We start from the raw sequence: 144,179 nt of genomic DNA on the forward strand, positions 1-144,179 counted from the left end.
CCTTTTAAGAAAAAGGCACAGAAAATGAAATTTTAAAAAGTTAACAAAAATGCTGAAGGGGAGGAGAAGGGAATTTTTACTTAACTACTTTCCTGAGAAAAGGGGGGAGGGGAGAATTAAATAACTAGATAAAAGAAAGAAAAAGGAGTTAGTAAGTTAAATACAGCTCCAAAACTAGGGAAAGGGATGATATACTGGGGTGAAGGGTTAGAAGGGGAAGGTAGAACTTGAGAGTGAAGGGAAGAGAGCTGATAAGAATAAGATTACCTTAAAGTAGATTAAGCAAAAGAGAACTGAAGAAGCAAAGTGCTGTCTTTACAGAGGAAGAGGAACAAAAAATCCTAATTTGGAAAAGATAATACTAGAGGCAAATGGAAGAAAATGTAAATCTAATTCTTACAACTTTAAATGTGAATGAATTCAATAATCCAATAAAATGAAAGGGTGGGGCAGATTTGATAACAAAACAATCTGTTGCTTATAAGAAACACACCTAAGAAGCAAAGTCATACACAGAATAAAAATAAGAGGCTGGTACAAAATTTACTATGTATCATGTGAATCCTAAAAAAAAAGCAAGTATTACAATCATGCTATCAGACAAAGCAAAATCAAAATTTTCACAAAATAGAAAGCAACAAACAAGAAATTACATTATACCAAATGAAATAGTCAACAAACTAATATCAATATTCAACTTTTATGCTCCAAGTTTCTTAGCATCTAAATTCATAATGAAAAGAGTAACTGAATTACAAGAAAAATTAAGACAATAATACAATAATAGAAAATACTTACTTCGCAGACTGTAACACAATAAAAATAATAATCAGTCAGGGCGCACAAACCTAAGACCCAGACCCAAATGGGGACAATAAAATTCTAAATAATGAGTGGGCCAGAGAAAAAAAATCATATAAAAATTAATAATTATGAGAAAGAAAATGATAATGATGAAAACATGTAAAAATTTCTGGGATGTAGCTTAAGTAGTTTGCAGGAGAAAAGCATATCCCTAAAACATACTAGCAAAAGAGAAAAGGAGGGAATTAATGAGCTGATTATATATTTTTTAAAAATTAAAAATCCAACAAATAAACCTAAAATAACACAAATGAGAAGAGATTGAAAATTAGAGGAGAAATAAATAATCTGTAAATCAAAAAGACCATAGAAATTATAGACAAAACTAAAAACTAGTTCCTTGAAAAGACTAAGAAAATTGATAAACCTTTGGTCAACCTGAATGAAAAGAATAGAACAGAAAATAAAATTAACAAAATTCTTAGTACAGCCCTTGCCCATAGCAGATGCTTACTGACTTGTTGATTCTCTCAGAGGAAGGAGGGAGAAGGATAAAGGGGGAAACTCTGGTGATATAAAAAGCAAAAGATATCAACAAAATGTATTTAAAAATAAAATCAATTGTTGATTGATTGAGTACAAGACATTTTGAGAAAAGATTCAAGGAGCTGGCATTATGTATCCTTGAGAAAGAAAGACTTGCTGGTTCAATTCCATACCTGATGAATGGAAGGGAAAAGTGGTCTATAGGAATAAGACAAAGGATTGCCATCTCTTCTTCCCCTCCTGTTCCTGTGAGCAATACTTAAAAACTTGAACTGCATAGCCCTGAAAAAAGGCCAATCCAGGATGAGAAGAAGCCCCAAGTATGCCTCCTACCACTGTCTAGGATATTTTATCAGACCATTTGCAACCTTTTATAGGCCTTTGAGGCAGGCTAGTTGGTGCAATTGATAGAATGTTGGACCTGGAGTCAGAAAGACCTGAGTTCAAATGTGGCCTCAAACACTAGCTGAGTGACCCTGGCCAATTCAGTCAACTTCTGCCTGCCTCAGTTTCCTCATCTATAAAATGAAGATAATAATAACTCTTACATCACAGGATTGTCATGAGGATCAAATGAGATAATATTCATCAAGTGCTTAATGCAGGGCCTGGCATATAGCAAATGCTTAGTAAATATTTCCTTCCTTATTATATTTGCATAGAGATAAAGACTGGACCTCTCTAGTAAGGAAACTACTGTTATAACTTCTCTACAAATTATGGTTTTCAAGAATTGCCTAGAGCACTAAAATTTAAGTGACTTGCCCAGGGTCACACAACCTATAGTTTTTGTCAAAAGTGAGATTTAAGCTCTCGTCTTCCTGGCTCTAAAGGCCAACTCTGTATCCATGACTCCATTCTGCCTCTTTGACCTTCTGTTACACTCATTTAACGTGCATGCATCCCATCTGCTGTTGCCCGGAGTTTTGCACGGGGAGCCTGGCTACAACAGAGAATCCGCAAGTGGTTTCCTCCATTCGTTGAGTATAGAATGGGACACTAAGTCTTTTTTTTCTCAAGGCTAGATAGTTCTAGTTATTTTCTCAAAAGGCCTTGTTCTCAATTGATCAATCAACAAGTCCAGAGGTAGAAAGTTCTTTGTGCCTCTATGGTCCCAGAGGGCTTTATGTTGAAACTTGAAACTTTAAAGGAATCAAGTTGAATATGTCTTCAGATAATATATTCAGGTGTGTTATGAGACTGCTTTTTATACTGGTTTAACTGACCTCCCCCCAAATATTTGCCTGACCTGTTATGAAAGATGGCAAAGAGGCTGGGCAGGTTGGCAAAGTAACCAAATGTCAAGTGTCTGTTAATGCTGGATTGAATACAAGTTAATAATTAAGATGTACAATTTGAAAATTATAGCACCTGAGATGACCAGATATTATTGTGATTTTTTATATCCCCTAGCTCCACCCCAAAAGAAGAGTGGAGCCCTTTTTAAAATAAATATAAGGAAAATTCTTTCCACTGAGGAAAAAACAGCATGGAAAGAGCTCAGTTACTGAAGTCAGAGAACTTGGGTTCAAATGCTGCTTCTGATGAATATATATTCATACATACCTTACCTATACCTATACCTATATACATATACATATATGTTTATATACATATATACATACACTATACACATATACATGTATGTATATATATACACATTTATGTATATATATGTATGTGTGTATGTGTACATGTGTATATACATATACACATACGCACACAATTCTTTTACCCAATTCTTCCTCTCTAATACCATAGCTGCCAATATAGTCACCCCACACCAAGAGTGTAGAAGTGATCCTGGATTGTCTTCCTACTTCCAACCCAACCTCCATATTTCTGTGTGTATATGTATACATATATAAATATTTACATATATTTTATATACCTATATTTTTATATACGTATATAAATAAAATTTGGAGGAAATCAGGGTTAACTGCCTTTCCCAGTGTCACACAGCTAGTAAGTGTCTGAGACCACATTTGAACTCAGGCCCTCCTGACCACAGGACCAGTGCTTTATCCACATGCCACCTAGCTCCTTCTACAAAGGATATTTTCAAAGTAAGATCAACAGGACTTGTTGACTCACTGAATGTAGAACATGAAAGAAAAAGAGAGATTCATAAGTGACTCTAATGAGGTTGTTAAGCTTCCTGAGGGCAGAGATTCTGTTATGCTTGGTCCTTATCTATGACAACACCAAACCTTTCATATAAAAGGCATTTAAGAGGTGTTTGTTGAGAGAATGCATGGTATTATTATGAGCAGTTCTTTCCCTCTCTACTTGGCCTCCTTGGGGCATGTGCCAAATAGTAGCATAGCTTTGTCAAAGGGTTTTTATGAGCAAAACCTGCTTTGGGGCAATGAATAATTTTCTGGAAAAAAAGAAATAGAAACTTTCCGAAGATGACTCAGTATACTTGATCTCTGAATAGAAAGCTGAAAGTTTCTGACAGCAAAGTGAGTAAGTGTTCTGATGGGCTTCTCAAGTATTCATTTGTATTGTTCTTAATGTGTCAAATGTTTCTTGAAATAGCTTGATGCTCCTTGACTACAATCTTATATGAAGAACTCCCCTAACAAAGGAAGCATCTTGTAATTGCACAGATTAAGAAGAGAATGCAGAACGGTTATTTTGTTAAAAGTTTACATGTGAAGACCTATAATTATACTATAAAACCAACTGTGGCTTGGTATGGGTTATAGGACCACAGCCATGGGATCAATCATAAAGCTGAAGCTAGAAGAGACCTCAGAGGTCATCTAACCCAACGACCTCATTTTACAGCTGAGGAAACTGAGGCTCGGGGAATTCAAGGCCTCGCTCAAGGTAATGTGGGTAATCACATGAAGAGGAAGGATTTGAAGTGAGGTCATCGGACTCCAGAGCTGAGGAAAGTCCTAGGGGTTGCTCTAGGCACATAGCCCTTAAGTGGTTGGCTCAGGGTCTTACAACCAGTGCATGTCAGAAGCAGGAAGTGAACCCAAGTCTTCCTGACTCCAAGCCCAGCATTCTATCCACTACACCACACTGCCTTATGAGGGAAGATAGCCTAGCAGTAGCAGATCTCAAACTGTATTATAAAGTAATTATTAAAACAATCTGGTACTGGCTAAGAAATAGAGTAGTGGATCAGTGGAATAGATTAGGTACACATTACATTATAGTAAATGGCCATAATAATCTAGCATATGATAAACCCAAAGATTTAAGCTTTTGGAACAAAAACTCATTATTTGACAAAAAATGCTGGGAAAACTGGAAAACAGTATGGCAGAAACTAGGTATAGATCAACATCTCACACCGTACACCAAGGTAAGAGCAAAAAGAGTACATGATTTATACATACAAGGTGATAGCATAAGGGAATTAGGAGACCATGAAATAATTTATCTGTCAAATCCATGGATTTGAAGAATTTAGGACCAAACAAAATATGGAGAGCATTACAAAATATAAAATAAGTAATTTTGATTATATAAAATTAAAAGTTTTTGTAAACAAAACCAATGCAGCCAAAATTGAAAGGAAAGTTGAAAACTGGGGGGAAAGTTTTGCAAAAAGTTATCTCTGATAAAGTCCTCATTTCTCAAATATATAAAAAACTGATTCAATTTATAAAAATACAAGACATTCACCAGTTGACAAATGGTCAAAGGATATGAACAGGCAGTTTTCAGACAAAGAAATCAAAGCTATCTATAGTCATATGAAGAAGTTCTCTAAATCTCTTTTGATTAGAGAAATGCAAATTAAAACAGCTCTGAGGTATCACCTCTCGCCTTTCAAATTGGTTAATATGATAAATGTTGGAGGGGATATGGGAAAACTGGGACACCAATGCACTGTTGGTGAAGTTGTGAACTAATCCAATCATTGTGGAGACTGATTTGGAGCCATGCCCAAAGGGCTATAAAACCATACATACTCTTTGATCCAGCAATACCACTGCTGGGTCTATGCCCCAGAGAGATAAAAATGGGTGGGAGGAGAAGGACCTATTTATACAAAAATATTTATAGCAGCTCTTTTTGTGGTGGCTAAGAACTGGAAAGGGATGGCCATTAATAGGGGAATGGCTGAACAAGCTGTGGCATACGATTGTGATTGAATATTATTGTGCTATAAGGAAAGATAACCAGGATGATTTCAGAAAAACCTGGAAAGACTTACATGAACTGAAGCAAAGTGAAATTAGTATACCAGGAGTACACTGTAACAGCAATACTGTGATGAAGAACCATGAATGACAGCTATTCTCAGCAATACAATGATCCAAGACAATCCCAAAGGATTCATGATGAAATCTGCTATCCGCCTCCAGAGAAAGAACAGATATTATCTAAATACAGACTGAAGCATGCTATTTTTTACTTACTTCTTCATTCTTTTTTTCTTTGAGTCATCTTATACAAAATGACTAATATACAAATATTTTATACGATTGCACATGTATAATCTATAACTGCTTGCCTACTGTCTCAGGAGCGGGGAGGTGAAGGAGATTGGGAGGGATAGAATTTGGAACTCAAAACTTCTTTTAAAATTTTAAAAAATTGTTTTAACATATAATTGGGGCAAATATTATTTTTTTTTAAAAAAGGAACAATATATCTTTTCTCTCTGACAACTCTCCGCCACCCCCATGTAGGTGTCTTATAGAATCTTCCTCTGTAGGTAGTTCCTTCCTGTGAGTCTTAACTTCTTTTTGTCTCTTCTTCCTCAATTGGGGGTTGGGAGGGTGACATTAGTGACTAGTTTCCAGTTATTTTCCCTAATTAACTTACAAGGAGTTTTAGAATAATCTATTGGTTCAAATGATTTCCAGGAAACAGACAGGGTCCAGGTGGTCTCCTCATTTCATTTAATAACTAGTTCATATTTCCTAAAAATTACTTAATCATAGTGTCAAGTCAACAAGCATTTATTTATTTATTAAGTCCAGGCAATGGGTTAAGCCTGGGAGATTCAAAGAAAGGCAAAAACAATATCCTTGCCCTCAAGGAGCTGACACTATATTCAGGGGTGAAAACAAGCAAAGAGCTCTGTTTATGTAAAAGGTATACAATATAAATGGAAGGTAGTCTCAAAGAGAAAACACTGGGGAATATGGAGATAGGGAATGAGAAGGTTCTTTCAGAATGTAGGATTTAAGCTGAGTCTTGAAGAAAGGAAGAAAAGGAGAGAGGAGAGAGCATTCCAAGCATGGAGTCCCGTGTCAGGAACAGTGAGGATGCCATCATAGCTAGTTGTAGACTGCATGGAGGGGAGTAAAGTGTAAGAAGACTAGACAGATAGCAAAGAGACAGGCTGTGAAGGGCTTTAAATGCCAAACTCTATTTTATGTTTTATTCTGGAGGTCAAAGGGAGCCGCTGGAGTTTACTGAACAATAAACATGGTGCCTTTTAGTATTTTTATCCTTTGTTAGGGTCATGAGACATGACTTTAATTAGCAGTCTTCTGAGGGTTCTGGAGTGCCTTGTTACATCCCAGTGTTTGAGAGATTTAACATACTTTCTGCTTTTTTTATTTTCTGCTTAACCCACAGATCCATTACCATAATACAAAAATACTTTAATGGCATCTTGACAATGATAAAATAGTTATTTTAAAGCAGTTAACTGGTCAGCACTGCACGTACACACACACACACACACACACACACACACACACGTACTCTGCTTATACAAGCTAAGAAGTGAGGGTTTAATTCTCCAGGATTCAAATTCTGTGTAGTGGAAAGCTCTATCAGCCTGTAATTGATCCCACAGAGGGCATCAGGAAGGAATTAGGGCTACCCAAGGCACTCGAATGCTATCTGCCCTACTCCTTTTCCCAAATGAGTCAGAGATATTTGGGGGTTCACAGAAGGTATTTAAAGAGGAAATTAATCAGATTTTCTCACTCATATTACTATGTCCAGTGGCAATTGCCCTCTGAAGGATTGATATGATTAAGTGACTGTCACCCTTAGGGAAGAAAGAAACAGGTCACCATCGAAAGTCACTACTTATGAATCCTAATGAGGTCTATTAAAGGTTATCCTTTGTAGACAGTAGAGATTTCTGGTGGCTGGAGATCAGATGGGGCAGTCCATAGGTCTTTGCTTCCAGTTGGGTCTCTATAGCTAAGGAAGCAGCCGGCGACCTCAAATCAGCTGCAGGAGAAGAAGACAGAAAGAAGGGAAGGATGGTGGCATCTCCTGAAATGTATACTGGTTGGAGATTCTAGGATTTCAGGAGTGTTGCAGAAGCAGTGATTACTTTCTACCATCTACTTGGGCAGCACAGATGTCAGTGATCTTAGATCACTGGTTGGAGAAGACAGGTTGGAGAAGACGATACCAGCACCTTTGTTAGTCTTAGGTGTTAGCACCTTTGGGTGTCAGATACACTGATTGCTGTAGAATGTGAGGGAGGTACAGAGGTGGCGGTAGAGAAGCAACTCACCCCAACTGCACCCCAGCACCAAAGCTGGCTTACAAGCTTTTCCCTTTTATATAAAAAAACACCATCTCTGACAAACAGTGATTGGCTGAATGGGGTGCTGAGAATGGGATCAGAAAGGCTTATCCTTCTTATCTCTGCTTAGGATGCATAAAATCTGTTCTCTAGAGGAACTAGGGTGCTCCAGAAAAAGAAAAACCTTTCACTTGGGCTAAGCGGAGCATTATCACAATTTTGGAAACAGAGACAGATTTTCTAATAATTTAGCAATGTAAGGGAAAATGTAATTGCAATGAATTGCATAGATAAACAGCAAAGAATTCTAAGGAGTTTTCTCTCTAAACTAGCTTTTCCATTGCCCAGGAGAAAAGCCTTGATATATGTTCTTTAGCTGATAGGACAATAGAGTTTTTCTTTAGGAAGTTACAGCTTTCCTTTAATGCGTACCTTGCAAACAATACCAATTCATTAACTAGGATAGCATTTGCAGTTTTAAAAGTCCTAAATAACAGATTTATCTACCTACATATTATGAATAGAGGTATGGAACTACAAAACTCCAACTCATGAAATGCATTTTAGCAGTTAATTTTGTTAGCCTTACCACGATTGCCATGAAAACCCTATATGATGACTTTGGACACCTGGGCTGACAAAGACCTCTAGGGTGAAGAATAAAATAAAACAGAGGAAAATGAAAGAAGCCACCACTCTGGCCAAGTGGCACAGTGGATAGAGTGCCCAGCCTGGAGCCAGGAGGACTCATTTTCCTGAGTTCAGATCTGGCCTCTGACACACAATACGTGTGTGACTCTGGGCAAGTCACATTAACCCTGTTTGCCCCAGTTTCTTCATCTGTAAAATGAGCTGGAGAAGGAAATGGCAAACCACTCCAGTATCTTTGCCAAGAAAAACCCCGAAAGAGTTGGACATGACAAAAATGACTAAACAAGAACAACAAATGTCCCACAACTATGAGTTGTGAGCTCTTGAACAAATAAATAAAAGTAATCATAAAAGATAAAAACCATTTTCATTACATAAAACTTCCAAGTTTTTGAATGAACAAACTTAATACAAGTAGAGGGAAAGGATAAATTGTTAATTGGGAAAAAAATCTCTGCCTCAAATGTCTTTGATAAAGGTCTGATATCCAAAATATATAGGAAATTAACACAAATATGTACTACCCAGAACCAATAGATATGTGGTCATAGGATCATAGAAAAAGAACTACGAAGGACCTTGGAAGTTATTGAGTCCCACACTTACTAGCTGTGTGACCTTGGGCAAGTCACTTAACCCCGATTGCCCTGCCTTCCCCCCTCTTAAAAAAAAAGAAAAAAAGAGAAGTTATCGAGTCCAACTTCCTCATGTTACAGATGAGGAAACTGAGGCCTAAAGAGGTTAAGCGACTTACACAAAGTCACACAACTAGTAAGTATCTAAGGAAGGATTCGATCCCAGGTCTTCCTGACTCTAAGTCCAACACTCTATCCAATATAGTTGTTGTTCAGTCATGTCTGACTCTTCAAGATCCCAACTTGGAGTTTTCTTGGCAAAGATACTGGAGGATGGGGAACTTGAAGCAAACAGGGCTAAGTGACTTGCCCGTGTTAAGTGTCTGAGGCCAGATTTGAACTCAGGTCTTCCTGACTCCAGGGCCCGTGCTCTATCCACTGAGGCACCTAGCTGTTTGCCGCCTCAAAAAATATGAGCAAATAGTTAGAGGAATTGTAAATAACCATATGGAAGATGAGTCCAAATCATTAATAATTTGATAAATATAATTTGAAAGAACTCTGAGGATGTTCCTAGCAAATTAACAAAGCTGCAAAAAGGTCGTGGGCCACCATTTCATAGGTGCACAGGTGCTCACTTCACTTCTAGCTCCACTTCTCACTGCCCAGACCTTTCAACCTCTCCAACAGCCCTTCCCTCCCACCGGTCCCATTCTTTCCTTCCCCGATCCCAGCTCTCCAGGTCTCTTTTATGAATTGTCCTGCTGTTCTTAGCTTCCTCGCGTATCCCTGCCACCCTGACATTTCAGAGTCCCTATTGCAGGGGGATTGCCTCATTGTGTAGAGGTAGACGAATAGAGCTAGGAATAATAATTAGGTCTTCTGAGTTTATGGGAATTTAGACATTATTTCGGTACAAATTATTTAGACAGTTCCTTCTCTGGGCAGATTTTGCTTTTGTTTCTGCAATATGAGAGGAAATTGCCTCTATGTAGCCTTCTCAAGCTTTCCCACACAGTACCAGTTTGTCCACCATTGCAATGCAGGTAAGAGCTGCTGCTTGTCATTGGAGATAGCTCAGGGGTGCTATGGTCTAGGACTGCCTTGTGCCTGGACAAAGGATTATAGCAGACAGACCTTAGGGAGGAAGGCAGTAAGTAGATCGCAGCTGTCCGTGAAGGAAGAGCATTTGAGTGGGTTAACCGGAAGAAGGGACAGCAGCCACCTGTGGAGAGACATCAGGCAAAGCAGACTGGGAAGAAGGATATGGTAGCTTGCATGGAACAGAAGTGCATGAGCAGGGGTGTGGACCCAGAGGGTGATAGTAGCCATGAGGTACAGAGGAAACCAGAGCAAAGTACCACAGGGGCCATGAATGAGGGAGTCAATGGGAGAATTCAGCAGCAGAGGCACAAGAATTACAAAAAAACCCACAAGCAACTGCATGGTATCCTCAGGCCAGTACATGATAATTCTAGTCGCATAAGAGGCTTCGGTGACTGGCATTGGGCTCTGAGGGGCCAGTGCTCTCTGTACTTCCTTGCAAAAAGTACAGGGGAAGAACCACATGATGCAGATAGCATCAGATCCCAAGCTTTACTATTACTACTGGGAGGATGAACTGACAGGGGCCTTTTATGGTCCCCAGTAAGGGCAGGGAAGAGGAGAGATTAAAAGAGAGGTTGGGCACTGGTCTGCCAGAGGTGTTGGGGATGGCAACAATTTCATGCAGAGCGGCAGAGGATGCGCATTACCTGATTCAATGGCTTGTTATTTACTTTCCTGTTCTGTTTTAAAGAAATGCTTTTTAAAAGATTTATGTCGGGGTACAGGCCCAGAGACCTTTTCTTCCTAAACCCCCAAAAAAGCCAATTTGTCTTTAGCAATTCTCCTTGACTCTTCCCTGCTTGATTCGGTTTTAGCCTGAGGCTATAGCCTCGCATTCTTCTTAGGCCCAAATCTCTCCCTCTATTGTTACTTTAGACATGAATGCCTTCAGTTACTTCCCAACCTTGATATTCCTTCAGGAACTTCCTGCCCTTGATCCCATTCTCTTGGATCCTGGACTCTGGCTCCACCTTATCTTCCTTAGACTTCCCCTCAGGACCATCCCAAAAGCCCCCCACCAGTCACCCCAGACAACCCCTCAATCTTTCCCACAATCTTTTATGTATTTAAATCCCATCCTGCCTTCACAAGGCGCTCAGATTCTTTAGGAGTCTAGCCTATGGCGGGGCTGCTGGAGGATTATTGATGGGGGCTCAAGCTGAGGTCCTGAAGAACTGATGAACCAAATAGCATGCAGATCCCGAGAAGCAGCAAGGGCTCCTGGAGTCCATAGGATCTTAAACTAAGAGCTGGTCGTCTAGCACAATCCTCTCATTTCTCATAGAAGAGGAAATTGAAGGCTTCAAAGGTGAAGTGGTTTGCCCAAGATCACACAGGTATTAAGTAGCAGAGCTAGGATTTTAACCCAGGCTAGAACTTCAGGGTCACCCTGGCTGTCATTCACAAGGACGTGGTCTATATACTCCGTGTATGGTTCTTACCTCTGCTTTGATCCTCCCAGGTGCTATGGCGACATTTTGTCCTATTTGGGGCAATGCTTTCCCTTTTTCCTCAGTTGCTCCTGGGAGAAATTAGACTCAGATAGTCCCCTCTTCTTCTGTGCTCCATCATTCTATACTGTCTGCATCATGTATTAAGTCCTAACCTCACTCCTCACCCCACTTTCTTTCTATACCTTTTAATTAGGGAGCTACACTGGAAGTACTTGCTTTTTGACTTACATCCTATTAGAAGGCAAGAGAAGCCTCCAAGGAAAGAAATTCAGTGGATATGTTACAGCTAGGCAGTGCAATGTGTTATATTTAGAATCTAAAAGATGAAATTAAGCTGAATTCAGATATGTTGCTGCTTACATTTGGTCACTGACCCCCTTTCCATAAGTTGTAGAGCTGGGAATAACTTAAATGAATGCAGCTAATGAAGTAGAGCTTTTAACTCAAAGTAAATCACTGTTCTTCCCCTCCCCCACATCTCACGGTCCAGGCACAGCAGGCAGGTGCTGCCAGAATTAAGCCACTTCTCTAGTAAGTAAGGACCACATAAAACCAAGCTGACGATGAAATGACAGTCATGGGGATTAAAAAAAAAAGTCATCATCATTACTTTGTGCTGATGACAGCAAATTCATTGCAATCCTTTACTTTGACAGAAAGAGGCAACATTTTAAAAATGTTTTATTGGTGCCTTTTGGTTTTAACACCAGTAATTCCCCAAGGTATCTGGTCCCTCCCCCAACCCTCCTTTATAACAAAGAGAAGCAGTGAAGGAAAACAGACTGATAAAATGACCAACTGGACTGACAGTCCGTGGCACATGTTGCCAACATAGTGTTTTCCTACTTGTGTGCCAAGGAAAAGGAAACGGTTTACTCATTATCTGTTTTCCAGAATCAGGATTGGTCATTGCAGTTAATCTGAATTCACCAGTCTGGTGGTGGCTGGCTGGATCAGTGGACAGAGTGCTGAACTTGGAATCAGAAAGACCCGAGTACAAGTCCTGCCTCATTCACTTACTAGCTGTGTGGTCCTGGGCAAGTCACTTAATCTCTCTTAGCCTCAGTCTCAGACAAAATGGGTAAAATAAAAACGCCTACCTCACAGGCTTATTGCGCGGATCAAACGAAATAACACAAGTAGAGGGTTGTTCTAAACCTTATATAATGCGAGTTACTGCAATTTCTATTATTTTAGTGTTGTTTTCTTTGACATTATGGTGTCATTGTTCTTGCTTTCATTTCTTCCTTCTTTTCCTCAGAGGCAGTGTGACATAGTGGTTAGAAGGCTAACCTGGGAATCCTACCTCTGGTACGTATTGGCTATGCAATGACGGGCCGAGTCCCTAGTGCTTCACAACTTTCATAACTAGCAATTACTGGGAGTGGGGTTGGGGTTGGGGGGTGGGGAGAGGAAGTCCGATGAAATCACAGATGCAGAACAAAATAAAATCATAAAACCTCCACTAACGTCTTCTCTTCCAATGTCCCCTTGTGGCATGAAGACGACATGAGGTTGGAAAGACAGCCTCTTGTAGTCAGAGGCATCAAACTTTGCCCGAGGGCCATATTCAGTAGGCAAAACTCCTGAGAATGGCCTGAGTCAGATTAAAATAGAATTGGGAAATGTTTAACAAAATAAAAAAATACAACATAGCACAGATGATTATAATTTGTGGTTTTCTAAGTCAAGTTACAGCTGCAGGGGTGCTTTTCTATTTGAGTTTGATGCCACTGGACTGTAGTGGATAGAGTGCTCAATCTGGAGTCCAGAAGACCCAGATTTCAATCCCATCTCAGACACTTTCTGGTTATGTGACCCTGAATAAGTCACTTAACTTTTCTGGAGCTCAGTTTTCTCACCTCTAACATGAAGAAGTTGGACTCATTGGACCCAGAAAAGTTAAGTGACTTCCCTAGAGTCACAGGACTAGTGTCAATGTTCTGCAGCCAGAATTCCAAGACCCTGGATTCTCAAAGACTATGGCAGCAGAACACAAGCCCTGATAATGCTTGTGAAGCTGAAAAGGCTTTGTGCACAGGTCACACATAGATGGATTCTGTACCTGTCACTCCTGTCTAAAACTACATTTGGAGACTCTTATTACCAACCAGGCCGGCAGCAGGCATTTCCCAAGTAGGAGAACTCTCAAAGACCAGGCTGTCTCAAAGAAAATCAAATTTGCCAAAGCACAGAGGAATCAAGATTGGTTTTGGTGCAAGGAATACTTCATACCAACAAAGTCACAGATGCTTGAGGGATTAATGATAAGAGTACAGACTTTATTACCTATATTTAAACTGAACAGCTCGTACCACAGTTCACAAAACAAAGTGGTAGCTTTCACTTTATTCCAAATAATCAGATTGACCTGGGAAATTGACCTTCCTTCAAGGAAAACCAATAAAATCATAATAGTCCTAGCCCTGTCCCACTGGGTACACAATTTCCAGGAGGTAAGGAATAAATCCACTCCAAAGGAACATCTGGCAAGGCTTCATGTATACGAAGGCAGGAATTTAGAATGACTGGCATCCAAATGACATGCAGGAAACAAAAGCTTGAAATAAACTCATAGTGGGTTATAAATGTCCCGCCTAGAGCACTGGAGTCATATTTAGATCTCTTCTTGGAGAGCCTGGATAGACATTTTTTAGTAGAGTCTGGGGTATTTCCTAATTATCTGCAGCCAGTGCAGGTCAAAACAATCCATGAGCCGTGTAAGGAGGGCCATATTCCATTCCTAGCATATAGCTTTTTAGACACCTGGACAGACTCTCTTTTCTGTCGCAACCTGGTCTCAACTTCCAAGGTCCCTCACATGCTAAGGTCCTAATTGAGGGTACAGATAGAGCATTGCTGTAGAGAAACAGTTCTCAAATTTTTTGGTGTCAGGACCCTTTACATTCTTAATTATTACTGAGGACCTCAAAATGTTTTTGTTTGTGTGAATTATATTGATTGATTTTTACTATATTAATCAATAAGCATTTTTAAGTGCCTGCTATGTGTCAGGCACTGTGCTAACTGCTGGAGATACAAAAAGAGGCAAAAGACAATCCCTGCCCTCAAGGAGCTTACAGTCTAATGGGGGAGACGACATGTAAACAAATAAATACAAAGCAAGCTATGTACAGGATAAATAGTGAACAATTGACAGAGGGAAGGCACTAGAATTAATAGGGTTTGGGGAAGGCTTCCAGTAGAAGATGGGGTTAGAAATTAAAACTGATGATGATGATGGTGATGGTGATGATGAGGAAAATAGTGTTGGCCTCATGGGCCTGCTGAAAGAAGACCATCACGGATCCCTAGACCATTCTTTGAGAGCTGCTGATGTAGAGATTTCTTGGTCAAAGCAAATTTGAGGGTAGATCAACTCTTCATCTTTGTTGGCAAAATTATCGATCACCTAGTGTCATATGCCTTCCGAAATAGATGTGATGAAGCATGGGGAAAGCAGATGAATTACAGAATCACTTCTATAGTTTATCATAAGCACCAAGGAATACTTCATGACGCTAGAAAAGATTTCAAGTTCCTCGTCCACCCAAACACACGTGCTGTTAGATCATAAAAGAATCCTTTCTACTAAATGAAATAAAAGCTGTCCACAAAACAGTATAAAACCATAGGATAATCACAATCTTCTCTATTTATATTACACTATTTATCCTCAATGATCCCAGAATCCTTTCCTATTCATAAATAGTGACTGCGATGTGAGGTCAGGTGTTGTGAAAAATCATTAAGAGCAATGAATGCTAACTGAACATAACTTATGTAAATAATCTTAATAGCAATAATAAGGCAGAGATAATTGTTTGCAGGTGTCATTTCCCTGGGAAAAAAAAAGTCACATCCACCTTTTCTTCTGATAGAAAATGCTAATAATGTCATTTAATTTATGTACCTTAATTAGCACACTGCTGCTCTAATTACTGTGCTAGCCCAGAAATCATGATTCTTTACTCTTCCCTGTCTCAGGCAGACACGTACACTCAGCTGTCTCTCATTTCTTTCTGAATAGATAGGTGTATCTCGGCAGGGTTCAGTCTTAGCCCAGGATGGCAAGGTCTGGTACCATTTCCTGAAACCCTGCAATCACACATGCTATGCTTTCTCCCCCAGCACAAATCCATATTAGATGAGGCCCTTTCTTATAATCCATGGTGCTTCTGTTAATCCAGATTTACATAGTTGGTAAAATCATTACATAATAATGGCAAATATTTTTATATAGCACCTACTATGTGCCAGGCACCGTGTTGAGTATTTTACAATTATTATCTTATTTGATCCTCACAACCCGGGGGGGGGGGGGGGACAGAAGCTATGTTTAAGGAGGAAACTGAGGCTGAGAAAGATTAAGGGACTACACCTGAGAAAGATTAATGTATCTACACCTGGGCTGGCAGCCATGCCAAGGCAGCTACCAGTATGTTCTTGATCTGTGAATTGAATTGGTGCCCCAGGGGTCTCTGTAGCAGTTTTAGGTAGGAAAGCAATTGCTTCTGGGTTTAGTTCCCCTGCCCTGTGATAAGACACACTTTCCTTCACTGGATGCATCACTTTAAATGCCTATATTTGAGTCTGAAAGTCTTTGTACAACTGCTGGACAGTCTCTGTTACTCAGCCTTTAGCTTCCAACATTTTCTCCAATTGTTCATTAGAAAGTCCAACTAGCTCTCCTACAGGCAAGAGGTGATTGCATGGTCCTGGCAGGGCCCGCTTCATTCTCTGGGGCTATTTGGTAAACAGACAAGTTGTCTAGTTTCTCAATAACTTTGTATGGATTAGCTTTCCAACAGTCGGCTAATTTTTGAGTCCCTTGAATGCCAAGGTTTCACAATCCAGCTTAGTCTGCCATCATAATGTGTTGTGCATACACATAAACACATACATGGTGTAAATGGAAACTAATCTCAGAGGAAAGGTACTAGCAGCTCGGGGCACAGTGGTGGGGAGCAGATTTGAGTGGGGAAGCTAGAAAAGAGGCCAAGGGGAGGAGGGAGAGCATTCCAGGCATTCCAGACTCTGAGACAACTAGGTAGTGGGGCAGATAGAATGGTGGGTCTGGGATCAGGAAGCCTGAGCTCAAATACAACAGACACCAGCTGTGTGACCCTGGGAAAATTATGGAACCTCTGTTTGCCTCAGTTTCCTTAACTGTTAAATAAGGGTAACAGTACCTATTTTGCAGGCTTGTTGGGAGAATCGAATGAGATGACATTTGAATTAGAAGTGTCTGGCCTGTAGTAGGAGCCACATAAGTATTTATTTTTCTCCCTAACCCCAATCATATGAGGAACAGCAAGTAGACCTAATGGAGATGCATGGAAGGGTCATGTATGAGAGAACTGGAAAGGTGGCATGGAGTCGGGGTGTGGAAGGCTCTGAACGCCAAACAGCATTCCATATTTGATCCTAGAGGAAACAGGGAGCCATTAGAGCTTATTGAGGTCAGACCTACATTTTATGAAAACCATTTTGGTAGCCAAGTAGAAAATGAAATGGGGGAGACATATGAGGCAGGATACCACTTGGAAGGCTATTACAGAAGTCCAGGAGAGGTGGATGAGGGCATCACTAGGATGAATGGCAATGGCAGGAAGGACGAGAGAGAGAGAGAGAGAGAGAGAGAGAGAGAGAGGAAACGTTGAGAGGAGAGAAAAGAGGCACCATTGTAGACTGCTTTAACAAGGAGTTCTGCCACAAAGGGGAGGAGTGACAGAAGATATAGCCAGCAAGGATGGTCAGATAAATTGGTGGTGTTTTTTTAAAAGATGGGGAAAACATGGGTGTATTTGTAGGCAGCAGTAAAGGAATCAGTAGATAGGGAGACAGTGAAGATTAGTAAAACAGCAGGGATGACAGTGGGTACAATCTGCTGGAAAAGCTCAGTTAGGATGGGATGAAGGATGCACAGGGAGAGGTTTGCCTTGGCAAAGCTTCACATGTGAGACAAGTGAAGGAGGAGGTGGTGTGGGAAGATGTCTGAGTGATGTGAGATGAGGAGGTGAGAAGGGGAGCTCTGATTCTCTTCATTTTGTGTGTGTGTGTGTGTGTGTGTGTGTGTGATGAGACCAAGTTCTCAGCTGAAGGGGAAGTGACATGGAAGGCTTGAGGAATCATCAAATTGCTTAGAACAGTTGTTACAGTGAGATATTGAATCAATTTAGGAAGGTGAAAAGATTGCCTTGTAGAAGCGAGGTCTTGGTTGACATTATGCAAAGTAAATTTGTTGTGGATCCAAACAGCACAGTTCTGTGATTTTCTCCAGTTCCATTCAGGAGCACGTGATTAGGACTGAAGGAGGTAGATTGTGATCCAAGGTTGAGATTTGGCACCGTATGGTCAGCAAGAAGACAAAGAAGCAAAGGTTTCTCATCTGATAAAGAATTTTAAAGGCTCATGAACATAGAAGTGGATCACTTGTGAGTGACAGCAAGATCAAAAGTATGACCATCTTTTTTAAGTAGCTGATGTAGAGTGGAAGAGTGGGTGATGAGAATTAAATCCACCGAGGAACTGAAAATTTAGGATATTTGAGAGAGTATCAGTTTGTATATTTAAGTCCCCAAGTATGAGGGAAGGTGTGGTGGTTAAAAAGTGGTTAAAAAGTCAGTGAGCCTGGTACAGAACTCACTGGGAGAGGGAAGAATGTCCTGGGGGCAGATAGGTAACAGACCGTAGCATCTGGATAGGTGATATGTTGATATGGAGTGAACTTCCCAGCAGGGGAGGCTGCTGTATGAGATGAGAGTTTGGAAGTAGTAATGGGGAGCAAAGAGTATTCAGATTCTCCCACCAGAAGCAGTCAGGGATGGAGTGGAATAATCAATATTAAAATGTAACCCCTACTGGAAAGGGTGGTTAAGGATGCAGTGTTGTCAGATGCGAGCAAGGTCTCAATGAACCAGAACATGGACGGAGTAAGAAAAGAAAAAATTTAAGAAAGCAAGTTTGTCACTTCTTGAGTAGATGTTCCAGAGAGCACGGGGGAAGAGTGAACAGGTCAGCAGTAGAACATTACTGGGCTAGGGATGAGAGCAAATGAGTGGGTAGCTGGGAATGGGGGAGTGGAGATTATACGTTGACAGCTGAGATTTCAGAATCACTGGGAAGGGAAAGAGTATGAAGAAGTAGGAAGATACTAACCATTGAAGAATAAACCAGGAAGAGTATTAGTGACTAGAGAGGTCCTTTGAAGGACACAGGCAATTTAGACCAATGGAGTCAAACTCAAATAGAAATGGGGGCCACTAAACTGAAAATAAGGTTCCCTGTGAGCCACACATCATCTTAGCAAACCACATAAATATTATTCTATTGTACTTTTGTTAATTATTTCCCAGTTACATTTTAATCCAGTTTGAGCTCTACAGGGTGTGCCTAACTCATTAACATCTCATTAACTATTTAACCGAAGGCTGTGTTGTTCAGTGACGTCTTTTTCTGGGGCATGCTAAAGGAGATGTACTCAATGAAAATCACAGATGCAACACACTTGATTGAATGTATAAATGCATAAAGAGTGAATGTGCTAAAACTGACGGCAATGTGGAGTTATTGCATCGAGTTCACATGAATCTTGCAAAGCACATCAACCTTTGCATCACAAATGATGGAAATCATATTGAAGATGTTATTTGTTAATATTCCAATTAAATAAAATGTTGTTGAAAATTTCATTCATTTCTTGAAAATATGCATTTTTGCCTATGTGTCCAGACTTTAGGAACACCTTGTATAGCACTCCCACTGCAACACAGCCAGAGGTCTGGGTGTTTACACCTCTGATTTAGACTCTTCAAGGTCCTCCATGAGGTCCAACCTCATGGAAAGCTGTGATTTGGGTGGATAAAGGACAGGTATGTGGGGACCAGTTGGCTGAGATCCAGGGGCTGGTGCCAGTTTTAAATCCTGTGATCTCTTCTCTTCCACATAGTTCTGAGTCCTGTAACTAGTTTGCTTGCCCCCTTTGGATATGTTAATTAACATTTTACCTGAACTGAGGCACCCAAAACTGAACAAAACACTCTGTATGTAGCCTGACAAGGGCAGAGGGACCTAGTTCTGGACAGTTCAATTAATACAGGCTAAGGTCATATGGGCTTATGAGTTGGCATAGAATTGATTATGCCACTGTGAAGTTGCAAAAACTGGATTCTGCCTGGTAGAACTGAACTCCTTAAAGGCAGGTACTGTCATTTTATCTAGATAATGTCACTAAACATTCTCTCCCCACCCCCTCCCCTCTCTCTCTCTCATTCTCTCTGTTTAGCTACAAACTGAAGATTCAACCCAAGCTAAAAGGCAGCTGTCTGGTCAAGGTTGGCTAGAATACAAATAAATATAAAAGTTAAAAAACTGATAAATGAAATAAAGACCCTCCCTTTTCCGTCCATAGTCATCACCTCTCTAGCACAGTGCCTTAGGTAGATTGCTCAGGCCTTGGCATTGAGGGAAATAAAAACCACTTCTCTTGCATGATTTAAAAGACCTTTATTTTAATATACAATCTTCACATGGTTCAGTATAACAAACTATAAAACGGTTTTCTATAAGATCTCACCCATAGGATGTTAAATCAGAAAGCCAATTATCACAGGAAAGTTGACAAGCTCCCCTCTCACCAAAAAGCCTCTCCATGACCTGATAAGTACCAACCACCTAGGCCTAAAGGCTGTACTGAAAAATAGTATCATGGGACACATTTGTCAGAACTGATGATTTGGGTGCATCAAAACTTCATTCTCTTAATTATAAGGTTGTGCCTAACCCAAAAATGGAATGTTTGCAAAATCAAGGTAAATTTTTACCTTAAATTAACTGAAGTTTTTGTGTCTGACACTAAATCCCTAAGGGACTTGTTACAATTTTGTTTTCTTTAGGAAAAAAGGAAAATAAAAATAAAGCCCAGATTTGATGGGAAAATAATTATTTGTGTCTTTTGAATTATTTAGAACAATATTATGAATTAGCACATAATCCAGATCATATCTAATTTTATATGACTACCGTTCTACTCCTGGCAAAAAGACCTTAAATATACTCCAATCCTTTAAACAAAAGGACAGTGAGAATATGGGTAGTATTAACTACTTAGGCTCTTTTGGTTACTAACTTTGGAGTGAGAGCCATCTTCTGGTGCACTAAGACCCATTCATTTGAAGATAATGCTAGGTTTTGAGGCTCTCTCCAAGTACTAATTGCTTGTCTATTTAAGGTAAAGGTTAGGAAGGCCAGAGACTCAGGGATCTGCAGCAGCTGGCTCCAGGGTGGTGACCAAGCTAGAGATACAGACCTCAAGTCATGAGTTTCTTTGTTCTTCCCACTAGCCTGAGCTCCCTTCCTGTACATGCCACGGAAAGATTATAAAAAGGGCTTTGACTCTAGCTCTGAAAATGTCCAGGTGATAGCTGGGAGATCTGTCTTTTAGGAAATTAAAAAATTCTACTGTACACGGTCACAGTGTCTTGGAAAGAATAAGAATGTGTGGGCTCTGGCACACTTTTTTTTTCTTCTGGCACTTTATATTTTCCATGAAAATATTTGATCAACATGGAATGATTTGGCAACACTGTTACTGTTATATAAACTTAATAAAAAAGCATCTTGTGCCATCTATGTGACAATGAATAGCAGCAAAATGTCCAGATAATTTCTCAGGGTAGTAAATCTACAACCAAATTCTCAAAAGAACAGATGAATACTTGTAGGACGCTTTAGGTTTTGTTCAAATATATGAAAAGAGGGCTGATGATTTAAAAATTGAACCCCACAGTCTAACACAGTACCTTACATGTGCTTGATTTTCAATTATTGTAAGGCACTCAATGAAGAACTTACTGACCCATGCTGTCAGCTACAACAGGCATGCATCATTACTGGCTTAATTAAAGTTTTAATACTGATTAAAATGTTTTATTATTGTATTATGTTAAACTGCAGTGGACTCCAACCTCATTAAGGGATACAGGAAAGAAATGATTCAGGAGCTTTGGATGCACAATTTAATAGCCCAGCTACTGTCAAGTTTTGATTTAAATAAGTTTTGATAAAAGCTCACTATCCTTTTGTGTTCAACATGAAAGTGCAGAAAGATTCTGAATGCTGCTTAATGAGTATTTACTGAATATAAAATTATTTGAACATGTGACATATCCATCTCAATCCCTTTGGTAATGTACCTTAGAACAACTACAAGGGGAAGGCATTTAAATTATTTGGCATTGGTGCATAGAGCAGTGGTGAAAGTTAATCTCATTAGCCATCTTGATTTAATTAAATGTACAATATGTTTTAGCAGCATCTTTTTTATATTTTCATTAGAAATTAATTTTAACAGTAATCCATCAGCAATTTCTTGAGCAGGTATACACACTACCAGGGATGCTCACAAGTATTTCAGTACAGGGGTAGATTTAGAGGCACTTAATTACCTTCCAGAAAGGAAAAAAAATCAAGATAGAAGGTACCTCTCGTTAAGGTTGGAGCTGACATAAGTCACGCTTGGTATGAAAATGCAGTTTGCCTAAAAATACCACAACAGTGACACAGTTAAGACAACATTTAAAAAGTAGATAGATACTAAGCTGTAAAAATACAAAAGCTAAAACCGGAACACAGGTTTCCAAAGTTAGCAAACCTGGCAATTTTAAAACAAGTACAAAATGAAACAAAATAATATTAATGGAAGGAAAAAGATTAAAATAGTATAAATGTGCTTTAAAATAAAAACACCAAATAGTAATAAAACAAATTCTAGTTGAATATCCTACTATGAAACAAAACAATCTTCCTACACACACTTTTCTGCCATTCTAAGAATCCAAGATACTTAATTGTAATACTCTTCTGTGCCTATTACTTTAAAATTTTGTTTTTAATAAAAGATATGTTTTTCTGAAGTGCCTGCTCAAACACATATCAATGAAAAAGTATTTAAATAAATACACAGAACCATTGTAATTTTTGAATGCTAAGAGCATGGAAACTTGAAATGTCCGTAAAGTCCACAAGATAAAACAGGACAACAGTAAACTTTGTTTTTAACTGGCACACCATCATTAGTGTATATAATACTTCAATAGCATGTAATAATTAAATTGAAAGGATATTATTCACTAATTCTGTTACAAAGTCACTTGATTCAGCTCAATAAAATCCAAAGTAAGCTTAAAACTATTTCCAATCCTAAACAGACTCAGTATTCCCACCTGACTGGAAACAGCACAACACAACAAAGTTCCAGGTCACTGTTAGAAACTTGTTTACACTCGACACCATGAACACCAGTGGAAAAAGTTAGACAAAAAGAAAAAGACAGTTTATGTAAAATACCTTCAAAAATATCGACACTCATGTAAACTTCTAGAGTACTTATTAACCTCACAGCATTAAAATACAGGTGAAATTCATTGACCTCGAAGCCTTGTTTGTTGCTACAGAATGGTGTGGAAAGCAGCATGAGTCTGGTGAAGGCTCAAAACTGACTCATGACACAGGAATTTCATCATGTGGGGCTTCGACAGAATGAAGTTTCACCTGGATCAGAAGAATTACCAAAAGTTGTGTTATTTGTGCCTAGACAGCTTGTAAACATGGAATGTTTTGTTCTGAAACACTCTGGTGAAGTGTGCAGAGTATGAAGGCAAGTTTCTTTTGATTTCTTCACAGAAGCGAGGGTGCTTGGCATGCTTTAAATCAGGATCATTCTCTCCCGGGCCATCCATTACCTAAGACAGAGATGAAAACTCATGTAAACTTGGAAAATATGCATAGTTATAAGTGAAAATCAGGTGCCTTTAGAATGTATGAGGTACAACTAAACTGAACATTTTATGTTTCTAATTTTGGAACTGGAAGGCCATGAAAGATCATCTACTTCTCCCTCAATTTACATGTGGGGAAACTAAGGCCTGGATCTGCCAAAAGGACTTGCCATGGTCACACCATCTGTGGGAGAGGCAGGAATGTGATAAACCATTATCTGACTCTTTGTCCAGTTCTTTCACTTGTACCACATTGTTTTTTCCAAGAATATCAAGGAGATTCCTCCCATTCACCCCAATAAATATGTAAAGATGGCCATGATACCTGATGTACTTATCAAAAAGAAAAGCTTCCATTTAAAAAAAAAGTAAATATTGATACAGTAATGGCATCTGTTAAGCCCAGGGGTCTTTGGGTCATGACTCACTAAAAGCATTAATAAAGATTATTCCAGGCCACCTTATCTCTGAGCAAAAGTATGAGTCTTAAACCTATTTCTTCCTTCATGTCTCATTCGTGTCATTCAACAAATATTTATGTAGTGCTTCTTGTGCACAAGTCATAAGACTGTATCTTTTATATCTACTGTCCCTCTCAAACAATAAATAATATGAAAAAAGAAAGCAAGCTGGGTCTCTTATGGAACTCAAATTCCTAAAAGGTAAAGTCCTTCTCCTGATTGTTCATTCCAGGGCCTAGCACAGAACCAGGTACCCTTTCTTTGGAGGTGGCCAGGTATAGTCACTTTGCTATATCACAGCTACAGACCAGAAAGTCATTTTTTCAGACATGTGGCACTGCTCACAAGAACTGCAAACACCTTAATAGAGCACTTTCATTGCCATTCCTAGGAAAATTAGTCATCATCATGTTGTAGTGACCAGTGGGTCCCTAGTGCCTTACTCATATGCCTGGACAATACATGCTTTATTAATATGATACTATAACGTAAAAAGTAATAACTAGCCATAAAACCCTGCTAAGAAACTCATTGATTAGTTGTGACCGATTGCCCTCTCAGAGGATACTCTGTAAAAAGAGTGACTACTGTGCTTACATGTCCATTAGCTATGTCAAGCAAGTCTCGGAGACGGCAGCCTCTGTTGTGCCTTCTTTCATAGCAAATGCTGTCTTCCAAGATGACATAGTCTGTGCCAAAGGACCTCAGGAGGGAATAAACTTCCTCAGGAGATCTCTTTGCATATATCTGATAAACCTTTAAAAACGGAAAGAAAATAGTATAAGAATATACACTCACCAAATCAGGAAAAAAGCCATGCTTGTTTTAATAGGATCATGCTGAAGAAAAGGAGAGAGGGAATCCCTAGTGATATACCTATAACATACAACTCCTTGAAAATATACAGTCACAAGTTTCAATTAAATGCAATTCAACATTTATTAATTATTCATTACGTGCCAGACACTGACCCATGAATGAGACACACAAAAAAATCAGTTCCTGCCTTCAAAGAGCTTACATTCTACTGTGAGAGAAAGCACAAGCAAATGTAAAACAAATACAAAGTAACTTCAGGGGCCAGGCACTGAGAACTGGGAGAACCAAGAAAAGTTTCTTAAAGGAGGTGGCACAGAAGCTGAACCTTTTTCACAAGGAACTAGGGATTCCAGAAGCAGAGATGAGGAGGGAAGATATTCCAGGAGTGGAAGACACTGTGCAAAGGCATGACATGGAAACTTGAGTACATGACAATGGCTTTGGAACCAATTAAACCTCATCCTCAAATCATCACTTTTAAATTGAAATTTTAAAAGTGACCAAAATCATTCTAACTCCAGTCTCTTGGTTTCAAATAACCATAATATTTCTGCCTTTTAAAGACTTCATTTTCCTTGTTAACATAAGCTAATGTTTACATAATGCTTTAAGGTTTGCAAAGAGCAAACCCTGTGAAGAGAGCCAGGTAGTCTGCACAGCAGTTTGAAAATTAAAGTTTAGAAGCTCACCCATCCTCCCTTCCTTCCCTCCTATCCCTGAGAAAGAGGAGAGGTGACACCTCTCTCTGTGATAAGGCTACCCCTTCTATCTGTACACTTGATTCAATCCTTTCTCTCACCTAAACTGGTTAGCGAACCAAAAATTCCTTCTCCTGTATCTTCAAACTTTTTCCTATGTATTGTTTTTCCTGTTAATTAAAACACACGCAGATCTACTCCATCCTTATAAAACCTTCCCTTGACCCTGATATCCTCTCAAGCTAGCATATCATCCCGTACCTCTCTTTCACTGCAAATCTCCTAGTCTCGATGTGCTCCCTCTATATACCAGACAGCTAACTTCTCAAACTTTTGCAGTCTGGCTTTCAGCTCTACCACCTGGCTGAAATTATTCTCTCTAAGGTTACCAACAGATGCTTGATGCAATGGCTTTTCTCAGCCCTTATTCTACTTGACCTCTTTGCAGCCTGACACTACTGAACACCTCTGCCTCTTCGACACTTTCGTCCCTTGGTTTCAGTGACACTGCTCTCTCTCAGTTCCTGTATGCTCACTCACTCATTCTCAGTCTCCTCTGATGGATCATTGTTCATCTCCTGTGCCCTTGGCATGCCCCAGGGTTCTGTCCCAGCCCCTTTCTTCTTTCTTCTACATATGGTTTCTCAGAAATCTCATCAGTTCCTATGACTTTAAGTAGCATCTACTCAACGACTCCCGCATCTATATCAAGTGTTGAGCTCTCTCCTGAGTTCTAGTTCCATAGTCCTATCTGCATTCTAGATATTTCTTTCCAGCTGTTCCACGGGCATCTCAAACACATGTCCAAAATAGAATTATCCTCTCCCCTAAAGGGAGAACACTTCCCAACTTCTGCTAGGGTACCACAGACCACTTAGTTTTGTAAAACCAGAGTGGGAACTCCTTCCTCTTTCCCACACTCCATTTACAACATTTCAATTGTACCTCCACATCTCTCATATCTGTCCCTTCTTCTCTACTCACAGAACCACTACCCTAATTCAGACCCTTATCACCTCACCCGGACTACTATAAAAGAATTCTAGTTGGCCTGCTTTCCTCTAGTCAGTTCCTTTTCCAATCCAGTCTGTGCACAGCTGCCAAAATAATCTTAAAGCACAGGCTTAACCATGTCATATACCCTGCTCTCAAACACCTTCACTGGTTCCTGACTACAAAATCTCGTATCTATGGCCCTCCACAATCTTATTTTTCTAGCCTTTATTTCATAGTATTCCCAATCATCAATTCTTTGTTCCAGCCTAACTGGTCTAAGTTGTTTCAGAACCTATATTCCATCTCTTGCCTATGTACATTGGCCCAAGTCATCACTCAGGTCTTGAATTATCTGTCTCCTCATTTTCACCTCTTAGAATCCTTGTCTTCCTTTGAAAATGCCACCTTCTCCGTGAATTCTTCTTTGATTCCCTCCTCCCGTTTCCTTCCTCCCCACTTTTCAATATTCTTTGTTTCATATTCATGCCACATTTCTATAAATGTTGTATCCTGCCAATAGAATGTAAGCTCTTTGGGGGCAAACTATTCTGTTTATGTCTTTGTATCCCTAGCACAGTGCTTTGTACAAAGATGGTGACTAATCAATGTTTGCTGAAATAAACTGAATAGAAAAATTTTAAAGGGTGAATTCTCTGGATTACAGTTTTTCTTCTAATTCTAAGCTCCTCTAAACTCCAAATTATAGACATCCTGCATGAAATTCCATTTAACACCAAACATAAGGGAAACTAGAACAAACTTGGCAGGCCATCCTAAAAATCTTTCAATGCAGGGACTGAGAGGGCACTGACCTCTTTCGTTCTCTCTCTCAGTCCCTTATCTTCATAGTGTGGGTGATTGGTCAAGGTCCTTCCTGTGCACAATTTGACTCCAGCTAACAACTGCATGCTTCCAGCAAATACGGCCTTCTTGGGAGTGTTTGACCTAAACAAAGTTTCCAAATTTTGAGAAAATCTTAAGTGTTATTAATTCAAGGAAAGACAATTGAAAAAAATTCTTTCAAACTCATTCAATCATGTTAAGACATCTAGATGCTTTCACATACATTGGTTTCTGGTTTTAAGTTCAATAGTTCTCCAGAATAAACTACCAGGAAGTACCAATTATAACAAACTTATAGGAACATGTTCTAAGCTGCTTTTTTAGATTTTCTAGTATCATCCTCTCATTTTACAGATGAAGAAACTGAGACCAAAGGCTAAATGTCCTGACCATATAGATAATAGCAGAGCTGGGATTCAAATGTAGGATTTCTGACTCCAAATTTAGAGATCATTCCATATTATAACAAGTTACGCAGAATAACAAATTGCTTTTATAGCATATACAGCTCCTGGGTCTGGTATATTGCAAACTTTTCTTTGGTATCAGGACTGATCAAACAGAATTCAGGAGAGATTCACTGTCTTTGGAATTGGAACTGTGAAAGGGCTTAAGTGAAAGGCCACGTAGGTAACACAGAGGATCATCTGTGGCTAAGAGCAAGTCCACATCCTGGAACAACTGCCTGACATCAAGAGCAGATTCCCAGATTTTCCGCTCTGTTCTAAGGACAGAATGGTCACAAATACTTTGCTTGAGTGAGGCTTTAATGACAGAATCTATAAAAATCATGGAAAGAAATAACCAACCCAGCAGCAGAGATGGTGTTACCATTATCAACTCTCCAAAAGAAAGACATCCTCTCTTATTTGTCTTCCTTTCTCTCTTACTCAGTCCTAAGACACTTATTAAATGCCTACTATCTATGGGAAGTATTTGTTATGCCATGTGCTAGAGATACTTTTTTAAAAAGGTACAGTCCTTGCCCTCAAAGAGCTTACATTCTAATGTGGGACAGGAAGAGGTAATGTCTATATGTCTGATGTAAATGGTTTTTATGGAAAAAAATCAATAAAATAGATAAAGTATTACTTGTTGATTTAAAAAAGTACATCACTAGTATTAAAAATGAAAAAAGTTGAATATACCACTAACAAAGATGAAATTAAAGCAATTATAAGGAATTATTTTGCCCAATTACTAGCTGCCCCTATGCCAATAAATTTAACAATTTAAATGGAAGAATATTTACAAAAACATAAATTTCTTAGATTAGCAGAAGAGGAAATAGAATATTTAAATAGATTTGTTTTAGAAAAAGAAATTGAACAGCTTCCTAAGAAAAATGCACCAGGACCAGATGAATTCACAAGTGAATTCTATCAAACATCTAAAGATCGACTAATTCCAATATTAAATAAATTATTTAGAATAATAGACAAAGAAGGGATCCTACCAAACTCCTTTTACAAAACAAATATGATACTGATACCTAAACCAGGAAGAGTAAAAACAGAGAAAGAAAAGGATTTTTCCCCTAAATTGAGAAAAAGCATTTACCAAAAACCATTAGCAAGCATTATTTATAATGGGGATAAGCTAGAAGCCTTCCCAGTAAGATCATGTATGAAACAAGGATGCTCACTGTCAGCAATATTATTCAATATTGTTTTGGAAATCCTAGCAATAGCAATAAGAGAAGAAAAAGAAAACAGAAGGAATCAGAATAGGGAATGAGGTAATAAAACTATCTCTTTTTGCAGATAATATGATGGTATACTTGAAAAATCCCAAAGACTCAACTAAAAAGGTAACTGAAACAATTAATAATTTTAGTGAAGTAGTAGAATATAAAATAAATCCATATAACTCATCAGCATTTCTATATATCAGAAATAAAACCCTGTAAGAAAAGATATTAAGAGATACCCCATTTAAAATAACCTGAGATAGCACAAAACACCTGAGTTCACATGCCAAAAAAAACTCAGGAACTATCTAAACAAAATTATTAAAAACTTTTCATACAAATAAATGCAGATTTAAATAACTGAAGAAATTTTAATTGTTCCTGTTTAGGCAGGGCCAATATAATAAAAATGACAATTTTACCTAAACTAATTTATTATGTTCAATGCCATCCAAATTAAATTACCAAAAAATTATTTTACTGAATTAGAAAAAAAATAACAATTCATTTGGAAGAACAAAAAGTTAAGAATATCAAAGGAACTAATGAAAAAAATGTAAAAGAAGGAGATTTAGCAGCAGCACTAGATCTTAAACTATATTATAGGGTAGTAGTTATCAAAACTATTTGATAATGGCTAAGAAACAGAAAGGAAGATCAGTGGAACAGAGTAGACATACAGCTTACAGCAGCAAATAAATATAGTAATCTTGTATTTGACAAGTGTAAAGACTTAAATTTTTGTGATAAGAATTCATTATTTGGTAAAAATTTGAGGGGAAAACTAGAAAGCAGTCTGGCAAAAATTGGGCATAGGCCAAAATCTTACACCATTTACCAAGATACAGTCAAAATGGATACATGACCTAGATATAAAGAGAAATGTTACAAGAAAAATCTGAAGAACATGGAAAACATTACCTATCAGATTTATGGGTAGGCAAACAATTTATGACTAAACAAGAGATAGAGAGCAGAGCAAGGTGTAAAATGGATAATTTCAATTACATTAAGGAAGTTTTTATACAAACAAAACAAATGTAGCCAAGATCAGAAGGAAAGGAGGAAACTGGGGATAACATTTTTAATAGATAGTTTTTCAGATAAAGGTCTTATATCTCAAATATATAAAGAACTCTGTCAAATCTTTAAGAATATGAGTCATTCCCTAATTGATAAATGATCAAAGGATAGAACAGGCAGTTTCCCGATGAAGAAATCAAAACAACTTATAATCATATGAAAAAAATGCTTTAAATCATTATTGATTAGTGAAACTCAAATTAAAACAATGCTGAAATATCATTTCACACCTATCAGCTAAAATGGTTGAAGGAGAAAGCAAAAAATGTTGGAAAAATTGGGACACTAATCCACAGTTGGAATTGTGAACTGATCCAACCATTTTGGAGAGCAATCTGGAATCATGCCCAAAGAGTTATAAAACTGCCTATCCCTTTTGGCCCATCAATACCACCGTTGGGTCTATTTCTGAAGATAATTAGGGAAAAAGGAAAAGAACCTATGTATTCTAAAATATTTATAGCAGCTCTCTTTGTGGTGGCAAAGAACTGGAAGTTGTGGGAATGCTCATCAATTGGGGAATGGCTGAACAAGTTGTGGTATATGATTGTAATGGAGTATTACTGTGCTTTAAGAAATGATTAGCTCGTTACCACATGGATAGACTTGCACAAAATAATGAAGAGCAAAATGAGCAAAACCAAGAGAATGTGATATGTAGTAACAGCAATACTGCTTTAAAAACAACTTTGAGGGACTAAGTTATTTTGACTATTGTAAATACCCAAATTAACTAAAAAGGACCTATGAAAGTAGACACTTTCTGCATCCAAAGAAAGAAATGATAAATAGGAGTACGCATAGAATGATTTTACATATATGTATACACACACACATACACACACACTCACACACATATATTTGTGTCTAATGGTAGCCATCTCTACAGTAGGGTGGGAGAGGGAAGGAAAAAAAGGAGGAAAAAGTTACATGATAACTTTTTTACAAATTTAAAAGGAACAGCAAATTGAATATAATAGATTTGCATTTTCATGTGCAATCATCTTTTTTTATTCTACTATGTCAGAGAAAATGCTTGTGTTATTTCATAAATTAAAAATAAATTTTTTTAAATGTCTATAAACATGGTAAAGAGTGCTAGGGTAAAGGAGAGATCAAGACAAAGTACTTTAGGCAAATTTGAGTAGAGAACATTTTCATTTGGAAGGGGGCACTCAGTGAATGTTTCATAGAGGAGACTGAGCCAGAAAAGGACTCTCAGTGGAAGATACAGAAAAGAAAAAAAAGAGGAAAAAAGGCCACAAACAAAAGCTACACTTTTCTTTATATGAATGACATTTCTTTACAGTACTGTCTGGGGGAAAACTTATCTATCTGCATCTTGGAAGATGTAAGACCCATTGAAAACCTTTTTCTTTTCCTGTTTGATGTTAGAGCAGAAACAGTGTTAGAATCAAATCTAGAATGACGGCTTCTCTGTTAAGGTACTGAAACTAGGCCTTCGTTTCCTCATCAATAAAGTGAGGATAATGACAGCACCAATTTCACAAGGTTGATTTGAGGCAGCTAGGTGGTACGATGGGTAGGAGCACAGAGACTGGAGCCAGGAAGATCTGAATTCATATAAGGCCTCAGACACTTATTAGCTTGGGGATGCTGGGGAAATCACTTGACCTCACTTTGTCTCAGTTTCTTCATCTGTAAAATGGTGAGTGCTAAAAGCTATGAGAGAGAAGAGAGAGGTGATGCCAATCAACTACCCTCTACCCACAGATTCTACTGCACCAGAAGTTATATAATTAATTATGGTCTTTTACCTGAAGACCTAAGGTTTGCTTGTGGATGTGGGCATCAGAAAGATTACAGCTTGTGAGTTACTGTAGAGCGGTGCAGTTTTGTACATTCTTGCTGTTTCTTGAAAAAAATCAGGCACAAGCAAATTTGAAATTCAATTTATCAGCAAACTGTTTTCTGCTATCAGTTGCATTAGAATAAACCAGAGTTTTCAAAACAAGCATTACAGCAGGACTAACTGTACACAAAAGTTACTTAATAAATGTTTCATTGAGCTGAATTCTTAAGAGGAAGCTCTGATCATAAGATTTGGTAGCAAAATAAGCTGTATCATAGCCATTTCTCACAAACATTTTCTTATTAAAAAGGTAGGGAAATATATGCAGAAAAGACAGTGTGACTGATTTAGAACTTCAAGAGACCTCATGAGGCCACTCCCTTACTTAACAGATGAGGAAACTAAGTAAGGCCCAGAAGTTCATCGATCTGCCCAAGCTCACAGGGAGGCGTACCATGATGCTGAATCTAGTACTCCTGCCATTAAACCACACTGCCTCCATTCTCTGGCTTCCTGGCTGATGATGACTACGCTGAACAGGAAGCACACCATCACACAGCATGGGAAGGAGAGAAGCATTTCCAAATAAGACTGCTTTGGTAAACTTCAAATGGTATGGGACCTCAAAGATTACATCATTTTTTTTAATAGAACAGAAGAGAAGCAAGTATTTTTCACAGCTATGGCTAGGGGGAGAATTCTTAAACCAAAGGACAGAAGTAATCATGAAAGTCGAAAGAGACAATTTCAAGCATGAAGAATTCAGAGAAACATAAGACAACTTATATCAACTAATACAGGGGTAAGTAAGCAGAAAAAGAATAATATACATAATGATAACAACTTTAAAAAATACACAATGAAAAGTAACCAGCATCCAAATAATTGTAATTACCAGTCTTGGTCCCAGAGAACACATAGTGAAACATACTTCCTTTTCAGCAGTCAGTTAACAAGCATTTATTAAGCATTTATCATGTGCCAGGTATGGAAGAGGTAATCTGTGAGATTGGAGTAAACATCTTCTTCCCAGAAAAAAAAATTAACTGTAGAGGTCAAAGAAACAAAGCTACACAGATCCTCAGTATGTATTTTATTTGATAAAAGTATGAGTCTTACTGATTTCTATCCTGAAGGAGGCCTCCACTATCTTAAGAGATCTCCTGCCCCATAAAAATATTCTGATGAGATTAATTACAGATAAAACCATCTTTGGCAACTTCTGATACTCCAACTTTCTAATTCCAAAGTTAACAATTTCTCCCCTATATCACCTGACACTCTGTCCCTATTACTCAACCTTCCAAATAAGAAAGGTGTCTGAAGAGTCTCACCGGATAGGCTCTTTTTGTCATGTGTAACATCAGCCCTAAGGCTTTGTGAAACCCTAAATGAGTGTATCTCCTTTTGTTCATGGAGTGGCTAACTACCTAGAAACAGCCCAACAGCTAATGAGGATTCAACTGTTTATGTTCTAGCCTTGCCTCCTTATTTATTGACAGCCAGTCAAAGGACCAACACTGGAGGAACTACTCTCTAGGAGGATCCTGAGACTTCTCATCTGAGAGGAAGCAGAGCTAAGATGGCAGAGAAAAGGCAATGACTCATCTGAGCTCTCCCTCAAACCCCTCTGAACACCTTCAAATAATGCCATAAAACAATTCCTGAAGCAGCAAAACCCACAAAAGGGTGGGGTAAAATAATTTTCCAGCTAAAGTCAACTTAGAAGGTTGGCAGGAAAAATCTTTTGCACCTGGTGAGAGTGGAGTACAGTCCAAAGCAGGCTGTGCCAGCAGACTGGACTCCAGCAAACCAGGGAACAAGCCTTGGGAGCTACTGAATAATCAGCTGCTATTGCTGCTTCTGGAGCTCTCAGCTCACAGATGGTAAGGGGGTCAAACTGGTCAGAAAGAGATTATAGGGGGGTCTCTTTACTAACCCTGAGGCAGGACTCTGTTGCTTTGCCCATATTCAGATCTGGGTGGCAGTCCCAGGGCAAGGAGGAGCCTAGTACACCAGAGCTTGCAGCCACAGTGGAGGGTGGTACCCTACAGTTCCAGGGCAGAAGAGAGTGCTCACAGAGCAGAGCACAGGTCAAGAGAGTAGTAAATACACCTCTTTCTAGATCATACTACCTTGAAACTGAAAACTTATAGGTCCCCAGAAGTATCTCTGAAAACAGCTGCACAAAACCCCTGAAGCTTGGGGCAATGCACCCTCCACCTTGGAAGCAGAGATCTACTTTAACAAAGAGTTAAAAGTCAAGAAATAGGCTGGAAAATGAGCAAACAGAAAAAACTCTGACCATAGGAATTTATTATGGTGACAAAGAAGATCAAAACACACACTCAGAAGAAGATAACAAAGTCAAAGCTCCTACATCCAAAGCCTCCAAGAAAAATATGAATTGGTCTCAGGCCATGGAAGAGATCAAAAAGAATTTTGAAAATCAAGTAAGAGAGGCAGAAGAAAAACTGTGAAGAGAAATGAGAGTGATGCAAGAAAATCATGTAAAAAATGAGTCAACAGCTTGGCAAAGGAGATACCAAAAAATAGTGAAGAAAATAACACCTTAAAAAAACAGACTAGGGCAAATGGTAAGAGAGTTACAAAAACCAATGAGGAGAAGAATGTCTTAAAAAAAAAACAAAAACAAAACAAAACCAGAATTGGCCAAATGGAAAAAGAGGCACAAAAATTCACTGAAGAAAAAAAAACTCCTTAAAAAGTAGAATTGGCCAAATGGGAAACAGGATACAAAAACTCATTAAAAAAAATAGTTCCTTAAAAATTAGAACTGGAAAAGTGGAAGCTAATGACTCCATGAGACATCAAGAAACAATAAAACAAAATCACCAGAATGAAAACATAGAAGACAATGTGAAATATATCATTGGAAAAACAACTGACCTGGAAAATAGATCCAGGAGAGAGAATTTTAAAATGAGACTGGACTACCTGAAAGCCATGATTAAAAAAAGAATCTAGACACCACCTTTCGAGAAATTATCAAGGAAAACTGCCCTGATATTCTAGAACCAGAGGGTAAAATAGAAATTGAAAGAATCCACCAATCACCTCCTGAAAGAGATCCGAAAATGAAAACTCCCAGGAATATTATAGCCAAATTCCAGAGCTCCCAGATGAAGGAGAAAACATTGCAATCAGCCAGAAAGAAACAATTCAAATATCGTGGAGCCATAGTCAGGGTAACACAAGATTTAGCAGTTTCTAAATTAAAGGATCGAAGGGCTTAGAATATGATATTCTGGAGGGCAAAGGAGTTAGGATTATAACCAGTAACCATATGCTCAGCAAAACTGAACAAAATCCTTCAGGGGAAAAAAGTGGATATTCAACAAAATAGAGGACTTTCAAGCATTCTCAATGAAAAGACCAGAGCTGAACAGAAAATGTGACTTTCAAATACAAGACTCAAAAGAAGCATAAAAAAGTAAACAGGAAGGGGAAATTAATAAGGTTAAACTGTTTTCATTCCTACATGGGAAGATGATACTTGTAACTCATAAGAACTTTCTCATTATTAGGGCTGTTTTAGAAGGAAGGCACAGGTGTGAATTGAAAATAAAGGGATGATAGCTAAAAAAATAAAATTAAGGGGTAAGAAAGGAATGTACCAGGAGAAAGAGAAAGGGAAAGGTAGAATGGGGTAAATTATTTCATGTATAAGAGCCAAGAAAAAGCTTTTATAGTGGAAGGTAAGAGGGGGAGATGAAGGAGAACTAGTGAACTTTACTCTTATCAGAACTGGCTCAAAGAAGGAATAACAAACACACTCAATTGGGTACAGAAATCTATTTTACCTTACAGGAAAGTAGGAAGAGAACTGGATAAGAGAAGGGCGGGGGTAGGGGGGTGGTGACAGAAGAAGGGCAGCATGGGGGAGAAGTAGTCAGAAGCAAAACACTTCTGAGGGAATAGAATGGGGGAGGGGGAATAGAATGGAGGGAAATACAGTCAGCAATAATGACTGTGAAAAAAATTTTGAAGCAAGTTTCCCTGATAAAAGTCTCATTTCTCAAACATATAGAGAACTGAGTAAAATTTATAAAAATAAGAACCATTCCCCAGCTGATAAATAATCAAAAGAGATGAACAGTTTTCAGATGAAGTAATCAAAGTTATCTTTAGCCATATGAAAAAGTGCTCTAACTCACTATTGAGTGGAGAAATGCAAATTAAAACAATTTTGAGGTACTATCACATACCTATTAGATTGGCTAATAGCACAAAAAAGGAAAACAACAAATGTTGGAAGGGATATGGGGAAAAGGAGACACCGATGCACTATTGATGGAGTTGTGAACTGATTCAACCATTCTGTAGAGCAATTTGGAACTATGCCCAAAGGGCTAGAAAACCATGCACACGTACCCTTTGAGCTAGCAATACCACTACTAGGTCTGTATCCTAAAGGAGATAAAGAAAAAACAACAACAAAAAGGAATGCCCTCAGAAAAACCTATAAACACTTATATAAGCTGTTACAAAGTGAAATGTACTGTGTACAAAATAACAAAAGTATTTTAAGATGAACAGCTCTTAATGACTTAGCTATTTTCATCAATACAATGATGCAAGACAACTCTGAAGGACTTATGATGAAAAATGCTGTCCATCCCCACAGAAAGGAACTGATGGTCTCTGAACACAGATTGAAGTATTCTTTTTTTACTTCCTTTATTTTTCTTGATGGTTCTTTTTTTTTTTGGTCTATGTTTTCTTTTACAACATGACTAATACAGAAGTGTTTTGCATGACTACACACATGCATAACCTATATTGAATTACTTGCCTTCCAAATGAGGAAGGATGGGAAGAAGGAAGAAAATCTGGAACTCAAAGTTTTAAAAACAAATGTTAAAAACTGTTTTTGCATGTAACTGGGGAAAAATAAAATACTAAATAAATAAAAAATATACTTTAAAAAAGACTTCTCATTTGAGGAATTTCCCAACACAGGCACTGTACTAAGCGCTGGGGATACAAAGAAAGTAAAAAAAAAAAAAAACCACAGTCCCTGCTCTCAATATTGGCAGCTAGGTGGTACAGTAGAGAGAGTGCAGGACCTGGAGTCACAAAGACTCAAGCTGAAATCCAGCCTCAGATACCTTACTAGCTGTGTGATCCTGGTCAAGTCACTTAACCTCTGTTCGCCTCAGCTGCCTCATCTATACAATGGAGATAATAACACCTGCCTAGAAATGTTTAATGACTGACTGACCAACCTCCCAGGTTATGAAACTACAATGAGAGAAAATTTGTAAAGCACTTTGCAACCCTTAAAGGGCTATATAAATGCTAGCTATTCTCTCGAGGAATTCCCATTCTAATGGAGAGACAACCTGTACATAACTACACATGCACAACAGATGTATGGTGTAACACTGGGGTTCTCAATCTGGTTTCCACAGAAAGACTTCAGGGCCTCCATGAACTTGGACGGGGAAAAAGTGACACCTTTTCTTCAATAACCTCTAACTAAAAATTGGCATTTCTTTGAATTATTTAAAAACATAATTCTGAGAAGGGGCCCATAATCATTACTGGACTGCTAAAGGGGACTATGATATTTTAAAAAAAAATTAAGAACCCCTGGTGTAAATGGAAGATAATATCAGAGTGAAGGGACTAAAATAATAGGGAAGTGAGAAGAGGAACTTGGAAGACCTGCATCTCCTGCAAAAGGTGAGGTCTGAGTTGAACCTTGAATCCAGGGAAGCCAGGAGACAGAAGAGAGGAGGGAAAGGGAAGGGAAGAGCTAACTGGGGAGAATTCTATCAAGCCTCAATAATTTTACTGGCAACAACAAGCTTTTCCTTCCCCAGAAGTGATAGATCTAGGGAGATCTACGGAAACATCAAACTACTTGATCGCATTACAAAACTGCACTGAAACCATTGCTCTGCAGTTAAAATAGAATTTGCATCAACCAGTTTAGTTAAATAAGCTCCCACCACTACTATAAACAAGCAGTCAGCCATGCTTAGTCAAGCATAATACTCTAGATGTGAATGAAGCTATTAGGATCCCTGCCCTCATGCAATCCTTTCAAAGGGATATTTAACTATAGATATCTATCTTCCTCTCCTCCTCTGCACGGGGAAGTGGGGGTGGGTGGGAATAGATAGGACTATAACCTCATCCTCCATAGAGACAAAAAGAGCCAAAGCTCATAGCAGACTAGAAAAATAAACAAATTCAGAAGATATGCTGTTGTTGGTTTCCATTATTCATTGTGCTAATTGTTTGGGGAGGGGAGAGGTTGGGAGCAAGGTATGGCCCAGTCATGGGCCTCAGCAGTTGGGCTGAGCCTACTCAGGATACAGGAGGAAGCTTAGGGAGACTGCTTCTGGAAGTGCCCGATAATAAAGAATATAGGGGCCTGGCTCCCCACTTCAGAGAATGCACCAGTATTCTGTGTCTGTTTCCCAGCAGAAAAAAAAAGCCTTTTGGTCAGTTGCTGAGCCAGAATTGGAAGTATATACAAAAGGCCATAATGGAGAAATTCATTCCTTTTCCTTTCTGCTGGTCAAGGGGAGTAAAGAAGACATTGTAAAGCTCTGAACAGCCAGTGGACGGGAGTCTCCCACCTCCCACCCAAGCCAGGCAGTGAGCACATGGCCTCCTAGGAAAGCCAGGTCTGAGGACAATCGCCTGTCTGTGTCTTCTTTTTCTTGTTACTGGGCCTTGTGAAACTTTAAAACATCAGAGAAGAGGTCCACTCACAATCTATGCTGGCGTTTATTAGGAGCCAGACTCCACAGCAGTCTGCAGTGATTTGCTTGGCCCAGCCTAGATCACCAGACAGTCAAGACAATATCTCGCAGTATGGGACTTACTTGTCAAGAGGCTTTACCACATTCAGAAGTAAACGTGGTAGAGTGAATGCTTTTTGTACGACTGCCTTAAGCCTGAGCTCCTTTCCCTAGAGACTAAGGTTGCATGGGGTAGAGTGTGAACCTTCTTTGAGGAAGGGGATGTTTTTGTACTTTTCATCTCACTGTATTTTCTTGGTAAATATCCCTTTGTAAAAGTGAACTATGTTAAGTGGTTATGAATTATTTCGAGGAGAAAGCAAATGGTCAATATTGAAACTGGAGTGCTAATCACTGGATCAAATAATAGAAGAAATATCAGTAAAAGATTCAATGATACAGCAGGTATCAGTACTGAAACATTTAACTGCAAAAGTTACCTTAGAAGGAACTGGAATTAAAGGAATCCTAAAAACTAACTATAATTGGTTATTGATTGTAGAACACACATTAGTCTGAGAACTCAAGCTGACAGCATTAGATAAAACCCCACTACTCCTCAGGGGTGCCCACAGAGCCCTGGAAGAGAGATGGAAACACCTGACCTGCTACTGCAAGTGACTAAGTCCAAAGCTGCACTACATGTGAGGCCTCATCTGCTATAAAAACAACTGAGCCCTCTGTAGCTGTGGGGACCCACTGGAGAGAGTCTTTACCTGGGCCTTTAGTTTTTGGATTCCCTACTTTGGGGAATCCACTAAAGAAAAATTAGCAAATTTTCTTTGTTGCTGTAGCCTGTAATTGTACAGTCAATTTATTCTAATGTATTTCCTTTAGAAGTCAGACCAGTCCCTTTTAAGATGACTTTTGCAGTTAAATGTTTAAGTACTGATACCTGCTATATTATTGGATCTTTTACAAATATTGATAACGAGGCTAATTTGAGACATATAGATTTTCCATCCCCGAAATGCTCATGTCTTGCAGACAAATGTGTACATTTTTTTTCAGCTTTTAAATAGTCCTAGACTGCTTGCCTAATTGTGAAATTTAAAGGTCCGCTAAAATTAACCCAAAGAGTAATTTCTTTGGAGAGCCTCATATTTACTTGTTCAAGGCTCACTTGACCCCGTTCTTCTCAAACTGAGCTTGCTTGCTTTTTTGCTGGGAGGAACTGGAAGTCCACTTGGGTTGTCCTAGCAGTGATAGAGATCAGCTGGAGAATTTGGTGTGCCTTGTGTAGAAAGGGGACGCCTAGAGATTTCGTCTGAGCCGCCAGCTGAAGTTCCCTCTCTGAGCTCTGGAGGCCTGCGGAAGGGGAAGAGAAGGGGTCTGTCTTTCCTTCATACCAGGTGGCTTGTGAGTGCATGGCCTTGTAGGAAATGGCCTGGAATGGGACCATGTCCTGTTTGTATCTTCTTTCTAACCGTACAGGGTCTTAGAAGACTTCAAAAGGTTGGCAAGCTGAGCTCCACTGACAGGAATCTCTGTCAGGGAGCAGCCCAGCCTAGAGGAATGACCTACTTGACCAAAGCTATCACTAGATCAACCCCGTAGCCAGATGCCATATCCTGCAGTAAGGGAATAACTTATCCTGCAGCTATGCCACATTTGGAAGTGAACTTGTTGGAGCCAATGCTTTAAGTTTGAGACTACTCCCTTCCAACAAGGTAGACGGGCAAGTGTGCCCCCAATGCAAGGGAGTGTCTTTGTACTTCTGTTCTTGGTTCTAGCTGTATCTTCTTAGCAAATGTTCCTCTGTAAAAGCTAACCGATGCTAATTGGTTATCAGTGACAAAGTCAAATAGATATAATGCAGCATTAATCTTTGGGCCAATGATATAGAAAAGATACCAAATGTAACCAGCAATCAACAGATACTGGGGAGCACACTGGAATGGGGGTTCAAACTGATAGTATTAGAGGACATCTCACTGTCCTTCGGTGATACACTTAGAACTCTGAGAGGGAGATGTAGCCATCTGCCCTCTGGGGACTTGACTTAGCAGTGCAAAGGAGAGATGAGATAAGGCCACCCAGAGTCTCTATATAGGTTTCATTTACCTAAGAAGGCTTATTTTGAGATGGCTTCTTCCTTGGTAACAGTCATCAATAAATGAATTTTTAATGCATGTATTTCAAGATCCACTCCTGAATTACATATAGTTCATTATCATGTTTGAATTTCAAGTCATACATTCCAAACTAGAAAGCCTGACTCAGCAAAGAAGTTCATGTATTTAAATTCTGTACTGAGACAGAATACCTTTGTATAAACAAATAATTGGCATTAAAAGCAGTGCAAGCGAAATCAATAAATATTTGTTGAATGTTCACTGTACAAAGCACTATACTAAGTTGAAAGGGACACAAAAGTAAGGTATTTTCTGTATCCTCAATTTACAATCTAACTGAAAGATGAGAAATTTTCAAATAAAGCTAAATAATTAAAAGCAAGCTATAACATCACATGACGAATTGACAGATGTGTAGTACAGATTCAAGAAGTATAGGGGGAAAAGGTCATTATTACATAGGATTTTAGAATTTAGAACTGGAAGAAGCCTTCAAGCTCAGGTCTTAAATTTGGAGTGTGTGAACTTATATTGGAAAAAATAAAAATCTGCCCTAACCTGTAACTGAAATTTAGCATTTCCTTCCAGGCAAACAACAAAGCATTATTCTGAGTAGGGGTCCATAGGCTTAACCAGACTGCCAAAGAGACACAAAAAAGTTACGAAATCCTGCTTTAGAGATTATTTAGTCCAATAGAGATGGAACAAAAGCTTATCAAAGATCTTACAGTCATTGGTGCTGCATTGTGGGGGGCAGTCCATTAGAATCAGAGATCTAGAGGAGGAAGGTATCCCATCTAGCCTATCCCCCTCTTTTTAAAGATGAACAAAGTAGAGTCCAGGGAGATGGCTTGGCCAAGGGATTTGAACACTGGTCCTCTGACCCCTGAGCCAGGAATTACCAGGTTAGTAATTTGCATCCTTAAGAACAGAATATCTAACTTTAAGATGTTTTCCCTTTCTAACATTTTCTACCCGCTAAGGAAGATGCTCTAATATCTTATAAAAGCAGCATAGTTTTTATTTATTTTAGGGTCCACAAAGCAAATGTGAGATTTGGACCCAAATCTAGTGCTCTTTTCACATGCCATACTACTTAGTTTGTCCTGCTGTGAACGTTAGCCATAACTGGAAAGGCTGCATTATAGATAACTTGTTTCTAGTGTATCAATGCTACAAACACTGTACTTTGTAACACGGCTATATATATATATATATATGTATATATATATATATACATACACATACACATACATATACATATACATATGAAAATGTGAATTATTATGCTATATTCATTTTATTAAGTATCCTGACAACAAAATTTTGTTAAAACCAAAGAGCTATAACTTCCTCAAGGTTAATTATTAATATTGTTGCTTTATTAACCACTAAGCTCTGATGATTGGGAGATTGTATGTGTCTGACTTTGTCTTTCTTGGTTTATGAAAATGTTGTATTTGAGATCTTAGAACTCTGCTCCTCCTTGCCCCCTCCCCACTCTCTTGCCAAGACCTGTTGATTTCACCTTGCTTCACCTCTCATATACACCCTCTTCTCTAACACAGCCCCCATACTGGTGCAGGCCCTTATCACCTCATGCCTGGCCTACTACAATAGTTGGTTGGTTGATCTGCCTGCCACAAATCTCTCTCCAGTCCAGTCTGTCCTCCCCAAGTGATCTTCTTATAAAGCACAAATATGAACATGTCACTCCCTCTCCCCTGCCTCAGTTACAGGTTCAAATGATGGCACATAGTAGAGTCTTAATAAATGTTTATGGACTGACTGATATCCTTTAAGCATTTCAGTTTATTCTTACTAAAAACAAACCCAAAGCCATAGAATTTTCTGTGACAAAACAAAGGAACAAATGCATCCTAGAACCTAACTTTAAATTAGCTGGATGACAGGGAGAACTCTGTCTGTGCATTCTTCTTTCACGAATATTTCCACCTGATACAGTCTCTTAACGGTTGTGGTCTGTATCTAAAACAGCTAATGTGCTTCAAACGACTGAATGACACTTCTCTATTATAGAAAAACGAAGCAATTTTTACAAATGTCTGAACAAATGATGTATAAAATGAAAGGATAATTTGTTTTTATAGCTTTCTGCCAAGCTCCATAGCAGGCTGCCCAACCTGCAAACAATTTATTCTGTAAGAAATGTCACTAAATAATGACAAGGACTCACAGGTCAAACTGATTTACATTATATAATTTAAATGTCATTCCAAACAGACCTGATGGCATTTTGAACAAATAATCTCATTTATTTTTGAAGCTCTAAGCCTCAACAAGTTAATTACTGTTGAACTAATGGGTAAACTGAGCATTATAATATAACGTATGAACATTTGCTTTATCTACACTTCAAGAATTTATAGAATTATGCAAATACTACAGAATGATTCATTAAAAATAAGAGGTTTAAAGGCATTTAAGGTCTAAACTTAACCTGCTTCATATTTAAATCATGTAGTAATTCATTCTTCTCTGGTTAGACTGCTTAAGAAAACTTGGTAAATTTGTTTTTAAACCCAATGAAAAATAGTTGCAACTGTGTCATTAAAGAAAAGGAAGTATTGGTAAACAAATTCCTCCACTGCCATGATGTTAAAAGATCCAACTTTCTAAGCCCATTTTTCTTAATTGCAAAGTATCAGAAGAAATTTTCAGAGAAAAAATGGATCCATAAAGCAGGAAAAGAAATGATGTGATATTGACAAGCGGTTATAAACTAGTGAGTTCTATGGCAGATGTCCTTAATAAAAGAAAACTTACTTTTATTTACACGTAAAAGGAAAATTCTTAAAAAAAAATGAATAAATAAGTACACCTTGTACTTGTTTCAGAAAGAAATCATAGCTTCTGTTTAGTTTCGTCTTGGCACAGAGAAGGTCTTATGAAAGAATGAAAATGCATTTATTAAGACCTTACTACATGCCAAGTGATGTCCTAAACAATACAGATACAAACGCAAAAGCAAAACTAGTCTCTCCCCTCAAGGACCTTTACAGTCTTCTCTTTCTTGGTGAACTCAGCAGCTCCAGTGGGTTTAATGATCATCTCTATGCTGAGTCCTAGATCTATATATCTAGTCTCTTTCCTGAGCTTCAATCCCACATCACCAATTCCTACCGTACATTTCAAACTGGATGTCCTAGAGACATCTCAAACCCAATACACCCAAAGCAAAACATGCATTATCTTCCCTGTTGGCTGCCCCCCTTCCTGACATCTCTACTTCACTTTACAATTGCCAAAGTCATTCTCCTTAAATTCAGATACAGCTATGTCACTTCCCAACTCTAACTCCACTGGTTCCTTATTGCCTTGAGGATCAAACACACACTTCACTGTTTAGTTTTCAATACCCTTCACAATGTAGTCCTGACTTCTTTTGAGCCTCAGTGGATACCTCTCCTTCCTACACTTTGTTCTCCAGTTAAGCCAGCCTTCTCTCTGCTCCTCACACGTGCCACTCCATCCCTCACCTTTGCATCATTGCACTGGCTGCCTCCCGAAGCTGGGGGCCTTGCCTCTTTTATCTCTGCCTCACAAATCTCTCCTTCAAAATGGAGCTCAAGAGCACCATTACCCACAGGAAACTTTTCATGATCCCCTCAATTGCTAGTGTCTTCCCTCTCACACAACCTATTTAACCACTTTGTATTTATTTATCTTTATTCTCATTGCACTTATTCTTTATACACTCACATGTATTTGTCATCTCCCTGATTAGACTATAAGCTCTTTGATAGTAGGGATCGTTTCATTCTTTGTACTTGTGTCTTCAATGGCTAGCACAGGATCTGGCACATAGCAGGCACTTAATACTGGTTGATTAATGCATTTATTCATTCAATGAGCTTCTCATGCATAGTCATTAAGGACTAGAAAATTTCAGACAGGGAAGAATTTTGCATGTAAAGCTTTCAGAATACCTCAAACATTCAACTTACTTTGTCAGATCTCTTTTATGGAAATGGGGGTCAGTTACAAAGTACTGGCTCTTAAAAATCTCATTATTGATTATTAGTCCATAGGACTCTGCCTCTGTGCCCCTACCCTGACCCATATTTCTGATCTAAGGAAGAGATCCGCTTCCTTTTCACCACCTTAACGTTGAGCTCAATGACAGGAAGGAGGTTGGCACATGTGACTTAATAGTTTGCAAATGTCAGTTTGCCTCTGACTCTAAGAGGTAGGTAACTCTTCCCTTCATCAGGGAGGAAGCATGGTCAAGGAGGGAAAATTTAAGAATCGTTAGACTCCCTGAAAAAAATGATCCAAAAAAAGTCTTGATACTATATATGAAAATAGCCCATATCTATTAGGACTAGAGGGTAAAGAAAAGGCAGAAGAAAATTCACTAACCATTTCCTAAAAGGAATCTTGAAAAGAAAAATGTCAGGAATGACATAACCAAATTCTGTGCTCAGATATCAAGGAAAAAATACTGCAGGTATCCAGAAGGAAGCAGTTCAAGGAACCACATCAGAATTGTGGTGGTTTGTCCTTCAATCTCGAAGAGGATCATGACATCAGGAAGATGATGCCATGATTTGGAAGTGAATTGGATTTAAGTGAGGGAAGGCTATTCAAAGTCACCAGCCTCACTTTCTCCTCCAGAGCTATCTGGGTCCAGTAGCCAAATATAGATCAGGACAACTGGAGATGGCCCAAGATGGAGTGGGAGACCTTGACTTTTTTAAGCTAATGTCTTTCTGAATTGTCACTTTGACTGAGGCAAAGCCCATTCAGCGATTAGTACTGTTTAAGAAGTGAGTCAAGGGATGGCCCCTTTAATCCCTCCCCCCAATAAAAAAATCAAACTGGGAGGGGAACACCCTCAGGTTTTCTGGCCAAAAGAAAAACAATTACTATTTACATTTAGTAGGACCCATTGGGGCCCAAAAAATAACCATTAAGTGGTGCTTGGGCGGGGACCTATTGTTGGCCAATCAACGAGAGCCAGAGTGAATTGGGTTTAAGACATGGTCTTTAAGACAGAAAGAAATCTTGCCAATAAACCCCAAGATATCAAAGTAGGTTTCAGCCACCAAAATTTGCCTTCATTTGGGCAGAGCACCCTCAGGGAAGGGCATGACACCACATGTGGAGAAAGAAGAAGAGGGGAGGGGAGCAGAGCAGGGGAGGAGAAGCTGAGCCACCTAATTTGAACTGGCCATTTTGGTCCCCAGTGGGGCAGCTCAGACTATTCATAGGTTGTGATCACTATGGTGATGCCATGACTTAGAAGTGAATTGGATTTAAGTGAGGGAGGGCTGGGCAAAAAGTCCCTTGAGGATCACAGAAGACCTATGTAAGAAGGGATATTATGGTATCTTATTTTGCTCCCACGTAAATTATTGGGAGATAATCGATAGCTGTGGAGAAGCCTGCTTATCTTATTTTACTAAGACAATGGCTATCCTGGTGCCAGGGGGACTAGAAAGGTTAGGATGGGACAACCTGGTTCAAACCTGAGGGGTCACGCCCAGGTCACAAGTATCCTCACTACCACAACCTACATAATCTGCATGAGGAGGAAATGTAGGGTAATGAAGAGTGTAACCCTGAGGAGTCTGGACCAACCCTAACTCTAATGGGAAGAGTAAAACTGTTTAATCTCACTTTTGTATCAGTGTGGGTGTTCGTAGTGAGCACCACACCTGCCTTCTCATGAGAAGTGTAACAAACACCTTCCTCTACCCGCTCTGTTTCTGAGTTCTTTCCATGAGAATGGGTCTATCATGTGGATCTTCCTAAGGGCTTGCAACCAGGAAAGTATTGAGCTGCAGCAGCACACTCAGGTTTACTTCCTGACCCTTCCTGGGCAGTCCTGTGATCCCCACAAGTGTGTTTCTCACAATTTGGTGAATGGGCCTATCACATGAATCTTCCTAAGGACAGGCTACCAGGGAGGCAGTGGACTACGGAAGCATGTCGGGCTAACTCCCTGGCCCTGCCTGGGAAGTCCTGTGATCCCCACAACTGTGTTTCTCACACCTAGAAGCCTCTACTCTAAATAAGAGGAAATACTGGCATACTCTTCAATATTCCAAAAGGCAAAGGAGATAGGCTTGCAACCAAGAATAACTGAGTGTCATCCTATATGGAAAAAAAAAATGGACCTTTAATGGAAGAGAGAACCTCATTCCTCTCCAGGCTATACTTCAGATCTCCAAGACCCAGCTCTTCTTCCTAATGCCTCACTCCAGCATTGGAATTCATACACTGGTCCCACTCTCTGCCCTTGTGGCCACTCCCACTGACTAGATGGCCCTTCCCAGACTCTGCTCCTTCCTTCCCTCATTTAAGGAGGGCATATAGGCTCATATCTCATTTCTTCCCAGACTGTACTCTGAACTTTATCTCCCATGCCTCCCCTACTTTTAATCTTTCTTTTATTTGTTGTCTTCTCTCATTGGAAAATCAGCTCCTTATATTTCTTTCTACTTATGTATGTATTCCCAGCACTTAGTAAGTGCTTAATATATGCTTACTGATTAAATGACTTACTTTCAAGCATTTTTGAGTAAAAGACTAGAGCTGAATAAGAACTTTGAAATACAAACACACATGTCCAGAGAAACCTAGAAAGAGAAACCTAGAAAGATCTACTACGGGAAGAAAAAACAAATGCCCCTTCAGAACCTTAAGGTCTTCAAAGGGTTTTGAGGGAGCTAAAAAAGAAAAACAGAGGTCCAGGGGGAGGGAGGAGTGATTTCTGGTTCTGAAAACTTCTAAGAGAAGAAAGAGAAAGGGAGTCAGTCAATAAATATTAAGTACCTACTGTATGTCACTAATTAGATTACATTTACTTATTTGTGAATGCACTAATCTTCCTAATATAGTGAAAGACTGGGGGGGGGGGACTCATTTCTCTATCTCTCTCCCCCAGTTCCTAGCATAATGCCTTAATAACTGATTAATGAAACAGAATTTAAATAATACTCATAGCTAAAACAGATAAAAATACATGGTCCCCAAACTCAGAGTTTACAGTCAATCAAGTCTCCAGTACAAGGATAGACATATACACAAAAATTATAATGCAAAACAGAACAAAATCTATAAGAGAGGTACAAAGAAGATTCATGGAAAAAGGGTTCATTTCTGACTGAAGGTGGGGTTCAAGAAATTTTTAGATCTATAACATTTTCTCTAGAACTTCTCATACCATAGAATCATGTTGCTAAGGAAAGAAAAAAAGTATACACATTAGTAGTGCTGCAGGTCATTTTTTCAGTTTTGAAAGCAAAAGAAATCTTGCTATGGGCAAATTTTAAAAAAGAAAAGTAAAGCTCAAATCCAATTTGATCTGGATGCTGGACTAGTGCTAATTTGCTGATTTAAGCAAGCACTGTATATTTAAATAGACCCTGTTTTGGTTACATTCATCATCACTTAAGCTTATTTTACAAACATGCCTGGCAGCTATTTTTCTTCAGATTGTAATTTAGACTTGGGGAATTTTAAAAGAAAATCAGCAAAGGGATTGTATCACCATGGAGGTAGTCATATTTGTATTTTGCCAGACTCATCCAAAAAAACCTAAAGGTACCAAGGGCATTGTCTAATATGGTAAGTCACTAAGACCAACACTGATGAAGTACAAACCTAAGTGAGAAACAGATTAGATAGTACCTCTTTATGCCCACATCATTCTTGCCATTTTTCACAGACAGATTATATTTTGAAAATCTCTGAATCTTTTCTAGTGGGGAAAGTATGAAAACAAAGGCTGCTGCAAGCAAGTACTTCTAGGCTGAGGTTGCCTGAGACAATCTGGGGCCCTGCCAGGATAAATTTTTAATGACTAAATAATTAATTCCTGAAAATGGGAGTTTTTAATGCAAATCCTGACAGCCTTTAAGTCTTCAGACCTACCAGGTGGTGGTGGCTGTATAGCATTAATCTTTAGCAGCATAATTTTAAGAACAGAAAATACCCATCCCACCTTCAGATGCATGTGTCATAAATTTCCAGTTGCCTATAGTTAATGCAAAAGTAATTAGCTTTTCTTTATATGAATAATATTCTTTCCCTATACACAATAAATACTGCAGGAAAAATTTACTCTGTAATTGTCTGCCATGATTTAAAATGAAATAAATAAATAAATAAAGACAAAGAACAGTTTAGCATTCTCAGCACTAGGAACATGTGAAAAATTATTCTCATTGCATCCAGTCAAATCCAGTCCAACATTGGGACCAAAGCCACATGTATATTTTATATATAAATCTATATAAAACTCCATCTATTGCACTCAAGAGACCTAAGCTATCAAACATTTACCATCTCTTAATACACAAGTGGTGCTAAATGGTACTGGTTAGTAAACATTAGTCATGAGAAAGTGTCAATATGGCTACTAAAATCCTAAGTGATGGAGACAACATGGCCAATGCTTTCAGAATATGTCACATAAGATTTGCAACATCTATTTACTTGTGAATAATTACACTGCTGCTTTTAGGTTATAAAGTAGGGAAATGTAGTATTATGGGGCATAAGAATCCTGCTCTGGGTAGAAAGTTTATTTTTGCTGGTAGGAAGCATGTTTTATCAACATAGCTTTGAAACACATGAACTTCATTTAGATGTGGAATACTGAATCCAAGAATAAACTGGAGGAAAAATAAAAAAACAATATAAGGCTATAGTACAGCACTCCAACCTCCAAGATAAAGGCCACTTATTCTTTATTCCCCCCACAAAGTTAAGGTTGAATGGTATGATCAAATCAACTGAATTTTGGCTCAAAATAGTTGACTATTGAATTCTCTGTACAAAATCAAAATTATGTCGTTCACAAGCCAGGAATATATTCATGCATCACAATTGTTAGAAAATTAGAATGGTATTAAGAACTGAAGAAAATGATGGTCATGACATGTCTGAAAGAGATTTTTAAAATGCAAGGAGGTTGCATGATGCAGCAGGTCTAATAGTAAATTCTGCCACTTATATGGCATTTATCCTCTTTTTTTCTCTATAAAATGAACATCTTCCCATATGGAGTTATTCTTGGAGAGAATAATGAAAGAATTAATTTTTAAATATAAAGATCGAAGCAAAAATAATATAGCTTAGCATTTCCTCACAAGTGAAAACAAAGAAAATCAGGTGACTGTGAAAACCACTGCATTGAAGTGAAAAACTTAAAAAACCTCTTACTTAATCCAGTTCATCAGCTCCACTGTGTCTGGGTCATAGAATTCTCTCAATTCTGATAGCTCCGCCATCATTCCTGGCCAAAACTAAAATGAAAAATAAAACTTAACTCCCACAACTATCAATATTAAGGGCATGCTATGCTTTTCAGGAAGCTCAATTTTTATCAGCAAAGTGAATGTGTGTGTGCGTATAATACATAGGTATGCAAATATATAATACATGCATATATTTGTACATATGTATGTATGTATGTATTTGTTACTGAAGTCAAACTTTTTTCAGACTTTTAAGTAGCAGATTAAAAAAAAATTTGCCAGGAGTTTTTTTGGAGAGTAGGGTAGGGAAATGCCTAATTAAGTACAGAAAATATAGAAGATCTTACTATATGTATAATTGTTTTGCATATTATGCACTATGCACAACAATTTAAACAGTATTAATATACTTTAACATCTTAGAAAATAATGACTATTATTATATCACAACTGAAATTGACTGTACAAGACTCTAAAAAAATTAGGAGAAAAAATAGTACAGCCAAATACCACTAGGCAATCAGCCCTAAAGGTCTAACTTGAAACATTAGATTTCAATGTGTCAATCAATTCTAGATTATTTAAGGTCTGAAATAGCCAATTAATTGACTATCCATACTCTTGGCATTGTTTGCCACAAAAATATGTCTTGGCTTACTATTGTTCATTCATCCCTCATCAAGTGATGGAAAGGGGGAAAGGGGGAAACAAAAGGGGATGAAATTCAAGTCAGTTGCTAGCATCTCTGGTTATTGGTTTCTTAAGAGAGCAAGCTAAAACTTCTGCCTACAATGAAGCCTTTGTATTATTTATGGATTTCAATGATTTATAGCCCTAATTTTTATGGCAATTATTCTTTCTTGGCAGGCAATACAATTTACAAAAAAGCAAAAATTTGACCAACTCACTGTCTTCATTTTATTTTTCAAGTTTTCAGTTTTTGTTTTTAGTCATTTCCTGATATGCCCTCTTGCCACTGAAGCCTCCTTTGTGACACAGAAAAACAGTTAAGCAAAACCAACTGACAAAGTCCACTTTAGAGAGTGTATTTCACATTCCGTATCCATAGTCTCCCACCTCTTTCAGAGGAGAGAGACGACATTAAAAACACAGAATGTCAATTAAGAACCTGAGACTGTTGCAACCCAAAGCACATGAGAGATCTCCAACTGTCTGCCTTTCCCTGCCCCTCCACCAATGCATATCTTCCATGGGCACTAAATAAACTTGTTTCCATCTGTATAAAAATGTAAATTAGTTTTTGATCCACTGCCTTTTAGAATAGGTAATGCTCACTTCTGCTACGGTAGGTCATGCATCAGAGCCTCCCTAGATTCAAAGCTTGCTGCACTGTTCTCCGTTTTATTTCTTCATTGGGATTTGTTTGGTAACTTTAAACTTAAAATAAAGTTTGGACTTGTCTGTAAAAAACAAACAAACACAGAATGTACTATGATTGGGTATACCATCCCTGCACAGGAACCATGCTATTCTATCACTCCAATTTTGGTTATGTGTGCTGCTAGAAGAACCATATTGAATTGTTCTATAGCTTAAAAAGCCCTTGCCACCTGCCACTGAGATCCAAGGATTTAATGTGTGGGTAAGAATCTGATATTACCATATTGGTTTGAAAACAGGCTACTCTCTTAATACAGGATCTTTTAAAATGACATAATAGCAAGACATCATAGCAAATTAAAAGGAACCTTTCTAGAAAAATGAAGACATTTAAAGTGGTAAACAAATAAACTACTAGGGTTTTTGAGGTAGTTCTTTCCCTTGCTCTTTCCCTCCCTTTCTCTTCCCCTCAGTTTCAAACCTGGAAATCGCACCTATTCCTGGGATCCACCACACTTACCCTCCTTCCCTCCCTCATATTTCTGCTCTGTGACAGTTCTACTTTTCTCTGTCTTTGTAGCTGTTAGTAGCTTTTATCCACAAACGGGAAGCATAGCCTGGATGAGCATTGGGACAGTGTACAAACCCTATGGGAAGGAGGTTTTCAGTGATGCTTACCTACCCCACCCATGTCTCCCCACCTCTCCCCTCTCCCATTCCTATGAGTCTTCTGGAGCCCGGGGGATATAGGAGAGGGAAAGAGAGCTTTAAGGGCTTCACAGTGAGATCCCTATCTCTAAAGGCAGAGATGAAGGAAGTCACTAGCAGCACTCAAGTGGGAGGGATCTGCTTTCTTTCTCTTGCAGCTCTAGGAGTAGGAATGGCTGGCAGAGAAGCTGTTGTTATTGCAGAAGCCAGGAAAATTTAAGCGGTGCCTATGATAGTAACAGCAAGATTACGGGCCACATTCAAGTTTCATACAAACCAGACTTTGGAAGAAGTATGTAGCCTATATTAAGACCAATGCAGTATAATTAGTTTAGCCATTTCAAGTTGTATTGAGGAAAGTGACCTCCTCCTGACCCCCTTCTCTTCCCTAAGAAAACTGAGGGACATTACAGAACAAACTAATCAAGTCATGGAATATTCCAACCAGATGAGACTACTTTAAAGACCCAAAACTAATGAAAAAAGAAAATCAGTTTGAAAATATGTGAACCAATCCCAATCTAAACTAAACTAAGTCAAAGGCAAGTACAATGCCTTATTTAGAACTTTTAAAATTTCTTGCAAAACTGTTAACTATTAGAGGGGACAAACAATTTGTACAGTTTAGAAATCTCCTGGATCAGGTCATTCAATAATTTAAATCTCACTATTGTGTTAGTGGACTAGTGAAGTAGCTGGCCAGGCTGAAGACTTATTTTTTTCTAATATAATATTGTTCTAGGAATTAAATCACTAGACTTTGAGGATTTTTATCATTTCTAACTATTAGTGAGCTAAAGATGAATGATAAAAAAAATACTCAGGCTAAGTAGAGCTTTTGTAGAAAATGAGTATTTTTTGCTAAATTCAAAGCAAAAAAAAGTGTGAGCATAACTTTATATCCTAAGACTGCTTTAGGTAAATTCAACACGGAATATTTGAAAACCCAACTATGTTGAGCTACTAAAAGTTATTTTGGAAGTGAAAGACCAATTCTGATGTTTTCCACAAATTACAGCCAAGAGTTAAACACTGCTTTTGAATACTGACTAGTCTGACTTTATGGAAAATAAAACAAAAATAGGGGTTAATTCAAATCCCGAGTTAGAGGCTATAGCTAAATGGGCTAATGTCAGCAAAAAAAAGAAAACTAGACTTACCTTATAGCAAAGATAGATGAGTATTAATAATGGTACTGAGTATCTCATAATTTTCATCTACGTGAAAAAAGCATTAATTAGTTTACAAGCACTTTTAGCACTTTTTCTTTCAGCTGCTAACTTGCAAGCATTTATCTTCCATAAAATGGAAAAACAACTTAACACAATCCATTATTGACAATCAAGAGAACTAATGACATCTGTGGGTCCAATCCAAAGTGTTAGTCAAGGTACTTTGTAGCTTCTATCATATTGCCACCTAGTGAACTTATAAGGAAGAACAAATCAAAGCTCTATTTGTAGACCTATACCCACCCAAACCTTTATTAAAAGTTTTCCTTATTACAAAATTCTAAATGGCCTGCTTTTTAATTTTCTAATTTAAATAACTTGATATTTGATAGCCTTTGAAAAAAGTGATTTTTTAAAATATGGTATAAAGGAAATAAGTAAAATATGTAACAATGAAATGAAAGCATAACACTGACCCTCTTTGGTGTGTAGAGATGAACTAATCTTAAAAGTAACTCCCATATGTCACTGCTGCATAAGCCAAATGATGCAAACACACACATATGTGATGTCCAAAGATACTTCATTCTGTAAGGTTAGAAATACATGTACTTTATCAGGTACTAACTGAATTTAAGTAATTTCTGAAAATTAGGTACTTTTATAAAATATGAACCTAACAGCTTTCTTACACTCTTAAATAATCATCAAAAGGTAAACTGTAGAAACAATGAGGATGCTTTACTGGCATAAGCTTTGTGAATTACTATAAAAGTCATGAATGAGTGCTTCCTTTCAAGACAAATCTGTCATAGAGCTATCTACATCCTCCACAAGGAGAGGGAAAAATCAGTGGAGAAAATCATGAGTATTGTTATTAACAGGGTGAGGATCAGTTTCTAAATATGTAGCTAAAATTACACTGAAAGGTGGAAATGTGGAAAAAAATAAAGGCACACAAATACCTCATGGTACTAAAGGCCAAACATCCAAACAAAATAGAGTGCATCAAGTTGTAGGCTGTTCCAGGCTTCAGCAAAATTATGCATTTTCCCTTGTTATGCATGGACTGCACATTAGCAGAATCACTGAATAAAATAACACATACGGACACAATCAGAACTAGAGAACTGATTTTGATTTAGCAACATATTTTTCTAAGACTAGTATCCATATATATTTAGAAATGTATTAAATTCCCTGGACCCAAATTCACCAGACAGGACTAATAAACTTAAGAGTTTCTGTTTAATTTATAAAAGGCTACTTACACTATAAAAATATTAACAGCCAGTATAGTGGCAAATACACATGTGATTTCCATTTTAGATTTAATTTTAAAATGTATATAACATATTTTGCAAATGTGAAGAACCTCTAAGTAATTCTAAGAGCAAAAGTAAAAGTGCTTTTAAAAATAATCAGAGATCATGTAAAATGTTTTGGGAATTTTCACTTAAAAAAAGCAACATTTTTAAATTTGGAGAGCAATTTATGTTCTTGAAGGAATAAATAGAATAACAGCGAGGGAGGAAGATTTTTTAAAAATTACAATATAAGACGTTACTTTAAAATGAAAATGGGTATACCTTTAAGACTCGTTTTTCTAATGTAGTACAAGATTTTTGCGAATATATCATCTCCATAGAGCTAATTATTATGCCAATACAGACATTAAAATGATATTTTTCCTATAAACTTTTTCAGCTCTTTCTAGCAAGATAATTAAAAATATCTTTCAAAGTAGTTTTCAACATTCTAAAGTGATTTTCTTTTCCTTGAAATACTGGAAATAAAACTTTGACTTCAAAGTTGATACAAGATTATTTCTGACAGGCAGAAAGTATTGCCTTTCTTTTTTCTTTAAAGTAGCACTGGCACAGTGGGAAGAACCATGGCTTGAGAGTAAGGAGTTGGGTTCAAATCCAAGGCTCTCTTGGCAAGTCACTTAACCTCTGTTTCCTCATCTGCAAAATGAGGGGGTTGAATCAGATGTTCTCTCAGGTCCCTTCCAGCCCGGAATCTAACTACAATCCTATAATCCTACTCCTTTATGTCTTCACATACTCTACTACAAGTCTTCAGATGATAGTTTTTATAGTTCCATAAGAATAATGCATGATTGAGGAATGGCTAAAAAATTGTGGTACATGAATGTTATGGAAGAAGATGGTGATATAATAAATGACATGTGTGATGAATACAGAGAAGCATGGAGAGGCTGTGTGAACTGATGCAGAGTGAAGCAAGCACAGCCAAGAAAGCAATATACACACACTGTCTACAATGATGTAAATGGAAAGAATAACTACACACCAAAAAATCAAAAGTAAACGTAACAAAATTATAAAGATCAAGCAGGACTGGAATAAAGAGACATGAGAAGACACCCCCAACCTATCCCTTCATGGACATGGGAGGCCCACAGGTGCTACTGCACATGTTTTCAGACTTTTTCAATGTATATATCAGTCATGCTAACTTTCTGGTTCTCTGGGAGGAAGGGAGGGAGGAGGAATACTCAGGATAACTATGGTGATGTAAAAAGCAGAAACTATAAATAAAAACTTTTAAAAAAGAACCAAGTATGATGTACTTTCCAGTTGTCTCTGGGACTACAAATACTTTGTAAATGTGACAAAGTAAAATTTATAGGTTAAAAAAAGCACCAAAAGTTAATGATAAAATTTTTGAACTCTTGGCTAGAAGTACTTTAAAATAACTTAACACATATTAGACTCTTGTAACTTTAAAAAAAATTTCAGACTAACACAGCACTTTTCATTTGACAAAGTTCCTAGCTGGTAGACAGAGATGTTTTAAAATGACATTAATGCTCACCCAGTTAATCAGTTTCCAAACTGGAAGGAATCCCATAGTCTATATGGCATGATTGGTACTTTAATAACTCTGAGCCTGCTCTCTATGTTAAGTAGGTAGAAAAAAATGCCAATTTTTCAGCCTGGTATTTAAAGGCCCTCTATGCCATGTCTCCAACCTATCCTTCCAGCCTACTTCTCCCTTTCATATACTCTATTCTGACTAAAGTGTCTGATGCGCACATAGTTTCCCAAATTCAGCATTTCTGGTATCAGTGCTTGGCTTCCTTTCTCACTTCCACCCCTCTGAATTCTTAACTTCCTTCAAGCTCAGGTGCCATGACCACCTACTGTAATTTTTTCTTTACATTCCTAGTTATTAGTGTTTTCTCATTTATCGAACTAACCTATATTTACATATATAAGTTGTATTCCCATAGAGAGTAAGCTCCTTGAGAGCAGGGATTGTGATGATCTTTTCTTCATATTCTCAGTGCCTTGCATATAGTAGAAGCTTAGTAAACGTTTGCTGAATTTCTGAATTCAATTAAGCAGCAATCAGCATTTTGGTAGTGTCTAAGGTATACCAAACAATACTGAACCACAAAGCACAAATCAAGAATAAGCTAAGTCAAACCTTGAATTAAGTACAAAAAAGAACACTACTGAGAGATACTAAAATTGTTTATGGTTAGAGAAATACTTTATCAATTCAATCTTATTTCATTCTTAATAATCATAAACTGCTACTATAAAACAACTAGTCTCTGATTATTTTAATACCCTTTACTCAACACAGCACTCTGGTGACTATGAATCACAGTTCACTCGTACTTAATTGACACAGTAACTATATATAAAAAGGCATTTCCTTTGGAACATAATTATGTTTTCACCAACTACAATAGTTTTGTTTGCTAACAATTAATTCTCTTTCATCTCATGATGGACTATAAAAACAAAACAAATTTTATTAAACAGTCCATTCCATCCTATTCCAATCGATAAGTACTTATTAAGTACTTGGTAAGTACCAGAAATTATGCTAGGTACTGAGGATACAAAAATAAATTCAAGATAGATCTTGCTATCAATGAAGCTTGAAATCTAAAAGGGAAGAAACAGAACAATTACAGCTAAGGGCAAAGAAGAGGTCCAGGTATTATGTCAAAAAACAGAACTCTACTTTTTCCTTTTGATAGCTTGGTGAACATTCTAAGAAAAGTCTGGCAATAACTACTTAATCTCTTCCTAGATATTAAAAATAGGTGTCTTTTTCAGGTTCAAGAGTCCTAAAATAAGGCACTGGAAAAAAAAATGAATGACAACCAATTACTTATTTCCTATGGATAACTTGCAGTTGACTTTAAGGAGAAGGCAGAAAGGCAATGGACACTGATAACTCACAAAATAAGAAATCCCCAAATCAACATTACTTTATAGCTAAGAAAGATGATTTTCCCCTGCCAGGAGCTAAATACTAAGTTCACATATATATTCTATATTTGATTTTTTTTCCTGTCAGCTAAGTCTCAAAAATAAACAAAGACGCAAAGATATTATAAGAAGAAAATGCGATATTTCTAAACCAGATAGTACCTGAGGTTCCGAAGAGCAACAACAACAGCCACTATCACCATAATGGAAAGAACAAACATGTACACATAAAAGAGTAATGTATGTGACAGTCTTTCAAGTGTATTAAAGGGTAGGAGACCAAAAGCTTCTTCGCATAGGTACAGATTTGCATCAAAATCCCTAAAGAACAAATGGAAAGGAGACTGTTAAATTCAATGCAATATAAATAATTTTAACATAAGTTTCTTCAAGTCATGAGGTAGCATCCAATAACAGCAGGCATTTATTTTGACCTAATTTTTATCTTTAATGACTTAATTTAATTTTTTAAAAGGGAATATAATTTTAATCCTACCTTGTTGCTCCAAACCCAAATTTTGCCTTCAGAAATTTAAATATGTGTTCATCTGACTTTAGATTAAGAAATTGCTATTGGAAAAAAACAAAATTTGCTATTAGTGCTTTGGTCATAATTTCTTGATATTTACCCACAGGAAGCATGAATTATAAATGTTCTTAACATATTAGTTAGAATTCAAAAATAAGCTGAGGCTTTATGCTTCGTTGAAGACAGCCATCTGAATACTGATGAGTTCTTACACATAAGAATGTCCAAAAGCCAATAATGTGATCTGAAATTAAAATCTTTCAGTAAGTACTATCAATATCACACAATTCATGGCCTAGGACTCACCTGTTTGTAGCTATAACTGTAAAGGCATACAAGCAAAGATAATTCAAGCCATGCCATCTAAGGAGTTGAGCATTTATACATCATTACAGAATAGCATGAACAAACTACCTTGAATTGGGAACAACTCAGTTGAAAGACAGGGGACTCTGTCTTTGTAGGAAAAAGACTTGTACAAACCAGAGTTTTAAATTTTATTGTACTTAACTACTTGTTGGGAGTCTTCAACCTGTGCCTTGAAATCCCAATCACTCAGAAGTTGACAATGTGAGATCAAAGAAAGAGAATCAAATACAGCAGGATAAAAGCTAGTGATTAACTTTAGGAAAACAATCTGTCACTTTGGGAATTCTAGACATAACATTATAGGTTTAAAGTACACCAACAACATCTAACACGAATCTCATTTAACAAATCACTTTATATCACTTTGAGGTGTTTTTAAAAGAATCTTTCTTCAAGTGCTTGTGAAAGTAAAAGTGATTGTACCAGCTTACCTTAATAAAACTATTGAGAAAAATGGTCAAACATAGCACCAGGGTTAAGTGGAACAAAAGTTTCCAGAGCCTATTAAGGAAGCTTCCAGTTTTCAGATTTTTCTAGAAATTAAAAGGATTGAACTTTAATTATTTTATAGATACATAAGATAATATTACTTCATCTTCCAGAAAGATTTGTTCGTGGGTTCACTCAAGCTCCCTCAGCCTCCTCTCCCCTCTGATTAGAGGAGGAGGTACCAAACTCCTCTCAGAGGCTTCCTTTATAGAGGGCAAAAGTGGGACTCTCAAATCACTCCACTTTTGCCATCTGCTGCCCTGCCTGTTTTCAGCTTCTTAGAACAAAACGCCCCCATGCCAGCTGTCCCCGATATCCCTTCTCTATTCCCCACCCCCCTCCTCCCTGTCTTCCTGCCTCATTTCATGTGTCATCTCCCCTTTAGACTGTAAGCTCTTTGAAGGCAGTGATTGTCCTTTTTTCTATTTATTGTATCCCCAGCGTTTAGCATGGTACCTGTCATGTCACTGGTGTTTAATGGACTGGATTATTTGATGCATGGGTAAAATATGAGCCAAAAAATTATCTCAATCAAGTTATGCTATTAGAGTGTCTTTAAAGGTTTACTTAGAAAATGCCTCATTTTTACACCTTTCCTCTAAGCTTTTCATTTGCAACAGCACTGGCCAATTACCATAACAAGAGTATAAAATCTACCTATAACAAGCTGTGGAAATCATGCCCTTTGGTACTAAAAAGAGCTGCTTTTGTATCCTTGAATAAGCTTACAAAGTGATCAACACTATACATTATCATACATGTCACAACTGATAAATTTTAAGGAATATCAAATATGATTAAAACTGATTACTACTGTTATTTAATAATTAGCCAGAGTAACATAGGGTCATTTTCTTAGAATCTGAATATTTTATCAATACTAGGTGCTATAATCCAGAAAGGATGATTTAAAAAAAGAAGATTTTTTTTCCTTCCAAAAAAAGAAAATGAATCTTTATTTAGGTAGTATGTAGCAAAGGCAAAAGACATACAGAAAAACAAGGATCTACCCAATTAAGTCAAAACTTAAGAACATAAGGTGTTAGTCAATGATTCCTATTCTTAATTTTTGAGACAAAAGGATTATTTGCTCATCTTGAGAGGAGTGTGAAATTCTTTTTTAAAAAAAATCTCCAACCACCCAAATTGATTTGAAATAACTAAAAAATAAATATGTAAAACAAAAATTACAGTTCCATTCTGGAGGCAGAGGAATGGAGAAAGGTAAGTATTATCAAATTAAATGACAAAGTTTCACAATTCCAAAAAAATTCTAAATTCCTACTTTTCATAAAGGAATAGAGTCGCTCTAAAAGTCGATCAATGATCTATTCATATTGTGAAGACTACTGGAAAATTTTTTTAATGGAAATATTTTTAAAGTTTTTTTCTCACCTTGAAATCAGTTCTTTTTAACTATGTTCAATGAAATTAAGTTTCAATGAGACAACTCTAGGACTTCTTTAAAGAAAATGTGGTGTTGACCCTACTCTAAGACTGAAGTTAAGAGGCTAAGTCATTGGTGGAGGAGAGAGAACAGAAAGAAATCTCTTGAAACCAATGTCTGAAGAGCTTACTTCAAAGAAATGCAAACAATAGTTTTTAATTTGTAATGGGAATTAAATCATAAACATTTCTCCCATATTCTGTGCAAAAAATGATGTAGGACAAAATGATAAATTTGTGTAAAAAAAGTTTTTGCGTATGTAGTTATTTGCACCCGAGGGAGAAAGACAGGAAGCAGCAAGTGCCAGGGAAGTCGGAATACCTCCACCCATCACCATCTTGACCACCATCTCCCCTTAGATCCTGGAGAGAGCCCAGGACCCTAAACACAAAAACCAGGGAACAACAGGCCCCCTAAGCCATGTGACCTTTTTCCTACCGATCCCTTTAAGCCATCACTGAGGGGGAAATCATTGTAGAGAAGGGACCCACCTCCCTTACCAGTCAATTAGTCACACATTTTGGCACTTGGCTGCCAAATCGATCTTCCTAAAGTGCATATTTGACCATGTTATTCCCATCAACTCCAGTGGTTCCCTATAGCCTCTAGAATCACATATAAAATCTTCTCCATAACCTAGCCCCTTCCTACATGTCCAGTCTTCTCACTCCTTACATTCTCCCACATACTTTGTGATCCAGCAACATTGACCTTCTTACTTTCCCTTGAGCTAGACCCTCCCTCCATCTGTCCCCACTTGAGGCATTTTCTCTGGCTTTCCCCCCATGTGTGGAACTCTCTGCCTCCTGACTTGCCTGGTTTCCTTCAAGTCTCAGCTAAAATCCCACTTTGTTGAGGAAAAGCTTCTTTACCCCCTAGGATTTGGCAGCCAAGTGGAGCATGGATGGGAATGGGGAGAGACTTGAGGCAGGCAGACTCACCACCAGGTTATTATAATTGTCCAGATTTGAGGTGACAGGGACCAGAGTTTGGGCAGTGCCACAGGGGAGAAGGGGAAGCATGCAACAAATGTCAGGAAGGTAAAATTGGCATGACCTGACAAATGATTAGATATGGGAAGTGAGAGAAAGTGAGGAGTCGAAGATGACACCTAGGTTATGAGCCTGAGTGACTAGGAGTATTAAGTTTGGAAAGGAGGAATGGGGAAAGAGTGGAGTTCAGTTTTTAACATACTAAGATGCCTATAGGACAGTTTAAAATATTCAACAGGTGGTTGGAGAAGCAAGACTGGAGGTCACAAGGGGTTAGGATTAGATAGCTGAGAATGAGCAGCATAAGGATAATTGAATTCACAGGAGCTGATGAAATCACCTATACAGAGGAAGAAGAAGAATGAAGGAGGAGAAGAATGCCCAGGACTGAGCCCTGTGGGACACCTATGATTAAGGGCTATGTCCCAGAGGAAGATCCTTGGCAACATCAGAAACAGAAAATCAATATATGATTTTATCAATGGAAGTTACATTAAAAAAGATTAGCATCTGCTTAGCCACTGTGTACCTGTCCATCTGACTTGCAGGTGAAACTTTCCCTAAGTGTTACATTCCCCATTAGAATGAGAGCTCCTGAGGCAGCTAGGTAGTGAAGTGAGTAGAGCACTGGCCCTGGAGTCAAAAAGACTTGAGTTCAAATCTGGCCTCAGACACTTGACACGCTTACTAGCTGTGTGACCTTGGGTAAGTCACTTGACCCAATTACCCTGCCTTCCCCCCTCCAAAAAACAAAATAAAAAAAATGAGAGCTCCCTGAGAGCAGGGCCTTACTTTGCTATTTATATTCCAAGCACTTGGTACAATGTTTTGTACATAGGAAACACTTAATAAATGGAATTTTTTATTCATTCAGAAGATGTATTTACAATAAAAGCAAAAAAGATGCATACCTGAAATTTTCTTGCCACTAACACCGATAGATTAAAACTTATAAGCAAAGATCCAAGGATCATGGAATTAAAGAACTGAAGGACACAGACCAGGAGTAAACTTGTCACCTGTATAACATATAGCCATGTAACCTGCCAAGTCAAAAAAGGTAATGATCAGCTAGTTAAACATATTCTATTAAGACCTCACCAAACAAAGGGATTATGAAATCATGTAGAAGGCATTTAGAAATAGTTTAAATAAAAGATAAGCACTTAATTTTTTAAACAACCTATTACAGAAGCTCAAGGGTTAAAAATAATCATCTATCCCAATGCTTTATTTGAATCAAAAATCCCCAGCATAACATTCTTGGTCAATTAAGTCTTTCTCTGTTTAAAGACTTGGTAATGAGGAATTCACTAGCTCATAAAACAAACCATTCCATTTTTGTATAGTTATATTTGATTGGAATTTCTTCCTTACATTAAACCTGAAATCTGCTTTCATGTAACTTCTACCTAATTAGTTCTTATTCTGCCCTCTGGAATTACAAACCTAATATCTCTTCCTCGTGACTGCTCTTCAGATATATGAAGGTATGTCCTCCCTAAGTCTTCCCTTTTCCAAGACAAACATTTCCATTTCTTTCGCTTCACCTGGGCCAAGAGACTTCATATCATTTAAAGCAGCTAGATGCTTAAGTTCCATCTACTGTGGGCTATGTACTGACTTCATCTAAAAGACCACATTCATCTGCATTTCACCAGAATGGAAACATGCCTACCTAAGAAATTTTTAAATGAGGTTTGCAATAGTACTAAAAAGTATATAGCATTGAATTTTATCTTGAATCCATCTGAGGGGAATGCAATTTGTCTTTATAATAATGGATTGTGCACATTCCCAACAGAGTACTGCCTTTTCTTTTTAAGGACTGCAAAGGACTGAATATTACTTTTAACTATGAATCTAGGATTTTTTTAAAAAAAATTCATACCAGTCTTTATTAATACAAATGAGCGTTGTCTGCCAAAGTAGACCCTTGGAAGATTATTCAAGCGATGTTGCTTTTGTCTAAGTTGTTTTTGGAAACTTATTTTTCAAAAATGCTTTTAGAGACAGTCTATCAGTCACATGAGAAAATCAGTTTCATTACTTTATAATGAGAGAGGTCAATCTCTCAGTACCATGGCAACACATTTTCCCTTCCTCTTCCCCTTTCTCCTTGTTTCACATGGTTCAACTCTGCTTCCCACTTTTTTTGGAGACAACAATCTGAGGAACTGAGAGTAGGAGTTATAGACTCAGACAAACTGGGAGCTGGAGACAGCACAGCACACAAGCCAATTGACACAAATGTTCTTGATGTTTGTTGTAAACTAATCATATCGAGATTGGGCATTATTCAGCCTGCTTAAAACACTTGAATTTAAGCACTGTCTGTATAAGTAATCTTACTTTTTCAGGTGTGGTGGTCAGAAAACTTGGGTTTTTAGGTTTTATAGGCACAGGATAGTTTGTTTTGGACAAAAAGTTTAGGAAAAAGTAAAACATTCACAGCACCACTTTTTATTATCATAGTGGGCTTTGAATTTGGGGTTCTTTATTCTATACAAATAACTAAGAATATTTTTCAAACATTGACCTGATTAGAGAGCAGGGGACTCATCTTTATGTATTATCTGCCACCCTGAAAGCAGTCAAAAGTTCATTGATGGCTGTGACAGAAATGACTAACTGTAACCTCCCCACCACTACTTCTATCTATACCTGTTCTTGCACTAATTAATGCCTCAGGCATAACCTTAAGTAATCATTCAGAAAATATTCAGGTATTCTCAGTGGGAATTAGAAGGCTTTAATGAGAAAATCTCAGAGGAAAATATAACAAAGTCACAATTTTATCTTTACAAATGTTTTATGTTTTTATTTCAGTGACATGGTGATGGCCATTCTTCTATAGAAAACTTAAATGTCTCCAGGGTAAAACTTATCTTGCCTCTCTCTCTAACAGCAATCCGGCCCATTCTGTTCCTCCCCCTTCTCTCCCTACTTCCTTTTTCATCACATGTATGCCATGCCTGCCTGAAAGTGGCTTTTATAATAGGCTCCCAGGTTGTCAAGACAACATTCATACATTCCTAAGATAAGCCAAATAGTTATTGTGCCTTGACAATTTATCTGACAGATACAGTATTGTGACAGGCAGTTGGAAAAATCATTGACTCTGATGTTTTTTCTAGTGTCCATTTTCCTGTTCCTTAATAGAGAATCTTCAAAAAATATACAAACATACAATGCACCGTTCACAAAAATATAATTAGAGGTAGGCTCAAAAGTGGCACTTCTAACAAAAATGCATGGAGAAGCCAGCAAAGAATTTGGTCACACATAACTAAACAGCAATCAAGTAACTTGCTTTCTAGAGATAATCTGGGTTACAGTTGTTAATCAAATTAAAGAAAGCTACATGATATGTAATTTTAATATTTATAAGCATAATATATAAATAAAATGTTTATAGAATATAGACCAGTTTAGTACTGTGATTTTTAAATATAATAATCTGATATACGAAGGCATGGGAAAAACCATGCTGAGTATATACAAATAAAAGTCTTGTTTTTAATTGAAAAGATGGGAAAACATTATAACCTATTAAACCCAGACCCATCTTTCAGAAGCTAGCTCAAGTCCCATCATTATTGTGAAACCTTCCTTTTTATATGTGTGTATATATATATATATATGTTCCCAATTACATGTAAAAATAATGTGTAATATGCATTTTTTAAAAATTTGGAGTGCCAAATTCTGTTCTTTCCTCCATACCCCCTTTCTCCTCGAGACAGTAAGCAGTTAGATACAGACTATATGTGTGTAGTCATGCAAAACATTTCATATTAGCTATGTTGTAAACACAGACCAAAAACACAAGAAAAATAAAGTAAAAAAAGTATGCTTCTATCTGCATTGACTCCATCAGTTCTTTCTTTGAAGGTGGACAGCATTTTTCATCATAAGTCCTTCAAAATTGTCTAGGATCATTATATTGCTGAGACTAGTTAAAGTCATTCACAAATGATCATCATACAATACTGCTGTTATGGTATAGAATGTTTTTCTACTTCTGCTCACTTCACTTTGCATCAGTCCATACAAGTCTTTACAGATTTTTCTGAAACCTCCCTGATCATCATTTTTTATAGCACAATAGGATTCCATCACAATCATCTAGCACAACCAGTTCAGCCATTCTCCATCTGATGGATATCCTCTCAATTTCCAATTCTTTGCCACCAGTAAAAAGACCCTAAAAATATTTTTGGACACATTGGTCCTTTTCATTTGATCTCTTTGGGATACAGACTTAGTATTGGTATTGCTGGGTCAAAGGGTACATATACATTTATAGACCTTTAGTATATTTCTAAATTGCTCTCCAGAATGGTTGAATCAGTTTACAACTTTACCGGTATCGCATTAGTATCCCAATTTTACCATATCCCCTCCAATATTTGTCATTTCCCTTTTCTGTCATATCAGCCAATCCCATAGGTGTGAGGTGGGGCCTCAGAATTGTTTTAATTTGCATTTCTCTAATCAGTAGTGATCTATAGCATTTTTTTCATATGACTATAGATAGCTTTGATTTCTTCTTTTGAAAAATGCCTACTCATATCCTTTGACCATTTGTCAATTGGGGAATGATTCATATTCTTATAGATTTGACTCTGTTCTTCATATATTTGAGAAATGAGGTTTTTATCAGAGAAATTTTTTTGTAAATTTTCTGCTTTCCTTTTAATCTTGGCTGCATTGAATTTGCTTGTGCAAAACCTTTTTATTTTAATATAATCAAAATTATCCACTTTACTTCCTGTAATGCTCTCTATTCATTGTTTAGTCAAAATTCTTCCCTTGTTCAGTGATCTGACAAGTAAGATATTCCATGGTCCCCTAATATGCTTATGGTATCATCCTTTATGTCTAAATCATGTACCCATTTTGACCTTATCTTGGCATATGGTAAGACATTGATCTATACCTTGTTTCTGCCCAAGTGCTCTCCAGTTTTCCTAGCAACTGTTGTCAAGTAGTGAGTTCTTGTTCCAAAAGTTTAGATCTCCGGGTTTGTCAAATACTAGATTACTATGGTCACTTACTACTATTATTGGTGTACCTATTCTATTCCAATTATCTACCATTCTATTTCTTAGCCTGTACCAGATAATTTTGATTATTGCTTTGTAATACAGTTTGAGATCATAACACAGTTTGAGATCTGATACTACTAGGCAATCTTCATTCACATTTTAAAAATTGATTTCCTTTGTTATTCTTGACCTTTTATTCTTCCAGATTAATTTTGTTACTATTTTTTTTCTAGCTTTATGAAATTTTTTTGGTAGTTTGATTGGTACAACACTGAATAATTAATTTAGGTAGAATTATCATTTTCATTATATTGGCTCAGTCTACCCATGAGCATTTATGTCTCCAAAAGTTTAGATCTTTGTTTGTGTGAAGTGCTTTGTAATTGTGCAGATACAGTTCCTGGACTTGCCTTTGCAAGTAGACTCCCAAGTATGTTATATTGTCTACATTTGTTTTAAATGCAGTTTCTCTTTCTATTTCTTCCTGCTGGATTTTGTTGGTAATATATAGAAATGCTGATGATTTATGTAGGTTTATTTTATAACCTACAACTCAGTTTAAATTGTTCATTATTTCAACTAGTTTTTTTTTTTGTTGATTCTCTAGGATTCTCTAAGTCTACTGCCATACCATCTGCAAAGAATGATAGTTTTGTTTCTTCGTTGCCTACTCTAATTCCTTTAATTTCTTTTTCTTCTCCAATTGCTATAGCTAGCATTTCTATAGTGGTAAAAATGAGCATCCTTGCTTCACCCCTGAGCTTTTGGGAAGGCTTCTGGTTTACCCCCATTATAGGTAATGCTTGTTGATGGTTTTAGATAGATACTACTTACCATTTTAAGGAAAGTTCCATTTATTCCTATGATTTCCAGTGTTTTTAATAGGAATGGATGTTGTATTTTGTCATGTCTTTTCTGCAACTATTGATATAGTTGTGATTTTTGTCGGTTTTGTTACTGATATGGTCAATTATGCCGATAATTTTCCTAAAGTTGAACTGGCTCTGCATTCCTGGTATAAATCCCACCTAGTCATTAGTGTATGATCTTTGTGATACATTGCTGTAATCCTTGCTAACATTTTATCTAAAATTTTTTGAGTTAATATTTTTTAAGGAAATTGGTCTATAGTTTTTTTCTTTTCCTGGTTTAGCTATCAGCACCATACTTCTGTCATAAAAGTATTTTGGGAGGACTTTTTTGCCTACTTTCCCAAATAGGTTATATAATACTAGAATTGATGGTTCTTTAAATGTCTGAGGGGCAGATAGGTAGCACTGTGGACAAAGCGCCAGCCCTGGAGTCAGAAGCACCTGAGTTCAAATCTAGCCTCAGACACTTACTAGCTGTGTGACCCTGAGCAAGTCACTTACTCCAATTGCCTCCTTAAAAAAAAGTCTGGCATAATTCACTTCAGAATCCATCTGGTCCTGGAGATCATTTTCTTAAGCAGCTCATTTATGGCTTGTGCATTTCTTTTCCTCATGTACAATTACTAAGTATTCTCTTATCTCTTCTTTAAATCTGGGCAATTTATATTTTTATAATTATTCATCCATTTCACTTAGATTGTTAGATTTATAGACTCCTAACTGCCCTAATAATGATAAAGTTATTAGGAGTTACAAGTATCATCTTCCCATGTAAGAATATAAACAGTTCAACCTTATAGATTCCCTTAAGATTTCTCTTTCATGTTTACCTTTTAAATCTTCTCTTGAGTCTTATATCTGAAAGTCAAATTTTTATTCAGTTCTGGTTAGGAATGCTTAAAAGCTCTCTATTTCATTAAATATCCCTTTCCCCCCAAAGGATTACACTTGGTTTTGTTGGGTAGATGACTCTTGATTGTAATCCTAGCTCCTTTGCCCTCCAAAACATCATACTCCAAGACTTCTGATCCTTTAATGTAGAAGCTGCTAAATCTTGTATTATCCTGACAATGGCTCCATGATATTTGAATTGTTTCTTTCTGGCTGCTTTCAGTATTTTCTCCTTGACCTGGGAATTCTGGAATTTGGCTACAATATTTCTGGGAGTTTTCATTTTGCGATCTGTTTCAGGATGGGATTGGTGGATCCTTTCAATTTCTATTTTGCCCTCTGATTCTAGTATATCAGGCCAATTTCTCGAAATATGAATATCTAGGCTCTTTTTTGACCATGGTTTTCAGGTAGTCCAATAATTCTCAAATTCTCTCTCATAATTCCAATTTCAAGGTATTTTTTAAAGTAAGATTTCACATTAGATCCTCAATCTAATTTTTCCAATGGGATATTTCATATTTTCTTCTTTTTTTTTCATTCTTTTGACTTTGCTTTATTGTTTCTTGATGTCTCATGGAGTCATTAGCTTCCACTTGCCCAATTCTAATTTTTGAGGATTATTATCTTCAGTGAACTTCTGTACCTCCTTTTCCATTAGGCCAATTTTGTTTTTTTAAGGTGTTATTTTCTTCAGTATTTTTTGTACCTCCTTTACCAAGCTGTTGACTCTCTTTTCGTGATTTTCTTGTATCACTTTCATTTCTTATTCCAATTTTTTCTCTACCTCTCTTACTTGATTTGTCAAATTTTTTTTGAGCCATTTGAGGAATTATTTTTGGGCCTCTGACTAACTGACATTTTTCTTTGAAGCTTAGCATTTGGCAGTTGTAACTTCACTGTCTTCTTCTGGGTTTGTGTCTTGATATTCCCTGTGACCACAGTAACTTTCTATAGTCAGGTTAGTTTTTTGCTGTTTGCTCATTTTTCCAGCCGATTTCTTGACTTACAACTTTAAGCTGGGCACTGCTCCTGGGTGGGGGTACTCTCCAAAGCTTCAGGCCTATTCTGCTGCTATTTTCTGCAATTGCTATGGGGAAGAGGGGAAGAACATAGGTTTTTGGTTCTTCCAAAGTTGTGTGATCTAAGGAGAGCATGTGGTCATTGCTCTCTTGGCCTGTGAGTGACTAAAAGAACTCTTCTCTGCCCTGGAACTTTGACCAAGGCTCCTGCTGCCACCAGCACTAGTCAGCTAGTATTCCTCTTAGCTCTGGTACTACAACCCAGACCTGTGTATGGGCAATGCAACAGTCACATACTCAGTGCCTTCAAAGGGTCCCCTGTAATCTCCTTCTGGCCAGCTGTCCCACCCCCTTACTAGGTGTAGGTTGAGAGCTCTCAAAGCTGCTGCTGCTGCTGAATTGCTTTTAAGGTCTGCTGCTGGTACCCCAGTGCATGCGGTCCATGCTTGACTCCAAGTCCAACCACCCTACTGAGACAGACCTTTCTCGCCAAGCTCCTAAGTTGTCCTGGGCTGCAAAACTGTTTCACCAATCTTTTATTGGTTCAGCCACTCCAGAATTTGATTTGAGGAATTATTTTAAAGTTGTTTGGAGATGAACTGGGGAGAATTCAGGTGTGCCTCTGCCTTCACTCTGCTATCTTAGCTCTACCTCCCATGAAGCCTTCCTTTTTTCTGAATACTTGACAGCACCTAGTGTATTTTCCCTTGGTTGTTAATTATCTTTTAATATTTTCATTTTGTCCCCCCAACCACTTGGTAAGGTCCTTGAGGGCAGGTATTACATCTTATATTTATACTACTCTATATCTCAAACTTTGTAAATGGTATGCACTAAACATATTTTGGTAATTTTATTTTTTTCTGAAATAGTAATCTAATTTGATGTTGTGAACTTTTACATGTTACATGAAATTATGCCCACATTTAATTTTTAATCAATAAGTGTTGAATGCCTATTCATTAAAATTAAATTGTTTAGACATATATTCACCTGTCCGTGTTAAAAGTAATGCTTAAGTATAAAATGCCTTAACTTCTTTCTACTATGAAATTATTAATTAAATTATGAATTAAAAATCATCTGCATTCATCGATTTCCCTTATGAGAATTCCAGCTGTAAAAAGACTAACTTATTCATTTTTGCATCCCTAACAAGTGCCTAGCAGATCTTATACATTTCAGTAAACACTAGCTACATTGAAGTTAAAATTAATAAGCTAATCACCTGAGTAGTTATTCAGTATGTTATAACTCATATTTATAAAGCACTCCAAGGTTTACAAAGCATTTTCCCCACAACAATCTTGTGAGATAGGTAGTATGAAGTATTATTATCTTCATTTAACAGACGAGGGAATAACTGTGAAAAGGCTGTAACTTGCCCAAGGTCACATAGTAAGAGGCAGAGCTGGGACTCAAGTTTTCTTTTCATTCTATCATCTCACAGTCTAGAAGTAAGATCCCATGGCAACAATATTGGTTGGGAGGCAGATTAAAGGTTTTCAAAACATTCGTGTGACCTTAGGCAACTGTATTTTTTTTAACACACTAAGATCCCTACAACAAAGTACAAACTATTGTTAAGATGGTTCTCTTCTACCTTTAAATTTGGTTTATTTTCAAAAAGGACTAAAAATTGACCCTAAATATATTTACAACAAGAACAATTATATGTTCTAATTCAAAATATGCAGAATGAAGATAAAACAAGGCTCAAATTAGATTCTGTGAAATATCACTTCTGTCTTATGAATAGTTGAAGGTAGTCAACCTTATTCACAAAAATGATATTTGACTATGATTTAAATTATAATTAGTAAGCACTGAAATAGCTAGTCTAATTCTTAGATACTGAATATTGAATAAATAACACCTTCAATGAACATTTAGTAAGAAAAATACAAAGTTTACCTTTGTTGTAGGAAGCATATTCAGACAGTCCAGTATGAATAAAACTAATGCTTGCATCAACATCATAAATTGATTAAATTGCCATGTTAGACTAAAGAGAAAAGTAGATATGAACACTGCAAGAAGAGTCAGCCTCTGGAAAAAGAATATTTTTAATATTATTTACATGTCTACAGTGACAAAAGCTTTTTATATACAGGTTTCTTCAGGAAACAGTCAATGTCTCTCTCAACTAAACAAAAGAAATTTTACTCAAATTTTAATATAAATATACAAATGAATAAATTTGAATAAACATCATTCAAAGTTTATTATATAACTATAAACTCTGCAAACTTCCACTCTAAATTTCCTACTGTAACATTCCGTATTGAAACATTCTCACAGAGTATGTCTGAAATCTGAAAAGCAACAAATGGATCACCTTTTAAAAGTTTTACACAGAACTTGTGGGTTTATTATCACTGGTCAAGAATAGATTATGTACACTAAGTTTCTAAAAATGAATATAAAAACATTTTATTTCCACTATAGGAAAAGAGCTCAAATGAGGAAGACCTGGACTAACTCAAGTTAAATAAATACTGGAATAAGAATAAATTGTTTGCATTAGGGCCCTCTCTTCATTTGTCAGCTATTCTGACATTTCTTAAACAAAATCAAATAACCTTTAAAAAAGGATACTAAGAACTTACTTCACAAAGAGGCTGTAAGTGCGGTCTGAGCAAATATGTAATTGCTGCTATCTGAACTGCGAAGAATGGCAGCGCCCAGTTCTCTCTCAAAGGAATGGTGAACTCTACTCTTGTGGTATCTATTCTGCACAAAACAGAAATTTCCAGAAACAGCAGTAAAAGAAGGCTCCTTTTAAGTTTTTGCTAAAATTAAGAAATTCATGACGGTACCCCCAATTCAAATGGCTCTACATTTTAGTCTTATTTTTTTGTTTACTTATTATAGGAAACATTGAAGTACTTCTACTTAGACGGATTATGATTTAATTCCTTTGGATACTCTCTCCCCTGATGTGGATTGTAACCCAGTCACATCTCTCTTCTTGACTGAATCTGGTCCTATAAATCCCCCAGTGCGGATCTACCAATGTGTTTGAGGCCTTCCCCAGCCTAGGGGTTCTTAATCTGGGGTCCACATTCCCTGGATAGATTTCAGGTGGCCAGTGAATTTGGAGGGGAAAAAAATATTTCTTTATTTTCACTAACCCTTGGTTTTCTCTGTAATCCTACATATTTTTTGCATTTATAAACAGTCCAAAGGCCTACTAAACTAATTAAAGGCTTAAGACACACAAAAAAATCAAAAATTCCTTCTCAAGGCCATTTAACATTTTTGTGGGGACAAGTGAGGCATGTGACTTACCTATCTATTATTTCTTGCATTCATTACACAACTCGTTTATCCTTGCTTTTTGATCATGTTTCCTGTATCTTTTATGCTATTTCTTGCATATGTCATCAACAGCAACATACTCCTGCCTATTTGTGCTTACTATGTATGCATTTCTCTACTTAAGGTCGTTCACAATTTTCATTTTTTGGAGGTCATGGTATTCCATGACTTTTAGCCACATGACATCACCAAAATAAAACTATTGTTGAAAAGATGGGTTCTGTGCATCATGGAGCAGTTTGGGATTACTGAAAGCACCACATAATTCTTCATAAATATACAATTAATTGTATATTCAATTCTGTGCTCAGCTCATTGTTTATCTGTAGTGCTTGTCCAAGATAAATGTATGAAAATTTTTACTCAACAGACTGTCCATCAAACTCATACTTCAATCCATACTATAAGAATTCTTCATCCACTTAGTTTTCCCTGTGTACATTGTAAGGGCAATCTCTTTCAAGTGGACTTACTGAGGAGACCTTGTAGCATTCTGAGATGGTGTTATCAACACAATATTAATGCTAATCAGGAGCATCTGGAGGATCTGACCATCTATATGGAATCTCTGTTCCATTTGGATTCCTCTATGACAGTGCTTACCTTTGGTAAGCATTCATCATCCTCTTTTATCCCTTGCTTGATACTGAAAATCAGAAGATCCCTGAACAGGTTGTCTCTGTAGTTGCATCTATCAAGAAATCTCTCATAAGTTATCATTAGTAAAATTTAAATAGATACTCTTCATAGCAACAATATAGGCCATTAAATAATTTTGTTCAGTTAAAAAATATTCCTGCTATAGCTAGAGTTCTTATTATAATAGTACTACTCCATTTATATTAAATTATGTTGCTTTAGATCTAGCAATATATTTCAATTCCCTTGAGAAATAGCTAAATATATAGAATTTTACAAATAGAAACTGTTTTGTAAGACTATAATTTTCAAAGTTTAGTCTCCCTAATATTATGTTGCCACTATATAGTGAATTATATTTTAAATTTCAATTCAATTGAGCAAAAAATGCTTATTAAGTGCATACTGTATACTATCTCATTTAAGCCTCAAAAGAACCCCATAAGGTAGGAAAGGCTGGTACTATTATACTCGTTTCACAGATGAACAAACTAAAGCACAGAGAAGGTAAATGCCTTGCCTAGGGTCACATAGTAAGTTAATGACAAATCAGAGATTAAAATTTGCCTCCTCTTAATCCTAATTGATTGACAATCATTTTTTCAGTACCTACTATGTAGCATGCATCATGCTGGGGATATAAAGATAAAAATTAAATAACTCCTACCCTCTAGGAGCTTGGGAGAAACAAATACATATAAGTATATACAAAGTAAAAGTATTTTGGGGAGGGGGTACTTGCAGCTGGAGCCTCAGGAAAGGCTTCATGTTGAAGGTAGTGCTTGAGCCGAGTTTTGAAGAAAAGGGATTCTAAGAGGTGGGGATGAGAAGAGAGTGAATTTCAGGAATGAAGCACAGCCTGTTCAAAGTCAGATATGGGAGATGGACATTGTAGATGAGGAATAACTCTTGCTAGAATGACACTTTGGCTGGGCCACAGAATATGAGAGAGGGAATAATGTATGCTAAGGATGGAAAAAGGGTGTTGGGGCAAGGCTGTGAAGGGCCAAAGAATTTTCTTTTTGATCTCAGATGTAGGGAACTACTGAAGTTTATTGAATGTGGAAGTGACATGGTCAGACTCTCCTAGCTAGGAGATTTCCTAGAATCATTTAACAGATCTAGCAAAAGAACAGATTTCCTAGAACCGATTTTCTAGCTATATAGAGGACTGATGAGAGAGAGGAGAGACAAATTAGGAAGCTACTAAAGAAATCTAGGCAGGAAGTGATGGAGACTTGAAATAAGATGGAGGCCAACTTGTATCCAAATCAGATTTTTTTTTTCATTTTAGTAAATCAGAAAATAAATATTCCAAAGGGAGAATAAAACTCTCATCACAAAAATATAGAAGAAGCCATAATTTGTCAGACAGAAAATAACAAGCTCTTTTGTCTATAAAAAATAACAGCTGACAATTGTGTAACACTTTAAGATTTATGAAAGGATCTGCAAGTTTAAAATTTACAATAGCTCTCAGGTAGAAACTACATGGTATTAGTACCTTCATCATAGAAATCAGGAAACTAAGATTCAAAACATGGTCACAGAGTTACAAGTGTTACAAGTGTTAGAGGTAGGATTTGAATCCAAGTCTTCCTTACTCCAAGTCTAACACTGTCCACCATGTTATGCTGTAAAATACAATCTTTATTCTTACCATCCAAGAAAGAAAATATGTATATATAGAGAAATATCAATCCAACTCACCTATTTATAACATACCAGAAAGCTGCTAACAGCCCTGACAACCATGTTCCACTAAGAAGCCAGCTGGTTACATAAAGAGCTGTGACATACATTGCTTGGAGTCCAAATAAAGTGTAGATATAAAAATAAACAGGCTCTAAATATGTCTGTAAGACAGAAGTATAGTATCAGAAGTTTTTTTTTAATTCCTGTTGTCATTATAAATTTATAAAAAACAGAAAAGAGATTTTTAGGTCAGGAGCCCAACACTAACTCCAAGGAGTTCTGAGCCCTCTTTTCTCCTCTGCATGCAAGAAAATGCTAGCAATCCTTCCTCCTGCCAGCAAGGGGCAAAGAACAGCCCAACAAGGTTCTCTGCCTTATTCTATAATCCAAATAATTTTGTCTGAGCTTAGCCTAATTTTCCCTCATTTTCCTGAGAACAGCAGGTCACTTGTTTCAAAACTCTTTATGAGTTGGGGCTCCTGAGTTCTGACACTGACATAAATGGGAGTTGCTTTCCCTTAGAGGTAAATAAGAGATTATACTAACTTTCAAAGTGAATATCCTTTAAAGTACACATTTATGTTATTGCATGCTTTATATCCGTATATGTGTGAATATGCATTATAACATATTAATGAAAAACAAAGACCATAACACAAGTGAAAAAATTTGTATTTTAAAAGCTGATCTGTACGTATCTGCTACAGATCTGAAGAACAAAATAGAAGCTGCAATTCAAAACATAAACCGTCAATTTAAGTGACACAAAAGAAAGCCAAAGTGTACCTGTATAGGTAGAACTCTATATAAAATGCTGAGAAAAACCTCCTGGTAAATATTCATTCGTTCAAGGATGTTAATTGTCCTCATCGACTCAGTTTTATTATCATATATCAATCCATGGAAACCTATAGTTAGTATTTAAAAATTAGAAAAAAGTAACATTTTCAATGGTAATCATTCTTTAAAATAATACAGATTTAAATGACAAGATTTTCCAAAATCATATTGACTATGAAACTCTCTTTTATCAAATCATTTACTTTCTCCAACACAAAACACATTTCTCAAAATGTTGAAGTACAAACAGAATGGTATAATAAAAAGAACACTAGATTATGAATAAGATCTAGGTTCCAGTCACTGTTCTGCTGTTTGGTGGACATATAACCTGATTAACGTAGATTAATATTACTTAATCTAAGTCTTTAGTTTTCTTATCTATAAAAAACATCATAAAGGCCACCTGCCTCATAGGTTGTTATAAAGATTAAATGAGATAATCTTTGTAAAAGTGCTTGAAAACTGTTGAGTTCTACGCAAATATAAAGGATTTATTAGGATGATTTTTTAGCACTGAAGCCTCTGAAAAGATAGAACAGGTTCATGCAACTACAATTGGGGGGATTTACACAGTGGCGTGGTAAATGGGGTTAGCAGATTACACAATGAAGATTGTTTCTTTTTCATGGAGGTATAGTATAATTAATGTGAAAAAGAACAGGTGTATAGGACTGACTAATATCTTGACCTGAAGTTTACAGTGCTTTCCTTTGCCATACACAGTGGCTTTTACTTCAACAGAGCTATAATCTCATTAATGTGGGCACAGTACTTCCTTCTGCCCATGCAGATGCCAATCCATCACTACTACCTCATCTTCTATAATTCTTATCCATGTAATTTCTCCCAACAGGACCTCTTTGTTTCCTGCTGCCATTTAACAACCCTCCCTCGACCATCTTCACTAAGCAAGCTTTCCTCCTTTAAGGTTCAACACCGGATCCAGATCCTCATAGCGGTTATTCTATAGATCCCCCAGGACACTCTTCTTCCTTCCTCAATGACTCCAATACTAGGCTTATAGCATTTCTCTTCTACCCAGTTCCTGCCCTCATACTAAGGGATTTCAGGGATATTGATAGCCCCACAAATAACCTCATCCCAGTTTCTCAATCTGTTCCATTCCTATGATCCATTCCAACTCAGCCAAATTCACACACAAATATTTCACTTCCATATTCAAGAACTCTGAAATTCCTTTATATAATCATATTTTATCATTCTATCTTTCTCTGTGTTTTACTGATCTACAGGCCTGTACTTCATTTCATCATGACCTTCACTTCCATCAATTCTAGTTTTTTCCCATGCCATCAACTCTGAACTGGCTATACTCTCCTCCCTAATCTTGACCCCTTGAACCAGCCCTACACTATCCTACACCCCAATCATGCTTTGCCAAACCCTAACATTTGATTACCTATATTCAAATGCTGCTGAATAGTACTAAAAAAATCACTAATTTATGCTGACTCAGGTTACTACAAATTTATGTCATTTGATCTTAACTGGGCCCTCATTTCAGCAAGACAAATATTCTATTCCTCCATAATCCATTTGTTATACCCCTTTCCACAGTGTGGCTGTTCTAAACCTTCTCATCTCTCCTCAAGCCTCTCTTCTTCCTCCCCTCTCAGTCAAGGACCTCATCTTAAGCTTCAGGGAAAAAAATTAGACCATTCACCTAGAGCTTCCCCTTCTCTCCTTCTGCTCATCTCTCATCACTTAGCCATCTTCCTTTACTTCAGTCTAAAGTTTAAAAGGTGGCTGCCCTTTCTTGTCAATGCAAACCCCTCTACACGTGCTCCAGATTCCATTCCTTCCTAACTTCTCCAGCAAATTGTCCCTACCATCAACCTCATTCAATCATTTTTAATCTCTATTAGCTCCTTCCATGTTGTCTAAAAATATGCTCATTTCTCCCTCATCCTAAAAAACTGTCTCTCTATTCTTCTATCCACATTAGCTATCATCTCATCTCTCTCCTCCCTTTCTAAATTAAACTGAAAGTCATCTATACTCAGTGCCTTGATTTCCTCTACTCAGTTTTTGCAATCTGGCTCCCAACTCCATCATTCAAATGCAACTGCCCTCTCCAAAGTTATGAGTAATGTTTGAGTTGCCAAATCTTATGGTCTTTTTTCAGTCCCCATCTTCTTTGACTTCTGCAATCACTCAATCAATAAACACTGATTAAGCACCTGCTATGTGCCAGGTGCTGGGGATAAAAGTACAAAAAAGAAAGACAATCCAAAGGGGGAAGACAATACACAAAAGGAAGCTGAAAAGGGTGGGGGTCAACTGGGCTGGAAAAAGTACTGGGGGTATGGCAGAAAAGTCAAAGAAGTCCTAAAGTAGTACAGCCAGGTAAGAAATGAGGAGCTACTCTGCAGTAAATGGCACTGTCAATCAATCCCTTCTGGATACTCTTTCCATGTTTTCATGACTGTGCCTCTTCTCTATCCAACTAATTATCATTCTCAGTATCCTTTGCTCATTCTTTATCCACTGTATCCATGGCACAGCCAAATTTCCCTCCATCCTGGGTCCCCTTCTCTTTTTTGTTCTTTGGGATCTCACTTGGTGATCTCGTCAGGACTTATGGGGTTTATTATCATCTATGCAATCAGGTTCCAGATCTATTTATCCAGCCCTAGTCTCTCTGCAAGCTACAGTCACACAACTCCAACTACCTCGTGGATACTTCTAACAGGAAGTCCTGTAGGCATCTCAAATTCAACAAGTCCAAAATTAGATTCATTATCTTTCCTCCCTCTTCCTAATTCTCCTATTATAGCTGCAAGCACTACCATACTTCCAGTAACCCAAGCTCACAACTTTGGTGTCATCCTCAATTTCTCACTCACAATTACCCCACACATACAGTCCACTGCCAAATCTTGTCATTTCTACCTTCACAACATTTCTCTTATGTAATCCCTTCTCTTCACTCTTTTGTTCAGATCCACATCACCTCTTATCTGGTCTACTGAAAGACTTTTAATTGTTCTCCTTGTTCTCCTAATTCTCTCCCTACTCTATCCTCCACTCAGTGGTCAAGGCGATTTTTCTAAAACATAGGTCTGACTAGGTCACTCCCCTGCTCAATGAGCTACAGTGGGTCCTTTTCATATCTAGGATCAAATATACTGCTTGGTGACTGGCATTAAAAGCTTTTCTTAAAACAGGCACAATGATGCATTACTGATGGAGCAGTAGGTCAATAAGACCATTTTGGAAAGCAATTTGGAATTATTCAAATAAAGTGACTGTTATAGCCTTTGACTCAGAAATTCTACTACTAGGCTTATCCCAAGCTATTAGCAATGCCAGGCTATTAGGCCCTCCAAGGAAGCCACTGATAAGAAGAAAGTATATGCACCAAAATATTTACAGCAGCACCTTTTTTGATAGCAAAGAACTGAAAACAAAGTAGATGTCTATTAAATGGAGAATAGCTATACAATTGTGGTACATGGCGGCAATAGGATATTACTGTGCTGTAAGAAATAACAACTATGATGAATAGAGAAGCATGGAAAGATTCATATGAACTGATGCAAAGTGAAGTAAGCACAGCCAAGAAAACAATACACATAATGACTACAATATAAATGGAAAAATAATCACAAAAAAAAAATCAAAAGTGAATGCTGCAAAATAACAAAGAAAAAGTATGGCTCCAAAGAAGATATGAGAAATTACTACTTCTACTCCACCCCTCTGCCAATGGGAGAGCTCTACAAAGTTTTATACACTGCATGTATTTTTAGACTTATTCAATCTATTGATGTTGCTGACTTTTTTTCTCTTCTTTTTCTTTAAAAAAAATTTGTTATATGGGTTGGCTTCTGGAAGTGAGGAAAGGGAAAGACAATGGGGGAAATTATGATGATGTAAAAAAGAAAAAGATATCATTAAAGAAATGCTTTAAAGCTCTTTATAAGCTGGTCCCTTCTTACCTTTCTGGCCTTCATACATTTGAGTTCCTTCTACGCATTCTTTGATCCAGCTATGCTGGCATATTTTCAGCTCCTCAAAGACAACATTCTTTCTCCTGCCTCTATGCCGTTGCTCTGGCTGTCTGTCCCCTTGCCTGGATGTTCTGCTCCTTCACCTCAGTCTCTTAGTTTCCCTGACTTCCTTCAAAACTTAGCTCAAATCCTGCCTTTTTCAGGAGGCTTTTCTTAGTCTCAATTACTAATGTCTTCTCTTTTCAGATTACTTTCATCACTTTCATACATATATCTTTTATGAACCTAGTTTTTTACATATTCTCTCCCCCACTAGAATGCATGCTCCTTGAAAGCAGGTACTATTTTCTGCCTTTCTTTGTAGAGCCAATGCTTAACCAGAGTTCTAACACATAGTAAGTACTTAATGCCTGTTCACTGACTTTTGTTAATTGTAAGATGTTCCACAAAGATTTCATTTCCTTCCGATAGTGAGCCTAAACTCCCAGGGGATCAGCCCTAATCTGCAATGTGAGCAAAGTAAGGCTCAGGAAGCACAACATTCTATGATTTGCAGCAATACAGAATCATCCGTAAGTTATGTTAAAGAGAGGTGTCAGAAGAACCCATGGAATAGCAGAGGGAAGCAGGGTTCCAGCCCAGGACAGCCTGGAATGGTCGCTGGGTAAGGTGTTTCGCATGGAGCTTGCAGCAGAGCACAGCCCAGCGTGGACCACCCCTGGACCAACCAGACCAGGAGCTGGTCAGAACAGGCCCTAGCACCCTGAATCAGTAAGCTGTGGCAGTTACCAGACTTCTCAACCCACAAACAGCAAAGACAACAGAGAAGGTTAGTGGGAAAAGCTGTGGGGACAGAGTGAAAGGAGTTCCCAGTTGGGCCACTGCCCCGGGGGGCAGCAGAGGTGGTGCAGCTCAGAGGACAGAACTACAGCTGCAGTTACTTCCAGCCCCAGGCCTACCTGGAGGAGGGAATTAAGTGACAGATCTGAGCAGGAGTGCAGAGCCTTCTTAAGATCTGAGTCAAGGTGTGGGTTGGGGGTTCTTGGGGGAGGAGGAGTGCTGGTGTGGCAGAGCTTGCTGTGTAGAAATAACTTCTGAAGACAACAGCACAGCCCCTCAAGCTTGGGACAAAGTACCCTCTCCTCTACAAGCAGTCATACCTTGACAAAACACCCAAGGTTCAAGCAGTTGGCTGGAAACATGGCCAGGCAGCAAAAATGGAATCAGATTCAGACTCAGACTTTGGAATCTTTCTTTGGTGACAAAAAAGACCAAAACATACAGCCAGAAGAAGTCAACAAAGTCAAAGAGCCTACATCAAAAACCTCCAAGAAAAACATGAACTGGTCTCAGGCCATGGAAGAGTTCAAAGAGGATTTGGAAAAGCAAGTTAGAGAAGTAGGGGAAAAATTGGAAAGAGAAATGAGAGTGATGCAAGAAAACCATGAAAAACAAGTCAATGATTTGCTAAAGGAGACCCAAAAAAATAATGAAAAAAATAACACCTTAAAAAATAGACTAACTCAAATGGCAAAAGAGCTCCAAAAAGCCAATGAGGAGAAGAATGCCTTGAAAGGCAGAATTAGCCAAATGGAAGCTAATGAGTTTATGAGAAATCAAGATATTATAAAACAGAACCAAAGGAATGAAAAAATGGAAGACAATGTGAAATACCTCATTGGAAAAACCACTGACCGGGAAAATAGATCCAGGAGAGATGATTTAAAAATTATTGGACTACCTGAAAGCCATGATCAAAAAAAGACCCTAGATATCATCTTTCAGGAAATTATCAAGGAGAACTGCCCTGATATTCTAGAGCCAGAGGGTAAAATAGAAATTGAATGAATCCAACAATCATCTTCTCAAAAAGATCCCAAAAAGAAATCTCCTAGGAATATTGTCGCCAAATTCCAGAGCTCCCAGATCAAGGAGAAAATACTGCAAGCAGCCAGAAAGAAACAATTTGAGTATTGTGGAAACACAATCAGAATAACACAATATCTAGCAGCTTCTACATTAAGGGACTGAAGGGCTTGGAATATGATATTCCGGAGGTCAATGGAGCTAGGATTAAAACCAAGAATCACCTACCCAGAAAAATTGAGTATCATGCTCCAAGGTAAAATATGGACTTTCAATAAAATAGAGGACTTTCAAGCTTTCTCAGTGAAAAGACCAGAGCTGAATAGAAAATTTGACTTTAAACACAAGAATCAAGAGAAGCATGAAAAGCTAAACAAGAAAGAGAAATCATAAGGGACTTACTAAAGTGGAAAGATGATACATATAGTTCATGAGACCTCAGTATTAGGGTAGCTGAAGGTAATATATATATGTATATACATATATATATATACACACATATACATATACATATATATATATATAGGCAGAGGGCACAGGGTGAGTTGAAGATGAAGGGATGATATCTAAAAAAAATAAAATCAAATTAAGGGATGAGAGAGGAATATATTGAGAGAGGGAGAAAGGGAGAGATAAAATGGGGTAAATTATCTTACATAAAAGTGGCAAGAAAAAGAAGTTCTGTTGGGAAGGAAGAGGGGGCAGGTGAGGGGGAATGAGTGAATCTTGCTCTCATTGGATTTGACCTGAGGAGGGAATAACATACACACTCAATTGGGTATCTTACCCCACAGGAAAGAAGGAGGAAGGAGATTAAAAAGGGGGGGATGATAGAAGCGAGGGCAGATGGGGGAGGAAGTAATCAAAATCAAACACTTTTGTAAAGGGACAGGGTCAAGGGAGAAAATTGGATAAAGGGGAATAGGATAGGAAGGAGCAAAATATAGTTAGTCTTTCACAACATGAGTACTGTGGAAAGGTTTTACATAATGATAAACATGTGGCCTATGTTGAACTGCTTGCCTTATTAGGGAGGGTGGGTGTGTAGGAAAGAGGGGAGAGAATTTAGAACTCAAAGTTTTAAAAGCAGATGTTCAAAAAAAAATTTTTGCATGCAACTAGGAAATAAGCTATATAGGCAATGGGGCATAAAAATCAAACTTGCCCTGCAAAAGAGTAAGGGAAAAGGGGATGGGGGGGCGGGGAGTGGGGTGACTGAAGGGAGGACCGACTGGGGAATGGGGCAATCAGAATATATGCCATCTGGTAGTGGGTGGGAGGGAAGAAATGGGGAGAAAATTTGTAATTCAAACTCCTGTGAAAATTAATGCTGAAAACTAAAAATATTAAATAAATAAATGAACGAATGAATGAATGAATGAATGGACAGGTAAATAAATAAATAATGGAAAGAAAAAAAAAAGAGAGAGGGGTCAGAATGTCAGCAAGTAGCCTGGAATCCTATGCAATTTCCTAACTGCAATGCATGTTCCACTTCTCTCCCTATTCAATTCAGGGTTCAAGTCATAACCCATCTTGAGGGGCTGCCAAAGATATATGCATTGACTGACGAATGAATTCTTCCATTTGGCACATCACGCATAACAACTGCAAATATCTTTGATAAGCACTCATCTCCCTGATTTATGTTTCACTTACTACTGGTACCATGGAAAAGTGAAATGGTCTCTGATCTCAAGGAATTTATGTACTATCACGGAAATAACAGGTACCCATTACACTTCTCTAAGCTGACTACGTGGTTGCATCTGTCAAAGAATCTTTAATGATTTTAACATATTTATTGAAAGACACTGAAGAGAACCTTTAAGGCTATGTTTTGCTCTACCAAAATGCTTGTTTGTTAGCAGTTAACAAAAGTAATTGGTTCTTATACTGTCTACACTTTTCAGTCAATTGTAGGACTGCAATGTCTTTTGGATAAAAAAAAAAGTCTATGAATGCTCAACTATTCCTTCCTCATATTTTCATCAAGGATATCTTTAACATGTTCACAGACCATTCTCATAAAGACTTTACAGAAATGAGAAGTAAACACGAGTCAGTAGCTGCTGGTGTCTTTTTTGATCATCTGTTTACACTCTCCATGATTCTGTTCCATTCTTTTGGTAGTTTCCCTGAAAATCAATTATACAGTGCCGTATATAATAAATATACGTACATTATATGTGTATAATGCATATATAATATATATATAATAACTGTCACTTCCAGCACAGATTTCTCCAGTGAATACTTAATAAAATCCAATGACTCTATTTTAAAGCCATTTCTGCTTCTTCACATAATGCATCAGCTAATTCAAATGTGATGCTTCTACTTTCATAAGGTATAAGAATGGATGGTTATAAAAATGTTAACAAATCTGTTCTACTTCCCTTCTATTTGTCTTTCAAGTTGCATTTATAAATGTTCTTGAAATCTTAGTTCAAAAAAGCTGTCTACTTTCATTGCTTTCACTAGCTCTCCTCTTACTTTTCAAAGCCTTGCAATCTGGCTTCTGATGTCATCAATCAAATAAAAATGAAAAATCTCTTAACTGCTAAATCCAATAGCCTTTTTCTCAATCCTCATCCTTCTTGACTTTTCTGTTATTTAACACTGTTAACCACCTTGCCTCTTTTATTTTTTGTGACTCTATAGGTTTCCTCCTTCCTGTCTACCCATTTCTCTGCAAGCTCCTTTGCTAGAGCAGCAACCATATGCCATCCCCCAATTATGGGTATGTCCCAAATCTTTGTCCTAGACCCTCTTTGAGTTTCTCTCTACATTTTTTCTTAGTGACCTCATCACCTCTATGCAAATGACTCTCAGATTATATAGCCAGCCCTGGTCTCTGGGCCAATAGGCAGCTGGAGATATGAGAGTAGAGCTCAAGAGACAGACAAGACCAGGTACATAAATCTGGGAGTCATCTAAGTAGTAAACATGGTTGAATGCATAGGAGGTGATGAGACCATCAAGAGGGTGATCTTACCTAATTCAGTTGCAATTTGGTCCCCAGTTGTGTCAATTCCTCATGAATGATGCTGATGCTTCTCTGATGGACTACATGAGTCTGACCAACCAATCTGTGACATTTGTTAAATCTACTGGAATGTTCAGTGTCTTCATCTTACTGGATCTCTCTTCCATTTTTGAGACTGCCTATTCCTTCCTCTCAGATACTCTCTTCCCTAGGTTATTTGTGGTACAATTGGTCTCTTCTGGTTCTCTTCCTACATTTCTGACTGCTCCTTCTCAGTCTGCTTAATGGGATCATCATCTAAATCCTCTCTTCCCCATAAATGGGTTTTGTTCTGGGACCTTATCTCTTCTTTCTCCACAAGCTCATCAGCCCCCATGGATTCAATTACAATCTCTATGCACAACTCTCAGATCTACACAAATATTCAGTCTTCATTTCTCTCTTGAGCTCCAGTCCCACATCACTGACGACATGCTAGACGGCTCTGCCTATATATCCCATGGGCATCTCAAACTAAGTGTGTTGAAAATGCTACTCATCATCTTTCTCCAAAAGCCACCCTTGTTCCTAACTTCCCTATTACCTTCAAGGGTACCAACATCCTTCGAGTCATCTCGGATGGCAACCTCAAAGTTAGCCTAGAACCTTCCTGTCTCTCACCTCCCATATCCAATTGCCAAGTCTTGTCAAGTCTACCTCCACAACATCTTTCATATTCCCACCCAACTTCCACCTGTATTCACTCTGACCACCCTAGTCAAGCCCTTATCATCTTTCACCTAGACCATTACTACAGCCACCCATCTAAGCAGTTCTTTCTTCTTCTCATCTCTCCTCTTTCTAATCTATCTTTCAACAGCTGTCAAAAGCATAGGTCTGACCACATCACTACCCTCCTCAAGAAACCTCAGACAAAACAGAAACTCCCCCATCTGGCATTTTAAAGTCCTCTTACAATCTATTTTTCATCTATATTTCTTGACTCATTTCACATTACTTTCCCTCACGCAATCTCTACTCCAGCCAAACGAGCCTATTTGCTGTTCTTCACATGAAGTACTTCCTAAGTGTCCTCCCTCTTCACATTTGCCTTGTGGAACCCCTAGCTCCCTTCCAGATTCAGTCCAAGTGCCATCGCCTTCAAGAGGCTTTTCCTAATTTTTCTACTTTGTCTGTCTGTCTCTGTCTCTCTCCCCTCCTAATCCTCAAAATACTCTGAACTCATTTTGTATATTTTTCTAATTTAGGGGCAGATAGGAGGCACAGTACATAGAGTATTGGACCAGGAGTCTGGAAGATCCAAGTTTAAATCCAGCCTCAGACTCTTACTAGCTGTGTGATCCTGGCCAAATCACCTAACTTACATTTGCCTCAGTTTCCCATCTATAAAATGAGGAAAACAACAGCACTTAGCTCACAGGGTTGTTGTGAGGTTCAAATGTATTAATATTTTTAAAGCACTTAGTTCCTGGCACATGGCAGGTGATTACATAAATGTTAGTTATTGTTGTTGCTGTTGTCTTTACTTATTTGTGCACGTGCTGCCTGTCCACAGGAAAATGTAGAACACCTCCCTGAAGAGATCTTTTCTGACTCCTTGAGTAGAATGGATGCTCCTTGACAGCAGGAACTATTTCATTTTTCACTCTGCCTCCCCAGTACTTAGCACAGTGCCTGGGACATGCTTAATGAATTCTTATTGAAGAGAGAAATGAAGAAGGCACATGATGGAGTTCTATGGTATATCCATGCTGAGTGGGCAGGACATGGATGATAACCCAACAAAGGAGACCTCAAAGTATTGATCCTACATATAGGAAGAGAACCATTACAGAACAGTGTCACAGAAAGTGAGCTAGATGAAGCGTCCAGAAGGACATGATGGTCAACAACATCAAACACTCCAGAGAGGTTAAGAAGGATGAGGATTCAGAAATGACCCCTGGATTTAGCAAGACTCAATGATAACGCTGGAGAGAGCAGTTTCACTCAAATGTTGACAGGGGTTGGGGGTGGGAAGAATTGATTTAGATTTTTTGTTTTGGCAGGGCAATTGGGGTTAAGTGACTTGCCCAAGGTCACACAGCTAGTACATGTGTCAAGTGTCTGAGGCTGGATTTGAACTCAGGTCCTCCTGACTCCAGGGCCGGTGCTCTACTCAGCGCACCACCTAGCTGCTCCAAGTATAGGTTTTTTTCTAGAAGTCTGGCAGTCAAACAGAAGATACAGGCAAACAGTTTGAGGGGGAGATCTGGGCCTGTTTGAAGGAGGCAGAAGAGGAGTCAGTGGATGAGAAAAGGTTGAAAATTAGGGAGAGAGCATAATTGTAGGAGTAGGCTCCTAGAAAAAGTAGGAGAGTATAGGAGAGGAAGAAGATAAATAAGGGATTGGGGTTGATAAGGAGGGTCACTTCATCCTCCAAGGCTATGTTTTAGGCATTAAGGATAAAAAACCAAAAATATAATAGTCCTTGCTTTTATGAAGCTTACATTTTTATTTATGCTGAGGAAATATTAATGTAATCCAGTATTCTGGTAGTATATAAAATTTAAGTCAAATTCAATAAACATTTATTAAGTGTATATTATATAAGTGTTGGTCCCAAGAAAAAGATCTCATATTTATCATGCCAGCTATTAAGCTTATATATGTGCTAAGAAAAAAAAATCTGCCCCTTTTTCTGCTGTCACTGCAAAAGCATTAGGTGACTATACACACACTAAGGGCCAGTTTAAAAAATTATGTCTGTTTCACTGCTTGCCATGGCCATGACTTTAATACCAAACCACTGTTGAGAAGCTTCTCTATACTTAACTAGAACCTTCTCTGCATTTAACTGCTACTGGACAGCAAGTGCTATCTACTGCTATACTTAAAGCCTCAACAAGTATCTATACTACTCTGGATAAATATATAGGTACACAGTGGGAGAAAACCTTTTGGTTAACTTCTCTCAGATACAAAAGTATGACTTGTGCATGGGCAATAGAGGGAATAAAGGAGGTAGTTTAGAAGGGTGATTAAAGGAGGTAAGAGAAATAAAGGAATATGTGTACGTGTGCATAAAATTAAAGAATATACATTTCTTAGGCACAGATAAAATTACTAAACTTGACTACATATGACCAACTATTCTACGGTCCATAGAGACCTTCAGTATTTATCTTAGCATTTTCTAAGTACAGCAGAATAACGAAATGTATTATAACTTCTATATTCTATTGGAACTTCTATTTTTGACTCTTTTCCCATGCTATCTACTTTTAAAGTGAATATTTCTCTATTTATCTTGAACGAAATGTTCTTTAAGCAGACTAGTATGAGAACTAAGCAGCAGAACAGGCAAGCCAGTCTATATAAAGGTACAAGGGACCCTTAAGGGACAAGAGATGGTATGTCCCTGGTAAGACAAGCTACTGACACCAGTTCAACAATTAATACCACCCGGACTCCAATGGATATAGCAAAGACTCCTGAAACCCAAAATGCTGGGAATAGCAATGTGTTCCCCAGCCAACCAGTTCTGCAATCCCTGTGGAAAACGGGCCCATTTTCCTCACTGCCAAAAACACTAGACACTGATAAGCAGATAAACCCAAGATACCTAGGAATGAGAGTCTCACCCCCTCCCCCATTCACACCCTATCATCCCAAAAAGCAAGCCTGACAAGAGATGAAACCTGGATTGCTTCTGTAGGTACTGAAGTCCCATCCTTCACTTCCCATTCCTACTATCCCCCCTTTCCCTCCAGCAATCACAGCTAGACCCAGAAAAGAAAGTTGTTGACAACAAAGCCGTTAGCACTGTCAAATGGTTCAAAATCAGAAACTGACATGATTGTATCAATGGAAACAACATTTAAAAAGATGCATTACCATCTGCTTTGCCACTGCCCCCTAAGGACCATGGGACATTATTATATATTTAACTTAAACTTAAATATGTGTCATTCCCTCCCACCCCCATTAAATTGTGAGCTCCTTAACAGTAAGTGCTGTCCCTGCTTTTCAATTTGTATATTCAGTGCTGTGTAAATCAAAGGCATTTAATAAATGCTTTTTAACCCTTTTTTTCAACCCTTCATTCAAAATCCAGCAAATTCAAAAACAATAGTTGTATATGTGGGGGGGGCAGGGGGAGATGAGCACAAATGCCTAACAAAATAATATTTTAAAAGCAGTGTCTAAATGGTAACATAAAAACTTCTTTCAGGGCTGAGGCATTCATACTACGTTATTGAAAGATGAGCATTGGGGCAGCTAGGTGGTGCAGTGAGTAGAGCACCGGCCCTGGAGTCAGGAGGACCTGAGTTCAAACCTGGCCTCAGATACTTGACACATGTACTAGCTGTGTGACCTTGGGCAAGTCACTTAACCCCAATTGCCCTGACCTCCCCCCTCCAAAAAAAAAAGATAAGCACTGAAAAGCTATATAAATTTGGAGTGGTGTTTTGTTTTGTTTTGTTTTTGAGGGGCTTTGGCGGGTGGATTTCATCAGTGCAGAGAAATTTCAGATGAGAAAATTCCTTCTATCGATACAGATCAGCCACTGTTCTACAATTTATTGCCTTAAATAGTAGCCCAAGACAATGAAAGGTAAATTACCTGCCCAGCATCACACCATCAGAACATCTCAGAGGATGGTCTTGAAGACAGTCCTTCTGTGGTCCTGGCACAAAGCTGACTCTCCAACCCACTACACCATTCTGTCTACCTATGAATCTGGGATGGTCTCTAAAATGACGCCCATCTACTTCTCAAACAATAACCATTATTTCATTTTAAAAATACATTTTGATTAAAATATTATCTTCAAATGAGTTATACTTAAAATAACCCCAAAGACCAATAGGTAAAACTTCCTATTAATTTAATTACCTTTTGAGATAGTCGGAGCTTGTAGCATTTGTTTGTAATAAGAGTAATATAATCCACATTCTGTTCGGAATGATATTTCTCTCTCCACTTCCTGAAAAAAAAGTTAGACCTATTATTTTTTTTTGCAACTTTATTACATTTCAGTGACTATTGTCATAGCATCAATGAAGGGGGAGATAAAAACTCTGAAAACTGCATCTCAGGAGATCAGTCACCTAGTTTACATTTAAGTTTCCAAAGAATCAGAAAGTTTCTACACAAAGACAGAAATCAAATTTAAATTTAAAAAAACATACCTATTCCCACATAATATCAGAACCATGACAACTACAGACAGCCTAAAAAGAAACTTTTTCTCCCCACAGAAATATAACTTTTTCAGGGGTATGTTGTTATATCAAAGCTCCACATAACAATTCTAGGCATGAAGTTCACACAGGAAACTGGTCTAGGCATGTGTTGAGCTAGATGACCTTTGAGGTCCTTTCTGACTCAAATTCTATGAATATTTTACTGATCACAGTATTTATGTTTTACAACTAAAGACTCCCAATGTTTTGTCTTGTTAACATTCAGTATTACTAACTGTTGTTCCTTCTCAAAACTACTTCACTTTCTTTCCCTAAAAGATTATGTTTTTAATTGTGCTTGTTTTTTTCACCCTTCAACTATTTTTCAAGTAATAATAATAAAAATTCCATCTTAAAAAGCAGTCCACTAGGCTTTATTTTTGACTAAATGATTATGGATGATGCAACTCTTCCAGTTTTCTAGAGCACTGACCCTCTCCCAACTCAATGTGACAGCACCAAGGAAACCCTCTAATTAATCTACATCTAGTAGTGAGGTATTCACATTTTCAGTAAGGCAAGTAGTCGTTAAGTCTCCCAAAATGAAGAACCATTTTGTTTTTCAGTAACTAACTTCAGTAATATAATTTAAAAGTTCACATGATATGTTGTCTTCTCTACTGGGAGCTAAACAAATCTTTCATATTCTCTAGTAAAGCAATCTAAGTATGAAAAAAGTTCCAACCACCCTTATAAAATTAATCTCATTACTACAGCTTTCTTTATAAAAAGGACAATACAGAAAGCATTAAAGACATGGCTTTTCCAGAATAAGCAGTGGGCATTCTGGTTAGAAAAGTGTTTTTTCTAACAGTGATCAAAGGTTGAGCTCTTATTTTCAGTCATATTGATCTATTTATCCCTACTCTGCAAATAAACTGTTTCATTACTTTAGCACAGGCCTGCACAACTGGCCCAAAGGATTCCAGGTGGCCCTCAAAAACTGTAGAGGATAACATCCTTTGTAAGTAGAGGAAATCCTTTGGCATGTGGCAAGTGGCCTGTGGGCCACAGGTTGTGCAGGCCTGCCTTAGCATAATATAAAACCGAAGTAGCATTACTTTTATTTCAAATCTACATGCCCCAAACTTTACTCATTAATTATACAAACCATGAAGTAAAATGAGCAAACCAATAGGAAAGAAAAAGTCGTATTTATTTTCTGGTTTCTAGATGCTTTATGGCATTTTGTAGGCTCATTTAGATTTCTGAGCTGAGACATTCAAGATCATCTAGTCCAGTATCCTTCCTTTACACAATCTGGAGGACAGGCATCGGGCTGGGAGGAGAGGGAGGGAGAAAAGTCTTCTTAACAATGCAGTGAGTCTTAGGGGCAGAGCTGACCTGGCTGAAGGTGACTAGGTGCCTAACTCCTCCAAAACCTGAAATTAGTGATTATATCATCCATGTGGTTGAACTTAATTTCAAATATATGTTATAAAAAATACAATCCATAAACAACTGAAAAACCAACTTCAAGATAAATATAATGTACAGATCTATATAATCTAAAGTTTTAAAAAATGCTTTCCTTACCATAAACTAGTGAGGTAAGTAGCTTAGGTATTAATATTATTAATTTATAGATGAGGATGATAAGGTTTGGAAAGTTAAATAACTTGCTCATGATTTTAAACGCCTAATTTAAAATATCATGAGGACTTTAAATCTGAGTTCAGAGCTCTTTCCACCACACCATACTGCCTCTCAAGGAGGGAAAGAAAAGAAAGAAAGAAAAGATGCGACTCATTGTGACACGACCCTTTTAAATACCCCCTCAAAGTATAAAAACAGAGGGGGACCTAATTAGCAAAAATGCATTCAAACATGATTAATTTGTAATCTTGGCACCAGCTGTATAGAACCAAATGCTATACTTTATTAGACAGACACTTGCAAGTTTTACATCTGCTTCATGCTAAGAGAACATCTGCTTTATTCATTCAAATGTTTTTCCAGTTTTACAGCAATTTATACTTTGCCTGGTATACCATGCCAACAAAAACCTGTACCAATAGAGGTTACCATCGAAAGACTGAAAAATGAACAGCTACTACACATTTTAATTTGCATTTTTTCCACAGGGAATGTAATGTTTTTGAGAGAATTAAAATCCTTCTTCTGAACACAATAGCAGAAAGGAATGGGAAAATCTAAAAGTAGAAGGAAGAAATTAAAGAGAGAAAAAAGGCAATTTAACAATTGTTGTCGCAACAACAACAAAACTAAAAGGGAAAAACAACAGGATTCAATGAGACTTTACTATTCATGATATGGTTTCCCTACTGACATTTGAGTAGACAGCTAATAAAGGGCTACTTCTGTTTGCTGAAATTAGTCTTAAAATTATAAACTTCACATCAGTGCTTTCTGCTTCAACAGAGAATTTCATGCAAGAAAATTGTTCCCTGAAAGCCTGAGGAATGTACAAAGAACGATGTCTCAGGAGTCAGAAGACCTGTGTTCAGAACATGTGTCACTGCAAAGTCACTAACTGCCCTGGCTGAGCCTCACTTTCTTCATCTGTAAAATGGATTCTGAAGTCCCTTCCAGCACTAGCATTATGATCCTTTTTCCAATTCTCTCTTTGCTCCTCTCTTTTCTTCTTTTTCCTCCATTTCTTAAAACCGACTTTAGAATTAGATTAGCAAATAACCTCACTCATACATGTAGCAATTTCATTTACACAGCTGTTGAGAAAAGCTCCTAGAAGGGAATGTCACCAGCAAACATTTAATGCACACACGTGGTTTCTTGGCTGGTTAAATTAATGGCCATCTGTTAGAATGGCATAATTTCTGTTCTAAAGTTGACTAGACCTTTGGCATAGAACATAAGCTAACAAGATGAGGATTTTATAAGAAATGTGACAACACTTTTGAGAAATTCTTTTTCAGCAGGGAAGTGCTGAAGTAACCAGAAGTCCTATTACTGCAGTTTCTATCATCAACTATTCTTATTCAGATCATATTTATTAATAAACTATCTGCCTGCTTTTTTCATTTTCAGGATTGCCCAATGGGAGAAAAAAATAAATAATCTATAAGTCTGAATAGACAAGGGAATTAGGGATGGAAGAGCTATGCATGGGGAATATATGCTATTTTAACCAAGCCAGATACATAGCCATATTACTACCCATAAGAGCCTGTATCTACCTGAGAATATTTACTTTCTAAACCATCAATTTCACACATTTCTTCAACACCTACTACATATGCAAAGCATTGTATTAGGTCCTGATTTTACAAAGGGTCATGAAACAGTTCTTTCCTTGGGGTATACCCAATCCAATTGTGAAGAAAGAATGTTGATAAGGTAACATGGGAAAAGTAACAATTGCCAGAAAAACCTGGAAAAGACTACTTAGTCACAACATATGACTGTAACTAGATAGGCAAGTAGTTCTGTTATCTAAATGATCATTTGAGTTACAGGCATATTGAAATGGGAAACAATACATCACCCTTGAAAATTTACTTATCTTTAAATTTCCTAGTTGATAAGTTAGAACTAAAAAAACTATACATCCCTTCTAAGAAAATAGATATATGAAATATGATATGTAGCTTTTAACTACTGTTTGTATTTTTTTCACTCTTCCTACATCTACATTTCATTTTTTGTTAAAAGTTACTATAAATTTTTACATTTTTTCAATTGGGGAGGAATACTGGCTCTTAGAGTTATATATAACTACATTACCTAAACTGTCTACATATCATATACCATCAATTTGTTTCCATTTATGTTTCTTTCTGATATTTTTAAAGATATATATGTATCTTTGTATATATATATATATATATATACACATATATATATACACATTTTAATTAGATAATTTCCCTACTTTCAAAATATACCATAACGATGTGATAAAGCCAGCTACATGACAGTTTTTCCTTAACAATTTAAAATCAACATTTTCTTCATCTTTCATGTTATTCTTCTTCAATTACAATTTTTCAACTACCAGTGTCTAGAAATGAACATTTCTAAATATTTCAGATGCATTAAGCAACCTATTAGCTAGCTGTCTGGTTTTTTTGCACAACTGGATAACTATAGCTTAACCAAAGTGAACAAAAAATATTTCAGGTAAAAAAATATTCAAGTAATTTTGGGAAAAATAAACTACCTATCAGAATCAAAAAAATGTAAAAAGAAAAACACAGAATTTTGCGCTTCTTATAATACTGTGAAAATTCTAAGAAATATAGAAATGGGTGAAAATTCTATGAGTAATTTACATATTTATGGTTATTATATTAATTGCATGACATTTCTAACATAGTTCTCACTTACAGAAAAAAAGACAAAATGTTGATAGCAATTTTATAGCAACAAAGAACTAGAGAAAAGTGAAGCTATTAACTGAGGAATGGCTAAACAAAATGTGGTACAAGAATGTGATGGAAAATTTTTGCTACAAGAAACCTAAGATGACTTAGGTCTACTATGAACTGATTCAGCTTAAAGTGATCAGAACACAGAGAACAATTTATACTAGGATAACAGTAATGTAAAAGAAAACTCTGAAAGACTTAAGAAGTCTATCGATGCAATGGCTGATCAACAACCCCAGAGGCTTTAATGATGGAAATGTACTCCTCCTTCCTAGCAAAGAGGGGATGGACGAAAGAGCAACAGGACAACACAGAAAACAGGTACCTTTGTTTGGATGATATTTGTCTATTACAAGAGAGGGCTTTAATTTGACAGGGAGAAGGGAAGAAAGAATTTTGGGGGTAGTGGGTAGGTTGTGATAATGATACAAAAAAAAGAAAGAAAAGCAAGTCAGTAAAACATTTAAAGATACACAGAAGAGAGAAGACAAATTCAGAAGAGATACAGACAAGCTGGGCAGTGTGGGTAGTACTAAGTTAAATTTAATACCTACTTAAAAACAATCCATTCACAAGAGAAATTTGTTATTTCATATAAAATTCTTTTCCTGCTCATTGTATATGGAAATGTTCATGCTTATGAATATTTAAGTTTATAATTAAAAGAAATTTTTTAAAATGCCATAACATTGCCTATTCATCTTTGCAGGGTCAAAGAATCCTGGGCATAGTTACTAAGTATATAATGTCAGACTGGGTTGATGTGTTGGTTAATTTTGCTGAACTGTTTTTCCCCCTCTTTTTAATTATCTGTTATTAGAGATGGCTTCTGGGGAGAGCAAGAATAGATATTTTGGCAAATTTAGGTGATATAAAAACAAAAGATAGCAATAAAATTTTAAAAGAACTAAATTCAATTTCCACAACAACAATAAAAGAAGTCCATAGGAAGACTAGTGACAAACAGAAAACTGGAGGAAAGTCCTTTCATCAGGGAAACTCAACTAGGGAGAGGCTGTTTCCAAAAGAAGGACCATAGAGGGTAAGCTTTGCTTTAAGAAGAGAATTACTTCTGGCTGTTCCGGAGCAAGGAAACCAGCTTTTCTGAAATCCCACAAGGAAGACCAAAAGCATTTTAGGATCTCATACTTCTTTGCATATGATATAAAAATAAAGCAATTTGAAAAGAATTATCAATGGAACCTTATTAATAGCAGAGAATATACTGTTAGAGAATGTTTCTTATATGGGGCCAAAATAAAGTTAACAAAAGTTTTTTGTTTTTTAAATGACATAAAGCTCTGGGATTATACTTAAGTCCATAAAGAGAAAAAAAAATCCACGAGAAAAGTTCTGAAATTCCACCTTTTTCTCCCCATATTGTACATTAGGCAAAGACTTTTTTCATTTAAAAGTATAGTCTTGAGTTTTTTTGTGGGGAGCAAAAAGGAAGATCAAAGCGATGGAAAGGCCACTGAAGGAGACAATGATAATTAAATATCAGCGATGAAGGCAGAGCTGTTAGTTTATTATTTTGTTTCTGTTTCCTTTGTCAATGACCTTTGGACTACAAAGAACAGAACGTGAATGACCAACTAATGAGGATAAGTAAGGAGAAAGAAAGTCTGCATATGGATGATCTTGTTAAATTTAAGACAGTATTCTATATATTACTGAGAAGGAATTTTTATAGCCTGTATTATTCTCCTTTAAATATATTTAACAGTAATATATTTCTGTTCTTTGAAGGCGTATTTAAATTTTGGAAATAGCCAAAAGTCATTTAGAGGCAAGTCTACTACAGAAAATGGCCAAGCAAGTTGGCTAACACCATTCTAGAGTATAAAACAGGGCAGGCCTTTTTCTAAGGTAATCAGACTATGTGACCTACAGAGCGGTTTCAAAGAGTTTCCAAATAAAAACTACCAAAAGAAAATACTCTGAGCAACTGAAGCATCCTCGGCATAAGGATGTAGTTCTCCCAAAGTGTCTGCTCTGAAAGGATCACTTGGGATGAATAAACTCTGATACGTTTATTAAAATCCAGTTTTGTTGACTCATAGTATCCTTCAACAAGGCACTGGGATCTAAATGGCAAAACAAATGCTTTTGTCCACAAAAAGTGGTTTTCCTTTTAATATAAATCAAGAAGCAGATAAATGAGTTACAAGGCCCATACCTAAACACTGAATCATAGTCCAAAGTTGAAGGAAAAAACATCTACTCAAATATAATAACTGCTGTTTGAAAGCAAGCATTTCCCCCTTTATGACTGCCTTTGGACAAGTTAGAAGCAGAGTTAGAAAACTGCTCTGCTTTTACTGAGTTTAAATACTGTAATAAAATAAATACAATACAACTGTTTAAGTACCTAATGTGTACACAATACTATGCTAATTGCTAAAGGAATTACAAAATCTATATAAAATATAAATAGATACAAAGTTTGTATAAGATATGGTTCCTTAACTAAAAAAGCTTATAGACCATTGGCAGGTAAGAAAACCAAACATAAATAATTTCAATATACAATATTAAATTTAAAAAATGCATCAGAGTTACAAAACAAAGTGCTACGTGAGATCCGAGGGGGTAGATCATTACAACTGAGTGAATCAGAGAAGTTTTCAAAGGAGCTAGACAGTATTTGACTTTGTTTTTACAAATAGGTAGGAATTCAACTTTTCCAGGCACAAACAAAATCCCAGACAAATGCATGGAGGTATGAAATTTCTGATCATGTTCAGGGGACAGAAAGCCGTCCACTTTGGCAGGACTGTGAAATATATGGAAGGGAGCAATACGAGATAAGCCTAGAAAGGTGGGAGAGGACCAGAAAGTAGAGAGTCTTGAATGCTGAACACAAGTTTGAACTTCACTAGTAGGTAAAAGGTAACCTCTTAAGATTTGAGAAATGTATCATGACCACATCTATGCATAAGAAATAAATTCTAGCAACTGTATGAAAAATGGATTGGAGAGGGAAAGAAAGTGAAGGTGACAAAAACTGTTAGGAGGCTAATGGTGCATGTGAATAGTAAGGAGGCCTTGTACTAAGGTGGTGATAGGGCGAATTGAGATAAGATTAGAAAGATGCTTTGGAGAATGAATTGAGAGGATCTGGTAATTGATAATATAAAAGATGTTTTCTGGGTTGGGTCTGCCTCAATCCAGTCCCTGGAAGGGGGACAAGTTCAATTTTGAAACAGTCAGACACTCATTGTTCATTCAACAGTTAACAAAAAGAGACTTACTTAGCCATGGCAGGAGAGGGATAGTCAACAAGGATAGGCATCAGAGAACACCTTGATTTGGTTCAGCTGAGTGAAATTCTCATCACAATCTACCACCTAAGCTTTTGAGACTCCCTTATCTCCTTGTGGCTGCTCTATACCTAGGTAGTCTGAGCTCTTAGTCCCCTGGACTAACTTATTCCCAGACAATGTCTCAATACCTTTTAAGAAACAACTAAGCGAACCTACATGGAAGCAAATGTTAAGATTTTACACCTACAACAAGAGGGAAGAAACAGATAATCTCAAGGTTTCAAGCATGTGCAACTTGATGAATGGTGGTGCCACAGACAGAAACAGCCAAGTCATAAGAAGGAACAGGTTTAGTGATTACCTTGATAAACACCAACTCTGGATTATTCCCACTATCTGCCTCCTTTACTCCTTCTCACATGCTGCTGAATAGAGCAACCATGCTTCCTGAGTCTACTACAAATTTATGTTACGTAACCTCAACTGGACCCTCACTGCAGCAAGGCAATCCATTTACTCCTTCCAAACTGCTTCTCTATTTCATTCTCCGACTATTCCAAACCCTCTCTTCTCATCTCAAACCTCCCCTTCCTCCCACTTTCTCAGCCTGGACTTGAGCAAAAAGATGTTGGTCTGACATGAACTCCAATTTTTACCTTCTCGTCATCAATCATCCCCCATTTTCTCCTTTCTCTGGTCTCTGATAATAAGGTGGCTCTCCTCTCCACCAAGAATAACCTCTTTGCATGTGTTGTAGATCCCACCTCCCTGTCTTCTCATGAAGATTGCCCCCCCCCAATCACTACCCAATTCCCCACTCCTTCTACCTTACCTTTTCCTTTCCCATTTTGATTATCTCCTGGTTGGATATAAACATGTCCACATCTCCCATATCTGATCTGCTGCTCGACTCTAAGAAGCAGCAGCCTTCTTCATTTCCCCTACATATACATGTCATTTCCCCTAATTAAAATGTGAGATGCTTCAAAATGGGAACTGGAATGATTTTCTGTTTGTGTCTCTAGAGCTTGGTACAAAAGAAATATTTAACAAATACTTTTCCATTCCATTCTTGAAAATCTTTCACTAGACTTTAAGATGTCCTCAAGCTATCATCATAAAGCTCTCCTCCATTCTACTGCCAAATTCCTAGAAAAAGCTGTCTACAAGTAGTCCTTCCATTTTCTCTCCTCAAAACCCATTTCTCAACCCTTCGCAGTCTGGCTTCTAACTTCATCAGTCAACTCAAAGAAAGGGCTATCCCCAAAGTGACCACTAATCTCTGATGGTCTTTGCCAAAATGCCATCTGCCAAATTGGATTTTGTTTTCTCCACTATCATTACACTTACCCTGACACACCTTATACTACTGACCACCCTTTCTTCTATATACTCTTTCTTCTCTGTGTTTTTGGTGACACTATTGTCCTGGTTCTTCTGGTACCTGTTCTCAGTCTCCTTTGCTGGCTCATCATCTGTTTCATGATCACTAATTGTGGGTGTTTCCCAAGACTCTTTCTGTGGCCCTCTTATCTCTCTACAGCCTCACACTTGGTAACCTCATCATAGGTTTATGGTCATCTTCATCTACTGCAAATGACTCACAGATCTGTATATCCAGCTTTTGTTTCTCTCCTGAGCTTCAGTCCTGCATCACCAACTGCCTATTAGATATTCCAACCATTAGTGCATTCTCCCTTCAAAGTATCTTGTACTTATTTTGTACATATTCTACATATATTGATATATTTATGCATATCTCTCAATGGAACCTTAAAGGCAGAGACTGTTGCAGTTTTGTTTTTGTACCACAAGTGCCTACCACATAGAAGACATGTAATAAATGCTTGATTGACTCAATTCTGGGTATGGTGAATTCAGAACGACAGTAGGACAAAAAAGTCAAGATTTAGATATGAGGAGTTATACGCCCAGAAGTTGTAGTAGAAGCCATGTCAGTGAATAACATTATCAAAGAGGAGACTGTAGAGAAGGAAGAAGACAGAGACAAGGAATAACCATATTAAAAAGATGGGAAGATAAGGAGTCATTAGAGACAGAGAAGGAACAGCTAGACGTAGGAGAATGAGAAATACCTAATGTCACTGAAGCTAAGGGAGAGCTGAGTTTCTAGTAGGAGGAGCAATCAATGTCAAAATGTGCAAAAAGGTCAAAGAAGATAAGAAATGATTAAAAAAAACCCATGCATTTGGCAAGTGGGAGATCATCTTAAGAAGAGTCATCAAGGAGATAGAAGCAAAAATAGAAGCAGCTAAGAAGACAGTAGAAAATGTTAAGGTGTAGGAATCAGGTATAGATTTTTTTTCAAGTTTAGCAATGAAAAAAAGGAAAAAGATGAGACCATGGCTGGAAGGGTTAAAAGTATCAAATCAAAAGGTTCTGTAGTTTTGAGACTACCGGAACAGATTTATAGATACATAAGGAGTCAATGGCAAAGAAGAGGTTGAAAATTAATCAGATCAAGGATCAAAGATACACTTTGAAGGACTGGCTTTAGTGAGTAGAGAGGATATATCTTCATTAACTGATGAGGAAGAGGACAGAAAGGGTGCTGATGCTGAGAGGCTTTCAGGAAAGGAAGAAAGGAGGTAAGGGAGTTCACATTTAGATAACTTCAATATACTCAAGAACATAGGTAACACTGTAAGTATGGGGAGTGTGGTTGGCAGCAGAGGAAAGAAGAAAAGTTTTGGAGTTGTCACTACATAGAAGAAGATAAGGAATTAATAAAAAAAAATAGATGAAGCAAAAATGGTCAAGCATATACACCATGAACCTGCAGTTATAAAATCATCTTGGTTTTATGACCTCTATTATTAACACTAAGCAAGCCTAGAAGAGAAGAAATTGGATTGCTGTAGTTACCCAATAGTGAATATTTAAAGGTCAGAAATGACAGGAAGTCAAAACAATGTTAACAATCAGTTCTCAAAAGAAGAACAGCAAACTATTAACAATCATATAAAAGAATGCTTCAAATCAATAATAATAAGAAAAATGCATATTAAAAGAACCTTGACATTTTATGCGCCCAGCAAATCGGCAAATAAGACAAAAGATGAGAACAGTCAATGTTGGAACTGTTGCGGAAAGACAGGCACAAACTAACACATTCATGATAGAAGTGGGAATTGGGCAAACCATCCCAGAAAGCAATCTGAATTATGCAATTAAAGTGACTAAAATGTCTACCTCTGATTCAGAGATTCCACAACAGTGTAAATACCTCAAGGAGGTAACTGATAAAGAGAAAGGCCTCCTATATATCAAAATATGCATAGTAGCACTTTTTTGTGTGGTAGCAAAGAACTAGAAACAAAGTAAATGCCAGTCAATCGGAGAATGGTTAAACAAACTGGTATATGAATATAATTAAATGACAAATATAATAAATACAGGGAAGCATAAACAGATTTACACGAACTGATTCAAAGTGAGTTAAGCAGAGCTCAGAAAACAATATACATACCGACTACAACAATATAATTGGAAAGAATCACTACAAAAAAATTAAAAAATGAAAGTTGCAAAATTACAAAGAACAAGCATGGCTTCAAAGGAGAAGTATGAGAAAACACCTCCTCTAACTCCTTTGCAAAAGACAGTCAATGGGTGTAAAATATTACATATATTGTCAAATTTTTCCAAGGCATTGACTGGTTTTGCTGATTTAAAAAAAACTATTATATGAACTGGATCTCTGGAAGGACAAAGGGAGGAATATAGAGGTAAATTTAGGCAATGTAAAAACAAAGATATCAGTAAAATGTATTTCAAAAAAGAAATGACAAGAAGTAGGGGGCTAGAGATTTTAGGATTGTAACTAGTGAAATGTTAAACTTGTAAATTATAGGGGCAGTACCAAACATGGAGGCAAGCAAAATTAAAGTTGAGGAGACAGATTAGAATAGGGATGGGTCAAAGAAGAAATGGCCATGATGATGGTAAAGAGTGTGTTTCTCATGAATTAGGAAGTGAAGGACAGGAGATTGTAGAAGGAAAGTGAAATTTCAATGGATTTGACCTTGGAGGATGTGGTAAAATTCTAAGAGAATTATGAGAGGCATTGTGGGGCCATGTTGGAATATGGTGGAAGTGAGGTAGAAAAAGTAGATGTTGAAATTGAGGTAGTATAGGAATTTGTGGTCAATTCCCCAATAACAATGGTAGGGAAGACCATAATGCCAGAAACTAAAGTCACTGAAAAAATTAAAACAATGATCTAAAGATGCACCAGCCATGATGAGGAGAGGGTGGTATGAGCAAAAAAAGACCTCAAAAAAGTAAAAACCAGGAACAGGAAGTGGGAGGAATGGAGAAGGTCTCAACAGATAGGACTTCTCCTCAGAGGAAAACAATGTTTCTGGTAAAAGTGAAAACAGAGTAGATTGAAAAGATCAAGGATACAGGGGAATTTATTGACATAAACACAGGCTTTCTGAAGGACATGGTGGAATGGGTGAGACAAAGGGTGAACTGGGTTGGAGTGGAATAGTGGGGATTAGAAAAAGGATGAGGGTTTTGGAGGAGACAGTATGGGCAAGCTATTTGCACTTGAAGTGATGAGACTTGAACGGAATCTGAAAGCCAGTATAATAAAAGGTAGTTGGCTGTAGCAAGAGCTCTTAGATTTAAAATCAGAAGTGGGTTTAAATTCCAGCTCTGTCACTTACCACCTGTTGTTCAGTCATTTTCAGTCGTGTCTAACTCTTTGTTACCCCATTTTGGGGGCTTTCTTGGCAAAGTACTGGAGGGGTTTGCCATTTCCTTCTCCAGCTCATTTTACACATGAAAAAACTGAGGCAAACCCAGGGTCATACAGCTAGTGTCTAAGACCTGATCTGGATTCAGGAAGAGTGTTCCTGACTTCAGATCCAGCAGTCTATCTACTGTGCTATCTAGCTGCCTTTCGTGACCTTGGATAATTCACTTAACCTCTCTCATTCTCAATTTTCTCATCTGTAATACGATAGAATTGGACTAGATGGTGTCCAAAATCCCTTTTTGTTCCAAATTTACAAACATTGATCCATAAGAACTATAATGACAGAGGATTTGCAGTAAATCCATCCCAGACTTAGAGACAATTGGGAACCTTTACATTTTGGGGCATCCATCTCCAGGGGATAATGTGGTTTCCTTCCAAGTTTGCTTGGGCACTTCAGTGGAGTGAGTAACAGTTCTCTATACTTTAGACCTCCAGAGTGTAGGTGAAAGGACAAAGGGCTGCTAAACAAGGTCACTGAGCCTCAGGTTTCTATGCTCTGAAAGCTGCTAAACTACAGGCAGAGAGGAACAAAAACCTGCTAAACAGATGCTAGCTTCCTTGAAATGTCCCCTTTATTTGTACCTCCTTGAGGGAAGCAAAGTACTTAGGTCTCAGGGCCTTCCTTATCCACCATTACCAGGACCCAACTGATCCAATGGCTTCACTTCCTAGCTGGAATCATGGTAGATAGACAATTTAAATGAAAGGCATACAAGCCAAATATCAAGATTTTCAGGGGCCCACCTAAAGAAACGAACTAAGCCACACTTGATAGCTAACATACCAATTGGGAACCATATAGAGCCAAACTACATGCATATCTATGGAAATGGAGGTTTTTCTGACAAAATCAAACTCTGGTACTGAAGAGACAAATTAGAAGTAGAAATTCCTTTAGCACCTACTCCATAGAAACCTTCACCAATCATCTTAAGTGCACTGACTGCTTAGCAATGGGCCCATTATATCATATGTCCTTAAACTGAGGTTTCAATCTCTTTGATTTAATAAGAATAGATATCTTGCAAGAACCATGCCATAGACATTCAGAATTTTTCAATTTCTCTTATACTTTTTTGAGAAAATAATTGCTCAATAATTAATTGGAACCTCTTACCTTAATGTTAGAAAACCATAAATCATTTTCATGTAAAGTAGCAAGGTAGACAGAAGTAAGAAATCCAATGCAAATGCCAATAGTTCCACCAATCGTTAATGACAGAATTTTCCATAATCCTCTCCCACTGTAAACTTCTTTTTACAAAGAAAAAATAGTCAGTTAAAAATTCAATCATTTCACTACCAAGCACAACGGTATATGTCAAGTTTCTGAAGTCTCTTAATAACAATTTGGTTGTCTCATATAACATTTTTAAAGTTATAAATAATGTTATAGCTACACAGAATATGTAATCTATTACCCAATGAAGAACATGAAGTCTACAAAAAGTTAAGAGGTATATATTCAGTATTTGTGTGAATGCATTAGAATCCAAATCACAGAACTTTAGAGTTGGAAGAGACTTTAGTAGGCCCGGCCACCAGCTCAATCTATACACAAAAGTAACCCCCACTATATGGCCAACAAGTGGTTGTTCAGCATGCGGATTTCCAAGGATCAGGGCCCTACCACTTCTGGAGGTACTCTATTCCACTTCTGGAAACCTTAATTGTTAAGGAAGTTTTCCCCAACATCAAGACTACTTAGGCCGCTTTACAACTTTTACCCGTTATTCCTAATTCAACAAGAGCAATCCCTCCTCTGCAATGCCCATCAAAAAAATTTGGAAGATTTCATTCTGGTAAATGATGGAAGAACAGTCAATTACATTATTTGTCAAAAAATTTATGTACATATAGTCTCTTTCTTCAGAATATAATATTGGTAGATATGTAACCAACACAGTCATGGGGAATATTAGAATGTCTACCAATCTTGGTAAAAACATGGTAGCTAAATGTGAAATCTGATTTTAAAGTACTACTTTAAAGCTTTTTCCTGCAATTCACTATACTAAACACAGGGTGACTTTTAGATTTGTTGTTGTTGTTCAGTTGTATACAACTCTCTATGACCCCATTTGATGTTTTCTTGGCAAAGATAGTGGAATGGTTTACCACTTCCTTCTCCAGCTCATTTTATAAATGAGGAAAACTGAGGCAAACACGGTCACATAGGAAGTTAAGTGTTTGAGGCCAGATTAGAACTCAGAAAGATGAGTCTTCCTGACTCCAGGCCTGGCACTCTACCCACTGTGCCACCTAGATGACCAAATTTTAGATTAGTCTTTTTATCTTTTAAATACTCAATTATATCTTTTTTTCCAAACAAAATGACAATTCACATTTTTGGTAAATATCTACACTGGGAATGGACACTGATAATGATTACACATTTCAAATTGTAAATTACCCCCTTGTGATGGCAGAGTAGGAGGATTAGAGACAGCAGGAGCCATAGGTTAAAAACGATTACACAAAAATAAAAGAGAATGACTTTATTTGTTCAATCTGAGACACAGCAGTTAAGGCTGAGGGAATCGTGAACCATGAATTTCTATTCACTGCCTGACCTTGAGGAACTTCTCTGTACTTCAGTTACCTCAGTTACATAAACTGTACAACACTGACCTTACTCTTAGTATGTTAGATTTAATGTTCAACACATATATTTTTAAATACCCAACATTAGAGAAGTCAATAAAAGCACTATTTTAAAAAGTTTTAAATGAACAAAACGTATCTTCAAATACAATTTAAACTTTCCTTAGATTTTAATGTCACAATTCAATTAATGCAGTGGTTGATTTACATTTGTATGGCTATCCATACATTTGTACAGATAAATGGAATGTTACATTGTATAAATTGTCTACTGATGAATAACTTTCTATCTTTTGAGGCTTTTGTAAGAAAGACCCCAGACAATGCAGTACTAAACTCTTAAAAATTGTATGCTCAGGGTACAATTAATTACATTTTAATACGCTGTAACACCAAATGCTGCATTTGTTGAAATTACCTACCAGTTAACAATTGTCTTTCCAGTTCTTCCTCCTCCTCCTGAGACTCGTTATCCTCATAAACTTCTGCTACTTTTACTTCTTTCCTTTGCCTGATAGTTGTCATGATGTAAGGCTTTCATGCATTTTTCTTCAAACCAATCCCTACACAAATATCAAAGTAATAAATGATCCAATCCATGCAAGCAAAGTTACTGTTGCACAGTATACCCATAACCTTAATTAAACACTTTTTAAAATTGTATCAGACAAACGACTTTGAAAGACTCAAGAACTCCGATCAAGGCAATGACCAACCATGATTCCCAGGGACCAATGATGATGATATACGCTGCCCACCTACTGCCAGAGAGCAGATGGACTCAAGATTCAGAAAAACACATACATTTCTAGACGTGGCCAATGTAGGAATTTGTTTTGCTTTCCTATGTTTGTTTGTACCAGGGTTTTGTTTTGCTTTATTTTCAAGTGGAAGGATGAGTAGAAGGGAGAGAAAAGAAATGCTTGTTAAATGAAAAAATAAAAAATTAAAACGTATCAGAAACAAATTTGCCCCTAAACTAAGTCAAAATAGGTAGCCACTTAACACTGAAGGTGTCTTGACATTACTACATGTCAAAGCTATCTCTTTCATCAGGTCACAGTGACAATTTCCCTCCAACTTGTCCTCAAATTTCTACCACTAAAGTTGTGAGGGGAGGGAGATGGGAAGGAAAGAAGTTGGTGGTGCGCTAGAGAAGAAATTTTAATTCCTCCACAATTTTTCCCAAGGCCAATCCTAGTCAAAAGTCACAAAATGCCAATAACTGAAAAGGATCTCATAAGCCATCTAGTCCAGTCCATACTGTGGTAAGAATTCCTTCTAAATATACAACCAAACCATCATCTAGCCCCTGCCCACTGCTTGGAGGTTTCCCATTCCACTTTGGGACGCCTCTCATTGTTCGAACTTGTGTTTGCAACTTCTCCCTAGAGCTATCATATCCCCAGCTGCTTTCCCCTGTCTCCAGTTAAACATTTCTAGTTCATTAAATTGATTCTCGTATTGTATGACCTCTCAAGGCCCTTATATGCATTCTTCTGAACATTTCAGGCCAACAATTCCCTTTCTGAAATACGGAGATTAGAACTGAACCCAAACTCAAGATCTGCCCAGATGCCTTCCTCTCTCAGCTTAGCTTACATTTATACTATATATATCTCGCATGGACCTCATTATTTACAAGCTGTCTGCCTTATTAGAACGTAGATCCTTAAGGGCAAAAGGGCTTTTCTTTGTATCTTTAGTGCTTAGCTCCCTGTCTGGTGAGCACTTAATAAATGCTTATTGACTATCATTTCCCTGGTCCTAGACACTATGCCTTTCATTATGCATTAGCTTTATTGATTGTTATTTTATATTGCTGACTCACATTGAACTGTCCAGATCTGTGTGAGAATTGCTGTCTAGCCACACCTTGCTCATTTTAAACATATAAAGTTGATTCATGGACCCAGTTTAAGGCGCAGCATTTCTCCCTTGATTCAATCCACTATTCTAACCTTTCATGATCTTTTTGAATCCTATGTCATTCAATGTGTTAGCTATCCCTCCCAGCTTTGTGAATGCTAAAAGTTTAATAAGCTTCTATGCCTTTATCCAAGTCATTAATAAAAAAAAAGATTACCTTCCCTGAGCACTCCCTGGATGCCCTCTTCTAAGACAACTTCAACCCATTAATAACTTTTTGAATCTAGCCATTTAACCAGCTTGTTTCACCTCAGTGTATTTCTTGTTGCTTAGTTGTTTTTCAATCATGTCCTATTATTCATGACTCCATTTGGGGTTTTCTTGGCAAAGATACCGGAGTGGTTTGCCCTTTCCTTCCCCAGCTCATTTTACAGATAAGGAAACTGAGGCTTAAGGAAACTGAGGGTTAAGTGACTTGCCCAGGGTGACATAGCTAATGAGTGTCTGAGGCCAAATTTGAACTCAGGAAGAGGAGTCTTCCTGACTCCAGGCCCAGCACTCCATTAGCCTAGCTGCCCTGCTCACTTTCTGTCCTTTCTATCCTGTCCACAAAATCTTAAAACTTCGTCAAATGCTTTGCTAAACTCTAGGTAAACCATATCTATAGCATATACCCCAGATCTACCAGTCTAGTAACTGTATCAAAAATAGAAATAATCTAGTAGGACCAATTCTTGAAGTCATGTTGGTTCTTGCAATCTTTGCTTCCCTTTTGTAAATGTTCACTGACTGTCCTTTTTATTCCTTTAATAATACATTACAGTTTTTCCAGGACACAAAGTCAAGCTCATTGGCTCACAGTTTTCTAAGTGTATTCTCTTGCCTTCTTTGAAAACCAAATGCCCTTCTCCAATTCTGTAGTCTTTCTCTTATTCTACATGATCATTTGAAAATCATAAATAATGACTCAATCACATTTTTTAGTTCTTTCAATACCTGAGGATGTAGTTTAGCTGAAACTAGTGACCTATACTCATTGAAAGCTAGGTGCTTCTTTTACTATTTCCCTACTTATCTTGCCTATCAATTCCCTATTGATCACATTTGTTCTGGACCCTTCTGGTCTAGAAATTATTCTTCTTAGCAGAGAAAACAGAAGTCAAGTAACAGTTTAACTAAGACCTGAACAATTTGGCAGTAGGTAGGAGCCAAGATTAAAATAGGCTAAACTTCTTCAGGCCGCAGATAAGTTTTAAGTGGCTTACTTTCCAAGTAAGGGTAAAATTAATGATTAAACAATTTTGCAAACATATTTTTTAAATTTAATTTATTTAATATTTTGTTTTCAACATTGATATTCACAAGAGTTTGAATTACAAATTTTCTCCCTGTTTCTACCCTCCCACCCACTACAAGATGGCACATATTCTGGTTGCCCCGTTCCCCAGTCAGCCCTCCCTTCTGTCACTCCACTCCCCCCCATCTCCTTTTCCTTTACTTTCTTGTCGGGCAAGATAAATTTCTATGCCCCACTGCCTGTATATCTTATTTTCTAGTTGCATGCAAAAACTTTTTTTTGGTTGTTGTTTTTGAACATCTGTTTTTAAAACTTTCTTTCCCCTCTTCCCTTCCCTCCCACCCTCCCTAAGAAGTTAAGCAATTCAACATAGGCCAATTCAAAAAGCAATAGGCCACGTGCGTATCATTATGTAAAACCCTTCCACAATACTCATGTTATGAAAGACTAGCTGTGTTTTCCTCCTTCCTAACCTATCCCCCTTTATTGAATTTTCTCCCTTGACCCTGTCCCTTTTCGAAACTGTTTGTTTATGATTACCTCCTCCTCCACCTGCCCTCCCTTCTATCATCCCCCCTTTTTTATCTTCTTCCTCCTTCTTTCCTGTGGGCTAAGATACCCAATTGAGTGTGTATGGTATTCCCTCCTCAGGTCAAATCTGATGAGAGCAAGATTCACTCATTCCCCCTCACCTGCCTTCTCTTCCCTTCCTACAGAACTGCTTTTTCTTGCCACTTTTATGAGAGATAATTTACCCCATTCTATCTCTCCCTTTCTTCCTCTCTCAGTATATTCCTCTCTCATCCCTTAATTTGATTTTATTTAGATATCATCCCTTCATATTCAACTCACCGTGTGCCCTCTCACTCTCTCTCTCTCTATCTATATATATACACATACATATATACACACACATATATATATACATAAATACATATATATATACACACACACACATATATGTGTATATATGTGCATATTCCCTTCAGCTACTCTAATACTGAGGTCTCATGAATCATACACATCATCTTTCCACATAGGAATGTAAACAAAACAGTTCAACTTTAGTAAGTCCCTTGCAATTTCTTTTTCTTGTTCTTTTTCTTGATTACCTTTTCATGCTTCTCTTGATTCTTGTGTTTAAAAGTCAAATTTTCTATTCAGCTCTGGTCTTTTCACTGAGAAAGCTTGAAAGTCCTCTATTTTATTGAAAATCCATATTTTGCCTTGGAGCATGATAGTTTTGCTGGGTAGGTGATTCTTGGTTTTAATCCTAGCTCCACCGACCTCCGGAATATCATATTCCAAGCCCTTCGATCTCTTAATGTAGAAGCTGCTAGATCTTGTGTTATCTTGATTATGTTTCCACAGTACTCAAATTGTTTCTTTCTGGCTGCTTGCAGTATTTTCTCTTTGATCTGGGAGCTCTGGAATTTGGCGACAATATTCCTAGGAGATTTCTTTTTGGGATCTATTTGAGGAGGCGATCTGTGGATTCTTTCAAGTTCTATTTTGCCCTGTGGCTCTAGAATATCAGGGCAGTTCTCCTTGATAATTTCTTGAAAGATGATGTCTAGGCTCTTTTTTTTGATCATGGCTTTCAGGTAGTCCAATAATTTTTAAATCATCTCTCCTGGATCTATTTTCCAGGTCAGTGGTTTTTCCAATGAGATATTTCACATTGTCTTCTAGTTCGTCATTCCTTTGGTTCTGTTTTATGACATCTTGATTTCTCATAAAGTCACCAGCTTCCACTTGCCCCAATCAAATTTTTAAGCTAGTATTTTCTTCAGTGGTCTTTTGGACCTCCTTTTCCACTTGGCTAATTCTGCCTTTCAAAGCATTCTTCTCCTCATTGGCTTTTTGAAGATCTTTTGCCATTTGAGTTAGTCTATTTTTTAAGGTGTTATTTTCTTCAGTATTTTTTCGGGTCTCCTTTAGCAAGTCATTGACTTGTTTTTCATGGTTTTCTTGCATCATTCTCATTTCTCTTCCCAATTTTTCTTCTACTTCTCTAACTTGCTTTTCCAAATCCTTTCTAAGCTCTTCCATGGCCTGAGACCAGTTCATGTTTTTCTTGGAGGCTGTTGATGTAGGCTCTTTGACTGTTGACTTCTTCTGGCTGTATGTTTTGGTCTTCTTTGTCACCAAAGAAACATTCCAAAGTCTAAGTCTGAGTCTGAATCTGAGTCTGTTTTTGCTGCCTGGCCATGTTCCCAGTCAACTTACTTGACTCTTGAGTTTTTCGTTGGGGTATGACTGCTTGTAGAGTAGAGAATACTTTGTTCCAAGCTTGAGGGGCTGCACTGTTGTTTTCAGACTTATTTCTACACAGCAAGCTCTGCCACACCAGCACTCCTCCTCCCCCAAGAACCCCCAACCCACAACTTGACTCAGATTTAAGCTGGCTCTGCACTCCTGCTCAGATCTGCCACTTAATTCCTCCCACCACGTGGGCCTGGGGTCAGAAGCAACTGCAGCTGTAGCTCTGTAAGCAGCCTCAGAGCTGCATCACCTCCACTGCCCCAGGGGCAGTGGCCCAACCTCGAACTCCTTTCACTCTGTCCCCACAGCTTTTCCCACTAACCTTCTCTGTTGTCTGTGGTGTTTGTGGGTTGAGAAGTCTAGTAACTGCCACAGCTCGCTGATTTAGGGTGCTAGGGCCTGTTCCACCTGGCTCCTGGTCTGGTTGGTCCGTGTGGCCCATGCTGGACTCTGCTCCCAGGTCTGTGCAATAGACCTTACCCCACAACCATCCAGGCTGTCCTGGGCTGGAGCCCTGCTTCCCTCTGCTATTTTGTGGGTTCTGCAGTTCTAGAATTTGTTCAGAGACATTTTTTATAGGTGTTTGGAGGGACCTGGGGGTGAGCTCACGCAAGTCCCTGCTTTCCAGCTGCCATCTTGGCTCCACCCCAAACAAACCATATTTTAAAAAAGGGAAATTTCAATTAATATAAATTACACTTATTACTAAAGATTTTTATTCATCATGAAATCATATTAATGTTAAAAAATCACTATGCTAAGTTTTAATACATTTTTCAGGTTTTCTTACTGTTTACATTTAGCAACTACTGAAAACACAGCAAAAAGATATGACTCTCCTCTCAGACTAGAGACAGACTGACAATGGTTGGTTGCATGGGTTATGTGGCAAACAGGAGTGCACAGTGGCAACCCACCCACCAAGTTACATTATGGGCACAACAGTGACTAGTGGAAAGCAGGATATGCCAGGCATAGTCAAACCACTCATTACATCTTTACTTTCTTTTATATCCTTTACATTTTTTCCAGCACCGTAATGGGTGGGTGGGCTGTATGTTGTGCATGCCTGGTTTAACTCCTAGTTTTATTCTCCATTGTTGGTTATCAACATTGTACTTACCTTGAGCAACAGTACCAGCCCTTCCTTGATTCTCCTCTTTTCCCCAAGAAAGCTTACAAAAAGTCCAAAAAAATCTTTTTTTTTTTTTTTGCCTTAGCTCTCCTCACTGGTCTCAATTCATTCTGAGATTTAGCACTCCTAACAATAATCTTCTAGGACTATACTGTGGTATTGTATTTGACTTCTATTACTTGCCCTTACTTTCATCTTCTGTAGATTTACTTCAAAATTCTAAGTTGGTTGATGAATTCCCTGTGCATTTGTATTTGTTTCTGGACAACTTCACTTTTCCTCTGCAGTGGAATTGTTTTTCTTTGTGTCTTTGGAATTTCATTCTTGAAAGTTTCTCATTCCTCCTGGGATCCTACTTACTCTTTCTTTGAACCCTTTGAAATTTCCTCTCCCAAAATATCTTCTTCTACTATTTCACAAATTCCACAATGGAACGAATGGTCACTTCTCTTCAGGGTTCCCATCACTTCCACACTAGCAAACAGTTCCTCATGACTCGTAAGCTTCAGATCCAGAATATAATTTCCCCTTTTTGGCTCTTTCACTTTTTGGAGGATGAAATTACCATTAAGGCAATAAAGAAATGATTAATTACTCTGTTTTCAGCAGAGAGTTTCAGCAGAAATCCAGATAACTGAATTCCTCTGTCATTACAATATAAGCTTTCAGTCTACTTCCCAAGCTCCACATCTATTTACTCTTTCTGTTTAGGTTGTCTGTGGAACACTCTAATGACAACATCATTTTTTTTCTGATTTCATCCAAATGTTGTCCACCATGCCACTTCCCATCCTATTTCTTAATTTTCTCACATTAGTATATCTTGATATGCAATCATACTTTTGCCACTACTTTTTTGACCCTTTGTTAAATGTAGCAATTTTAAGAAAATGGCTTTGAGCCTTCTAAAATGCTAGTTTTTCTAAGCTAAATCCGTAACGTGGATATCAGCATCTCCTGAATGACATATGTGTAAGAGATATAAGAACTGCTTACCTTTGTCACTGAGCATTAGTGATGTGTAAAATAATGTTTAAGTTCAACTAACTTATTTCCAAAATATTAAAAGCTAACAGTATTCTAATCTTGAAAACTTTACATTTCCAGTTATTACTATTGATAGTAAACTCTCAATATTTCTCTTTGCTGTATACATGGAACTAGGCAGATCTCACTATGAAACAAGTTATGCATTGTTGAATACTGCTTCTTTACCTATGTACACATTTTCCTGCTGACCCATAACGTCCACCCCTCTCCCAATCCAGATCCTCCCCATCCTTCAAGGCTCAGCTCATTTGTGAAATCTTCTCTGATACAAAAAGCTAAAAGTTATAATCATTTGCATATCTGTCATTTCTGCAACTGCACTGTAAGTTCCTTCTGGGAAGAAAGTGTTTTACTCATCTTTGTCTTCTGCTCTGTCCCCCCAATGGCTAACATAGTATCATGTTCATAGCAAGTACTAGTATTTGTTGAATTGAAATAGTGGAGAGTGCTAGACTTGGAAGTCAGGAACACGTAGATTCAAAACCCTCTTCTCATGCTCACTAACTGGGTGACTTTGGGCATGTCACTTAACCTCTCACCTTCAATTTCCTCATCTGTAAAGTGGGCATTCTAATACCTATAGCTACTTCACAAAGATACCGTGAGGCTCAAATGAAATAAAGTACTTTGAACACTTTAAAATGCTTTATATCAATTATTATATGTACATTTACTAAGTACCCAGTGTCCTAAAGCACTAAGAAAGGTACATGGGTATTTAAAAGTTCCTCCCCAACTAGACTATATACATTTCTTGAGAGCAATTTTTTTTTATTATACTTGTGTTTCCTATAGCACCTAGTATAATGTTGAGCACAAAAAAAATTTGACAAAATATTTTTTGATTGATGTTGCAGAACCATAACATTTACCTGATATCGGTATTTCACAGAATTTCAGATTTGGAAGGGATTTCAGAGGCCATCTGAAGTTAAAAAAAAAATTTACCTTCTACAACATTCTTTGAAAATTATCATCCAATCCTTCTTTTCCAGATGGCATCCAGTGTGGAAGAATTTATTACACCTCACAAAATGGTCCATTCTACTTTTGAATAAATTTAATTGTTAGGAAGTTATTTTTTGTTTTTTTACTTCAATAAGTCTAAATTTGCCTCTCGGCAACTTTCACCCAATTCACCGAGATCTGCTTTCTGAGCCAAACACAACCATTTATTCCCTCTTTCCATCGAGAGCCCTTCAAATATTTCAAAGTAGCTATTATGTCCCCACTAAGTATTCTCTTCTCCAACCTAAATATTCTAAGTTCTTTCAACTAATGTTCATATGACCTGATCTTGATATCCTACGCCACCATCCTGGTTGCCTTCTAGATACTCTCTGGCTTATCAATGTCCTTCCTAAAATGTGGCATCCAGAAAGGAACACACTATTCTAGATGTGGTCAGACTAGGTCAGAATACAGTTAGAGTAGGACTATCACCTCCCTAATCCTGGACATTCGGCTTCTCTTAATGTAGCATAAGCTTTCTTAGCTGTCATATAATACTGTTGACTCACTGAATTTTCAATCCACAAAAAATCTCAGATATTTTTCACATAGTTCTCTAGCCTTCCTTTCTTACACTGTATTTATGAATATTATGTTTAGAATCCAAGGATATGATTTTACATTTATCTCTATTAAATTTAACCATTAAATAACCATTGGAAAGTTGTACTAAAAGATTACAGGCCCTGAAAGGTATCATACACATCCACTGTTCTTTACTTTTTCCATCCAAGTTCTATCCTCATGGCTGTATAGAAATTGCTCTTTTCCAAAGTCACTAATGATCTCTTTTCTGCTAAATCCAAATGCTGGGTTTTTTTAGTTCTCATTCTCCTAGATATCTCTGTCTCATAGGATACTGTTACTCACCTCTTCCCTACAGGAGACTCCCTTTATTCCCTAGAATTCTCTCCTAGATCCTCCCTACCTCTTTCATGACTCCTTTCATGGCTCCTTTTATTACGTTATGGCATTACATAGTCAGTGCAGTGGAACTCTAGTTGGGCTGCAGACACCTAAATGTGGGTGCTAGGGACTCTAGCCTCATCATTCTTCCATTGTTTGTACAATATTGCACTTGAGCTTACCTATTGGAAAGGGTTTTAGTGAGACCTCTATGCACAAGCAGATTGGATGACTTGTTGACTTCAATCTGCTATATACGCAACAGGTTCAAATTTGAATTCACTATCTTCCTCCGAAACTTTGCCTCTTCTCCTAACTTCCCTAATTTTGTCCATGGCCCTACCATTTCTTCCAGTTATCAAGGCATGAAGCCTCAGATTTATCAGTGACTCTTACTTCTCTCTTGGCTTCAGTTTCCTATCTGTAAATCAAGGGGGTTAGAATAGATGATCTCTAAGGTTTCTTCCAATTCTTAAATACATGACCTTAATCAGCTGTCCAGCCCTGTTAATTCTACTGCCAGGATCTTCCCTCTTCTTTCCACTTCTTCTACTACACTTCTAGTTCAGGGCCTCATTACCTTCTATCTAGACTACTCTATAGACTTCTAATTCTACAATCCATCCATTCACATGCTGCCGGAGTAACCTTCTTAAAGCAAAATGTGACCACATTATTCCCCTGTTCAAATACGTTCAAGGGTTCACCTTTCCTTGTCAATAAAATACAACTCCTGAGCCTGACTTTTAGGCCCTCTGTATTCTGGTTACAACCTACATTTCCAGTATTATTGCAGACACCTACTCTTCACATACTCTGCTCTATCCATAAACTACCTGCTATTCCCTTATCTTATCTGGCATCTACACCTTTGAGCATTCTGTCCCCCATGCCACCTCCACATCTTTAAACTGCTCAAATCCTTCCCTTCTTTCAAGTCCCACTTCAGGCGCTGCCATCTCTACGTCTTCCCTCATTGCCCCAGGTGTAACTGACTGATAACTACATGGTTTGGAGCTCTCCTATATACTTACACCACAACTTCTATTTGCGAGTTATTGCCTTTGCCTTATTCTACCCTATTAGATTATGCTCTCGTTAGGGGTCAGAGGCTAGATGTCATGTTTCAGTTTTGTACGTAGAGCACCTAATACTGTTCATGAGAGGCACTATTTAAAAATAACAAAAATTACTATTATTCTCATGTACTTATGTAAAGTACATTAATTTGAATTAAAGCGTGGTTAAGGGTCACCACCACAGGCAGTCCTGTCCCCTGCTTGTGAGTTCAAGTTGTCATGTGCACTGATTGGAAAACCATAGCAGATCCTAAATTCTCTGAGATCATTACCTTGAAGCCTGTTCCACTGCACCAAATAGCTACTTAATACTTTAAAATAATGGAATAATGAGCTGAATTTTACCCATAATTTAATAAGGATAACAGGCTGAAAAGGTGAACTCATCCCACAAACTTAGTGAAGTCATCCTACAAAAGTAAGTAATTTACTTGGTATAAATGTGCTTATCACTAGGGTCAAATATTACACCTTAACCTTGCAAGTAAGTAACCAGTTTTACATGAAAATTACCATTCCAATAGAATATTTACTCTAGGAAAAGAATAGAACTTTAAATAAACATTAACAACACAATTAACAAAACATTAACAATTAAAGAACAGAATAATACAATCATCAGGTAATATCTGATCATCAACATAAGACAAAGAACAGCAATAATTCTTGAGGAGTTTTAAAAACTATCCACTTGAATGTAACATCATATCACCAAGTTTGGTTCCCCACCATTTGCTTGATTTAATTAAACACTCAGTGCACCCACATGGTGTCCCAAAAGTCTTGGTGCAGTTCTCAGCTTTAATGACTGCTGAAAACTGCACTAAGACTTTTGGGAGACCTTGCATATTATTTACACTTGTATAACTCCCTTTTATATATACCATTAAACAGACATCAGGTTATACACAAGTGTGTACAAAATCTTCATTAATGTAGCATTTAAAATCACAAACATCAAATCCATGCCATCTTAAGGCTACCCCTCCCCCACCCAACCACCCCGTTGTAGAATATTAATTTTTTTTCTGCAAAATAAATGGGCGCTGCGGGGTGCTGGGGTTTTTTTTTAACTTGGTACTATAACATACCACTATGCAAAAAAAAGGTACTTTATATACTTTACACGTTTATTTCCTAGTCTATACCATAAACACCTACAATGTTGGCACGTGAGAGTTGTGACCACAGACGCCTACTAAGCTGGGGCAACAATCACAAGCCTAAATTCTGACAATATCCCCCGGCCCTCCAATACACACACACACACACATACACACACACATACACATACACTATAAAAGACACTTGCTACTCGGAGGCAACAAGCTGAAGCCCAATCCCGACAACACCCCGCCCCCAACATCACCACCCCGACACACACACACTCTAAGATGCCAGCTATGCTCTGGGGCAACAATCCCAAAAGCAAATCCTGACAACACGTCCCGCCCCCCAGCACCACCACTACCATTCCAACACACAGCATAAAACACCTGCTACTCTGGGGCAACCATCCCAAGGCCAAATCCTGATAACGGGGCCCCCCCGCCCCCGCCACACATACATACATACATACATACATACACATACACACACACACACTCTCTCTCTCTCTCTACTCTGGGGCAACAAGCCCAAATCCTGACAACACGCCCCCCCCCCCGTCCCCCCACACGAAATCTCCGCTATCAATAAAAGCTACTTTTGTACCATCACCGTGTAAATGGTCACCCCAAGGCCCACTCCCCCTACCCCGGGCTGTCTGCACAACAAGGGGGGGGTGGAGGGCCAAGGGCGCGCGGCGTGGCTGCAGGAACAAACAAAACACACACAGACACAAGATGTGCGTGGCTTCCTGACCCTCCCCGCCCTTCCCCCGAAAGCATACAACACAAAACAACACAACACAACACACACCTATCCTGGACACACAAGTCACCTTTCGGCCGTCGGCGGGCAGCGACGGTCCTGGCAGCGGTGGGAGTTGGAGACGGGTCTTCTCGGACTTGGCCGGTCCCTGCTCTGGGCTCGGCGGTGCCAGGGGGCGGGGAGGGAAGGGGCTGGCGAGGGAAAACACACACACACACTCACACTCGGCTGCACAAACCCGTCGAGACGCCCGCAAAGAAGCGGCGCCGGGGGAGAGAGGAGGCTACTCACACTTCCACACTCACCCTCGCACACCCTCCTCACGCCCCTCACGCCCCTCACACCCCGCACCCCACTACGCCTCCGGTTCCCTCCGCCACGGCAGATGGCTCAGAGTCACACAGAAGGGAAGGGGCGGAGGACCGAGAAGGAGGAACCGGAGGAGGAAGGGGAGGGGGAAGGGGAGAATGAGGCAGCAGCAGAGCTATGTGCAACACGGTGGAGAACAGCGGGGCTGGGGGGGGCAAGAGACGGAGAGGGGTGCGCGAAGAGAGCGAGGGAGAAGGAGGGTCGGCAACCCAAAGAGGCGACCAATCATCGGAGAGGGCGGGAGGGGGGCGGTGCCTCTGTAGCAGCTGTGGCAGAGTTGATAGGGCTGCAGGGCCGCCACTCGTCACCTGGAGCCCCGCCCCCAACTCGCGCAGCCCCAGTCGCGAGCCGCGGCGCTGGGGCCTGGGAGGAAACCACAGTCCTTTTTCCTCCCCAGTCCTGGGACAGTCTTCTGCTTTCCTGAGGTTCTGGCGGTCGCCGCTGCCCTCTCCCGCGAGCCAGGGCCCCGGATGGGGGTGCGGGCCGCGGCGAAGGGGAGCGGAAGCCGGGGTGTCAGGAGGGAGGCCGCAGGTGGGAAGCTGGCTTGAGGCCGCTGCGGACTTGACAGGGTGGAGGGCCCCCAGGAGCGGGAGCCCAACCCTCCCCACCCCCACTCCTTTCTGGTGTGGAACAGAACCTGTCCAAGTTTCCAAGACGCTTCCAGGATGTGCTCACGTGCCGCCTCTCATCCGAGGCCTTTCCTCAACCCTGTCTCCCAAATTACTTTGTGTTTACTTTGTGTGTGTGTAGACCTCCCTAAGTGCCTGTAGTTGTTTTCTCTCTAAATTGGATGGTTTTTTTTTGGGGGGGGAGGGGTGAGAAGGAGTCTTCTTTGTTTTGCCTTGGTATTCTGTCATGCACATAGTAGGAGCTTAATAAGTGCCTGTCTTTGTGGTTGACCTGAGTGCCTTGTCCTGGGTCAGAAAATCCAAAATTTCATTCAGTCAACATATACTAAACCCTAACAGACCCGAGGATGTGCACTGGATTTTAAGTGGAGGCTTGCTTTGCCCGGTTTTCGCATTGGAAATCCCCAAGGGCTTTTGTATCTCAGTGTATTCTTTAATGTCTATGGGAACGCAGGGGTCCCAGGGTCTCTACTCCGTCTGTGCATTCTTAACACAACTACCAAGGAACAGCTCTGACAGTGTCACTCTCCTGCTCAAAAACAAGCAGATTCCTTCTGTTCACTATTCCCTACCAGATAAAATGCAAATTCATTAGTCTAGTATTCCAGGCTTTATACAATTTGATCCCAAACTGCCTTTCTAGCCTTATTTCAGGTTACTCTGTTCAGGCCTTCCAGTCATAGTGTCCTTAGTACTGTTCCTCAAAATCAACATGGATGAAGGACCTGGATCCAAATCCTATCTCTACCTATGATTACTGCTGTGACCTTAGACAAGAACTTAAGCCCACTCCCTTGGCTGGAAACTCCAGTTTCCTCATCTATAAAGAGAGAGGGTTGAACCAGATGGCCACTGAGGTTCCTTTCAGCCCTAGATCTATGATCCTATAAATGGATATCTCCTCACCTTTATTGGTGCAGGCTCTCTTCTCTAACTGGAATACACGATTTCACATCACCTAAGTGTTTTGGAACTAGAGGATGAGTTAAAATTCTGTCTCTGTCACTTAGTACCTGTGTGACCTTGGGAAAGGTCATTTCTCCTGAGGTTTCAGTTTCCTGGGCTGTAAAATGAAGGAATTATTTTTAAAATGATACAAGACCCTTTCCAGCTCTAAAATCTTATGATCCTGGGGAATCCTAATAATTAAGGCCTAGTTCAAATGCCTTCTCCTGTATCATATTTATATAAAGGTAAATTTTACAGTCTTTGAGCATAGGAACTGTTGCGCACTTTTTCCATCCTTGTATTCTTTGTGCCTAGCATAGCACCTTCTGCCATTGAATCCCATGGATTTGTTGGTATTGTCTCTGTAAGTCAGGATTCTGTCTAATTTATCTCTGTAGCCCCTCTTCCCTAAGCACAATGCCCTTTACACAATATGGGCTCAGTAAATGTTTTTGAATGAATGAATGAGCATTCTCTGGAAGTCAGAACATACTTAGAATTTGTTCCAGCAAATGTAAAATAAAATAGGCCTCTGATGTGAATTGGAAAAAATAAAATGTGCAATAAATCATAACTGGAAACTCATGAGCTCTTGTTTCTCAACTTTTTATTTCTCAAATTTGAAACTATACAAACTGATGTCATTTTCATTATTCTCAGTAATATAAGTTTAAAATGCTTATCTAAAGTAAAAAACTTTAAAGGGCTATATTAAGAAGAAATATTTAATCAGGGGTCAAAGTGTCTCAAACTAGAAGTAGAAACAATGCCAAATCTGAAAAAAATAAGGCAATTTCTGAAGAATCTTCATACCTTGAGAAAATTGAATCAAGTACATTCATATTGCTTTCAATAGTTAAGGTTCATAAATAGTTCTCTGTACTTAAATCTCATATAGATCTCCCATTCAAGAAATACCAATTCAAGTATCGTATGTGGAGTAAGGATAGTTTCCATCTTCCTGATAGGAAAGATAAAGGTAGAAAAACTATAAAAATCAGACACAACTCCAAAATATACAGCAATTTTGAAAACAAAAATATCCACAACAAATACCGGAAACAGCATTTCATCAGAGTTTTCAAGAAAAGATTAAATTCAGAAAAAAAAAAAACAAAAGGAAGTGTATAATATATCTGAGAATTATTTTCACCTAAAAGAGCTTAGTTCAGAGTAATAAATGCTGGTTGACTGACTACTTGTTGACTGACTTCACAATTGGACTCTAGTTTATCTTTCCAGGCTTATTGCACATTATTCTCTTTCAAGAATTCTATTTTTCAACCCAACTAGGCTACTTGCTGCTTTCACTACACATTCTATTTTCCTGTCTTTTCTCCCAGGGTTCCCTGCCAGAAGTACACCTTTTAGAATCCATAATTTCCTTTAAAGGTCAACTAAAACACAGCCTTCTACTGGGAGCCTACCTTTACCACTCCTCAATTTTAGCACACTCTCCCCAACCCCCAATTACTTTGTATACATTTTGTACTTAATATTCTATCTACATGTTTTTCATCCCAGTGGAATACAAACTTACTGAGTGCAAGGACTGTAACAAACAATGTTGCTAGCAGCTGCTGTGGAGGTGTAAGGCTAACAAAAAGACCAGCAACACCAGCACACAGGAGGGCTGCTAGCACGGATTTTTTGATCTGGTTTTCTAATGAAAGCAACTTTAAGGGGTTTACAATCTCACTTTAATTAAACATGCATATATCATTCACTTATTTCAGGGAAAAAAGTCAGCACCCTGAACTTCAGAGAAAACATAAACAGAAATTACAAGCAGAAAGTATATAAACAGAGCAAATAACACAAATCAGCAGACAGGGCTTCTAACTGTCTGTCTATAGTAATACATACATAGTTACCAGAGAGAGAAGCACCACATCTGGGTTTTCAAAGCAACCCCCCCCCCACCTGCTGCCACGTAGCTCCTTAACAGCTACCCAGAGTCTTGTCTGGCCAAATCACAGGAACGGTCTTCCAATGACTGAGCCCCCAAAGCAAAATGTTCACCTCGGAGAACATATATATACTTCTTCAGGGTCAGAGGGCATCACAACCATGTGACTCAAACTCATGTGACTTAAGCAGGTCATCAAAGACTCTTGATTGAAACAAAGGCAAGACTCAATCACAGGCACTTGATTACCTTAGTGCTGAGAAGAACTAGAACTCCAAAAGAAAAAAGAAAGTCAAACAAAAAGTCCCACTTTGCCATTACAGAAATAACACTACATTGTTATTTCTCCAGGCCCTAGTACAATGCATGGTACACAGTGACAATAACTATTTGTGGAATGGAGGAATGAACAGAAATGAATCAAATGACATGGGATTGCAATGTCAGGAAAATATGGCTAAGAGCTGAGAGTCTTGAAGAAAGAGTCTGATTCTTATTACATCCTTTCCCCTACACTTAAGCAACCCTCACTAGTGCATTGCATTTTCCTAATCCAATCATGATGTGAAAATATTGTGCCACATTTGTATAAGAGCACAATTACCCCAGTATGATTAAGTACTTTGTTTCCTAGGATAGCTTGGTGATCTCAGACCTTTGATTATTTATCCCATCCAGCTGCCATCCCATCTCTCTTCTCCTCCTAATTACCAAACTTCAAGAAAAGGCTGTTGACACCCAGTGACTCTAGCTTTTCATCCCTCAACATGTTCTCAATACCATGCAGTCTGATTTCTCTCTCATCTGTGATGTTTTTACCAGCAAATACGATGCCACCTTTTTACCCACTGTCATCTTCCTTTGCCTCTAGCATGTTATAGTGGATAAAATGCAGGACTTAGAGTCATTAAGATCTGGATACAAATCCTGCCTCTGATGTTTTATAGCTGTGTGACCATGGCTAAATTCCTTAACTTCTCTGAGTTTCAGTTTCCTATTCTAAAAATAGGGGTAATATCCTTAGTCCCTACTCCCCAGGATTTTTAATGAGGCTCAGAATAAAGTGTGTAAAGTGCTTTGCAAATTTTAAATCACTAAGTAAATGTCAGTTAATATTATCTCCAGTGATGCGGATTTCAACCCACCCCTGCCTCTTATCTCCAGTCCAAGTCTTATTAGACCTGAGTCAGCCCAGGATTTAGACATGCCTTTCTGTTTCTGTCTTTGCCTGTGCGTCAGCCAGGGATCCACCCACCCTCCCTTTCCAGTCTCTGTCTTTAACCCAGGGACCTCTGGGGGCCACCCCCTACCAGACCAACCCCCCACTGTCACTTCCAAACCATAACTATTCCTGCCTGCTGTTAGTTAGGCCTCTCCCTGCATCAAAAGACACAATATCATAACCTGCCATGAGGTTGGATTTCAAGAGACAAACTGTTAGTCGAATCACACTATGTGAACTAGAACCACCGATATTTCTGTCTGGACACATTCCTCCACAGATACCATATTCCCATGTGTTGGCAATCAAAATGGGCTCTTAGCACTCAGTTCAACCAAGTTCCCTTGAAGAGTTTGGCCTTTGTTTCCTTGATTAGATTGGGAGCCCTTGGTGACCTCCTTACCTCAGGGGAGGGCCTAGTTTAGTTTACATGGGTTGGAGTAACATGTTTGGGACATCAGAGGCTTTTAGACCACATGGGTTTAAGTCGTCTCTTTGTGACAATTTTAGGTTATGTGGGTGAGTCGCATGTGTGACTCACTCTTGACCCTGAAAAAGTTATAAAGCCAGGGGTTGGCTTTCTCTTTTTCGGACCTCTTACCCACAGCCGTAGTGGCTCTTGTGACTCTGGGCCAGCCCTTGTTATGAGCTCCGGGGCTGAACTTAGATGTTGGTAACTACGAATTGTATTTGGTCTGTTTGTCGATGTTTGTAATTTGTTTGTATATCCTCTGAAGTTCAGGGTGCTGGCTTTTCCCCCTGAACTAAGTGAATGGGATTTGTATGCTGGATTAAAGTGAGATTGTCAACTCCTTAACATTGCTTTCCTTAGTAAAGCTGATCAAAAGAACCTGGGCTTTGGCAGCGTTCTTGTTGGGCTTGTGTTGGTCTTTTGCCCCCATAATAGCTGCTAACCGGATTGTTGAAACGTCCTATCACCTCATTATTCCTCCCCATCCCAGTGACTCTGAAATCCTGGTGGCCTATACTCTCAGCTCTCTGAGCCCCACCTCACAAAAGGTCCACTCCTCATCTGCCTGCCCCTTCCACTGTGTTCTTTGGATGCCTGCACCATAATTAGCAAACTTGTTTTCAAAGATGGCCCAGCGGCTAGAGCACTAGACCTGGATTCCAGAAGACCTGAGGTATCATCTGACCTTGGGCACTTATGAGCTATGCGATCCCGGACAAGTCACTTAATCTTTGTCTGCCTCAATTTCCTCATCTGTAAAATGGAGGTGAGGATAATAATGGCCCTTATCACTCAGGGTTCTTATGAGGATAAAACAAGATAGTATCTGTAAAGCACTATATTATTATTAATTTTGAATATTTGTCTTTCTTGCTTCTTCAATCTTGTGGCACTTAATGACACTTGACTCTGTCCTAATGACATTGTATCCCTGCTACCTTTTCTCTACTGGCTACACTTTCACTCATACCACCCTCAACTCACTGGTTGTAGTGGGTGAAATGGAGTACTCCTTGTTCCTGGCAGCCTCTTCTAGATTCTCCTTCTACCACCATCACTCAACAATCTATCCTGTTGTGAGGTCCACTTATTCAATTTTATCACCCAATCCAAATCTTCATGGCTCTTATCTATTAGCCCCCAGGACATTCCTCAAGATTCCTCTTTGAGTTTCCATGGCTATCCCACCTACCTAGAATACACTGCCTCTTCCCTAGAATACACTGCCTCTTCGCCTGTGTCCCCTGGCTCCCCCCCACCCCCGCCACTTCCTTAACTCAAATCCCATCTCCTTCTTGAGGCCTCTCCACTCCTGGAGCTTTTCCTCAGAGATTATCTTCCATTTTTATCACATATATCTTGATTTTAGGTCCTTATCCCTGGATTATCTCACCTGTTGGAATGTAAACTTTAGGACAGGAACCACACTTTTTTTGTGTAACTCCACTTCCACTGAGGCCTGGGGATATTTTTCCAACAGTCCTGTGAATCTTTGTACTGCTTATGCACAGGGAAATGTGACTTCCCTTTACTGAGAGCTCCATATTGGAGATATTGTGTGCTTCTGTTGGGGTTGGGCACCAAAGAAGGAATTTGAGATTAAGGTGGGTAAAAAGAAGCAAACATAGAGTTTTAAATGACAGACTAGAACTCTCCCCAGAGCCAAACACACAGGGAATCCAGTCCCTACTATGTACCTGACTTCTAGCACCTGCAAACCCTGAGCCTGTTAACAATGGGCTACTTGTAGTCATATGAAAAAATACTCTAAATCACTATTGATTAGAGAAATCAAAGTTAAAACAACTCTTAGCTACCACCACATACCTATCAGATTGGCTAATATGACAAAAAACAGAAAATGACAAATGTTGGAGGGGATATGGGAAAACTGGGACACTAAAGGACTATTGGTGGAGTTGTGAACTGACCAACCATTCTGGAGAGTAATTTGGAACTATGCCCAAAAGGCTATGAAACTGTATGTGCTTCGACCTAGTAATACCATTATTAGGTCTGTATCTCAAAGAAATTTTTTAAAAAAGGAAAATGACCTATATGTATAAAATATTTATAGCATCTCTTTTAGTGGTGGCAAAGAATTGGAAATTGAGAGAATGTCCATCAATTGGGAAATGGCTGAACAAATAGAAAGAAAGAAAGAGAGAAAGAAAGAGAGAAAGAAAGAAAGGAAGAAAGAAAGGAAGAAAGGAAGAAAGAAAGAAAGAAAGAAAGAAAGAAAGGAAGAAAGAAAGGAAGAAAGGAAGGAAGGAAGGAAGGAAGGAAGGAAGGAAGGAAGGAAGAAAGAAAGAAACAAAGGAAGGAAGGAAGGAAGGAAGGAAGGAAGGAAGGAAGGAAGGAAGGAAGGAAGGAAGGAAGGAAAGAGTCTAGCCAGCAAACCCCAAGTTAACTGTGCAGCTTCCAGCCATCAAAATTTGCTGCCCTTTAAAGAGAAGGAGAGGGAGAGAGCAAGCTGACCCAACTGGCTGGGTCCCCATTCAAGCATCTCGGATTACTCACAGGTTATATTTGTCCTTTTTTGAAGAGAACCATGACATTAGGGAAATGATGACATGACTTGCAGTTGACTTTGATTTGAGTGAGGGAGGTCTGTGCAAGGTCACCAGTCTCACTTTCTCCTCCAGAGCCATCTGGATCCAGTGGCCAGATAATCTATTCATCAGGATGACTGGATATGGCCCAGGATGCAATGGGAAACCCTGGTCCTTTTAGGCTAAGGCCTGCAAGTCATGTCGTCATTTCCCTGATATCATGGTCCTCTTTGAAAACAAAAGACAAACAGAATCTGTGAGTAGTCTGAGATGCCTGAATGGGGACCTAGCCCGCTGGGTAACTCAGCTTGCCCTCTCCTTCTCCTCTCCAAACGAAGGTAAATTTTGATGGCTGGAAGCTGCCCAATTAACTTGGGGTTTACTAGCTAGATTCCTTCCCTCCTTCCTTCCTTCCTTCCTTTCTTGCTCAAAGACCAAACCTTAAACTCATTTCACTCTGGAGCTCATAGATTGGACCACAATAGGTCCCTGCCTAAGCACCACTTAATAGCTATATTTTGGGACCTCCTGGCTCAGAGTGAATGCCAATAGTAACTGTTTTTCTTTTAACCAGCAACCTTGAGGGTCTTCCCCTCTAAGTTTAATTTTTTTTTTAGTTAAAGGGGCCATCCTTGACTCACTTCTTTAAAAGGCCTATTCACTGAATGGGCATTACCTCACTCAAAGTGAGAACCTGAAAAGACCTTAACCTAAAATCCTAAAAAAAATCCTCATCCTGATTAATATCTGGCCGCTGGACCCAGATGGCCCTGGAGGAGAAGGTGAGGCTGGTGACCTTGCACAGCCCTTCCTCACTCAAATCAAAGTCAACTGTGAGTCATGTTATTATCTCCCTGATATCATGGTTCTCTTCAAAAATGAAGGACAAACACAATAACAATTGTGCTATAAGAAATGACGATCAGGATGCTCTCAGAAAAACCTGGAAAAACTTTCATGAGCTGATGCAAAATGAAATGAGCAGAACCAAGAGAACACTGTATACAGTAATGGCAACATCATATGATGAACTACTGATGATCGAACTTAGCTATTCTCAGCAATACAGTGATCCAAGACAATTCTGAAGGACTTATAATGAAAAGCGCTATCCATTTCTAGAGAAATAACTGCCAGAGCCTGAATGCAGTTCGGAGACACTTTTTCTTTATTTTATTTTTCTTGGGTTTTTTTGCTTGTGTTTTCTTTCACAGCATGACTTACATGAAAATGTGTTTTGCATGACTGCATATGTATAACTTACACCAAATTACTTGCCTTCTTGATGAGGGAGGAAAGAAAGGAAGGGAGAGAATTTGGAACTCAAACTTTAAAAAAATGTTAAAATTGTTTTTACATGTAATTGGCAAAAAAATTAAAATTTTAAAAACTGAATGTTAAGAAAAGAAACTGATTAGAGTGTCTAATAAAGCATTTGAACAATTAAAAAAAGAAAAAAAGAATGGGCTTCTCTAGCGGAGATCCTTTTATCTTTTCTTGAGAGAACTGACATTTTTTTATCTTACTTCTAACCAAAGAGCTCATTTACTCTTGTGTTCATTTGTCTTTTCTAATTTGAATAACTTCCCTGATTTCTATTTGCTAATTACTGTACTTTGATGAAGAAATTTACTAGCTTTTCCTGATGGTCTTTTGTGTAACTAGCATTTGGTGGGAGTGAAGTAGTATTGAGTGTCACTTAACTCTTGAGTGATTAGGAAAAGTGTCTTTTATTAGGAACTACTTTAGAATGTTACCTCTAGTCAGACAATAAACATTAAGCTCTTACTTTGTGCCAGACACTGTGCTACATGCTGGAGTGTGTTTAATATAAATGTCTAATTTATATTAATGTTTAATATAAATATAATTGGCATATTATAACATGGATAGATATTAGATCTGGGATGTAATTTCCACCTTTGTGAAGGGCAAGAGGAAGGCTATGCCAATATTGCCAGTAGTCTAGCAGGGGAGGGACAGGAAGATTGTATGTAGGCCCACCATACCTGGTTTGTCTCTCCATCTACAAGAAGGGTATTGGTTTACAATTATATCTCTCTACCTATAACATATCAAATATGTCAACTAGCAGTAAGCTATTAAGGGCTAAATAATTATTTGTTGACTGACTTGGCCTTCCCATAAATCTTCCACATAGAGTTTACCCAGCAAATTGGGTAAATCTCTAAATTCCTCTAGATCACATAATGTTGTATTGGCTCATGTGGCTCCTGTGGGGTTGTCCACTGATCTTCTTTATTGTCTATACCACTTTTTCTAATCATACATCTCTCTGATGATATCCTTTATGCCATGTTTTCAGAATTCTTTTTTTAAAGCAATGTGCTGCAGCCTGTTCTTACTCACCATAACATCTCTTCATTACCTGTTGGGTGACCTGTAACTTTAATTCTTCAGAAATTGTGTTATTTTATGGTTCATGACTGTATAGTAACACCAGAAGAATATTGATGTTTAGAGGCGAGGCACTTGTTTCAGAGAAGTTTGGGGATCAATAAAAGCATGGCATAATAAACCAAAGACTTGATTTCCTCCTTATTTAATTCTTTACCTAGTTCATTGTCCATCCAACTTCAACCCACAGACTAAACAATAGTCTTTACTCACTTGCCTTTTTAAACCTTATACAGTTAGACTGAGCTCTTTTGACTAATTGTAGGTTTCATTTATAGATTTTGCAATGTTCCTGGGCTCAGTGGCATCAGCACAATGTTATCTGCAACAGGAACATCTGTAAGACCTTACTGTCTATAGAGAATTCTTTTTTTCCCTTTGGACTCTGTGCTGGACACCCTCTATAAAACTGGTAAATGTTCTGTTTTATGTAGCACATCAGGAACTGTGTGATATTACAATCCAAATATAGTGGCTCTACTTTCTTTGATGGGAAAATAATTTCTATAAATTTTGACAGATCTTTTCCATTTTCCAGTTATTTCTTGTTCTCCTTCCAGCTTCAACATGAAAATGTTTAAATGTATCTTTCTTTGTTTCTAATTCTTTCCCTCCCCTTCACTTACTAGCCACTCTTGCCTCTTTGCCCCTTTGCCTCGTTCTACCTCTACCTTTTTGTCCTATTTCCAAAGATAAGATCTCTTAATTATATTTTTGAATATATGCATGAATGACCAATAAGACATTGAATTAAAGTGGGTCATAAACATAACATGATATCATGAGCCAAATGTGCTAATTCATAGATCTTGGTACATGTATATAGTTCAAGACCCTATGTCTACTAGCCATTTGTCCAGAAAGTCTCTGATTAGCCCCCTTAATCTGGCTCCTCTTAACTAATTTGTTTTTATTCCCTGCAAAATTGGCACATATGCAACAGGTGTTCAGCAAATCTGGAAGGAGCAGATTTGCCCAGTTAACAGATGTTAATGGGTATTGCCTGGCTCAGGATTTTTAGATTTATCTGTGGGAAGAGAAGTAGGAATTTCAGCCAGAAATGTCAGCATTACTAACTACATTGAATTCAGACATTTATTGTGGCTATTATTACTAATCCAGTGCTGAACAGTATTAGCATTTATTAATACTTATAAAATGATTTTGCTAAAATATTCCTGTTTCTACTAATAAGTAGTGATGAGATAGCACAAAGGATTAATTATGACACAGGGAGCTCTTTACAATAGTTTCATGGCTTTGAATAGGGTTCAAGCCTGAAAGCTATTATCACTGGAACGACCTAGATAGATAGCCGTTGGGTGATTTCTGTAAATTGAATTAATAATCCTAGCACAGCAGAAGGGATAAGCAATCCAACTTTCAGAGGTTATCAGGATTCTTTGGTGACCTTTTTGAATTCACAGAAGAGATCAGGAAGTATACATGGATATACCTTTTTCTACTTATAGTGGTGGGGGGGGGACTGATTCGTTTATATAAGGGTCGAAATGTTGGCTGGCATCTTTGTTCAACAAACTATTACACAGGGTGCTTTTGCAGGTGTCTCCCCATGTAGAAGAGGCTATTAGCCTGCTTGTGTGACAGTCGTGAACTTGTGTAATGGAAAAGCCTTCAAGAGACAATAGAACATCTATAGCCAGTTGTCAGCTGGTTCCAATCGCCTAACCAGGTGGTGAATGGAAGCCTATTTGATTGGCTGCAATTGTGGAGTTAGAACTAGGGGCACTTTCTCAAAAAATCTTAGCTTCAACCACTCACTTCCACATCTTTCTCTTAATCTTGACTACTTTATTGACAGCATGTGGTTAGAAATAATGCTAAAAGGGGAGAGGTCTTGGGCCTTACCATTTGTTCTTTTCTTTTTTGGATAAAGGAGATTAATCTGGAAGCTCAGGAACTCATGAGGAGCAAGCCTCCAGATATCATAACATCCAAGTTTTATAGCCCACCCAGCATCTACACCCTGAGTAGTAAGAACCTCCAAGACTCAGCCCAGTGATATCTGAGGTGACAACTGGCATCTGTCTGTCATGGTGCATCTAAATATGAACTTGGTGGGACCAATATTAGGTAGAAATTGTCCCAAGTCTGAGCCATTTTCCCCAGCAACCACAATGGTATAGGGGAACGTGTGCTCCTCAAGTTGTTATTGCATGTCTTTGAGGTAAACACAGCTTTGTAAAAGCTAAATGATCATAAGTGCTTGAATAGAACAGGAGTGCTAGTCACTAAGCATATGAGAATAGGAGAGGGAGAAACAGAACCCATGGAGAGTCAAAATGACCACATTAATGAGTAGAGCACCAGCCCTGGGGTCAGGAGGACCTGAGTTCAAATCTGGCCTCAGGCACTTGACACATGTACTAGCTGTGTGACCTTGGGCAAGTCACTTAACCCTAATTGCCCTGCCTTCCCCCTTCCAAAAAAAAATGGTGGCATTAGAAAAAAAGGTGCTGCAAGACCCTCAGTATACACTTAAAAACCTTGAGGGAAAGATGAAGCAGCTTGTCTTTGGGACTGTAAGTAATAGCAGCCTGAGAATGGGTAACTAAAACTTATGGTGTGGGGCAAGCTTAAGTCTGACTTGAGGCTGCCTTTTCTACTTTGTTTTGTTTTTCTTGAGTATAGGTGACTAAGCAGTGGCCCTAAGAAGGACATTTCCAACTTTGGAGGTAACCTTGTGGATTCAAGAGAACCAGAGATCCTAGATCCCTCAACCAGATCTGATGGGCAGCATTAGAAATGTTCTACAACTCCAGTGCTTCTTGAAGAATTTGATCCCTGATTGAAGAAAGAGCCCAATCTCTGGCCTGGCTTGCCCAAAGGCATGAACCTAGAGGGACTTGTTTGAACTGTGCAGAGCCAATTCTAGTCATGCTAATTCAGTCCAACTAACTGATATTTAAGTCTTGGCCTTCCAGGAGAGTATAATAGTTATGTTACTGCTTCTTATTTAAGTTTTTCTTTCAATGTGTAGTGTGTTTAGAATTTCTTTTATGTGTGGAGGAAATTACCTGATTTTCAATGTATTTTGAGTGCATTTCTTCTCTGTTTTTGAGGAGAGATATGATGTAAACCAAAGGCAATCTTCCCAAGGACTCTGGGGATTGTTGTTCATCCCTCATTCTCGAAGAGGACCAATGACATCAGGTGGGTGATGTCTTGACTTGCAAGTGAACTGGATTTAAGTGAGATATGACTGTGCAAAGTCATCAGCCTCACTCTCCCCTCCAGAGTCATCTAAGTCCAGTGGCAAGACATAGGTCAGGATGACTGGAGATGGCCCCATGCAGTGTAGGAGACCTTGGCCTTTTTAAGCTAAGGTCTTTCCCAAGTCTCAGTTTGTCTGAGGCAATACCCATTCAGCGATTTAAGGCTAAGTAAGAAATGAGGCTTGCCATTACAGCTACCCAGGATTGACACTATCCTAAACCTGTGAGGATGGGTCCAGATCTGAGAGAGATATCCCCTGGGCCCAGCATTGGTTCAATTCTTTATTGTTAGATACATACATACATACATATGTATATATGTACATATACACATATTGTTTCTCCTATTAGAATATAAGCTCCCTGAGGGCAAGCACTGTTTACTTTTTATCTTTGGACCCCCAGCACTTAGCACTGTGCCTCAGAATTAGTAGGAGTTAAATGCTTGTTGTTCTATTGATAGATTGATTCAAATGTGGTAATGAGAGAGGAATGCATTTTGGGCATGCCAAAATGTTAGTTGAATTATGTCACTTGTCCCTGCTTATTGTGAGAGTTTTGAAGGAAAAAAAAGAGAGACTTCAGGCTAGTAAGAATGTTTAAGCAAAAAATAAGTGAAAGATTTAATATTCTATGATTCTGATTATTTCTCTTGAATAGATAGAAAAACAGTAAATAAGAGTTGCAGCTGTCAAATTGTTTATCTTTGGAACAATTTTAGACTTCAATATTTTTCCCCAATCAAAGGAAGCTGTGTTCTTTAACTATCAGTATAAATGTATTGGAATGTAGAAAAATTCAAGTAATTTTTAATCATATAAATTCAATAATATAGCTAATATTTATTCAAAGGGGTATCCAGTCACTTCCTCTCTTTGGACCTCATCTACATACATTAAGGAAGTTTACCTAGATGATCTTGAAGGTCTTTTCAAGCTTTTGTTGTCTTGTGCTTCTTCTAGAATCATGACCCAGATGGTAGAACAGAACTGTGACCCAGAAAATAGCATTCTGAGGTGTAGTTTACTATATGAGCTTTGGCAAGTGTATGCAAGGAGGATTTTGTTATGCTTTTTAGAGTTCAGTTTCTGAGGCTCCATGGCCAGGGCAATGTCTAGTTTCTAGGTATGAGATAACTCCCAGAATAGCCCCAAGGATCCTAGATAGTAATTCCTAGAATCATAGTGATAGGCAGTCCTACTGAGGCTGCACTGTGAGATAAGGGGTGATGTAATCGATATTTACAATGCTTGCACGAAATGACAATACTGCTAAAGTTAACCTGTGAGCTTAATGTTGCCAAGATGCCTTCTTTGTTGCCTTATAAAGCAAGTGGGCACTGGTCAGTGAAGGGGGGAAACCATGGGGAACCCATAGGGGAATCTGTGTGTTCCTTGACCCGCCCCCATCAAGGCTTGAGGGGATTTATGGGAGTGGACAAGCTGTGCCTGTCTTGATTGACCCCATTGAGACATAGGGGTAGTTGCCCTGTCTTCTCGCCAGCCCCTGAGAGAAGGGTGATTAGAGAATGCTGTAGGAGCTGGTGCTCCCATTATCAGCAACCCTCTTGTGAGGAGACGGGACTAGAATAAAGCTGATTATATAACCCCTCCAAAGCTGTCTGCCTGTCTGACCAGATTAAGAGTGAACCTGTCAGAGGCTGGAGTAGGAAAACTCCAGTGGCTCCTCTTCATTATCAGTGAAACAGCAAGTCAATTGAGAGGCAGCTGTGTGGTAGGAGACTGGACACTGGACTTGGAGTCAGAAGCCTTAGATCTGAATTCTAACAGTCACTCGGTATTGGTGGAATGAGTCACTCCTGTTATGGCCTCAGGGTCTTCATTTGTAAAAAGAGAGTGTTGAACTAACTGGACCAGTCTTGTGTGGGAGATGGTGCTCAAGCTGGGCTTAAAGGGAGGAGATGGGGGTGCAAAGCGGGAGAGAAGGGAGAGAATTCAAGGTATGATGGACAGCACTGAAAAGGGATAGAAATGGGAGAAACTACCAATGTAGACAGAGAGAGGAAGGGACTTTAGAGTTCATCTAGTTCAATACCTTAATTTTGCAGGTGAGAAAGGCTTCAGTAAGATGAATGGTATGCTGTGTCCAGGGAAGAACAAGTAGGTCGGGGGGCGTAGGGGGTATAGATAGGTAATAGAACGTTTATTAAGCACTTACTGTTGTGCCAGGCACTGTGCTGGGCACTGAGAATACAAATACAAGAAGAAGAAAAAAGATGATGTCTATCCTCAAGGAACTTATATTTTATATTCTAAGGAGGGAAAGTGACACATAAGAAGGAGATGGAGGAAGGTAGGGTTACCCACACAGGGGTAAGATGGAAAAATCCAGAGTCAGAAGCAGAGCAAAGTGATTGATAGGCAATTAAAAAGGTCTGTTATTCAACTGGCAGTCATATAATACTTAATATTGCTGCTCTTTTTATTCATATTTAACTTGCCTCTCCAAAGAAATTACTAGACCAGTCACTTTACCTCTCTTGTGCCTCAGTTTCCTCATGTGTTAAATGAAGAGATTTGGAATTGATGACTTCTTAGTTTCCTTCCAGATCTATATCCATGATCCTATGCATACTGATTGCCATATGAGTATCATCCCCTATAGCAACTAGCATGAAACCTAAAAAAAAAACAATTGATAATAATCGGCAGTTAGGTGGCACAGTGGATACAACTCTGGGCCGGGAGTAGGGAAGATCTGAGTTCAAAGCTGGCCTCAGACACTCACTAGCTGGGGTGATCCTAAACAAGTCACTTAACTCATGTTTGCCTCACTTTCCTCAACTGTGAAGTGGGGACAAGGATAGCACCTGCCTCATAGGGTTGCTGTGAGGATCAAATATTTGTAAAGTGCTTAACACAGTGCCTGGCACATAGTAGGTGCTATATAAATGCTTATTCCTTTCTCTTCCTTTCTCCTACTTGTTTTAACTTCCCTACACCTCAGTTATATCTGTTGGGGGCTTAAAGCAAGGGAAAAGAAAGACTTCATGATCAGTGAAAGATCTACTTATTGGACCGACTGCTCAATCAATTCAATTCCTTAAATGTGTCTCAAGCTCCTACTATGCTCAAGAGGGATTTAATATAATGGGAAGAATACTGGATTTGTCATCAAGAGGTCCTTGAGTTTGAATCCTGCCTTGGACACTTATTAGCCGTGTGACAATGGGAAAATCTGAACCTTAATCCCCATTTGCAAAATGAGAAAATACCTATAGTAGCCGTCTTACATGATTGTGATAATCAAATGAGATAATGCATGTAAAGCAATTTGCAAACACTGAGGATTTCATATCAGTCAGCTTTATCATGGGGCAGCTAGGTGGTACACTAGATGAAGTGTTGGACTTGGAGTCAGGAAGATTCCTCTTCCTGAGTTCAAACATGGCCTCAGGCACTTACTAGTTGTGTGACTTTCAGCAAGTCACTTAACCCTTTGTGCCTCAGTTTCCTCATCTGTAACATGAACTGGAGAAGGAAATGGCAAACCACTCCAGTCTCTTTGCCAAGAAAGCCCCAGATGGGGTCATGAAGAGTCAGACAATACCAAAAAAATGACTGAATAAATAACATGCCATAGTATAATGGGTTAAAACAATCACCTTCACAAGCATAAGATAGGAGAGGTATGATTAGGCAGCAATTTGTCTGAAAAAGATCTGGGAGTCTTAGGGAGTTACAAACTTAATTTGAATAAAAAGTGTGATTGAAAAAAATTAATGCGATTTTAAGTTGTATTCAGACAGATATAATATCTAGGAATAGAAAGTGAAACTTCTGTTATACTCTGACCTGGTTAGATCAAATCTAGAGTATTATATTTGTTTCTGGGTCCCACTTTCTTTAAAGGAAATTGGTAAGCTGGAGAGTATTTGGAGGAGGAAGCTAGAATGATGAAGCGCCTAGAAATCACGCCATATGAAGATCAGCTGAAAGAATTGCAGATGTTTTGCCTCAAGAAGAAAAGACTTTGGGGAAAAATAACTGTTTACAAATATTTGAATGGCTGTCAGGAAGAAGAGATTATACTTGTTCTACTTGGTCCCAGAGGGAAGAATTGTAAAGGGGATTAATGTAAGGAAAACAATTAGATATAACTCCAAATGGAAAGAGTTGCTTTAAGAAATAGTGGATCCCTACTTACTGAATTCAAATGGCTGACCATTTGTCAGATATAGTGGAGAAGAAATTCTTGTGTGTGACCTCTAATATCCCTCCTGACTCTGAAATTATGTGATTCTGTAAATTATATTTAGGGCTCTGGGACATACACATATGACAATTGAATAATGTAAGGATCACAATAATTAGGTATCAAATTTCTTTCCTCTGACATATATCAATTTTTCTATTGACAAATGTAGAGTTTACAGATAGTCTAGCCTGGAAGAGACCATCAAAGGATCATAAAAGAGACTAGTCATAGGATCATAAAATCAGGTAATCATAAAATCACAAAGATCATAAAATCAAGAGGGACGTTAGAGGTCATCTAGCTCATTCTAATCATCTACAGAGGAGGAAATCGAGACTTATAAGATAGAGTCTCCATTTCTATTTGATGGAAAAGGGGGAGTGGAATCAAGAGGGAGGACAATGAGGATCTTCTAAGAGCATGCCTTAGGTAACATTCCAGCACACAGGGAATGAAAGAAGACTGAGATTGTGTACCAGAGCAGGAAGAAATCTCTTGGTATCACCAAATTAGTGAAGGGTGCAGGTATGGATACCATCTGGCAGCTTTGTTGCTTACTACATAGTTTCAGGTTACAGATCCAGGGTGAACTGTGGAGGGAACCTGTACCTAGGGTTGAAGGAGAGGAATGGTTGTGGTCCTTAGACTGTATACTGAGTGAAGAATAAGTTCAGAGGCAATAGCAGCTGTGTGGCTCCTGGGGCAGAGCATGGACTCAGTTCAAGTCTCCAGGAATGTCTGGAGTCTGCAATGGAATAATGAGGGCAGAAATTCTACCAGGGGTGGGAAACATGTGGCCTTCTAGGTCCTTGGGCACAGCCTTTTGACTAAGTCCAAGTTTTACAGAACAAATCCTTTTATTAAGTGGATTTGTTCTGTGAAGTTTGGATTCAGTCACAGGCCACACTTGAGGACCTAGAGGGCCACATGTGGCCTTGAGGCCACAGGTTCCCCACCCCGTGACCTAGACCAAAGAAGAGCCTACAGTTCTATCTCTTTCAAGCTGCAGAGCTTTCTAGCTGGTTGATGGTGGATAAGTCCAGCAGCAGTCTACTGAAATTCCAACTAGGGATAAACACATAGGCATGTTGCTCAGACCTATATCTAGGTCAGGAACTTGCAGAGCTTAGATCAGGAAAGAAGTAAGTAGACTTTGACCTGGATCACACCACTTTGGGAGCATTGAAAGCTTGCACTTCCTCAGCCTGAGCTGTTCCTAAGATGCTGGAATAACAATACTTAGTACTCCAGGAAAGCAGCAGAAGGACCTAAGAAGACAAAATCTCAGCTCAGACATTCCTCCCAGAAATGTGCAGAGCTTGGCCTTAACAAAGTCCAAAGTCAGGAAATAGGCTGGAAGAATGAACAAATAAAAAAAAAGAATACTAACATAAAGAGCTTTTGAGGTGACATGGAAGCTCAAGACACAAACTCATAAGAGAATAACTCCAAAGTATTTACAAGTAAAACCTCAAAGAAATATACACCTTCACACAAGTCTAACCAGAATTCATGGAATAGATGAAGCAAGAGTTGTTTTTTTTAAAAGAGCCAAAGTGATTTTAAAAACTAAATGACAGAGGTAGAGGAAAAAAAGAAATAAAAAGTGAGAGCTATGGAAGAAAGACACAGAAACTGCATAAACAAATTGGAATAAGAAGTACAAAATCTTTACCTCCCTGAAAGTGAATATTGACTAGATAAAGCTAATGACTACATAAAACAGCAAGATATATTAAAAGAAAGTCAAGTCAAAAGACTAAAAAAATAGAAGAAAATGTAAGTGATCTCAAAGCAAAAACAACTGACCTGGAAAATGGGTCAGGAAGAGATAACTTAAGAGTCATTGAACAACTACCAGCTAGGTGGTGCAGTGAATAGAATGCTGAGTTCAAATGTGGCCACAGAAACTAACTAGCTATGTAACCCTGGGGTTATTTAACCTCTGTCTCAGTTTCCTCATCTGTAAAACGGGGATAATAATAGCACTTCCCTCCCAGGATTATTGTGAGGACAAAATGAGATAGTAATTGTAGCACAGATTGTCCTATATTTCTTTGCCCTTTGTAGCTAAATTCATTTTGAAAAAAACCATCTACAAGAGATCCATCCTCCCACTTTCTTAACCTTGCAACCTGGCTTCTGATCTTATCATTCCACCAGAATTGTTGCCTCCAAAGTTACTAATGATCTCTTAGTTTCCAAATCCAGTGGTCTTTTCTCAATCCTCATTCTCCTTGACTTCTCTGAAGCCTTCGATACTGTTGATCTCCAAATGTTCCTTTATCCTCCTACCTATCTGACCACTCCATCTCTGTCTCTCTTACTAGATTCTCTTCCAAATTATACCCTCTCACCATAGGTGTCCCTCAATGTTCAGTCCTGGGTTCTCTTCTCTTCTCCTTCTATTCTACTTTACTTGGTGATCTCATCAGCATCCATGAATTTAATTACATCTCTACGCTGATGATTCTCAAATCTACCCATCCTACCCAAACTCACTTCGAACCTCCAATCTTGCATCTCCAACTGCCTTTCAGACATCTCAAACTGGATGTTCAGTAGATATCTTAAACTCAGTATGTCCAAAATTGAACTCATTATCTCTTCCCCTAAACCCTTCCTCCCTCCTCCCTTCCTTATTACTGTAGAGGACAACACCATCCTCCCAGTCCCTCAGGCTCACTTTATCTCACACCTTCCATATTCAAGCTGTTGCCAAGGCCTGTCAACTTTGCAACTTCTCTTGAATATGACCCCCTTCTCTCCTCTGACACTGCTACTACTCTGGTGCAGGCCCTCGTCACCTCATGCCTGGAGTATTATAATCACCTGTTAGTGGGTCTGCCTGCCTCAAGTCTCTCCCCAGTCCAACCCAACCTCCATTTGGACGTTAATGTGATTTTCCCACAGTTTATGTGGCTTTTACCTCCAGAATCAAATATAAAATCTTTTGTTTAGAATTCAAAGTGTTACATAACCTAGCCCCCTCCTACCTTTCCAGTCTTTTTACCCCTCAACATATACTCTGATCCAATGATACTGGCCGCCTGACTGTACCACAAAAAAGATACTCCATCCATTGGCACTGGACATTTTTTCTGGCTGTTCCTAATACTTGGAATGCTTTCCCTCCTCCACTCTGACTACTGACCTCTCTAGCTTCCTTTGATTTCCAACTAAAATCACATCTCTTATGGAAGCCTTCCACAATCGCTCTTAATTCTAGTGCCTTACCTCTGTTAATTATTTCCTCTTTATCCTGTATATAACTTGCTTTATATTTATTTGTTTGTGTGTTGTCTTTCCCATTAGATTGTAAGCTCCTTGAGGGCAGGGATTGTCTTTTGCTTCTTTTTGTATCCCCAGTGCTTTAGCACAGTGCCTGGCACACAGTAGACACTTAATAAATGTTTATTGACAAATTGGAACATGGTAAGCATTATATAAATACTAGTTATCATTATTAGCTGAAAGCATGATCAAAAAAGAGCCTATATATGATATTTCTTTTTTTAAATAAATAGTATTTTATTTTTTCCTATTACATGTAAAGATAGTTATCAATATTCATTTTTTATTAGATTTTGAGTTCCAATTTTGACTCCCTCTCCCCTCCCCAAGGCAGCAAGCAATCTGATATAGGTTATACATGTGCAATCACCTACCTATCGTATTTTAAGAAACTACAAAAGAAAATTACCCAGATCTCTTAGAACCAGAAGGCAAAATGGAAATAGAAAGAATCCACCAATCGTCTCCTGACAGAAACACCAAAATGAAAAATCTAGGAATATTATAGCCAAAATTTGGAGCTTTCAAGTCAAAGGAAAAATACTACAAGCAGTTAGAAAGACAGAATTCCAGTACCGAGGAATCAGAATTGGAATCAAATATAATTTAGTAGCTACCACTATCAAGTGGAAATGAAGAGATCTAAGTAAAAGATCAAGGCCTACAACCAAGAATACTCAGCAAAAAACAAGTATAATGCTACAGGTGGAAAAATTAATCTATAACAACATATGGGACTTCTAACCATTCCTGATGAAAAGATCAGAATTACATAGAAACTGTGAAATGCAAGCATTAAAAGGTAAACATGAACAAGCAATCATAAAGAACTAAACAAGGACAAACTGCTTACATTCTAAGTTGGGGAGATGAGACATACATGTATCCCCTCAGAAACTCTATCATCAGCAGGGGTCATAGGAAGTTTAATTAGACAGAGGACCTGAAAGTTGATATGTTATGTTTTGATTATCTTTAAAGAAGAATGGTAAGAAAGGGGACTAGGAATATACTGGCAGATGGGGGTGGAAGGGAAAGGAAAGACTGGGAAAATTATCTCACATAATTGGGATGCACAAATAGAAGTCTGTATAACAAGGAAGACGGGGTGGGGAGGAGTGAGAGACAATCACTGTCATCTAAACTGATCAAAGGAAGGAAAAATACATATACACATACATACACACACATACACAGAGTTGGGTACAGAAATACATTTCATTCAACAAGGAAACAGGAAAAAAGGGGTTAAGGAAAGGGCAGATTAAAGGGAGGATTAGTCAGAAGCAAAATAAACTCTCAAAGAGGGGACAGGAAACAAAGGGAAGGGAACATAGAAGAGAATAGTCTAGCCAGAAATACACAATTAACCATCATAACATATGAATGGGATGATCTCACCCACAAAACAAAAGAGGATAGCAACATGGAATAGAAACCAGAATCTAACAATATGTTATTTAAAAGAAGTTCACTTGAACCAGAAAGATGCAAATAGAAATAAAATAAAGGGCTGGATCAGAATCCATTATGCTTTAGCTGAAGTAAAAAAGGCAGGGGTAGCTAGCAATCATGATTTTAGATGAAAGAAAAGCAAAAATAGGGCTAATTAAAAGAGATCAACAGAGAAACTGATTTTTTTCTGAAAGGTACCATAGACAATGCATTAATATAAATTCTAAACATATAAATACCAAATGGCCATAGCATTTAAATTCTAAAAGGAAAAGGGAAATAAGTTATAGGAAGAAATAGGTAATGAAACTATAATAATCAAGGATTTTAATCTACTCCTCTTAGACCTAAAACATCTAAACAAAAAATAATGAAAGACCTAAATTTTAGAATTTTAGAAAATTTTAGAAAAGTTAGATATGATGGACCTGTGGAGAATATTGTATGGGAATAGAAAGGAGTATACCTATTTCTCTGTTCTGCAAGGCACATCTACAAAATTTAACCTATTATTTGGGCAAAGAACCTCACAAACAAATTCAGAAAAAACAGAAATTTTAAATGTCTTTTATAGACCACAATACAATCAAATTATATTCAACAAAAGTACTCTGAAGCAAAAATTAATTGGAGACTAAATAACATCATCCTAAAGAATGAATGGGCCAAAAAATTAGTCATAAAAACAGTTAATAAATTTTTTAAAGACAATGATAACAATATAGAAGGCAGTATATCAAAACTTTTGGGATGCAGCCAAAGCAGAAGTTGGGGGGCATTTCATATTTCTAAAAACACTTTAATCAATAAAAGAGAAAAAAAGGCAGATTAACAAATTGGTCATTTAAATAAAAATTTTAAAATCCAACAAATTAAAGCCATCCAATTAAATACCAAAATAGAAATCCTAAAAATCAAAGGAGAGATTAATAAAATTGAAAGAAAAATTAAAAAACACTATTGAACTATAGACCAATATCCCTAATGAATGCTAATGCCAAAATTCTAAATAAAATATTAGCAAGGAAACTACAGCAACTTATCACAAAGATTATACATTATGAAGAGACTGGATTTCTACCAGGAAAAGAGAACTGGTTCAATATTAGGAAAACTCTAAACATAGTTGGCCATATTAATAACAAAACAACAAAAACTCTATGATTATGTCAACAGATTCAGAAAAAGGTTTTGATAATATGCAATACTCATTCCTGTAAAAAAACCAAACAAACCCAAAACACTAAAAAGCATAGAAATAAATGAGACTTTCTTTAAAATAATAAATAGTATCTATCTAAAACCAAGAGCCAGTATTATCTGTAATGAGGATAAACTAGGGGTCTTTCCAATAAGATCATGGGATAAAGTAAAGATATCTATTATTACCATTACTATTTAATGTAATACTAGAAATGCTAACAACAGCAATAAGACAAGAAAATGAAATTGAGGGAAAAAGCATAGGCAAAGAGGAAATAAAAGATCACTTTTTGCAGATGATATGAAGACTCAGAGTACACAAGTCAACTAAAATTTCAATTGAAAAAATTAGCAACTTGAGCAAAGTAAACCCACACAAACCATCAACAATTCTGTAGACTACCAATAAAATCCAGCAAGAAGATATAGAAAGACAAATTCCATTTAAAATGATTAACTATATAACCACAAAGAAAGACAGATTTAAATACTACTCATAGGTAAGCTGAGCCAACATAATAAAAATTACTTTACTAGCCTAAATTAAATTCTTTATTCATAGACATATGTAGTGCCAATGTGATATTCACAGCGCCTACGGCAGCTATGAATATGCCTGCATAGTTCTGAATTGCGAAACATAACAGACTCTCCACATGGAAGACAGAACCAAAACATTTATTTAAACACTAGAAAGCTGAATCCCAACACCAGAAAGTCAAATACATCATAGCAACAAAGAAATCTATACACATTAGCAATGTAGGGGGCACTGCTATCACCAAGCCTTCTCACAACAAGGGCAAAATCACTCCCTCTCTCACACTAGTTCCTGTGCCTACCCTCTCTCTCCCAGCTCTGATTGCCCTGTCTCTCTTCCTCTCAGCTCTGCTCCACCCTTCCTGTGCCACACTTCCTGCTCCACCACTTCCTATTCCACCCATTCAGCAAGCTCCTCCCATCATAGGCTTCATGTGACCCAAACTCATGTGACTTAGGCTATGTGACGTAAGCAGGTCACATGGGCCTATTAATGGATGGGAAAGATCTTCCCATTGCATTACCATTACAACATACCAATTGAACTACCAGAGTACTACTCTATAGAACTTGGAAAAATAATAATAAAATTCTTCAGGAGAAACAAAAGATCAACAATATCAAAGAAATCTTTGGAAAAAAAAAGCAGGAAGGAAGGGAGCCTAGCAATGCCAGATTTCAAACTACATGACACAGCCATGATCATCAAATCAATTTGGCATTGGATAAGTGTTTCAACAATCTGGCTAGCAGCTGTTGTGGTTGTGAAAGACCAACACAAGCCCAACAACAAGCACGCTATCAGCACGCTGCAAAAGCCCAGGTTCTTTTGATCTGCTTTACTAAGGAAAGCAACGTTAAGGGGTTAACAAGCTTATTTTAATTCAGCATACAAATACTATTCTCTTAGTTCAGGGGAAAAATCCAGCACCCTGAACTTCGGAGCAAATACAAACAAATTACAAACATTGACAGACAGACCTTGTCTGATTCAAATCCCAATACATAGTTACCAGAGTTTAACAAAGTCCCAGCATCCGGGTTTATGAGCTGGAGGGCTCTTAGCTACAGCTACCCAGAGTCTCCACATCACCAAGAGTGAGAGCCCTGTGCAAATGGCTCTGTCTTCTCCTCTTATACTGTTTCAGACATCATCAAACGTCATCTGAATGACCAGAACTTAGGGTCCTATGGTTGGCTCTTGAGTTAGCCTCCCCCCTTAGTACCCTGGGAGCTTCACACCCACATAGGCTTAGCACCTAATAGGGGTTTGGGCCTGGGGCTTAGCACCTAGTAAGGCTCAATGAAATACACTGAATTAATTAAAGGAAACAAAAGCCAAATTCTTCAAGGGCACTTGGTTGAACTGAGTGCTAAGAGCCCATTTTGCTTACCAACACAATAAGAAATAGAATGATTGAACAGTGGAACAAATCATTTACACAATAGACAGAAGCAAAAGAGCACAATAGCCTAGTGCTTGATAAACCCAAATATCCTAGGTATTGGGTCAAGAATTTACTATTTGACAAAAACTATTGAAAAACTGGAAAATAAGCTAGCAGAAATTAAGTATAGACCAATAACTCACACTTTATACCAAAAGATTCAACTGAGTACCTGGTTTAGACATGAAGGGTAACATCAAAAACAAATAAGAGGAATATAGAAGAAATGACCTGTCAGGTCTATAGGTAGACGAAGAGATCGTGACCCAACAAGAGATATAAGAGGTAAAATGGACATTTTTGATGATATACAATTTCAAAATTTTTGCACAAATACAACCTATTTAGCTAAAATTAGAAAAGAAGCAGATAAGTGTGTGTAGGAGGAATCTTTGCAGCAAGTTTCTCTGATAAAGTTTTGACTTCTAAGACACATAAATATAATATCATATGATAAACATTTATAAAGTACCTACTGTGTGCCAGGTACTGTGCTAAGTTCTAGGGATACAAATAAGAAAAAGAAAGACAGTCCCTATCTTCAAGGAGATTACAATCTAATTGAGGAAGACAATATACAAAAGGAAGTTGAGAAAGGGTGGGAGAGTGCCAGAAGGTACTGGATAAAGGGGCGTGATGAAGATGAATCAAGCAGATTAGCTCATTGTAAATTAGGAGATGGTTGGGACTTCAAGCCCTCTATAAAGGGAGACTATGGGAGGAGTTTTTGCTTCACCCTCCAGTCCTACAGAGGCAGAAGGAACAGAAGGGACTGATGAGGTTCAAGTAGTATAGCTGAAGCAATCTCCTTGATGATGAGTTTATCCTGGGTAGCTCAGGATGAAAATGATGATGAAATTGAAACCAAGCAGAGCAAGTGGTAGCAAATGAAGAGATGGCCAGGATTTTGAGCCATCTATAAGGGAGGTTATAGGAGAAATTAACTGATTCAAATTTATAAGAATAAGAGATATTCCCCAACTGATAAATTGTTAAAGGATATGAATAAGCAGTTTTCAGAGAAACAAATCCAAACTTTCAATAGCCATGTAAAAATGATTTGAATCACTAATAATTAAAGAAATTAAAATTAAAATAACCTTAAGGTACCACCTCATACCTATCAGATTGGGTAGACAAAAAAGGAAAATGACAAATGTTAGAAGGGCTGCAGGAAGACATATACATTAACTGTTGGTGAACT

The 144,179-nt window shown here is 38.0% G+C and overlaps 1 protein-coding gene across 2 annotated transcripts; it reads right to left on the reverse strand.

Moving 5' to 3' along the window:
• Positions 1-20,097: 20,097 nt before the first annotated feature.
• Positions 20,098-117,389, reverse strand: DPY19L3 (dpy-19 like C-mannosyltransferase 3). Of its 2 annotated transcripts, none has more exons than XM_036750289.1 (19): positions 117,133-117,389; positions 105,001-105,141; positions 103,092-103,225; positions 89,221-89,311; positions 75,457-75,578; positions 74,686-74,831; positions 71,625-71,748; positions 70,930-71,064; positions 62,091-62,222; positions 58,683-58,784; positions 57,850-57,923; positions 57,516-57,674; positions 54,063-54,185; positions 53,574-53,685; positions 53,086-53,142; positions 49,842-49,924; positions 27,176-27,308; positions 24,448-24,606; positions 20,098-23,353 (listed from the first exon to the last, which is right to left on the reverse strand). In XM_036750289.1, exons 2-19 carry the CDS (start codon positions 105,101-105,103, stop codon positions 23,192-23,194), a joined length of 2,151 nt encoding a protein of 716 aa, XP_036606184.1. In that variant the 5' UTR covers positions 105,104-105,141; positions 117,133-117,389; the 3' UTR covers positions 20,098-23,191. The 2 variants fall into 2 exon arrangements, with proteins under 2 accessions (XP_036606184.1, XP_036606185.1); XM_036750290.1 differs by having other exon boundaries at positions 117,111-117,389.
• Positions 117,390-144,179: the final 26,790 nt, after the last annotated feature.

The sequence above is a fragment of the Trichosurus vulpecula genome, chromosome 3 (assembly GCF_011100635.1).
Source record: "Trichosurus vulpecula isolate mTriVul1 chromosome 3, mTriVul1.pri, whole genome shotgun sequence".
Lineage (NCBI taxonomy): Eukaryota > Metazoa > Chordata > Mammalia > Diprotodontia > Phalangeridae > Trichosurus > Trichosurus vulpecula.

Coding starts and splice junctions, on each gene's coding strand:
- DPY19L3 (XM_036750289.1), bottom strand. CDS start 105,103: ATGACAACTATCAGGCAAAGGAAAGAAGTAAAAGTAGCAGAAGTTTAT. Junction 74,832..75,456: donor ATAGAGTTCTACCTATACAG/GTACACTTTGGC, acceptor TCTGTCTTACAG/ACATATTTAGAGCCTGTTTA. Junction 49,925..53,085: donor TCATCTATCTTTGCTATAAG/GTAAGTCTAGTT, acceptor TTTTCATTTTAG/TTTTGGCCAGGAATGATGGC.